The sequence below is a fragment of the Tursiops truncatus genome, chromosome 19 (genome assembly GCF_011762595.2).
Source record: "Tursiops truncatus isolate mTurTru1 chromosome 19, mTurTru1.mat.Y, whole genome shotgun sequence".
In the NCBI taxonomy this organism is placed as follows: Eukaryota; Metazoa; Chordata; class Mammalia; order Artiodactyla; family Delphinidae; genus Tursiops; species Tursiops truncatus.
Window position 1 is genome coordinate 42,815,405 of NC_047052.1, and position 135,480 is coordinate 42,950,884.

Below are 135,480 nucleotides of genomic sequence, written 5' to 3' on the forward strand. Positions count from 1 at the left end.
TTCTCCCAGGAAGACCTCCTGGATTGAGCCCCCTTAATTCTGATCTCTCCTTCCATCCTCTAACCCAGATATTTATTATGCAGCCATTTTGACTCCTGGTGCCGAGGATACGAGATGGACAGGGTACCTGTCCTGTGAAGCTTGTGTTCCAGTTAAAGAGAGACAGATTATAACCTCACAAAAAATTAGGAAACAAGATCATTTCGAGAACATGACAAGGTCTGTGAAGAAAATAAAACAAGGTGACGTGAGAGCGATTGGGTAGGTGTCCTCGGTTCAGCTGGCTTGGGGTTTTGAATTTAGACCAAAAGTCGTTAAAGTTTCAACCTTCTGAAGATCTCGGGTTCCAGGGACAGGTAGCAGCGGTGTTCCTCGGGAGCCTTTCCCAGCAGGTCCAGGTTGACATTGGAAGCAGAGGTGAACGGTGCGGAGCCACGCCGAGGGGATGTTACTCTACAACTAATGGAGCTCGTGGGGGATTCTGAGCAGGGGAAACTCCCCGGCTGCCGTGGGACAATGGACGTTAGGGGAAAATTGAACGTCGGAGGCTCCGCCGTGAAGCTGCTTCAGAGGCTCCGGCAGGACAAAGGGGAGGCTGCCGTTTTATGAGAGTCCTTCACACCTGAGGGCCTTAGCCTGTGCTTTAAACTTCAGAGGGTGGCTTTCAGCCTTTTGGACCAGGCACGCCCCAAGTCCAGAAACAATGTTGACCCCTTCAGCTTCTCCCTCAGTCCCTCAGGGACCGGCACGTGGAGACCCGAGGTCCAGCAGTCTGTAGCCCTCACCCCACACCCCAGGAAGCCCGCTGTCAGTCAGCGGGAAGGACTGAGCCTCAGGCCCCGGGACGGACCGCGCTCTCTTCCCTGTGGCTGCGAGGAGGTAGTGCAAGGCCCTCCCTTCCCAGGTGAAACCCAAGGTGAACAGAAGGCAGGAGCCGCAGTTTAAGGACAGAAGTGAGAAGAGGATGCACATCAAATTGTTCCCCCAAGTCCTTTTGGGGCCCGACTCCTTTCATTTATTCATCAACCGTTTGAGGCCCACCCTGTGCCAGCCCCTGTGCTAAGCCCAGGGAACGCAACAGTGATCGAGGCAGACAGCGGTCGTGCCCTCGGGGAACTTGCAATCTCTGAGGGCGTCACTGAAGCTGGCAGGGTGCTTCCCGTCCTCCTTTCATTTCCTGGGTCCGCCAGAGGCGGTCAAGGACCTCCGAGGTGTCAGAGAGCGGTGGGGCCCCTTCGTTTAGGCTCACTGTGTGGGCTTGGTGGGACTTTGCTCAGAGACGCTAAGCACAGACTCCCCGCCCCGTGCCCAGGGCTCCTCCGCTGGTGATCAGCCCGGGCTCAGCCTGAGCCCCAGCTTCTGGCTGTTTCCCTGGTGCATGAATGGAGTAGAAGTTTTTCACCACCCCTCTGTCTCCTGGAGAGCCTCTACGGCATGTGACGAGGGACTGGGGACTCGCCACTCCCCCCAGCTTCCTAAACACATCAACCCAGACTCACCCTTGTCCACACCTTGGCGTGTGCACGAGGCTGAGGCTGCGGCGTATTCTGCCGGTCCCACGCTCTTCCTTCGCTCTTCCTTCTGCCCTGCCCTGACCCTCCAGGATGGGTCTCCTCTCTTGGAAGAGCCCCTTAACTCCCACCTCCTGATTTCAGTAGCTCCCCTGTGGCTTTTTCAGGCCAGCGGAACATCCGTGACTGCTCCAAGTGCAGTAAGCCTGCTAGTCACATGTAAATTGGGCAAAGATGATTTTTCACAGATGGAGAAACCCAGGCCCGGTGAGATCCGCTACTTCTCATCAGGACGTCCCAGTCTTCTCTCTCTCGGCCCATCCTGTATACCCCTCTCAGGAAGAAGGCGAGTTACCTGCCCCTGAACCTCCCTCTTCCCTCCTCCCTGATCCAGGCCATCAGTGTAGTATTAAAGAATAAAATTTGCCAAAGTTGGGCTTCCCTGGTAGTGCAGTGGTTGAGAGTCCGCCTGCCGATGCAGGGGACACAGGTTCGTGCCCCGGTCCGGGAAGATCCTACATGCCGCGGAGCGGCTGGGCCCGTGAGCCATGGCCGCTGAGCCTGCGTGTCCGGAGCCTGTGCTCCGCAACGGGAGAGGCCACACAGTGAGAGGCCCACGTACTGCAAAAAAAAAAAAAAAAAAATTTGCCAAAGTCTTAGGGAAACAAGACTCATGTTTTATTTCCACAGAGAAACTCTAAAGTAGGACGTGCCTCCTGAATTTCTGTCACGGTAACTTCAGGTCACAAAATGGAGCAGGTGAAGCAATGGCTGGTGTATCCACTGAGGCTGACGGTCAAGGAGACACCACAGTGGGTGGGAGGAAACAAGGGATAGACAGATAGGTACCCAACCTAGAAAAAGCAGGTGTTAGCACCCATACCAAGAGCTGGGGGAGGGGCACAGTCAGGTCCCTTGATGACTGACGGTTCTCAGGGCTTCAGTCGTAGTTGCAAGTGATTTTCTAGAAGACAAGAAAAGAGAAAATGGTAGAACACGGCCACTCCTAGAGCTGCTGAAACCAGGCATCCTCTCACCCAACTTCTGCGCCCACAGTTCCCTCGTGTCCTGCCTATGTCACCTGCGGTCCCCTCACTTTCACTCCTCCCTAAAGCAAATATTACCTCTTCCCCACCGGCGACTCGCGTCTTTCTGCCTCTGAGCCTTTAAACCCGAAAGGTTCCCCTCACTACAGTCCCCCCCGCCCCCGCCCTACAATGCCTATCCTGTTCCCACTGCTTAACCGAGCCTGCCTTGCTCTTCTCTGGCCCTGCCTCTGTCAGGCCACCACCCAGCACTCAGAGGGTGTTCCGAGTGTTCTAGGTCATCTTCTCATGAGTTTTTCTCCACACCCCACGCTGGGGTCTCCTCCTTAATACCTTTAGTGTGTCCACCCAGAGCAAAGGGAGGGCCAAGCCCCCAGCCCTCCCTCCCCCCGCCCACCCCCGGGGCGGCGGGCCTCAGCTCCTGGCTGCAGCCTTGCACAGCTCACTGACACTCACCTACCAAAACTTCACCCACTGCAGCAGGTCAGGTCGCGCCCGGGAAGCCTGCAGGACGAGGAGAATGTCTGAGTGGACAGAGCGCCATCCCCGGCACACCCTCTGGCCTCAGACCCCTTCTCTCGCCAGCCGGATTTTCTCTGCCCCAGTACTTACCGAGGAAGAAACCGTGACTCCGCACTGTAAAGAGAAGATCAGAGGAGGTGAGGTGAGGACCTCAGTGCCCTCTCTGTTCTCGACCGTGTCCTTAGGGCTCAGGAGGGGCCCATGGCGGGGACAGGCTCAGGTCAGGATCACCCCAAAGGTCCTTTGGTCTGATTGTGGCCCTTCAGCCACAGCAGATATCTCACCCTGAGTGCATTTTACCCAAGATGATATTGAATATGGTCCCTGAGCACACACTGACCAAGGGGAGTGAAAAGAGGAAAGGTGGTCTCCCTCTGCCTGCTAGGGGGATAGAAATTGGCCACGAGCAATGGGCAGAAGTGGATACCCACAGGTAGTGTTAACTACGTCTTCACCTCCTTTCAGTCAGCAGCTAGTTTCTGATCTCTCAGTAGAAGTCCTCTCCCCAAGGAGAGGGGAGGGAGAGGACTTCTCTCCCTTTATTACTCTGAGAGATGGAGGGATAATACTGCCTGTTTGTGCATTTCTAACCAGCCTAATTAGTATGTAGCACATTCATTTACTGAATTTATCAGATTGTTTTCTTTGCACCCGTATAAAACAAAATCGTCACATTGTTTTTCCTGTTATCTCCTTTGTGAAAGGAAGCATTTATTTTCCCACCAACCAAGAGTCTCTGGGCTGGCCTCCTCTCCCCAAGAAAGGTCAGCAGACCAAGGAAACCTGTCTGTCTGTTTTGCCGTGTGTCGTGTGATTTTTTTTTTTTTTTTTTTTGGAGGCTTATATTCCTCACTGAGAGGATCTTGGGTCCCAGTTTTCTCCATGGCAGGCGATGCACCCACGGCTCCCCTAGAACCTTTTCTGAGTGAGTGGGTGTGAACCTTCTACCCTTCTCTTCCAAACTGCTCTCAGGGAGCTGGAGTCCCCCTGCACAGGGGTGGGGAGACATGACTGTCAAAGTGAACAAGATTCAGCCTCAGCTAGCCTACCCAGAGGACCTTGGCAGTGAAGGCCTCCCCTGTCACCCCCAGGCAGACCCTGTGCAGTGGGAGTCAGGAAGGTTGCAAGCCTTACCTTAGTGGGGATCTGGGCTGAGTGCTGCCCCCCACTGGCAGTAGGGTATTTCTGCTGGTTATAATCGTAGTTCTGTGGAAGGAAGCAGGGGGCGGGAGAGAAGGGATGAAGGCATTTTGCTCCCACATCCCGGCCCTGGCTGGACCTTTCTCAAAGCCCCTGCCTCCTCCCCTCCTTGTGTCATGTGTTTTCTTCTACAGAATCTCCTTGAGCCAGAGCCCACGCCCTCACCTCGCTTTATGGTCCCAGCCCAGATAGCCCTGCCTCTCTCGTCCCTCTCCACCTCTCCCAGCTCCTCAAGTGTCCCTGGGGAGGTGAGGCGAGGAGACCAAGGAAAGAAGTGAAGTCTGAATCAGGTGGTCGTGTGGCAGTTACCTTAGAAGTTACAGCTGCCACATCTTGGCATCCTGTGCCAGGCTGAGAAAATTACAGAACGGGGGGCATGGGGAGAGAGAACTGCAGATTGGCCAGACCCGGGAGCAAGGCTGAGAGGAACCAGGGACCTTCTAGGGCCTCCTGAGGGAGGGGCTCACCTGACCAGCAGCGCCTACCCTCCTCTGGTCCGATAACGCACGGATGCAAAGGGAGAGGGCGCCACGGTGAGGGTGGCTCCGTGGTGCTTCAGGCCTTGCTGGACTCTCGAGGCTCCAGCATCCCACCACCCAGGCTCTGCCCTCCCTTTAGAGCCCCAGCATCCCGCCCAGCCCACCCCACCCCTCTCAGCGGTCTGTGATAAGCGCTGCCTACAGAGAAGGCCTGGAGGAAACTGATGGCCCAGATAGACACAGGACAGATCTCTACACTCAGCATTGGGCAGCCAGGGTAGAGAACGGGTTGGCAACACCTCCGCCACCCAGGCACCTGGAGCCGGAGCTAGAATAACAAATGAGCGGTACCCGCACAAGCTCCCGGGGCAGAGCTGGGCACCTCAGCCCCAGCCCGCCTTCTGCCTGCAGCAAACCCCGCTCCCCTCACAGGCCTTTTAATCCCTGTTCCCAAATGCTGTTCTCTATACGGTCCTTGGAAGGATGGTCTGTTATTCATAGAGGCGAAGTGGAGTACATTAGGTTAGCTCTGGGTCAAAGGAGAGAAAGGAAGGGGAGAAATACAAGAAAGGAGATGGAGTCCCCTTAAGAAGCACTGCAGGTGCGCTGGCCACCTCCCCTGCCCCAATCGAGGCAAGAGGAGAATCTCCTCAGTAGGAGGGAAGTTTAGTTCCTGCCATTGTCACTTCTCTACTAGAAACACACACACACACACACACACACACACACACACTCTCTCTCTCTCTCTCTCTCTCTCTCTCTCTCTCTCTCTCTCTCTCAGGGTCAGAATGTTCTTCCCAAGTCTGGCTTAACTCTCTGCCTTACCCATACCTGAATTCCAACCCCACTATTAGGCCTTACACCGTGGGCACAAACTGGTAGACCGTAGGCCTCCAGACATTTTTTGCTTGGTCCACATGTTTAAATTAAATTAGTTGAAAACCAGATTTCTAGCTTTTCTTGAAAAATCAGACAATGTGGCCCCATCTGTCCAGCCTCACGTGCCCACATGGACAAGTGAGTGGGCAGCCCTTGCCTCAGTGCCCAAGCGTCCTGATTCCCGAAGGCCACTGGCCATGCGGAATGGACATGTGGCCTTTGATAGGACCCAGAGGCCCTGCCCATCCTTCCCAGAACCCAGATAATCAGACCCCCTGCAGCTGCCTGCACTCGACCATGACCCTCCGTCCTCCCCCCATGCACACTGCCCTCCCGCCGTCCTTCAACTTTCCTCCTTAGTGACCCCTTTCCAGCTCTGAGAGTTGGCCCCAGTCCCAGGTCCCTCCCTCTTCCCCACCCCATGGTCCCCTCCACCTGCTCAAGGCAGCTGTGGCTTCCCCCAAGCCAGGCCACGCCCAGCCGGAACAGCAGCAGGTGGAGACAGTGGCTGGCTTCATGATCTTGTGCCTGTGGAGGCCCTAACCCTGGACCTCGGCTTTTATCCCAGGGAGGACCTCCCACTATGCTCCTTCTTCAGTGACTCACAGCTTCCCTCTCCCATCCCACCTCCACCGGTGAGGCGTTGCGCAGAGGGAGGAAAGTGGGAAGGGAGGAAAGTGGGAAGGGAGCAAGGCACCCCCCCTCAGCAGGGATGGGGAGGAACCGGAACAGAACCTGCAAGCCACTGCCCAGGGCCCAGAACCCCACGTCCTCAAAGCTGAGCTTCCCGACCCTGAAACGAGGGGTCCCACTGCCCTTACCTCAGTAATTGCGTTCCAGTTCAAGAAAGGAGTGCTTTGTTTGAACTTCTGGAGGGAGAAGGAGAGATGAGTGGGCCATGAGGAAAGAGAATTCCAAGGGTGGAGGGGGGCAGCTGGTTGGGAAAGTTTGGCGCTGGGTGTAGTTTGGGGTTAGATAAAGATAAGCCTACCGGAGACTGAGGGTGTCAGCATTTCTGGTGGCATTGGTGATAAGACTTGGGTGAGATTACCTATCTCAAAAGTGAGAAGAGGGGGAATTTTGTGACAAGTAGGCTGGAGGGAGGGGTAGCTGCCTTGAGGGAGGGAGGGGAAAGGGACAGGATGACCAGGATCCTCAGTTCTTCAAAGACGGAGAATTCTCCTACCTCCCAGAGTCGACAGAAGTAGAGGAAGATGCGAGTCCTGAGGTCTGGGATTTGGTTCTGTGGATGAAAGTGGGGAACAGGTGAGCAGGGAGTCTGACCCCTGCTCACCTAAGCCCCTCTGCTCCTGCGACCACCATTCCTCAGCCTACAGGATTCACTGTGACTAAGGTCCAGGGGGAGCTGGGTGTCTTTAGGGACACCAGAAAACTGTTTCTGGAAACAAGGAGAGAGAAGCTAGGTCTCTGGAGCCACTGACCACCCCTCCGCCACATACACAGCACACGACACCATTCTTCTCTAGCCCCATTTACCCCCCGGCCTCAGGCAGAACACAGCTGTGGCAAAACCTCAGGACCAGAACCTGCCCCTGACATGCCCACCTTTGCACCTGTCACGCCACCTCCAGCCCATCTCCCAAAGCTGTAGGGCTGAAGTCTCCCCTTCCTAACCCCTCCTGGAACAACAGTGGAGATGTAAGAAAGGAGGAGACACCAGGAGTGTGGGAGAGCTGATATTTATTTCAAGGACCAGAGTTGAGATTAGTGGGGAGACAGTGGCTTCCCTGGTCAGGGGGACTTCCCTGGTGGCGCAGTGGTTAAGAATCCGTCTGCCAATGCAGGGGACATGGGTTCGAGCCCTGGTCCGGGAAGATCCCACATGCCACGGAGCAACTAAGCCTGTGCGCCACAACTACTGAGCCTGTGCTCTAGAGCCCACGAGCCACAACTACTGAGCCCGCGTGCCACAACTACTGAAGCCCGCGCACCTAGAGCCCGTGCTCTGCAACAAGAGAAGCTACCGCAATGAGAAGCCTGCGCACAGCAACGAAGAGTAGCCCCCGCTCTCCGCAACTAGAGAAAAGCCCGCGCACAGCAACAAAGACCCAACACAGCCAAAAATTAAAATTAAAATTAAATAAAAATTTTTTTAAAAAGAAAATGGGTGGGGCCCCCATCCATCTGGAGGTCACGGGGTGTGAAAACTCCTCTGGTCCTGAGCAAAGAAATAAGTCCTAAGGGGGAGGTCAATGACTAGGAATTTAGGGACTCGTGGACCTAGCCAAGGGTAGATTGGACCCCGGCTCTGGAAATCCGCAGGGACCTTTTGGCCCACGGCTGTCATCGGGGCAAATCCAGAGAGTCCAGCTTGGGCTTGAAACCCACCCCGCCCCCATACTTGCCAGGAACATTTGGTCCCCCCTCCTTACTCCTCACCCTGGCTGAAGTCCTCGGCTGCCTCGTCGCCCCTCCCTCCGCCGTGAAGGAGCTGGGGACGCTCCATCCTCTTCTCTGCCCACCTCTGTGCTGCCCCTTCCCTAGGAGATCCGATCCTCGGGGGAGCCACCCCAAATGAATGCCGCCTGACTGCAAGCACTCCCCTTACTGCCCCCCTGGATGTGCAAAAACGTTTGGCTGTCAGTCCTCTGGCCCTCTGGGAAGTATCTGTGTGTGCCCTGGTTCTCCCATCAGACCCTAAGTGCCCCATACTCAGGGGCCTGGGCTCCCCGTGGTCCATGGTAGGGCGTCTCACCCCTACCAGAGACAGTTCTTTACGAAACAGAACAAAACAGTCTATTTTGTGCATCCAGAACAGGACTCCGCTGTAGCTGGGAGCTTCTGCATCTCCTGTCTTTCACTCCCCACCTTACTGCCAGAAAGTGACGTTCCTGAGGGCTGTCCCTTTGCCTCCCCACCTGGCACCAACCCCCTCCCTCACAAGTTCTGGAGGGCAGGGGTCCAAGTCTGCCTTCTTTTACGTGAAGGGTCAGAAACTACGCTGCTCACAGGAGCCAGGCGGGCGGCTAGAAGAACTGTGGTGGGCGGTGGGAGTCTGACCAAGAGGGGCCCGGTGTTGCCATACTGTTCTTTAAAAATGAATCAAACAGTCAGTGGGCCGCAGATTGCAGCTTCTGCCTTTGGTATCTGCATTGTTTGTTTGTCCTTCACCTCCTCTCTCAGTCCACACCCTCTGCTCTGGAGGTACCTCTGCTATTCTGGTGTCAAATCAGCCTGGCCAGGGCTTCCGCTGCAGGAGGAAGGGGTGGGCGGGGAGGAAGGAGAAGCAGGTTCTGGGCCCCAAGCGACTCCTAACATTGCATATGTGCAGGGCCCGGACTCACGACACCGCCAGGCTCTCGGCGTGTTCGCTTCCTTTTCCCATCTCTCTGGGCGTCAGTCCTCAGGTGGTCTTTTAGCTTCGCCTGATGATTCGGTCCGTCCCCTACCTCTGCCTCTGGCCCCTGAGGATTAGGCCTACTGACTCTCCCCTTAACCTTCTGGTGTCAAAGGGGACACTGAGGTTCAGACCAGTTCGGGTCTGCATGTTGAGACATGAAAGAGGCCCATTGCCTCCTCGTCCCCCCACTCCCAGCTGCTTGCAAGTTCCCCCTCTCTTTTCAGGTCTCTGCTGTCCTTCCTCCTTGTTTTCATCTTTTCTTTTTGCAGTACGCTTTTATTTTATTTTATATTATTTTTTATGCGGTACGCAGGCCTCTCACTGTTGTTGTTTCTTCTGTGCGGAGCACAGGTTCCAGACGTACAGGCTCAGCGGCCATGGCTCACGGATCTAGCAGCTCCGCGGCATGTGGGATCTTCCCAGACCGGGGCACAAACCCGTGTTTCCTGCATCAGGCCAGCAGACTCTCAACCACTGCGCCACCAGGGAAGCCCCTCATCTTTTCTTTTTAAAGCACTGGCTGGAATGCTGTCTTCGTGACCATCCTCATTGCTCCCTGGCTCACCAAGCAAGGGTTTAGCTTTCTTCTCTATATCCCTTCTCCCACAAAGATCAGAATGAACGGCCTTCCAGCCCTTACCTTGCTGATGGTGTCCCAGTTCATGAAACCCAGCTTGGATTTTAAATTCTGCAGAGAAAAAGAAGGAGAATGACCAAATTGGGTCATCATGTAATTGGCTCAGGGCCCCAGGACAAAAGAGGTCAAGGGCCACTGCTGACAGTCATTATAGAAAGAAGACTTCAGCCTGTGGGACCAAGGGACAGAGGTTTGATTTTGCAAAGGAGAGCGAGCAGAGCACTCTTGTCGAACTCACCTTCCAGAAAGTGTCCAAGCCGAAGAGCCCAGGAAACAGCTGAGAGTTCTAAGGGACGGATGAGAAATGGGATGAGAGTAAGGACCCACGCTGTGAGCACGAGGCAGGGGCAGGAGATGTGGGTGTCGGGCGGAGGCAGGGGTTGCTTGACACCACGGTCCCAGCCCAAGGAGGAGTGACGTCCTCATTCACCAAGATGTTGGTTCTATTGACAGCTTCCCCTCCCCCGCTAGACCCTTGCCCCTGGGTGGGGAAAAGGGAGCTGATGGTCAAGGCTCTACATCCTGTCGTACTTGCCACCTATCATCCCACTCCTGGCCCACCCTTCTCCGCCTCTGGTCAAGCCACCTTCTCCTCTTCTCAACACAGTACCTAAGAGCCCCACCTCCAGAAAGCCTTCCTGGACTGACTCGCTACTTGCTCAGCAGAATAACCCCACCCAGTCCCTCGAATCATATCCATATTCGTGCTCCCCCCCATGCCCTGCCCCCCCCAAACACTGCTAGTAGCCAATATGTAGTCCCACTGTGCGCGGGGCACTGCGCCTCCACCCGCCACTTTCCCACGTGGAGATGCCTCCACTGTACAGATGGAGAAACTGAAACGTAGGGCTGTCCAACAGCTTTTCTCAGCATCTGTCTCCGTGTCAGACTCCAGTGTTGGGACTCTGAACCACGCTGATGTGATTATGATGCAGAAAGCGCTGCAGTAACTGAGGGGGGTGAACAAGTTAGGCTTTGCTGTCCCCATTTTACCCAAGAGGGAGCCTGGGCTCAGAGAGGTTAATCGACTTGCCTGATGACACACAGATGACAGGTAACACAGCTGGCGTTTGAACCCCCATCTTCTGAATCAAAGTTCACTGCCTTTCCACTTGTCAACCCTGCCTTCTTAAATATGGTTTAAAAAAATATCCCCTTGATGATTCTGTCATTTTTGTCTGTTTTTCCACCTCGCGATATATTGAAGACTTTCGTAGTATAAAACTAGAAATAGAATTACGAACTGGGAGGGGGTTCCTTAAAACCTGTCTACCCAGGAAAGGTTAGTATCCCTGATATGCAAGGAGCTCTCCCGAGAGCCTTCCAGGTGGCATCACCACCCCTCGCCTCCTCCTCCCCGTTAGGCGTGCTCCTCACCCCGTGGGCCCCACTCAACCCCGGGGCACAGCCTGGCAGCCTCTCCAGGATGCCTGTTAGAAACCAGAATCTCAGCCCCACCCCAGCCCTGCTGAATGCGAATCTGTATTTTCACGAGACCTCTAGGTGATTCCTGTGAGCCTTAGCCAACACTTCCTCTGTCAGCACAGCAGTTGCTGAGGGAGAGGCAGATTTCCAGAATAACTAGGAGGGAAATGTACGCTCTCGAAACAGTCTCCATGTACGCTCTCGAAACAGTCTCCATGTACGCTCTCGAAACACTGTTTCCATGTACGCTCTCGAAACACTGTTTCCATGTACGCTCTCGAAACAGTTTCCATGTACGCTCTCGAAACACTGTTTCCATGTACGCTCTTGAAACACTGTTTCCAAAGTCCTTCAAAGGAGTCACCCGAATACTGTTTACCCGCAGGGTATAGGACGTTTGAAACAATCATGTTTCTAGAAGGATTGGTTTTCATAGGATTTTTCACAGCCCCATCTGTGGTATAAAGTGAGGTATATCATGTAAGGATCTGCAATTAATTATTACTTCGGAGCTGGTTAGTCTTTTCAGGAGCATGTGTTTGGTTTCTTCCCTCTAGATTGTAACCAGAGCTAGCCTTAGGAGGGGGGGCCGGAGCGGAGTTGCCTTGAGGAGGGCACACAGCTGCGGTGATGAGCTGCCGTCACTGCAAGTTCGCCTCTCACCTGCCCCCGGATTCCCCGGACACGTGGACTTCACTGCGTGGGTTATCGCACGGTGGGAGAGAGAAAGAGAAACTCTCATGTCCCACGAAGACACCTAGTCCAGTCCCCAGACTGCAGCATTTTAACTCCGTGGCTGGCCCGGTTCCGCCGATCCGGCGGCAGTCAGCCCGTTCCCCGCCCATCCCTCAACGCCTCTTGTTTTCCTTCCCACCATTCGGGGCAGATCTGCACAGACACGCCTTCGCCAGACGCTCACCTCGGGTTTGTTCCCACCACTTCCACCCCTGCTACCCAAGGAGGAGCTGGTATTGTATCCCAGCAAAAGGGAAAGCGAGAGTCCGTGTGGGGTCTCCAAAGGGCTTGGAAGGGCCCAAATCGTTCCCAAAATAGGAAGTCATCCCATAATAGGCACTATGATATTTTAACGCCCTGCCCAAGCTCCACACTGTCCCATCTTCAGCCGGTCAGTCACAGAGGGAAGTTATTCGGGGCACGGAGAAGGGTAGGTGTGGCCACGTGTATTTGGAGATGTGGGGTAATTGGGGGATTCTGAGCTGCTGCCGTCCAACCTCCACTTCATGCCAGGGGTGGAAAAGCCACTGGAGACCAACTTCATAAGAGCCGTGACCCTGGCACCCTGGGGCTCCTTCGGCCCTCCTCCTGCCTCTCCTCACCCCTCACCCTCTCCTGGAACCTAGAAAGGGGAAGGGACCCCTAGAATCCTTACCTGGGAGTAACCGCCTTGATCAAAATTTCTAGAGTTTTCGAAGGGTCAGTTGTAGGTGGCGGGGGAAAGCAGGTAGTACAGGGAGCAGTAAATTAACACTTGGCTTGCTCTTGCCTGAGACCCTCCTCTTGCCTGAGGCCTTTCCCAGATCCCCAAGGAAGCCAGCTGTGCCCCCTCTCAGCAGGACCCCTGATGGGAGTTCCACCCCAATCCGGCTGCCAGGTACTGGTCCCCTCCTGGCCCTCTCACCCCTCACGTAGGGACACTGTATTTGTTAGCGTCCACACCTCAGCTCTGTAAATGTCCTTAAGTTTCCACGTGCGGTTCTGCCCCAATCCTCCTGGGAGCTTCCCAAACAAGTGTCATGTTTCCCTGTGCCCACCTCTCTTGCTCCATCCACTACCCCAGCTCTAGTCCAATTCGCCAAGTGGACACGCCTGCAGAACTAGAGGTCAGACGGGAGACAGGGCATCCCCGGCATCAGGGAGTGGATGACGAGGGGCTAGAGTGAGCACCGTAGGCAGGGCACCTCTTCTGGAAATTAGAGGGCACATTTAAGCCACACTTCCTGGTGAGGCTGGGAAGGTGGGGAACAGAAGCTGAGGGAGCCCAGGATGACAACTCCGGTGACGCCACCTACCCTGGGGCTGGCAGCTTTCGGGAAGACCTCGGAGTGGGTTTCCTCAGCAGGGACCACCAGGGGCCCCACCTCTGCCTTCAACAAAGGAGAACTTACCCAGTGGAGCTCAGAACTGCCACCGCTGCTGCTGTTGCTGCCGCCGCTGCTGCCACCACTGATGCTGCCACCGCTGTTCCTGCCATCACTGCTGCTTCCCTGAGGGTCAGGAAGAGACCAGAGTGAGGTCTAAAGATGAGGACACCGAGATTGCTTTCCTCTCTCCCCGGCCTCCCTTGCTCAGGAATATTTCCCGCCCAGTCTGAGGGGTGCAGAATGCCCCAGGTTGTCCTGTCCTCTTACCCCAGAGTTGCTAGAGCTTCCACCTGAGCCAGATGGTGGGCGGTTGGTGCATTGCAGAGGGAAGGGGACGGGTGAGGTTTGAGACTTCAGTCAAAGCCATCCCCACAGGCCAGGCTCTCCTGCTTCCCTGGCTTGGCCTTCTTTCCCATCGCATCTCTCTTCCACGCCCATCTCACTCTTCCAAGTCTCCTCCCCACACCTCTCTCTCCCCTGTCCGACCTGCCTCTTCCCTCAACCCCTCCCCTGCCCATCTTTCTTTCCTCTTCGTCTCTGCCACTTTCTATCACACGCATCCAGACACCTCTTCTCCTCCGACTCTTCCTCTTACCTCTGCATTTGGGTTGTCGCTGCTTCTCCTTGAGCCATAAGGAGGTTGGGCCACATCTGCCTGCAGGGAGGGTGAGACTGAGCATGGGATCGGGAAGGACACGGGGGAAACGCCAAAAGTGTGGGCTTGAAGGGAGGGAGGTGGCAGGCATCAGGGCCAGGGTGATGTCCTGATGTACCTGAGTGTTGGTGCCTAGGTTGAACGCCCCTCCATAGCCTTCGTGGCCCCAGGAGCCTCCCCGAGAGTTGGTCCCAAAGCTGCCACCTGAGCCTCCAGAATACACCTGGTCCCAGGGAATCCCTGGACCTCCAGGATTGCCTGGAGAGCCAGAGGAGCCATGGCCTCCAGATGGAGGCTGCCCATTGGTTCCCTGCAAGAACAACGTGGCCGCACTGAGTGTGTGTGGCCACCTCCCTCTGGGATGGGGTAGGACAGGCAGAGCAACTCAGATAGAGAAGCGACAGGGAGAAGCAGGTGGAGAGAGACCTCACGGTGGTGGGGGAGGGATGCCTAACGTAGAAGGAAACTGGCCCAGACAGCCACCAATAAGGGAGCCCTTCCTCCTATTAACTGCTTCCCAGGACTCTCAACCCAGCTGCCCGCAGCCTCCCATTTCCACACCCGGCTTCCAGCCACTCACCAAAGCACCGTTGCCGCCAGGCATCCCCTGCGAGGAGCTGTGGGCAGCGTCCACTCCGTGCTGAATGACATTCTCAGCCTGTCTGCCAGCCTCACTCCCAGTGTTTCCAAGAGCATGGGCCGCTTCCTCAACCCCACGGGCGAGAGCATCCCCCACGCCGGGGCCCATGGTCTCCTTAACTCCAGAACCCGCTGCCTCTCCATCCCCTCCGCCAGTGGCCTCCCCGACTCCGTGCTTGATGGCCTCTCCCACTTCTTGTCCAATGGCCTCTCCCGCCCCGTGTCCAGTGGTCTCCATGGCCCCTGCTCCAGAGCTCTCCCCTCCACTCAGCAGTAGGCCAGCCTCCCCACTGCCCAGGCACAGGGCCAGCAGGAGGCAGGCCAGACACCCCTGTAGCTTCATCTCTGCCTCGTTCCTTCTCTCCTGAGTGTCTTCTTCCCACCCAAGTTTACTCGCTTGCCCTTTCTCTTTCCCTGCGTCTGCGTGCCCTCCTCCCTTCTCTCCTTCCTTCTGACTTCTCGTTCTCCCTTCCTCTAGGTCTGCAGTCTTCTCTCTCCTTTCCCAGATGTTCCTGTTTTCCCACAGCCCTTGTCCCCGCTGCTACTCCTTATACTGTAGCTTGGAAGAAGGTGGCAGGGCTGGGCAGCCCAGAGTCCCTCCCCACAGTGACTCAGGCCCAGCCACCCATAGGTGAGCTGTAATTGTGAGCCTGAGAGCCTGTGTCGAAACAGAGAGGGAGCCCGTGCATCAGGGAGGGAGGGGGAAATGGGATGAGACCGGTGCCAAAGTGTTCCCATTTCCCAACCCCAGGAGTCTGGGGCGCAGGGTAGGAGGTCGCATCTGAGGTGATAGGCTGGTAGTGTCTCCTAGAGGTGGTGTGGGGGGGGGGGGGACTTAGGAGAGAGGAATCAGGCAGGACCTCATCAGGGGGGCGAGGGTAGGGAACCCAGCGGGATAGGACCCACCTTAGGTGTAAGCCAGCCTGGGTCGGGGACGCCAGAATGGCAGGACGCCACCTGCCGCTGCAGGTGCCCTTCCTCAGCCTTCCTCTCCGTTTCCATCAGCCTTTGTCTCTCCCATCTCTCTCCCCTCCCATACTGCCACCTAAAGGTGACTGCCTCACACTTCCACACCTTCCAGCCACAGAGAGCCTGGGACCCAGGAGACCGCCCTCAGTGGGGACGCCAGGCATCTGTCGGGGAAGGAAGTGGCTACGACCCTGAGAGGGGTCATCGGGGCGCCTCAGTTAGCATCCCGGCTGCTCTGAGCTGAGAAAGCTGGGTGGAGCTGGGGAGCTGGGCAGGCGGGCCACCCCCAAGGAATGAGGGGGCGAGGAAGACCTAGGGAGGGAGCTGCTGACCCAGGCACCCATCCTGTTTACCGGGCCTGGTGGGGGCACGTGTGTGAGCTCACGGCCTGCCGCGAGGGCTGGGACTACACCAGCGCACCCCACTGCTGCCCCCAGCCCCTCCCAGAGGGGCCAGAGTGGCACTGGCAAGGGAGGAGGGGTCAGCACAGGGGCAGGAGTCCCGGGTCAGCCAGTGGCCCTCTCCCCTGGGCCCAGCTCAGGATGCAGAACTCGGGCAGCCTCCCGAGGTCTCATCGCTGCTCAGCGAGCGAGGCTGCTTCTCCACTCCCAGGAACCCCAGGTCCTCCCACTTGGCACTGCCTTGTATCGCTGGGACTCATCGCCGAGTTAGGAGGGGCCGGTTTCTATCCGCCTTTCTCAGCGTCTCTCCGTCAGTCTCTCTCTCCACCCCAACACCTTCACCCCAACTTTTAACACCCATCACCTCTCACGATGTAAACACAATGCCTGTCTGTCCTCCGCTGCTCCTTCCTAGCTCCTTATTATTCCATCGCTGACTCTTTAATGATGATAATAGTGGTGGGGGTAATAACAATAAAAATCATCATCATCGTTGTAGCTGCAGTTTATCCAGGGCTTTCTATGTGCCCAGCACCGGACTAGGCACTTCAAGGCTCAGACAGCCCTGGGAGAATCGGTCTTATTCTCAGCCTGTCTGCCAGCCTCACTCCCAGTGTTTCCAAGAGCGTGGGCCGCTTCCTCAACCCCACGGGCGAGAGCATCCCCCACCCCGGGGCCCATGGCCTCCCTGACTCCAGAGTCTGTTGCCTCCCCATGGGATGACTCGGCGATGGGTCCCAGTCCCAGTGACCCAAGGCAGTGCCAAGTGGGAGGACCTGGGGTTCCTGGGAGTGGAGAAGCAGACACCACATTTAGGGACCGAGAACTTGGGACTCAGAGGGGACATGGTGAGTATGCGGTAGAGGCAAAGCTAAGCCCAGCCTGTCTCATTCCTGAGCCTGGCTTCCAGCGTATTCTGTCATCTCCGTGTCTCAGACCTTCCCCTGCTTTTCGAAGCCCTCATTCTTCCCTGGACAGAATTAGTTTGGATTTTGCTCCGGGGCCATGTAAGGGGCAGAGAGCAGGAGGAAATCTGGGGCCTCCGGGGCTGGTGATGGACATCCCAGCCCCCTGAGCCTGCTGCTTCCCATTCCCGCGGGGCAGGACCACAGGGCAGGAGGTGGTGTGTGTGCTCACTGACTCCAGGACTCCTTCCCACACTTCCTTCGCGGGACACCCTCACCATGGTGTAGAGCTGCCCTCTCCCTTCTCTGTTACTAATATTTTTCTTTAAGCCAGCTTACTTTCTTAAGTATATTTTAAGAGAATACTTTATATCACCACTCTTAAGTGGAAAGCCAGGCTCACTGGCCCATATATAGAAAGAACCAGAAAAACAAAGTGAGAAGCAAACAATCGTATTACACTATAGCTGGCGGCAGCTCCTGTACCCTCTTTGTTAAAAAGGGAGATTAGCAAGTATGAGAGAGGTGTTCCAGGCACACCAGCACAGAAATGGAGTCTTCCTCTTTATCTAATCAGAAAGCTTCAAAGAGAATTAAGAAAAGAGTAAATTTCTCACTGTGCGATTCAGACTTATTCAAAGCCATCCTCACGAACCACCTAAATTCTCCCATGCCACCAGCAGTCCCATGTTCTACCTTCTGGGAAAAACTACCCTCAGACATCCCTGGACCTGAGGGGTCACCTCAAATCAGTCTTAAGGCGTATTTATTAAATACCTGTTGTGAACCAAACAGAAGACTAGGTGCTTTCACATGCATGATCTCACGTAGTCCTCACTATAACCTCGAGAGATAAATATTATTCCCATGTTACAGATAAGGTAACTGAGGCCTAGAGCTGTTAAACAAACATACAAAATCATATACAAGATCATGGTAAAATGGAGCTGTCTGGGCTTCCCTGGTGGCACAGTGGTTAAGAATCCGCCTGCCATTGCAGGGCACACGGGTTTGAGCCCTGGTCCAGGAAGATCCCACACGCCGTGGAGCAACTAAGCCCGTGCGCCACAACTACTGAGCCTGCGCTCTAGAGCCCGCGAGCCACAACTACTGAGCCCACGTGCCACAACTACTGAAGCCCACGCGCCTGGAGCCCGTGCTCCGCAACAAGAGAAGCCACCGCAATGAGAAGCCCGCGCACCGCAGCGAAGAGTAGCCACTGCTCGCCGCAACTAGAGAAAGCCCGTGCACAGCAACAAAGACCCAACGCAGCCAAAAATTAATTAATTAATTAATTTAAATGGTTAAAAAAAAATGGAGCTGTCAGAATCTGACCCAGGTAAAGGGGTCAGATTGAACTTGGTAAAGGGGACTTATTTTGAAGTAGCCCCTCCCCCACCCCAGGGTCACGGGGGAAGCCTGCCGCCCCTCCAGCAGAGGTCCCCAGCAGGTAGTTGCTCTGGACGAGGAGCTGGCCATCAGTGCTTACTAGCTGCGTGGCCTCCCTCAACTCTCTCCCTTCTCTGAGCCTCGGCTTCACCATGTCTAAGGGGATAATCGTGGGACCTACCTCGAGGGAGGTCGTGAGGGTGAATGAATCATGTCTGTAAGTGCTTAGCCCAGAGTGAACACCCAATAAAAGATGGCTGTGAGGGTCCCGCCCAGACTCCTCTCCCTGTTCTTGCACAACTGCAGAAACTGCCCTCTCCCTCTCATGCCCTCGCCTGGCTCTCCCTGTCTGGCCCAGGTGACAGGTCCTTGCTCACCCTCATTCCAAGGCCTTTCCCAAGTCCGCTCAGGCCAATAGGCTCCCCTCTACTAGTTGCCAGACAAGTGTACCCGGCCTCGACCCCTCCTCTGGAACCTCTTAGTCTAGGGGGAGAATGGACATGAAACAGGTAAGTATATAATTACAGCTTGTCACAGCACTGTGAAGACCGGTATCAGCATGCCACGAGAGAGTAACAGAGGCGTCCCTAGGTTCAGGTTGGGTGAGGTTCGGGGAGGTGGGGCACACAGAGGCATAGAGGCAGGGAGGACGCTCTTAGCAGAGGAAGCAGCCCACCAGGCCTCAAGGCAGGACTGAGCCATGCCGCTTTCACCTTTAAGTCCTGGCTCAGCTCTTCTCTTCCAGAAGCCTCCCAGGATTGACCTCCAGCGCATACTCATTATCCTATATCTCTTTGGCACTTCCCGGACCCCCAACCAAGCAAGAAAATGGGCATACAATAAAATCAATGAAAGCTTTTACTTTCTGAAAGAAGAATTCCCTTCTCGGAAGGGACTCCTCCAGTCCAGGTGCAAAGACGTCCAGCACAGAGTAGACCTTCAGGAAATGTGTGGTAGGAATGAACACTTCTGCTTCTTGAAATGCATGAAACAAAGGTCTGCGATTTACTAGGAAATACATCCAAAATGTATCGGTACGTGGCTAGATGGCTAGGTGTGTGATGAGTGGAAGCGCGATAAAGCAAGCGTAGTCATGTGCTAGGGGTGGAATCTAAGTGGCGGGTATGCAGGTAGCCACTATAAAATTCTTTCATCTTTGCAGTAAAATATTGCCAGGGGAGAGAAGCAACACATGTGATTAAAATGGTGGTATTCTGGGGACTTCCCTGGCGGTCCAGTGGTTAGGACTCAGCGCTTCCACTGCAGGGGGCACGGGTTCAATTCCTGGTCAGGGAACTAAGACCCCGCAAGCCACACAGAGCAGCCAAAAATAAAAAAAAAAAAGTAAAAAATAAATTAAAAAACAAAACTTAAAAAAAAATGGTGGTATTCTACAGATAAGGAAAAACAAGGAGAACATAAAGCGCCAGGAGCGCCACCTTTACTGTGCACGTCAGGCCCCTCCCCTCCCTGCTGTGGCATTTAGTCCTTAGTGATGCACCGCTTTGTATTTGTTTTCATGTTCTGTTTATACACCTCATCTCCCCACGAAGCCTGTAAATTCCCCAAAGGGCAAGAACGCTGTCTCTTATTTCTGGTCCCACGGTTGATGGAATTTTGGAGCTGGAAGCCATGTTTGCAGTCCTCTCCTGCAGACACCCACCCCCCTTTATATGGGAGGAAATGGTGGCCCCTGGAGGGGAAGGATGCGGCCTACAGGCGCACGGTTCTGACTGGAATGTAGGTCTCTCAGCGCTCAGGCCCGTGCTTGGCAAGTGTTCTAGAGACGTTACAGGTGACCGTGCAAGGTCAGGTTCTGGCAATAGACAGGCCTGCTGCTTTCTCCTGGGTTGCCCCCGGCAAGTGCCCTGGCCCCTCTGAGCCTTAGTTTCCTCATCCATACAATGGGGATCATAAGGGAACTTCTGCCTTTGGGTTGTGGGAGGCTTAAATGGTTACAGAGTAGGAACAGCCCTTCACACAGTACCTGGAAGCTACGAAGTGCTCAGGATGTAGTGGTTGCTATCATTACTGGTCCGGGCTTTGAGCCGGGCCTTCTGTGTCACTATTCCTGTCCTTGTAAAGAGGCCTCCTGTCATCAGAGTGGCTTCCCCCCTGAGCCTTTGGCCCTCGTCCCCAAGAGAGGACCTCCCACATGTAAGTCTTTCCTCTCTCCTATTCTCTGAGTCTCCTCCTTACTGATACTAAACAGGAGAGAGGCCTCTTCGTTTTCAGAATGTCCTCGGTAGCTCTTAGGCTGTTTCTCCCTCCACTTATTGTGTGTCCTTAGTCACGTTTCTTAACTTGCGTGAGCCTCCATGGGATTTTCTATAACGTGGGACAATAGCAGCACCTCTTACCTAACTGGGTGGTTGGGAGGATTCGGTGAGGTCATGCAGGTAAAGCGCAGGGAGCCTCGCATGCCCTGATTGCACAATACACACAAGTGACTATTGATATCCCTTTGGTGCCACACTCCCGAATGAGGATGCTACCCCCTTGGGCTTCACCAAGGTTCCTGCCACTTTTTCCCGGTGCTTCTGCCCCCGCTACTGGCCTGGAGGGGCTTCCCCTGCACGAATTTCCTCCCCGTGCTGAGCATGAATTTTGTACTAGTGAGGCGTGGCTTGTCCCTGTGATGGCCCTCTTCCATCGGATCAGCCTGAAATCTCCAGCTCAACCCATCCTGTGCATCGGACCCCCCAGCGTCTCCGGTGAAGAAGCAAGAGGAGAAAAGACAAGCCTCCCCTCCACGAATCCCTCCTGAGGGAGCACAGTGAACCATGATGAGAGTACAGTGTGTTGTATTATCCACAAATCTCAGTACAGCCCCTTAAGGGACTCCAGAAATCTATCCTCCTACTTCCCCCCGGTTCCTTCGGGTCATTTCAGCTGATATGACAACAGGAATGTCAGTCTGTTCAACAAGGCCAGTTCGTCAGTTTAGAGAATGATGTTGGTGAGGCTCTGGAAGAGAGGAGAGAGGGGGTGGATGCAGGGCACACAGTCGCAAGAACTCTACCCTCATGCACACTAGAGAGATGGGAGGGAGACTGACTACTCTAGCTCCGGAATTGCTTATGTTCTGGGGAAGAACATACGGAAGGCGGCACCTAGATTCAGGAAGAATAGGGAGACGGTCCTCCCAGGCAGAGGTGCCAGGGGCCTCTGTAGGGACAGAGAAGCCTTGTGTGTTTTGCCTGAGAGGATCCCCTGCCACCTCCACAGCCCGGGAACAAACAAGGGTGTGCCTTTGGGTTCGTGGCAAGTCTTAGGGCTGTTACACACCCTCACCCTTTTGCCCCAGGCTCAGGCATCTGAATGTACTAAATGCAAAGAGAAGAGCTAGGACTTTCCTTTGGGCCCAGAGGGAGGACCAGCATCCCACAGGAACCTTTCTCCTGGGCTGGCGGGGCAGGTAGGTTGCTGTCAACCAGGGAGAGGACAGAGCTACAGGTTCCCGCCACCCAGCACGTTGCTACAAGGCAGCAGGGACAGAGCAGCGGAGGGATGCACAGAACAGGGAGGGAGTCTGAGGGGAGATGCCTCGGAGAGGGGACAGGCACACAGAGGGGAGGGTTTCAGCAGCCCCTCCCTTCCTGGCTCCGAGATGTACACAGGACTTTTGTGCCTCAGTGGGAACGGAAAGCGCCCGAAAGATGAAAGCAGGATGTGAAGGGCAAAGAGCAGTGAGGAAAGGAAAACCAGAGCTGGAAAATGGGTTGGATGGTGTCTGCAGAGGCTGAGTGTCTGTCCACAGTGCAATTGCCAGTGAACAGGCAACGGGAAGAGGATGTAAGAGCATGTCCCAAGTAGGAAGTAGAAACCACGTGGGCACTCACCTTCCACAGAACTGAAAGGTCAATGAAGGGCTTGTTGACCAAAGCCTGAAATTCAAGGACAAGAAGGTTAGTCCCCAGCATCTGTCGCACCAGCCCTCCTAGGAGAGCCTCCACGCCACCGCCCCCCACCCACCCTGTGCTCGCGAGACTTACTCCAGATGTTAAGGTTGTGGTTGCAGCCCCTCCGTTCTGGTGAGTGAATCTGCCTTGAGGACTGCCCTGTGGATGAAGCCCAGGCTGTCATTACACCCCCCCCAGACCCTAAGGGTCTCCCAAGTTCCTTTTCCCCAGTGGCCAGCTTCCCCTAGGGCGACCGGGGCTGGGGCAGAAGGCATAGGCTAACCCCCTGCCCCTCACTGTCCAGAAAGGAAACCCATGTTGCTGTGGGAATTCTGTGAGAGATGGGAGGAGAAGCCAGGAAGAACGTCTGCCCCTACTGCTTAGTCTTCCCTCAATTCCCTTTTCTTTCAGTTAATGAGATGTTCTCAGTCACTGAGAAGGGGCCCAACTGGAAAGGGAACCCAGAGAAGCCACGCAAATACCAGGACCATAGTATAACCCCAGCCCTGACTTCAAAGCTCCCCCTTCTACACACACGCTAACCTGATCCCTAACTCGGGGATCCCTGTCCTTAATCCTCTCCCCACTCAGCAGTGTCTCCCCTGCTGCACTGCTGCTGCCGGCCTCAAATCCCCAAACAAACAGCCCTCTCTCGGTCTCTATTTGGTGAATCCTGGCATCTAACTCAGAGCCCCTCCTTCACCCTGCACACTTTCTACATAGTTTCTTCCTCCCCACCCCACGCCTCTCTGGTTCCGTGGCTGGTAGCCCCTGTAGCTATGGGCTTTGAGGCCTGGGCCAGTCCTCAAGACGGTGTCCCAAAGAGTCCTCGTGGAGACTGGGGAGTGGGGACCTGGGGCAGGCGGGAGTCAGCCTTCTCCTGTTCCTCCTTGGAGCCTGTTACGCTGTGCGTGCTTCTGCTTGCCTCTCCTGGGCTCCGGTATCTATTCCCCCTATGTAAGTGGGGATCAGACATCCTCCAGAAGGCCTCCTCTGGTGGGGCGGTGGGGAGGAAGAGAAGGAACTCCGACTTGTGATTCTCCAGAGCTGTGTGCTAGCCATGTGACCTTGGCAAATCCCTTAAGCCTCGCTGAGCCTCTGTTTCCTTACCTGAGAATCAGGGAGTCCTCACCCCGACTACCTCAGAGGCTTGTTACGAACATTAAACAGAACAGGGCTTTTCTCCCAAAGCTATTCCTCAAGCTCCAGCGGATGCTCTGGCTTTTCTCAACACTCATTCTCTTTGCACCGTAATAGACCTTGGCCTCAGTCACTGCTTCCTGTTCCCCAGGAGAGGCTTCACGTCCCTCCCTTTAGATCTCCTTAACTAGGAGGCAGCCCCCTGAAGGTGGGGCTGGGTCCCATTCCCATTCTCTGATACAGGGCTTTGCAGATAAGATGGCTTAATCCTTCTGACCAGCTGACCACCAGCTCCTTTGTAAGGGAGAAGGAGGACACGGTTACAGAGCTGCCCAAGCTTCTTTCACCAAATGATAGGGACCTGGGCACCCCAAATGTCCCAAGGGTTTAACCTCTCCCTCCCCAACACCCTTCTCCCCATTTCCCCACCCCTGTTCACCTACATTCAGCAGCTGGTTGGCTTCCTTGCCGGCTTGGTTGGTCCCATCATGAACCGTCTGATGCAACCCGTCCTCCTCCTTCCCGGCCTCGCCAGCAGCATGGGGGACACCTTGGCCAAGTTTCTCCACTTCCTTTCCAGCCTGACCAGCAGCGTGGCTGACCCCCTGACCAAACTTTCCCACCTCCTTTCCAGCCTGATTAACTCCATGATGCACCCCTTGGACTATTTTTTCTCCCTCTTTCCCAGCCTGCCCTGCAGCGTGGCTGACCCCCTGACCAAACTTTCCCACCTCCTCTCCATTATGATTAACTCCATGATGGACCCCCTGGACTATTTTTTCTCCCTCTTTCCCGGCATGGTGGACCCCCTGGCCAAACCTACTTGTCTCATTTCCTGCCTGGTTGACCCCATCGTGGACCCCCTGAATCACTTTGTTTGCCTCCTTCTCAACCTGTCCAGTAGCACTGTTGACCCCAGGGACAAACTTCTCTGCTCCCTTTCCTGCTTGTCCGGCGACATTGTTGATTCCATGGGTTACCTTGTCCAAGTTGTGGTTGAGCCCCTGGACGCCCTTGTCCAGCTCCTTACCGGCCTGGCTCCCCACACTGTTGAGTCCACTAAAATCTTTATCCCTTCCAGCTTGAGGGATTCCATTATTGATGCCTTCCAGGGCCTTGCCCACCTCTCTCTCTGTATTGCTCAGCCCTTTGCTGATCCCTTCAGTGACCTTCTTAACAGGGTCAGCACCGGCCGCCCATCCAGGCAAAGGTCCCAGCAGCAGCAAGAGGAAGCAGGAGCTGAGCAAACTGGCAAGATGCATACTGTTGGAGAAGTGGGGAGGATGCAGAGAGGGGCCAGGGAGGCAAAGCTACTATTTATCCTCTGCTTCCTTTCCTCTGCTCCACCCCTCATGACTCAATTACCCTGTGAGGCACTGACTTGATCTCCAGTCAGTGAGGTAATTCCCAGGGAGATTTGGGGTTGAGCAATGAAGAGGAGGAGGAAGAGTAGGTGAGTCATAAATGGAGAAGACTCACATGGCATCTTTGCTCCTTGCCCAGCTCAGGCCCTCCACCCCGGAGCCCAGATGTCTGCCCTTCCAATCACTTCCCCTTTCTATTCCTCACCCACTGTCCAGGCCTCCTTTCTCCCAACTGCACCTTCAGGCACCCTCCATCCCTGGGACCCAGGCCTGGTTCTTCAGCATCTTCACTCCTCTCCGGGGACCTAAGGATCCAGTTTCCCCAGCAGCAAGATTTTGGAAGGGTGGGAGGCACAGTCAGGGGGTGGGGAGCAACCCCGGGGAGTTGAGGGAATCATCAGACCTTGTTCTTGTTGTTTGTTGTTCTTGTTGACCCCCAACGCCCACACTTCTTATGCTCCGGCCTCACAGGTCTTCTCCCTGGTCCTCAAACACACCAAGCTCATTCCTGCCTCATGGCCTTTGCACTTGCTGTTGTCTCTGCCTGGAATGCAGAAGTCAGATCTTCACAAGGTGGTTTCCTCCTCACTCTCTTCTTGGCTCAAATGTCACCTTCCCAAAAAGACCCTTCCCTGGCCGTCCCACAGCTATACTCTGTAATATCATCCTTTAGTTTTTATAGCTCCTACCACGATCTGAAATTATTTTATTGTCTGTCTCACCTATCAGATAGTAAACTTCCAGAGGGCCTTTGTCTGTATTGATCATTGTCACGTCCCCAGCTTCAAGAACATTGCCTGGGGTTCAGTAAACATTTGAACAAATGGATGGATTAGAAGATGCCAGGGGAAGAAAGTCCAGGCCTGAGCCTGAGTCTCAGAGGGTGCTGGAGGGAAGGTTGCCTGTAGCCCCAGAGCAGCACAAGGTCCCTTGTTGAGGGTTGCAGATTTTGGAGCCAGGATCACATTCTTGTCCTACCTCCCAGCCCTTGGGCAAGGGCAGGGGGCTGACTGCCATGAGCAGGGGCAGGACGCAGTGTCTCCTGAAAAGCCAGTTGAGGCAGTCGTGGGGAGGGGCTGAAGACCCAGGGCAGCAGAAGACTGTCAGCCAGAAGCTGGGCTGAGGGCCAGGAGCTCATCCCTCCTGCCCTCCTCCCCCTGAGGCCTCCTAAGTCCCAGCTGAAGCCTCAAGTGTTGACATATTGGCAAGGGTTGGAGAGGGAAACAGCTGAGAGTGTGGCCTAGGTGTGGAGAGGGACATCAGAGGGAAGGGCAGGGGGTGGTTGGTAGGTCTGTCGTTGGTAGGTCTGTCGAGCTAGTTCAGAGGGAGCCTGAGACCAGAAGGATAGGGGCCAGTGGGTGGGTACAGTTGGGTGCAGGGGTAAAAGATATTTGGTTTGGGTGCCAAGAGGAGAGCCTGGGAGAGGGGGTGGTGGTGGGATCGCTGGTGGAAAGGCCAGGCACAAAGGAATGTGTAGGGTGTGAGCAAGTGGGGTCAGCAGAGTTATATGTGTGGGTGCCCAGGTGTGACGAGAAGCTGCACATGCTTTCAGACTTTGCTCAAACAAAGGTGACAAGGCCCACTCCCCTTGGAGGACCCAAGGTTCCATCCTAGATCCTGGACACTTGGCTCCACCCAGAACCACCTCCCAGACCCAGAGACCCAGAAGCTTCTGCCATCTCTAGGTTCTGTCTACAGAGGGTGACTAACTGTGCCACCTCTCCAAGCTTGAGCTCGCCAAATCTGTTCCCAGTTTCACGGTCCAGGGACAAAGTCAAATCTCTGGGCAACCTTAGGTGTGACTTTCCTGCCCTTGTCCAGCACCTGAATGAGGGAGTTTCCCATGCCAGGAGATTGCTGGGTAGGGAAGGGTGAGCTTCAGAATTCTAATCCGCCCCGAGATTGAGAGGTGGGATTTTTCCTTCGAAACGTACTCCATGTCTCTTTTCCACCTCTCTCTCTGCCCCACCCTACCATCTTCTGTCAGCCTCCGTCCCTCTCCTCAGTGCCTCATTCCCATTTGCCACTATTTGATTCAGGACTTTGGCATCTATCTCCGTACATGAGATTAGCCCGGAGTTGTCCTTTCTCTGCTGGTTTTAGTAACGTGGCTGTGCTGTTTCCTAGAGCGAATAGAGGAGGTTTCAGTAGCTGAGCTACCGCAGCGCCCACAAAGCACGCAATATGCGATGTGCTCATACACGGTGTGCTTGCCGCTCCACAGGGCCTCAGAGCGCGTGCCCTACCCACAGCCTCTCAGCACAGGAGCTGCTACTTGGCTTCCCAGCTCTGCTTCGGCTCTGCAGCAGGTCCTGCAGAACGGCAAATATTTCTTCCCCGTGCTTCAGCAAATCTTGCCCATAAAATCATCGGGATCTGAATCAGCCTTTGGGAAGATACATCTTAACTCTTGTTATTGGCCTACTCAGATTTGCCATTTCTTTTTGTACCAGTTTTGATCTCTCATATTTTCTAAGACAATTTTAATTACATCTAGCTTTTCATATCTATTCTTGTAAAGCCGTACCAAATTGGTCCCTTTTCAGTCCGGGTTTTATTTGTGTACGCTTTTCCCCCATCTTGATTATACATGTTAAATTTGTCCCCCTTTGTTCTGTTTTTTTCGGTCTTGGTTCATTGAAATCTCCCCCGCTGTACACTCAATTCATTTTCAGTTCCACCTTTCCCGGGCCATCCAAGCAGGAGCGCTTCACCCTTACTCTGTGCCATGGCAGGTGCTTAGCAAACTCAGTTCTCATGGAGGTCTGGCGAAAGAAGAGGTTATGTCATTCTGCCCCTTCTTGCTTCCACACCTCTCTCCGGAATGATGACTCCTTCCTGGCCTAAATCCCACAGCCCCTAAATCTTGGTCACAGCTGTGTGCCAACTGGCCCTGCAGGGGAAGGTGCCTGCCTGTGTGTCACAGATACGCAAGCAAGCCCCCACCTCCCATGCTTTGGGGAATGGGAGCCGTCTGTCTATTTGTTCTTCCGCTAATGTTTACTGAAAGCCTGTTTTGTGTCAGGCACAGTTCTAGGAGCTGGAGGACCAGTGGTGAACAAAACAGAAAAGAGGGCCCAACAGGGAGACAATGAACAAGTAAGTCAGTAACTTGATCATGGAAAACTACATGAAAAACCATAAGGAAAAGAACAGAGTGCTGTGAGAGGATAGGACTCGGGGGTTGCTCTAAGATTGGAGACCAGAAGAAACCTCAGGGGCTTCCCTGGTGGCGCAGTGGTTGAGAGTCCGCCTGCCGATGCAGGGCACACGGGTTTGTGCCCCAGTCCAGGAAGATCCCACATGCCGCAGAGCGGCTGGGCCCGTGAGCCATGGCCGCTGAGCCTGCGCGTCCGGAGCCTGTGCTCCGCAACGGGAGAGGCCACAACAGTGAGAGGCCCGCGTACCGAAAAAAAAAAAAAGAAGAAGAAACCTCAGGAGGTGACATTTATTCATTCATTCTGGTACTAGTTATTGAGGGAGTACCTTTCAAGTGCCAAACATTCTTCTAGTCAACAGGTATAAAAGTGAGGAAGGCATGGGCTTCCCTGGTGGTGCAGTGGTTAAGAATCTGCCTGCCAATGCAGGGTACATGGGTTTGAGCCCTGGTCCAGGAAGATCCCACGTGCCACGGAGCAACTGAGCCCGTGCACCACAACTACTGAAGCCCACGTGCTTAGAGCCTGTGCTCCGCAACAAGCCACCAGAATGAGTAGCCCCCGCTCGATGCAACTAGAGAAAGCCCATGCGCAGCAACGAAGACCCAATGCAGCCAAAAATAAATTAAAATGAATAAATTAAAATAATTAATTAAAAAACAAAAACTGATTTTCTAAAAAAAAATAGTGAGGGAGGCAGACAAGCACTCTCTAGTGGGCAAATACAATTGGCAAGCTAACGAATAAACTGGATGATTTTTAGAGAGACATATGCTGCGTGGAAAGTAAAGAGTGTAACCCTAGAGCAGTTATGCACATTGCAATATTTAACCCAGGATGGGAAGTCAGACAAGGCTTCCCGGACGACGGGCAGACGGAGGAAGTGGGGGTGATGGCAGATAGCGACTGAGAAAGGAGAGAACTTTAGATGTGGAGTTAGGAGGGCCTCTCAAAGGGCGGCACCTGAGGGAAACCAAGAGGCAGCCAAGGGAAGACCTGGGTAGGACTTCCAGGCACAAAGAAATAGCTAGGGTAATTCCAGAAGAGGGTCCAGACCGGCATGGAGCCGGTGTGCCCAAGGAGAAGAAAGAAGAAAGAAGACAGCAGAGCAAGGGCTTTGAAGACCAGTGTAAAATGTTGGATTCCATTCTAGACGCCAGGGGTGGGCTTGGAACGGTGGTACACGGCCACAGGTCTCAATTGGGAGGGGGCCTTCGCGCCGCCTCCTCTTGTGACGTCACTGGACTGTGACGTCACGGAAAGACGCTCCAGCTCCTCCAGCCCCCGAGCCCCCGTCTCGCAGTAACATCGCGGCGGGTGCCGAGGCAGCTGGCTGGGCCATGAAACCTTAGGAGGCCATGTCGAAACGCGACGTCACCCTCACCAATGTCACCGTTGTCCAGCTCCCGCGACAGCCTTGCCCAGGTGAGGGAGGCGGCGGAGTGACCCCGGGGAGGGGAGGAAAGGGCGGTCGGGGAGCTCCTGTAGCCGGGTCTGAGTACCTGACGGCGAGCGGCGCACCAATAGTGTCCACCGGGAGCCGGGCAGGAGATGCGGGGGGTGGCCTTGCCTGCCGGGGCTCTTCCATCCGGAGCCGCTGCCCCTGCTCCCTCCAGCCCCACCCTCCTCACCACCGGGTTTGCCGGCAAAGTGGTTTCTACGGCGATGGTGGAGGGGACGAAGACTCCCGCCCCCAGGTTGGGTTTTGCACCAATAGCGCGGTGGAAGGGTAGAAACAGGGGCCAGGAGGGAGGCCGGAGCCGGGTTTACGAGGGGACACCTCTAGGACAGCCGCTGGTTGTTGAAGTGCCTGGGCGAGCGAGGTTTCACATAAAATTGACGCTGCTGCGAAAGAGCCGCTTGGGGATCGGTGGACTTTGTCCTCCCTGGATCGCACAAAGCGAGGACACTTGAGCCCGCCAGGTGCCGAGCACTTTACAGGTGTGCGCTCTGTGAAGCCTCACAACCACCTTTGAGTTCAGTGTTTAGTGTCCCCATTTTACAGAGCGGCCACCAGATGTAAGAGGACACAAAGCACGTTTCTGGGTCTCAGCACGGGAATAGTGGAGTTGGGACTCGGAGTCCCTGCTCGCCCTACCTCCCCCGGCCAGAGGTGCGCGCACACGCTCCACGCTCCAGCCAGACGAATCCAGGCCTTCCGGAGGGCCACCCCATTCGCTCCCGGCCTCCTGCCTGGCCTCGGGCGAGGCAGTCGGCGGCCTCAGCAACGCAGGGGTGGGCGCGGCCGACGCGGGGCGGGGTTTGGGCGGGGCTCCAGGGTCCTGGAGACCCTGCTAGACGCAGCAGCAGGCAGGTTAACAGCTGTGGGCCTTGAAAACTCTCCCTGCTTATCACTCGCTCAGTGATCTCGGGCCTCGGTTTCCCCACTGTAAAGTGGGTATATAGCACATACCTCACAGGACTCAGTGAGCTGATGCATGTGGAGAGCTCAGCACCGCACCTAGCCCTTGGCGGCACCCGGGAAATGGGAGCGACGTTGTAATTGGTAGAGAGCACACCCGATCCAGTGTTTCACCTACCGGCTGATGCTTCATCACTGAAGCTCCTCCGGGCTCTTCCTTCCCAGCGCAGCAGCTCTCCTCCAGCCCATGTACCCCACCCTGGAGCAAAGGGAGAAGGGAAGGCTGGGGGAAGTTGTGAGAGAAGGACCACCTGGGTTTTCTTTTGAAAGGTCACTGAGTGGGCTCAGATCCCCACTCTTCACCCATATGGACAAATCTCCCCTTTTCATGAGAGCAGAAACAGAACCCCCAGGGATACAAACATTCTTAAGGTCACCAATAACCACCAGTAAACACTGACTAATACCTTTATGAACTTGTAGTGCTACTGGAAACACGCACAGCCCAGCCTCACGCCACAAGGCCTGTGGCAGCCTGGAGAGACCAGGGAGAGAGACAGGTCGGCTGACCCCCAGCTCCTAACCCCACCCCCTCCAAGGTGCCTTTGATTCTGGTGCCAAGCGCAACTCCTACCTTCATCCTCCAGGCTCTCTCCAATCCCTTCCCTCTCCCTTTCCTCACGAATACACTTCATGTCAGACTTTCTCCCCTCTATTAAAATCAGCACCTCCTGGGCCTTGAGATCTCACTGAGTCCTTACAGTAGCCCCCAGGTGGAGGGTCAGATGTGACATCAAGAAACAGGCCAGAGTTTCATTAACTTGCTCAAAACAACTCAGCTGGCAGGTGGCTGAGCCAGAGCTGACATCAAGGCCTGACCCCCGGCTTGAAACCCTCTACCAGCTAGGCCCCTGACTGCTGTCTCCACGCTTCTCCTCCCTACCTGAAGCCCTCACCTGTAGCTCAGGTGGCATAGCTTCAAGCACAGGTGCTCCCAGTGCAGCATGGGTGTAGATCTGTGTGTCCGGAGAGGCAGAAGCTGACATGGGTTTCCATTTGTTTCATATGTTACAAGAGACCTGTGTTTCCTAAACTTCTCTGAGGGTAAGCATCACCTTGTTGGAAACAGGATCCTACCTAGAGTCAGATTTCCCTAGGAATCAGCCTCCCGGTGATTCTTACCAGAACAGTTTGGGGACCACTGGACTAGATCAATTATCAGGCAAGTTTGGGAAATGATCTTTGAAATATTAACGTACATGGAATGTTTCCTAGACTCTATCATAAGCACTACATGTATCACTCATTTAATCCTCACAGTGACCCTCTGAGAGAAGTACTATTATCATCTCCATTTTACAGAGGAGGAAACTGAGGCACAGAGACTATCACCCCCAAGCAATTGTTAAAAATATATACCCACTGAGTTAGAATCTCCAGGGAAGAGGCCCTGGCATGGATATTTTAAAACAAGCCCACCCCCTGCTCATTCTGTTGATCAGGTCGGTTTAGGAAACACTGGGCTATATGGTTGGCCACTCAGGGCCAGGAGCCAGCAGCAGGTTCTGGGTGGCAAAGATGGCTCATTCTGTCGCAGTGATGGTGCGGCTCACTGCCCCTCCCCCACTCCCAACAGTGACCAGAGCACCACCCCCTCCGGAGCCCCAGCCAATCAAAGAGCAAGTCCCATCACCTCCACCTCCTGCACCTAAGAAGGTTTCTGTGGTTCGGGAGCTGACTGTTGGCATCAATGGGTGAGTCGCCCCGGCCCTTGAGCCATTCCTGAAGCTTTAGGGCCCGGCCTCTCCTCAGTTACTAACTGGAGCATTTCTTCATGTCTCAGCAATGCTTTCATTCTGCCCATCCTGGAAAAACACAGGGATAAGGTAAACAGGGCTCCACCTTCAGAGAGCTCACATTCCGGTGGGAAGTACAGTAAGACTGAAGAGGGCAGTGTTAGGCCGGGGAACTCAGGGAAGGCCTCTGGGAGGTGACACTGGAGTAAGGCCTGAGTGACAACTGTGCAGCAAGCAATGGCTGTGGGGCGTAGGTGGCAGCTCAGTGTAATAAGGACGGGCAGGATTTCAGCATGGCTGGTGTGGCACAAGCAAGGGAGAAGAGGGAGGGCAGCGGAAAGCTGGCAGGGGCCTGGCGGACCGTGGTAAGGAGTCTGGACCTGGCTTTACTGTTAGAGAGTGGTGGAGGTTTTCAGGTCAAGAGATATAATCTGACCCGAAGTTCTACAAGATCCACCCAGCTACAAGGTTGGGAATAGGGGTAGAGGACAGATGGTCAGAGGAAGCACAGAAAGCAGTGAACAGGCTGGTGAGGTCATCTGGGCAAGACACTGGCCCACACAGGGACGGCTGCCTTCTTCCCCACCCAGTCCCCTTGAGTGGGACTCTCCTCTGTCACCCCCTTCCCCCTCGTCCCCTCCTCTGCGTGCTGGTTGAGGATTCTGAGGCAACCCCCTCAGCTTTCGTTCCTGGACAGATTTGGACGCACTGGTCGCCTGGTGCGGCGTGCCTGCATGGAGAAGGGTGTTAAGGTGGTAGCAGTGAACGATCCGTTCATCGACCCAGAATACATGATGAGCAGCAGACAAAGGGCAGGACCGGGGAGAGTGGGACCAGGGTGGGGAAGGGGTTCAGGGGAGCTCTGTGGAAGGCGCTCAGCTGCCATGTGGAACCGTCACTGAAGTGGGGACTCCCTGGCAATGCTCGCTCCCCGTCCAGCCCAAGACTAGGAGCCATTCTGTCTCCTGCAGGTGTACATGTTTAAGTATGACTCCACCCACGGCCAATACAAGGGGAGCGTGGAATACAGGAATGGACGGCTGGCCGTCGGTAACAATGAGATCAGCGTCTTCCAGCGGTAAGGGCGGCTGTCTTATGCAAGCCTGCAATATACTAATGCAGGGGATGTAGAGGTGACTAGAAGGGGATTCCAGACTCTCACATGGGGTTCATAACCCCCCAAATTGTGTGTGCACACGCCTCTGGGTACTGGTTTGGAGAGGGGGCCCACTGTACTCAAAATACTTTTTTATTTAACGCACATGTGCGTGTTTTCTCTCAGGCATATCCGCTCAACCTGTCTAAAACTCAACTCTTGATTATCCTTCAACCCTCAAATCTATTCATCTCCCTGCCCAGGAAATGGCATCACCATCTAGCCAACTGCTCCCACTCAGTTCCTACATAGGAGCCACAGAGACCTTTTCAAAACATCAACTGGACCTGATTACGCCCCCACTTAAACCCTCCAGTGGCTTCCCATCACCCCACAAATAAAATCCCAGCTGCTGATGGGGCCTCCCACCAACTATATGCCCTGCTCCCCAGCCTTCCCTTGTCACCTCAGCGACACTGGCCACCAACCTCCCGGGACCCTGCACCAGCAGCTCTTCTTAAAACCCACTTCACATAGCTCTCACTGATACAAATACTCCTTCACTGAAAGATATGTTTAGAATCTGTAAGTCAAAAGCAATAACACTGGATGTTTAATAAGCTTCAAATACATTTTCAAAATACCAAAAAAAATAAAAATGGGAAACAGTAAACCTACTTTATCTTTCTAATGTAAATTATCAGCCACTGCCGGCCCTGTGGCTGCCTCCAATTTCCAATTTTACACACGCTTGCACACGCACACTCGTGAGCTCTCTCCAGCCCCAGGCAAGATCTGCAGCCTTCCCAGCACTCCTCCCAGCAGGTCCACTCTCAGCCCCACTGTTTATTTGTGGTCAGGTGGTCAGGGGTGGGTGGAGGTGGGGACTGGAGAGTCAGTGAGAATGGGAGAAGCTGCTTGACCCAAATTTGAAATCATGACAGCAAAAACAATTCCAAATTCCAGCAGAGCAGTCATTACTCAGACACACTGGGTCCTTTCCTTCCTCAGCCTGGGCGCCATCGTTGCTGCCACCTGGGGTATTTTCCCAGCGCTGCCCCGTCCCCACACAGCCGCCCCCTCACTGTGTGCCCCGCTCAGGTGCCACCTTCCCTGGCAACTGCAGCGCGTCTTCCCCCTTCCCCACTGCTCTCCATTGCGCCACTGCGGATATCCTCGGATATCCTCCAGGCCGTCAGCACGAGCTGCGTTGCTTGTGTGTGTACTTTGCCCCGCTCCACCCTTTCCACTTGGGTGACCCTGGGCAAGGCAATGAACTTCCCCAAGCCTGTTTCCTCAGCATATCCACCACAGCCACAGCAGGGAGCACGGCCAGAGGCGTGTGAGGAGCACCAGGAAGGGCTCACGCAGCCTCCTGGCAAGGAGGGCCCTGTCAGCCTGTGGCACCCCTGCTGCTCTGGCACCCGCAGGCGCAGGCCCTGGCCCGGGGCAGACTCAGTACTTCCTTGAAGAATGAACAGAATCCTCAAAAGAAGCCCCTGGGCAGGAGGGCAGGGCCCATGACAGCCTAGGGGAAGGGGCTGGGGTCTCCAGGGGCACCGAGTCTCTGCCCCATGCCCGCTCAACAACTGCTACAAAGGAATTTGTTGAAGTGCCCTTCCCCCAGCTTGGAAGGCAGGAAATGAGGGGGGCATCAGAGAAGAGCTACTTGGGTCAGATGATGCAGTGTGACCTGACATTTGACCAGGGAGCATGAAGAACCATGTGTGGTGGCCCAGGGAGACGAGAGGAAGCTGCTCATTCATTCATCCCTAGGGCCAGCCTGCCTGTGCTCCCAGGCAGCTCTGCCCCTACTCTTTTCAGTTCTGTCCTGGCTCTTCTGAAAAATGCCAGTAATAACAGTACTTACCTCAGGTCATCAGGGTTAAAGGAGTTCAATACAGGTAAAGCACTCAGCACATAGGCACATGGCAGGTGTTCAGTAAACATGTGTAGAATGGCTAATAAAAAGAAACCACACACAAACATTGACTGAACCCCTCTGGAGGGAGCAGACCCAGCCTTGCTGCCATGGAGTGCTCTAGAAGATGAGACAGACACTAACAATCACAAAAGCAAATACTGCAGTTGTGATAAAAGCTGAGGGAAAAGATTCGTATAGAGTTTACCCACGTATTGTTTGCTTGCTAAAGCCAAGTAGAAAACAGCAATAGTAGATGTTTAATATATTTCACACACGAATGTTTGATATCGAGTGGAAAATGTATGTTGATAAAACAAGAAACAGAAAATCTCCTTTACCTTTCCAATATAAACAACTAGCCGCTGCTAGCCCCAGGGCCGCCTCAAGGCTTCAGACCCCTGGGAGCTGCTCTCTGGATGTGCTGTGTGTTTTCAGGGACTTGCCTGGCCTCTGGCAGCAGGATCCCTGTTGCAGGAGCTGAGGAGTCAAGAGAAGAAGGGCTAGGAGGGCTGTGATGAAGCTGCCAGGGCTGAAGCCAGAAGCAGTAGGGCAGGCCTCACCCTCCTGGGGTCTACATCCTGGGCAGCATATGTAGTAAGGGCCTGACCTGGCTGGGAGTAGTCTAGGTGGTCCCCCAGGCGGGGCTTGCGGCCTGAGTTGGGGAGGTGGCGGCTTGTACCCAGGCATAGCAGGTACAGTCAAGAAAAGTGGCCCACTCGGGGGGTTAGCGATGAGAGGAAAGGCCAGCAGGGTCGGACCCATCTGGGGCAGCTAGGGGTGTGTGCGGTGAGGGGAACAGACGGCCAGGCAGGAAGGTGTCTGGTCAGCCTTTCAAATGGTGAAGGCCACGGACTATGAAGGCGAGAGACTGACTCACGGTGCTACCGCCCCTCCACAGCAAGCAGCCCAAAGAAATCCCCGGAAGTCTGTCGGGAGCCCCTTTGTGGTGGTGGAGGCCACAGGCGTGCACCTGTCCTTAGAGGAAACTACAGTAAGTCAGGACAGGTGCCCAGGGCCGCCCAGGGGGTGTGGCACCTGAAGCACCTCATGACACCTGTGAGCCTTCCCTAGGCCCACATTGAGGCAGGTGCCCTGCGTGTGGTCATCTGCGCGCCCTCTCCAGAGGCACCCATGTTTGTCATGGGGGTGAACGAAAAGGACTATAACCCCGGCTCCGTGAAAATTGTCAGGCAATGGGCAGCAACATTCTGAAGTGTGTGCCTGGAGGACAAGCCAGCCTGCGGTGGGGAGGAATCCGACTCACCCTCCCCACTCCCACTCCCACTCCCACTCGGCCCCTGGTGCTCTTTTCACATCAATGCACTTCTCCTCCCCAAAGTCTTAACAGCCACCTTGTTAATGTTACCCTAAAACCATCTGTTAGAACTGCACGACTTCTGGAGAACGTGCTTGGGGAGCTTCCCCCAGCTGCACCTCTGGTGCCTCGTTCGGTCTGACGGCATCCCCAATGCTCCCTCATCCCCAGCCTGACTTTTCACAAAACCAAGCCTGGGTGCAAACCCTGAAAGGAGGTAAGGGTGGAAGGGTGGCTCTGTGACTCACCTCACAGTGCCTTGCACACCCAGGCCATTTCAGCAATGCATCCTGCACCACCAACTGCCTGGCCCCCCTCGCCAAGGTCATCCATGAGTGATTTGGGATTGTGGAAGGGCTGATGGTGAGGTGCGGAGAGGGGCTGGGGCAGGAGGCACGGCTGGGAAACTGTACCTCTTCCTCCCATACTTGCTTAGCGTGTGGGGTTAACAGGGAGAGACTGGCTTGGGGACGAGAAGCCCACCAGTGGTGAAGCCTTTTAAACTCTGGACCCTGCCTGCATGTGCCCCTCCTGTGACGGTGGTGGAGGCCCTGCCAGCCTCCACCCCTGGGTCACCACCCTGGGCCTGGGAAAAAGCGGTGTGGGAGCTTGGGGGCAAAAAGGCCTCACCTCAGCCCTCTTCTTCCCCAAGACCACAGTCCATTCCTACACTGCCACCCAGAAGACAGTGGACGGGCCATCGGAGAAGGCCTGGCGAGACGGACGGGGTGCCCACCAGAACATCATCCCGGCCCCCACAGGGGCTGCCAAGGCTGTGGGCAAAGTCATCCAAGACCTCCAAGGGTATGAGGGCATGAAGCTGCAACAAGGGTGGGGGGTGCAACCCAGGAGGACTGGACTAGCCCCCAATCCTGGAGGTGTCTCCTGAGCAGAAAGCAGAGACAAGGGGGAAATGATGAAGTCCCTGGGTTCTGACTCCCGCCCCCGATGTGGGATTCTCCAGGAAGCTGACTGGAATGGCGTTCCGAGTGCCAACCCCAGTCGTGTCTGCTGTGGACCTGACCTGCCGCCTGGCCCAGCCTACCCCGTCCTCAGGCATCGAGGAGGCCATAAAAGCAGAAGCCAAGGGGCCCACGGCCGGCATCCTTGCCTACACTGAGGATGAGGTAGGGGCTGAGCAGAAGGGACCCTGGGAAGAGCCCTCTGGGAAGGGAACGTGATTTTCCACTTGCCAAGGAGCTTTTTGCAGCATATCAAGATAGGAACTGCAGGGCTGGGAAGGTCAGCTCTCCCCTACCTCAGAGTCTTTGCACTTGCTGCCCCTTTGGTCTGGAAAGCTTTTCCCTCAGGTGGCCACATAGTCTGTCCTCACCTTCTCCAAGTCGCTACTTCAACCTCTCATCTCAGAGAGATGTTCTTTTTGTGGCCCTTTTCCTTACCTGAAGTGTCATTTCACAGTCACTGTGGGCCTTGCTAGCATGTACACTCCAAGACAGCAGAGACTTTGGGCCTCGTTTTTCACTTCCATAGCTCCAGCCATCTTCTCAGGGCCTGGCACATAGCAGGTGCTCGATATATGCTTAGCGAACAAGACAAGGGCTCCCATTTCTCAACACTTGCTCGGGGCCGGCCACAGCCAGATGCCTTCCCTGTGAGGAATGGGTATCACATCTCTTTGCTCCCAGTACTGCCAGTTCTGTCCGTCCACCTTGGTGCTGTCTCCCTGCTTTAGCTCCTGAAGGTCCACCCTCACACAGCTGCCAGGATCTCTTAAAGAAATCAGATCACATCACCCCCAGAGCTGAAAACCTTCCTGTGGCCTTCCACCATGCTAGGGCCAAACCCCCAGGGCCTTTGTGCTGCAGTTCTTTCCACCTGAGACCCTGCTGAGGGCTGGAGTTGACCAGATCCTCCTAATCGTCCAGAGCCAGACTCACTGCCTCCCCGCAGGGAGGGCCTCTCGCTGCCACATTCCACGTGCATTTTTCCCCGGAAGAGATGTCTGTTGGTGCAGCATCAGAGGCTGTTTTCAGTCTGTATCCTTTGGCCAGTCCCCTACCTGAATAGCCCCCATTTGTCTTCTTCATACCCTGTCCCCCGCAGCTGGACAGAGGGCGGCTCCATCAGATACTGTAGATGAATGGATGACAGTGTGCCCACGAGCCTGAGCTCCTGGAGGTCCCTGCTCTACGACCCACGCTTATCTTTGAAATACTGATGGCCGGGTCGTGTCCACGGACTTTGTTGGCGATACTCATTTGTCTATCTTTGATGCTAAGGGTGGCATCACGCTCAACGACAACTTCGTGAAGCTCATTTCCTGGTAAGGGGGAAGAAAGGGGTCAGAGAACGTGAAGGGAGGCTGGGGGTGGTCGGGAGGGATCCCCTGAATCCCCTCCATCCCTCCCTCCCCAGGTACGACAACGAATATGGCTACAGTCACCGAGTGGTGGACCTCCTCCGCTACATGTTCAGCCGAGACAAGTGAAGCAGGCTGGCCCGCCTCAGTTTCCCAGTGCTCCCGGCCGGTACCCGTCTCTCCCGTCCCCGCCCTCGACCCCCCGGGAGAAAGAGGGCGTCCCGCGCGAGGGGCCCGCGCCGCTGGGCCAACGGTGAAATAAAAACCCTGAGGGCTCACAGCTGCGTCCCGTGTCTCTGCGCCGGTCACAGCGGGGTCGGGTCCGGGATCCAGGCCCACCCCGCACGCGCTCGGTAGGCCCCGCGCCCTGACCCCGAGAGCGGCTCCCGCGGGGTCGGGATCGCGCAGGCACCGGCTCGGCCTCCCGCGTGTCGCCCGGGCACCGCGGCGGAGCCTGGTGACGTTAGCGCACCGCGCCGCGGACTCCGGCTCCCAGAAGGCCGCGCGCGCCGCGGCAGAGGCCGGTGGGCGCCAGGCCCGGGCTCGGGCGCCAGGCAGCCGAGGCAGAGAGGTGCGCTCCGGCGAGCCGGGCGGCAGGCGCCATGACGCTGTTCCACTTCGGGAACTGCTTCGCCCTGGCCTACTTCCCCTACTTCATCACCTACAAGTGCAGCGGCCTGTGAGTGCGGGGCAGCTGCGGGGCGGCCGCGGGGCAGGGGGGCGCAGGCCGGGCCGACCCCTCACCGCCCGCTCCCGCAGGTCCGAGTACAACGCCTTCTGGAAGTGCGTCCAGGCCGGGGTCACCTACCTCTTCGTGCAGCTGTGCAAGGTAAGGGCGCCGGCTGTGCCGCGCGAGGGCTTCGCCCCCTCCACCCCGCCCACCCCGCCCAGACCTCCCGGGGAGGAGCCGGGCTTGGATGGGCTGGAGCCCGAGGAGAGGTCCGCAAGCAACTTTTGTATAGCACTTTTAGTAACATTGAGAACATTCAATTGTATGACTAAGAAGGGTTTGGATACTGCTAAGAGCCTCTAACTAACCCCCAAGGTCCCACCGGCACTGCTACCACTGCCCTGGTGGGTAACCAGCCCCAGCACCTTCAGACCTGACCCTGATCCCTTGTGATCACCACAGAACCCAGACTTCCAAGCCCCTGCCCTCAACCTCCCCTGCTCCTGCCTTCTTGCCTCCATCTGGTGGTCCCTCTCCTCATGGGCCCCCAGAACCCCAGTGTACTGCCCTCCACATAACACACTAACTTCCCACCAAACCCACGTGGTTGGTCTCTCTCACCTTGAGGTGACCTCTCTGTTTTCTGGTCTCAGATGCTGTTCCTGGCCACTTTCTTTCCCACCTGGGAAGGCGGCATCTATGACTTCATTGGGGTGAGTGGGGCAAGGGAGGGGGAGGGATTGCAGGAGTGGGGCCCCCTGGCACCTGTGCTTACTCAAGCCTCAACCTGACCCACAGGAGTTCATGAAGGCCAGCGTGGATGTGGCAGACCTGATAGGCCTAAACCTTGTCATGTCCCGGAATGCCGGCAAGGGGGAATACAAGATCATGGTTGCTGCCCTGGGCTGGGCCACCGCCGAGCTCATTATGTCCCGGTGTGTGCAGCAGCCTGGAGCCCAGATTCCTGAGAAGGGACACCTGGGTTCCAGGGGGGTGCCGGAGGGTGGGGGCTCAGATTCTGGGTGCTGAGGGTGTCTGGGTACTGGAGAATCCTTCCCTTTGCCTTCTTCAGCTGCATCCCTCTCTGGGTTGGAGCTCGGGGCATTGAGTTTGACTGGAAGTACATCCAGATGAGCATTGACTCCAACATCAGTCTGGTACGCAGTCCTGCTTTCCCACACACGCGCCTTTTTGCTGGTGACTCTGCTCCTCCTGAGGCCTGGCCCTGACTTCCCGCTTCCCTCCAGGTCCATTACATCGTCGCATCTGCCCAGGTGTGGATGATAACACGCTACGACCTGTACCACACTTTCCGGCCAGCAGTCCTCCTGCTGATGTTCCTTAGCGTCTACAAGGCCTTCGTCATGGAGTGAGCTGGGTGGGGCTCGAGGATGGGCCCAAATGGGTTGGATTATCTCTTCTCCCTTCTTCATTGCGATGTTTCCCCACAGGACCTTCGTCCACCTGTGTTCCCTGGGCAGCTGGACGGCACTTCTGGCCCGAGCGTTGGTGACGGGGCTGCTGGCCCTCAGCACCCTGGCCCTGTATGTCGCTGTTGTCAACGTGCACTCCTAGGCTTGGTGGCCCAGACTTTCACGTACCTTTTCCCTGTCTCCAGGTTTCAGTGAAGTAAACAGTATTTGGAAAGTTGTTTCTGCCTCTGTCTCTCTGTCTGGAACTATCTACCAACAGTGTGCTCTCCTGGGTCCCAGAGGCCCTTGTTTTGGAGCCAGGTAGATAAGCTGGGAGACAAGCCAGCACTCATCTGTCCTGTGTTCCTGGACCAGTTCCTTTGCTTCCTGTTTTCCGCAAGTTGACTGAGGGCTTGAAGCAGACAGTCTTTAAGCAGTGGCAGAGACCAGGGCCCTCAGGGAACAGGTGATAGAGGGGAGCTAGAATCCAAGAGATGGTTCTTGGGGGCTTCTCCTCACAGCCTTAACCTGGCCCTCTCCCACATGGCCCTTCCCCAGCTGGTCACCTCCTAGGTTCCCAGCCCCCAAACCAAACCCCATCCACTTTTTTTTTTTTTTTTGGGGGGGGGGCACACCACGCAGCTTGTGGGATTTTAGTTCCCTGACCAGGGATCGAACCCAGGCCCTCGGCAATGGGAGTGTGGACTCCTAACCACTGGACCGCCGCCAGGAAATTCCCCCCATCCACCTTTTATATGGCAGCCAAGGGGATCTCTGAAACCTCAGTCTTACTAGCTCACCCTTCCCTGCTTACAGCCATCTGGGGCTCCTCCTTGCGCAGGAACAGTCCAGTGACTTGACTGTTGGTTTTGCCCTTGAGGGCCTATTTTGTGATCCTGAGATCCTCAGATTAAATCCTGGCCTGAGTCTTCTTAGGGTGGAGTACAGAGACAGCTGCAGCCCAGTAGTAGAGCTGTTGAGCCCACCAATTTGCATGTTGTCCTGAATGCCACCCTTCTCATCCCAGCCCTTCCCTGGTCTAGTAGGGCCAGCTTCCTGCCCCTTTCTCTCCCCATCCCTGAGGCGGATGGATTAGAAGCAGGGCTTTGAATGTCATGCTTAAGCTGCACCTGGATGCAAGTCCTGCCCACCTGGGAAGGTGCTCCCCAGTCCTGGTGTTCCCAGTGGGATCCCCCAGGGCATGGGATAGGGCAGGTGCCCCCTCCCTCCCTCCACGAGGCTGTCCAGGTCCTGTGATAATGTTATTTGACCCTGGGCCTAGGAAGGCACCAAGCACAGCTCTGTTCAGCTCTGCTGTGAGTCTTGGTGTTTTCAGAGGGAGCATTTACCCTAAGGTGGGGCAACCACCATCTAGCCCCACCTCCTCCTCATCGCTCCTAGTCAAGACAGGGTCCACAGGGGTCTTGGGTGGGGAGGTGAGAGGTCACCCTGAGTTTGATATGAAAAGGGAGTAGATGGGGCGCTCCCCCAGCCCACGTCGGTGGATATGCAGTGGCATTGCTTTCCCCGGACCGCCATCCTATGCCCCATGTAGCCTTTTGCACATATTGGGACAGTGAAGGTTGCAGAAATGACTGTTAAACAACTATTTGCTGAGCAGGCACTCTGATCCAGGCCCCTTACTGGTGGCCACCTGTCTGTGAAACAGTCCCAGCTGTCATGGGGCTCAGGGACAATCAGGGAGCACAGGCCAGAGGGATCAGGGCTGTGATGGGTGGAGCTTGGTGGGACTGGTGGGCCTGATTCGCTAGACTACAGTGATCAGGGCTGTGATGGGAAAAGAGGGCTATGTCTGTCCTGGAGGAGAGGATGTGTGAGCTGAGACCAAGAGGATGTTAGTGGAGCAGAGAAGAAAGCAGGTATCAAGGCCCGTGTAAAGGCCTTGAAGTCAGAGAGGGCCTGGCCTTTCCAGTGAAGCAAGAGCTGGTTGAATGAGTTCGGGGGGCAGGGGCTTGTGAGACTGCAGAAGTCAGCAGGGGCCAGATGACAGAAGGCTCTGAGCCTGGGCAGTGGGGAGCCACGGAGAGTTCTAGGCAGGCGAAGGACAGTCAGTTTGGGCTTTAGGAAGAGCTCATGGCTGCTGGGTGGATGGGGAGACTCAAGGCAGAAGGCCGGCCTGGACCAGGGCAGGGCCGGCAGGGGTAGGAGGAGAGTGGCTAGAAGCAGAGTAGACAGGTGGTGACCAGCTTATTTGGCCAGGTGGGGTGGGGGTGGGGGGAGTAGGGAGATGACCAGTGAGAAAGGAAAGAGTGAAGGAGCCCAGGGTAACCCAAGTTTGGGGTTTGTAAGCTCCCCGAGGGCTCATTACATTTCCCAGGGAGAAGGAGCTGCGATGATGGGACAGTGGGTGGGATCAGGTCTGGAGGATGATGCAGAGGCCAGTGTGGGTCCCCTCGAACACGCTGGGGGCAAGCTGGAGACAGATGTGGGCACCACTGCAGACAGAACTGAGGCCAGTGGGGAAGGGGGCACTGTGCCGATGAGGAAGGAGAAGCCTGCGGTCCAGCCAGAGAGACTCGTCAAAGAAAGGGGAAGAGAGGCAAGAAAGGGGACTGGGAAAAGCAGTGGCAAAGGTGGGGGGGGGGGGTGCTGTGGACAGGGGAGTCTCCAACAGGGGAGTTGGAGGGCTAACTTCAGGTGAGGGGTGTGAGGAGGGGACCTGTGACGTGGCCTCCAGGAGTTGGTTGGGACTAACCAGTGATAGGGTGCCCATTGCAGCTGCAAAGGCATAAGTGGAATCAGAGAGGAAACTCCTGTGAAGGGGGGGAGGGGATGCTTGAGGTGGAAAGGATTCTGACCAGAGAGGGAGAGTGGGTGCTGAGAAAGGAGAGCCCAGAGGTGGTGTTCAGCTAGTGGAGCGGTTAAAGGCACCTCTCTGGAGAGGGCCCGTGGCCACATCCAGCTCGCCTAGAAATGCTGTAACCTAGGCAAAGAGATGGGAATTCACTCCCCGAAGCAGCGTTTACTGAGTACCTACTATGTGCCAGGCTGTGTTCTAGAAACTGGAGATACAGCCGGGAACAAATAGCCCCTAAGTTGTAGGGCTGTGGGAGATCAAAGGGGCTCATGAAAAAACACTTAATAAGACGATGCCCAGCACTGAATAAAAACACAGTGGACGTGAGCTGGTTTATTGCTATCATGCAGACATGAGTGTGTTTTTAAAGAAGACCCCCCACGCAGCCCTCTTGCTGGCCTGGAGTCCTAAGGACAGAGCCACGTCACGGGAGCTGCTCGTTCCCACTCCCCTTCAAAGTCCCCCCACCATTCAGGAGGGGGCTTCCCTGAGGCCAGCTCAGAGGACTGGGCCTAGGGACTGCTCCTCCGGGAGGGTGGATGGGGAAGGGGAGTGGGGAGGGTCTCCCCAAGGTTGAGTTGCCGTGGGCCACAAGAGCAGACACAGGTGGGGCTGGAACTCTTGACTGCTCAGATGTTTTGGTGGCTGTCCGGAGGGTCCCACGTGTCCCCCACCCCCACCCCTACTGTGGTGGATTCGAGGATGACTTGAAGACAGCGGTCCTTCTAATAGTAGAGTTCCTGGTCCCACCAGCCTGGGAGAGAGAGAGAAAGGAGACTCAGTGCTGGGGGGATTTGGGGCGGGGCTGGGGTGGGGGGGAGCCAGGGGCTCAGAGGTTATAGTTCAGTGGTGGTTTGATATGGAGGGTCAAGGGCTTGGAGGTCAAGTACTGGAAATCAAAGGTCAGGGCCGCTGCTCTGAGAAAGTTTCAGCCCTCCATCCCCAGGTCCCCAGTCTCCACACTCACTCCCTGGGCAGCAGCGAACTCCAAGTTTCCGGATCTCATCATAGACGAAGATGAGGAGGCCAAAGGGCATGGGGACCAGCCACCACTGGAACCTGAGGCACAGGCGAGATGGCAAGGTCAAGGCTACCCCCAGGTCTGTGTCCTGCAGGCCCACCCCGATGCAGCTCACAACCCCCTCACCGAATGGGCATGAAGTTGAAGATGTTGGGCATTCCGGGGCAGTAGCACAGGAAGCAGCCGATGCAGACCTGGAACACGATGGCGATCACCAGGATCCTGTTCCTGCAGGTGGGGCAGGATGGGAGAGGCTCAGACTGGCAGACACAGGACAAAGATAGGCCATGAGGAGTTGGGGACCGGATGGGAATCAGGGTACTGGGTCAGAGGAGGTCAGATAGCGGCAGCAGGGAGATGTTCTAAACGTCGAACACTGGCATGGCCCGCGCCTCTCCAGCAGTGGACACCAACTCTGTCAGCATCACCCCGTTAGCTGATGAAACATAGACGGGCCAGTTGAGAGGCATGAGGTGGGAGCTATTGGCCAGCTATTGATAAGGAACGTTAGCACCTGCACCGGCACATCAGCACATCCAGTGCTGGGGTTTGCTGGCTGCAGTAAGCCCTGGTCAGGACCTGCTGGGAGTTGCAACCAGGGCTCGGAGGGCAGGGTGGGGGCGGGGCTGGGGCCAGCTGGGGACACCTGAAGAAGCCCTGCTGGAAGGCAGAGAGGCGGCGTGTCTTTCGGATGAGGACGTCGGCAATCTGGCACATCTCGATGCTGATGAAGAACACGGTGTAACAGGTGTACTGCTGGTACAGGCGCTGCCCGAACGTCTGTGGGCCAGGAGAGAACACGAGCAGCCTGAACCCAGGCGGAGAGCCTCTGCAGGCAGCCGGGCCTGCGGGGCCTAGGGCCACGAACCCCTAAATACTCCTTTCCTTGCGTCAGAGGCTGGGGTGGGGGCAGAGGAGAGATGCAGGATCTGCCACGTTTTCAGGGCCCCAGAGTGCGGGGCCTAGAAACCTGGCCTAGTGCAGCTTGGCCGTCACTGCCTGGGCAAGCGGTAGGCCAGGCCAGTTGCTTTCATAATGAAAAGAGTGATGTAGAATGTCCCGGGCACCCGAAAGGAGGCACCTGGGAAAAGAGAATTCGAATCCTGAGGCAGGATTTTCAAAGTCCAGTGACTCCAGGACCCGGGCAGATGGCAAAAATGACCAAAGTGGGCCAGATGGGCCTCTGAGGAACACGACACATGCCCTTTCAAAGGGGGTAGCCGCTATTCAGTCCACTTCGTCAGTATCACTATTTTTATACATACCAGTTAATTGTGTAAGGAACACTTACTATGCTCCAGGTCCCAAGTGTTTCGCATGTATTATCTCATTTAATCCTCCTAATAATCCTAAGAGGTGGATTGGTGGTATTCAAACTTCAACATACATCAGAATCCCCAGAAGAACTAGTTAAAACACAAGCCCCACCCCCAGAGTCTCTGATCCCAGAGGTCTGAGGGGGAAACTGAGAATCTACATTTCAAACAAGTTCCCAGGTAATGCTGCTGGTCTGGGGACCACACTGTGAAAATCACCGCGGTGAAAATCACTGAGATAATATCAGTATATTATTATGCTCTCCACTTTAGAGGTGGGCAAACTGAGGCACAGAGAGGCAAAATACCTTGCCCAGGGTCACACAGCTGTGAGGAGCAGTGGCAGACAATGAATCCAAGCAGTTTGGCTCTAAGATCTATATTCTTTTTTTTTTTTTTTTTTTTTTTTTTTTTTTTGCGGTACACGGGCCTCTCACTGCTGTGGCCTCTCCCGCTGCGGAGCACAGGCTCCGAACGCGCAGGCTCAGCAGCCATGGCTCACGGGCCCAGCCGCTCCGCGGCATGTGGGATCTTCCCGGACTGGGGCACGAACCTGTGTCCCCTGCATCGGCAGGCGGACTCTCAACCACTGCGCCACCAGGGATGCCCTAAGATCTATATTCTTAACCACGACAGTAAATGTTTAAGGGGAATATCCTGATCTGTCGCTCTGTAGAGCAAACTAAACACACCCGCTAGCCAGATCTAGCCTCTCTGCTCCAGACTTTCACTGAAGTCAGCCACACATGCAAATACTCTGTGTAAGTGATGCTGTGGGGAAAATAACAGAATGGGGGTGGGGGGTGGGGGGGGTGGTACTGGCTCCACACCTGAGACGATGTGTTGCTGTCAGGGCAGAGAGGACCCATGTGCAGCTGGGGTCATCAGAAGCAGGAGTTCGGAGCTCAGGACAGTGGTGGGAAAGGCCCCTCACCCCAGAACTGGCAGAGAGCCTGGGTGTCTGGGAGGCTCTGGCTGAGCTCAGTCTCACGTGGAGGAATGAGTGTGGGCCACACTCAAGGTAGGTGGCATCCCATGAGTCACGGGACTCATGGGATGGGGCAGGGGCTCACCCACTCCTGGCCATAGCTGTCCTGCAGATCTTGTAGGTGGTGGTTCTCCCAGTATGGCCGGAGCCCCACACACAGCAAAGGGAACCAGCCCTCCTGGGCCATGGCCGTGAAGTAGTCAGTGAAGCCAGCAAATGACTGGATGGCACCTGGGAGAGAGGCAAGGAGGCACAGGGAGACACAGATGGAGACACAGAGAGACAGGGTCAGGGACACACACACAGAGACAGGAACACAGAAACAGTGGCATGGAGACAGACAAGAACACAGTGACAGACATGGAGAGACAGACAGAGACAAGGACTCCAAGAGAGATTGACAGGGACACAAGGGACAGGACACAGAGAGAGGCAGGAACAGAGACACACCCAGAGAACCCAAAAAAGACAGGAGGCAGTGACCCAGAGACAGGGTCATGGAGAATGAGGCCTGGGACAGAGAAGGGACACTGGGGACCATAGAGACCATTGTGTGCAGACACAGACTCAGAGAATGACAGAGATCCAGGGTCAAATGCAGACACCAAGATCCAGAACAAGGCAGAGCCCCCGTTAGAGACGCCACGGCAGGCGAGCAGCCCTGCAGAGGAGCCACGCCCCACCCCGGGGCACGCACCGATCTGGAAGTAGGAGTAGGCAGCCAGGGGCTCGTTGACCAATCGGTCACGCTTCGGGTTCCGTGGACGCAGGTGCATGATGTCACTCTCGGCCTTCTCGTACGCCAGGGACACAGAGGGGAACTGGCCAGGAGTGGAAGGAACTGGGGTTGATGGCTCGCCTGGGCCCCTGTCCCTGACTCTCTGGAGCCCCCCTCCCCGCTGCAGTGGGCAGGGACAGAAGTGAGGTTAGGAGGCAGGACCCACGGTGACCACACAGCCACACCTGCCTGGACAGCCTGGGTCCAGCTGGCCCTTGTCAGGAATGTCAGCATATCCAGTCCACATGTGTGTGCCCATCTGTCTTGGTGTCCGCCTCCATCAGAGCATCTGCATTATCTCTGCTACTGGGTGTTCTCTGTCTCTGCCTTTCTTGGCCCCCCTCCTCTCTGTCCTCCTCTCTGTCTGTTTCTTCTCTGGGGTCCTCTGGTCTTGGCCTGTTTCCCTGTTGCGCGCTCTTTCTCTCTTTCTGTCCCTTACTTTCTTCATTTCTTTGTCCCCATCTCCAGTCTCTTTCTCTGTGACTGTGCCTCTGCTTTTTTGTCTCTGTGTTCCTGTCTCTATATCTCTCTTTGTCACTCTCTATCTCTGAATCTCTTCTGTCTCTCTGTGTACATGTGTCCTCCTCCCTGTCCCCCACCCCATCTGTTTGTGGACACAGAGTGGCAGCAGAGTGTACTGACTGAGGGCAGAGGTTCTGGGGTACCTGAATACCTGGGCTTGAATCCCTGCTGTGCCACTTATTAGCTGTGTGACCTGGGGCAAGCCGCTCAAGCTGTCTAAGCCTCAGTTAGCTCATCAGTAAAATGGGTATGATAAAGAAATAAAGCTCATCTCATAGAGTAGTTATGAGGACAAAATTAAGTAATTAATGTGTGCCTGGCCCAGAGCAGACATTATGTAAGTGCTGTTGAATAAAGATGTGACGTGGCCGTGCACCTGGCTGCATTTGTGGCTGGACCTGAGGATCTTTTCTGTCTCTCTGCCTTGGAGTCTATCTGATGCTGTTTATCTGTCCATGTCTGTTGAGGGATGTCTGTCTGTGATCCAAGTTTGGCCAGATATCCGTGTCTGTAAAATCTCTGTTTGTCTGAGTGTCCATATCTGAGTCCACGTGTGTCCATGAATCTGTCCTTGCCTATCTGAGTGTCCACCTATGTGTCCCCGTCTGTAATTCTGTCCGTGGCTACCTTCCTGCCTGCCTGTGTGTCCACATCTGGCTGTCTGGTATACACACATCTGTATCACTCTGAGTTCAAGACTTTCCCTGGTGGTCTCTTGTCCCTCACACCTGTCTGTGGGCATATGTCTCTGAGCACCATGTGGGTGGGGGGCACTGGGGCATCATGTAGACTCACGATGTCGGTACAGAGTTCTATGAAGAGGATGGTGATGCACCCGAGGGGCAGGGGCACGCTGACGGTGATGTAAATAAGGTACGGCGTCAGTTCAGGGATGTTCTTGGTCAGTGTGTAGGCGATGGACTTCTTCAGGTTGTCAAAGATCAGTCGGCCTGTGGGAGTACAGCAGGCACCTCAGTCTCCTCAGAGCCCACTTCCTCCTGTGCCCACACCGCCTGCCCCCATCTCTGACCCAGCCCGGACCCTGCTCCACGCCTGTCACAATGGAGGCAAAGTTGTCATCCAGCAGGATCATGTCGGCCGCATTTTTAGCGGCATCCGAGCCGGCAATGCCCATGGCCACGCCAATGTCTGCCTTCTTCAGGGCTGGGGAGTCATTCACACCATCCCCCGTCACAGCCACGATTGCACCCTGCAGGCAGTGGGTACAGGTGGGAGGTTGGTCAGTGAGAGGGCAGCCCAGGGCCAGCCAAGCCCACCTGCTTGCCTTCATCAGCAGGGTCGCACCAGTCGCTGGCAGCTCTCCACAATCACCAGCTTCTGCTGGGGGCTGGTACGAGCAAACACCATCTCAGGGTGGGTACGCAGTGCCTCGACCAGCTCTGATGGGTCCATGTCCTTCAGCTGCATGCCATTGATCACACAGGCGCGGGCATCCCTAGGGAGGGAGGTGGGAGGGCATCGCTGGGGCCTCAGTCTGTGTGGGGTGTGGGAAGAACCACAAGGAAGGCTGAAGGGGGCTTACTTCCGGTTAACCTGCTCCACGGGCACACGGAGGCGGGAAGCGATGTCCTCCACTGTCTCACTGCCTTCTGAGATGATGCCCACACTGGCTGCAATGGCCTTGGCTGTGATGGGGTGGTCACCTGTCACCATGATCACCTGTAAGGGGAACCAGCAGACCCTTGACCCCTTCAGATTAACCCACTCTCCCTGTCCTCCCCAGTGGACATCCCCCAGCCCCAGCCATAGTGATTGGTTCAGAGATGAACATGTGACCCAATCTGGTACAACTGTCAGAGAGGCATTCTTTTTTCGATGGGGTGGCTAAACAGGTGGGACGTTAGTTGGAGCTGCTGGAGGGTGGTCACCTTTGTCCACCACAATGGAGAACTGCTTGAGAATAAAGCCAGCAGAGAGAAAAGCAGAGCTGAGACGTGGAGAAAGGCAAGTTCCTAAAGACATTGAATTCCTGGATCCAGCTATACCTGAAGCTTCATTCCCCAGAACTTTTCAGTTCTTGAACCAATATATTCCTTTGTGGTTCAAGCCACTTTCGGGTGGGTTTCTGTCACAGGGCCCCTCATCCCCAAACACTGCCATCCTCTGTTCTCACCCCTGCCTGGTCCTCTCCCCAGGGGCATACCCGGATGCCTGCTGTGCGGCACTTGAGCACAGCATCAGGAACGGTGGCCCGGGGTGGGTCTATCATGGATACGAGTCCCGCAAAGCACAGGCCACTGGTTGGAAAGTTCATGTCCTCCACGTTGAAGGCATAGCCATGTGGGTAGTCCTTCTCACTCAGGTAGAGCTGGCAGAAGCCTGACCAGAAAACAGGGAAGTCAGAGAGGAGTCCTGGGTGAACCCTTTCATAGCAAGGCCAGGTGATGAGTAAAATCACCAGGTGCCTTGCACCGAGCACCTATGGATGCCTGACCCTGTGCTGAATCCTTCATTCACATTACAGCTAACCCTCTGTATCCACAGGTTCCACATCTGCAGACTTAACCAACTGTGGATCAAAACTATTCTGGAAAAAATTCCAGAATATTCCGAAAAGTAAAACTTGAATTTGCCACACACTGACAGCTACTTACATAGCATTTACATTGTATTAGCCATTATAAGTAATCCAGAGACGATTTTAAGTATATGGAAGGAAGTGCATAGGTTATATGCAAATACTCCACCATTTTACATAAGGGATTTGCACATCTGCAGATTTTGGTATCTGTCGGGTAAGGGTGTGGGGGAGTGTGGTGGGTGTCCTGGAACCAATCCCCATAGATACTGAGGGACAACTGTATCTGAATCCATCCCCACAACCGCTCTGTGAGGCTACTAGCATCCTCATCTTGCAAATGATGAAACAGGTTTAGAGAAGGGACGTTTCTTGCCAGAGGTCACACACCAAGTAAAGTGGAAGATCCAGAAATTGGACCACAGGTTTGTGCCTTCCGGAATTGAGGCAGGGGTTAGGGAAGTTTAAGGAACCGAGACAAAAATTGGCGGGCGGGGAGGGGGGGAGGTCAAAGGGTCAAGAGGAGTACGCTGAAAGGCAGAGGTGAAAGAAAGCAAGGGCAGGTCATCAGCTGGGGCAAGAGCTGGGGAAAATCAAGGGATCACAGGTTGGGTCAGGATAGGTAAGACCCAGGTGAGAACAGGTTGGGAGAGGTTGGGTCAAGGTAGGCATTGAGGACAGGGTTCAGGACTGAGATAGGGAAAGTCAAAGTTGAGCGTGTAGACTGGGGCAGGTCAACTGTCAAGCAATGATGGGAAAGGTCAGGGTCAGGGCTGGGCCGGGAAGGTCGGGCAGGCTCCGTGCTAGCGCCTCCTCGCACGCGGGTTTAACCTCTACCCTGGCTTGGGGGCCTTACCCAGGACGCGTTCGCCCAGGCCTCCCAAGCTGAGGTAGGCAGTCTGGAAGGCCTCCCGCCATTGCTCATCCAGCGGCAGCTCCTGGCCCTTGATGAGGATGGAGCTACAGCGCTCCAGCACGCGCTCTGGGGCCCCCTTCATTACAAGCACGTGCCTCGGGTCGCGCGGGTCCTCCAGGGTGTGGATGGACAACTGTGGGAGGAGGAGGAGGCGGTGTTGTGGGCGAGGTCAAGAGGGAGGGGCGGGGCTTGGGGAACGGCGGGGCTGACGGCGCCCAAGCGCTGCCGGAATAGCTCTGGGAAGGTCAGGCTGGGACCGAGGGTGAGGGGCTCGCTTGGTGGGCAGGTCCTTGGTAGAGGCTGAGGGTTGGGGCGGACCTAGGGGCCTAGTTAGGGGACTGGGCGTGGGGAACGGGCAGAATTTGGGTCGGAGTTGGACTGGAGCGGGATTTGGATTAGGAGCTTCTCCCCACCAAGGGCCTGACAGGTGAGAGCGGGTGGAACGCCCGGGACCTCGGTGAGGTTTGGCTGTGGGCGGGACGGGAGATGTGGGTGGGCGGGACGGGAGATGTGGGTGGGGTTTGGCTGTGGAGAGGGAGGGGACTGAGAGTGAAGCCCAGCCGCAGGCCAGTCCTGAATGTGGGTGGGGCCTGAAGTGGGCAGGGCTTGTTGTGGGCGGGACTGGACCGTGGGCGGGGCCGGCCGCGGCTGGTACACACCTGGAACTTGTTGGTGGAGTTGAAGGGGATCTCGCAGACTTTGGGGAAGCGCTCGCGGTAGCCCATGGCATTGCCCAGCGTCAGCTCCGAGAACTTGAGCAGCGCAGTCTCCGACGCGTCCCCGATCACGATGCGCTGGGAACGCAGGCCGGTGTCAGGAGCGCTCCCGGCTGCAGCAGGAGGCTTCCGGGATCCCCTCCCCCGAGCGCCCCGGCTCTCACCTTGGGCACGGGCACTGCGTCCTGGCCCGACTTGAAGGCAGCACGATTACACAGGGTGAGAACGCGGCACAACGCCCGCCACGTCTCCGAGGACTGGTCAAACGTCTGCCCTGGAGGTCAGGCATCCAGGCTGGGGCCGCGAAGGAGCTCTCCCATACCAGAACCGAGCCCCGCCCCCCGGAATCAGGACTGGATCCCCGCCCCAGACCTGGGTGGGACCCAAACAACTCCTCATACCCCAGGACGGAGTTTTCTCTCCAGACTCAGTATCGTCTCCCATGAGACCCAATAAGTACCAAGCCCCTTCACAGACTTGCAGCTTAGTCCCCTCCCTAGACCCGGGACGCAGCCCTTCGCCTGATCAGATGGAGCCCCCTCTCCATTAATGCAAAGCCCTCCCCAGGCTCCCTTCAGTAACCGCAGAGCTCCCCACTAGGTCTCCACCATCTACCAGATCCTGCCCAGCTGCTGTCTCCTCCCACCCCCACACCTGACTGGTCTTCTGTAGTGTCAGCAGTGTGGATGTGGTTGTCGAACCACAGATGGGACACAGTCATGCGGTTCTGAGTGAGGGTCCCCGTCTTGTCAGAGCAGATCACTGACGTGGAGCCCAGTGTCTCCACTGCTTCCAAGTTCTTGACTACACAGTTCTTGCTGGCCAGCCGCTTGGCTGTCAGGGACAGGCAGACCTGGGGGAAGGGTGAGAAATGCAGGCTTGGGGACCAGGCCTTACTCCCAGTGCCACGTCCCTCCTCTCCCGGCACCGGGGATCCTTTACCCTAGCCACAGTACTGCCTATGCAGCATCCCCCTGCAAAGAGTAGGCTTTTTCTTGCCTCCAAGCTTTCGTCCAGCCTGTGCTTTCCACTTGGGATGCCTCCCCAATCTGTCCACCAGATATACGTAGCCAGGCCCTGCTCTAAGCTGCCCTAGCTGAGATTCCATAATTTCTCTTACAGCACAATCAAAATGAGAAAACTAACATTTCCTGAGCCTCCCCTTGGGCTGGCCCTGGACTGAGTGCTGACTCTTGAAGGCTACCCACAGCCTTCAACACTGGACCTCAGCCGCCTCCTGTCAAAGCCCCTGCCCGTTCATCTCTGAGTCCTCAGCGTGTGGCACAGGACATGGCCCAGAGTAGCCCCGGTGGGTGTTTCCTGAATGGATGGGATAAGTGGAGAGATGGGGATGGGGGGGATGGGGGGGATGGATTGGGGTGAGGATGGATGGGGGAGGATGGATGACGGGAAGGTGGGTGGGTGGATGGGAGCAAAATGGATAGATGGACAGATAGGGAGAGGATGGAGGGAAGCCCGGATGAACGAACAGACAGATGGACAGGCCTCTCAGCTCACTGCACTGCTCTTCTGCTTCCCCAACTCACTGTGACAGTGGCCAGCAGCCCTTCAGGCACATAGGCTACCACAATGGCCATGAAGAACACCATGGCCCGCAGGAAGGTGTAGCCAATGCACATGGCCACTATGAAAAATGTGGCACCGAAGAGGATGGCCAGGCCTGCGATGATGTCCACAAAATGTTCAATTTCGATAGCGATGGGTGTCTTCTCATTTTCTACTCCCGAGGCCAGTGATGCGATGCGCCCGATGATGGTGCGGTCGCCGGTGCTCACCACCAGGCCCTGTGCGGTGCCTGCAGTGGGGCCAAGAGGGTGACTCAGCGCCAGGTGGGCAGCACTGGGGGCACGCACAGTGGCGTGAACCAAAGGAGGGGCAGTCGTGGAAGGCAGCGGGGGCAGCGTGACCTGGGAAGGGGTGGCAATAGTGGGAGCTAGAGAGGCGGTGTGACCCGAAGAGTTGGCAGTCACGCGATGTAGAGAGGCAGTGTGTCTCGGAAGGAAGCAGAAGGGGGCAATGGAGGCAGCGTGGTCAGCTGGGCGGGTGGGTGGGGACCTCACGGACCCTCAAGGCACATGGTGGAGAAGAAGGCGATGTTGCGGGTCTCCAGGGGGCTCTCGTGCGTGCACTCGGGCGAGCGGGTCTGCGGCTCAGACTCTCCGGTCAGCGAGGAGTTGTCCACCTTGCAGCCCTGGGCCTGCAGGATGCGGATGTCGGCTGGCACTCGATCCCCACCTTTCATCTCCACCAGGTCGCCCACCACCAGCTGATCTGCGTTGATCTGGAACTTGTCCCCGTCTCGGATCACCGTTGCTTGCTGTGGGGCAAGAGCACCAGAGGTGAGCAGGGTAGGGAATGGGGGTAGAAGTTGCTGCATGCAGTGGGGAGGTGGGGAGGTGAAAAGTGGGGAGAGGTGAGGACCTGTGGGGAGAGATGGAGGCCAGGGATGAAGGCCGGGCTGGGCCTGATGGGAGGGGCCACAGAGAGATGCCAGGAGACTGCCAGTGCCCCTGTGGAGACTTGGAACCTCAAGTGGCCAGGGGCTGGAGACCCACCTGGGGCACGAGGTTCTTGAAGCTGGCGATGATGTTGGTGCTCTTAAACTCCTGATAGTAGCCGAAGCAGCCAGTGACCACAACCACAGCAATGAGGGCCAGGGCCAGGTATAGCTGGCGGAGGTGGAGAGGGGCTGGGTTATGACTCGGGGCTGGAAGCTCCCTGCCTGAGGCCACCTGCCTGCTCTCTGGTGCCCTGGTAGTTTTCCTCCAAGGTCACCTCCGTGGTTTTCCCCCACTCTACTAGGAAGCCTCAGGCACTATTTCCTGTGACCTGTGTCCCTGTCCCCATGTTCTTCATATCCCACATTCAACTGCCCTGTATTCTCTATGTCTTATGTCCCTGTGTCCATACATCCCATTTCCTCTGGCTCTGTGGCCCCATACCCTATGACTTGTGCCCCATGTCACCATGCACCTTGGTGGTATGTGTTCCATTTTCCTGTGCCCCCCCAAGTCTTGCGTTCCCCACAGTCCTCTGTCCCATGTTCCCGTGTCCTAAATTCCCTGTGTTCCAAGGTTCATATTCTGTGTTTTCATCATCTGTGTGCCATCCTCTGTGTCCCCTATTCCAACAGTTCCTGTGCCCTCACATCCCCATTTCCACGTGTGCTGCAGATCTCATGCTTCGCTTTCTGTGTCCTCCATGACCAGTGTCCCATGTCTCAAATTCCAGGTGCCTATGTCCGATGTCTCCCCATGTCTATGTACTCTTGAGTCCCCATTCTGTGTCACATGTCCTAAGACTTTTCAAGCCTCTGTCCAATGTCACATGTCCCTACATCCCCATGTCCCTTGTCCTGACCCCGGTCATATATCCAATGTCCTCTTGTCCTCCATCTCACTATTCTCTATTTCTCTGTGCTCCCATGTCTAATATCTTATGTCTCTCCATGTACTGTGTCCTGAGTCTTGTATCTCTTGTGTCCCCATGCCCTTGTGCCCACGTGTGAGTCCCAGTGTCCCCTGCGCCCTCTGTCCTTGGCCTGTCCCATGCCCTCTGTTTCCCAAGTCCCATATCTTTAAGTGTTGCATGTCTATGTCTTTGTATCCCTGCCTATGTCCTCTATCTCTGTGACACAGTCTCTCCTGCGTCCCCTGTGACCTATGTCCTTGGGTCTGTCTCATATCCCAATGTCCTTTGGCCCCCGTGACCCATGTCTTAGAGATGTTTTCCATCTCTCTATATCCCCATCATATGTCATTCGTGTTCTGAGTCCCATGCTCAATGTCCTCTGTCCCCCAGGTCCCTGTGTCCCATGTCTGGCCCCAGCACCCGCCACTCACATTGTCGTCCGTGGTGAGGTCGCCCTCGCTGGCCTGGATGGCAAAGGCAATGAGGCAGATGGCAGCGGCCACCCACATGAGGCACTGCAGACCGCCCGCCAGCTGCCGGGCGAACTTGACATACTCGGGGGTGCCCCGCGGCGGCCTCAGGGCATTGGGCCCGTCCCGCAGCAGCAGCTCGGCGGCCAGGCTGGCAGACAGGCCCTGGGGGCGGGAGGAGTGGGGTCTTGGTGGTCACTAAGGACTCTCCTCTCATCAATGAGAGCTCTCCTTCCCTGCCTCCCTCTCCCTGCCCCACCCCTTGCCTTGCGCCTCTTCCTTTCTTTCTCCGTCTTTGTTGCCGCCCCTCTCCCCATCCCTTCTTTGTGTCTCTCTTCTCTCCCACCTTTCTCTCAGTGTCTTTCTTCCTGCTGTTTCTGTCTCTCTTCTGTCTCTTTTTATCTGCTTCTCTTATCTTCTCTCTCTGTTTGGTCTGTTTGGCCCTTCCTAATGTGTTTCTCTCTCTCTCTCCCTCCCTCCCTCCTCTCTCTCTCTCTCTCTCTCTCTCTCTCTCCCCTTCTCTCTCTCTCTCTTCCCCTCTCTCTCTCCCCTTCTCTCTCTCCCCTTCCCTCTCTCCCTCCCTCTCTCTCTCCCCCCTCTCTCTCTCTCTCCCCCCACACTCTCTCTCTCCCCCTCCCTCTCTCTCTCCCCCTCCCTCCCTCTCTCTCCCCCTCCCTCTCCCCTCTCTCTCTCCCTCCCCCACCTCTCTCCCTCCCTCTCTCTCTCTCTCCCCCCCTCCCCCCACACTCTCTCTCTCCCTCTCCCTCTCTCTCTCCCCCTCCCTCCCTCCCTCCCTCCCTCTCTCTCTCTCTCTCTCTCTCCCCTTCTCTCTCTCTCTTTCTTCCCCTCTCTCTCTCCCCTTCCCTCTCTCCCTCCCTCTCTCTCTCTCTCTCTCCCCCCCTCTTCCCCCACACTCTCCCTCTCCCCCTCCCTCTCTCTCCCCCTCCCTCTCCCCCTCTCTCTCCCTCCCCCTACCTCTCTCCCTCCCTCTCTCTCTCTCTCTCTCTCTCTCTCTCCCCCTCCCTCCCTCCCTCTCCCCCCATCCCCCGCACCCCCAACCCCCGGCTCCTCTTCCCTATACCCACCCCTCCCTCTGCCCCAGCTCACCTTGGTCGCACTGGTCCGGTATTTCTGTTCCAGCTCGGGTACTGACAGCTGGTGGTCGTTCTGCATGGAGGAGGCACAACACTCACTGTCTCGCGGGTCCCCACCCCTCCCCTTGCCCAGCCCCGCCCCGCCCCCCACCCCACCAGGCCCCCTGGGGCCTCTGCTCACAATCTCCATCTCCTTCTTCATGTTCTCCAGCTTCTCCTTCCTCTTGCCCCCTCCACTGCCCGCCTTCTTCTTGCTCATCTTGGCTGCCATGTCCCCACTGGGACCAGGACCCAGCTCTACCTGGTACAGCTCGTAATTCTCCTGGGGGTTGGGAGACGGGGAAGGCATCAGGTCCCTCTGGAACCCCTGCCTCCAACCTCCACCCCCCGACCCCTGACCCTACTCACTGCCTTCCCCATGGTGCCCGGTGCAGCCGCCCTCCTTTGCCGGAGACGGAACCTGGGACCTGGACCAGCCCTGATATACCCAGGGAGAGAGGAGGTGGAGCAGGGCGGACCTGATTACAGCTGATCACGGGGCTCCTTGGGGTGACCTCCAGGCCCGGGCAGCTTGGGCATTCCCTACTGGGCTGCTCTACCTGCCCGGACCCCATCGCAACCTGTCACTGAGATCAGGGAACCACTGGGAATAGCTGTACTAACAAGAGGAATAGCAAACATATGGTACTCATTATGTGCCTGGCACTGTGCTAAGGGCTTTCACATATTAATTTATTAACCTCACAACTACCCTTTGAGGTGAGTGCCATTCTCCCCTTACAGATGGGGAGACGGAGGCACGGAGGGGTGAAGTCACTTGCCCATGTCCCCAAGCTAGGACGTGGGAGGCAGGACGCAGAACCAGGCAGATTGGCTGCAGAGTGTCCTCTTCGAAGCCGCGCCAGACACCTGGAGGAGGGGTGGGGGGGGTGCTCACAGCAGGCGCTGTAATAGCTGTCAGTTCAGGGAGCACTTGCTCAGTGCTGGGTCTGCCCTGTGTGCTTTGCTTGAATGCTTCCTTAGCTCCTCACAACAGCCCTGCAAAGTTACGTTCTCTTATTAGCCCCCATTATACAGATGGGGAAACTGAGGCACAGAGCGGTCAAGGACTTTGCCTAAGGTTGCGATGACTAAGTATCAGGGACAGGATTCCAGCCCAGGTTTGACCCCGGAGCCTGGCTCTCATATGGTACCATCAGTGAAAACACTCACACTTCACAGCAGCACTGCCAAACATGTGCCAGGTGCTTCACATATGTGTTCTCATGGGTCCTTGCAAGAAACCCCTGTGAAGGCAGCACTATTATTCCCATTGTGCAGAGGGGGAAACTGAGGCTCAGAGGACCCCAGAGGCATGCCCCACTCCAGCTACAGCCATCACAGCCCTCAATCATTCCCCTGTCCCCACCCCAACCTGCCCAGGTGGGGAAACCACGGTGCAGGGTAGGGAAAGGACTTTTTGAACTTGGTGCTTAGTGCCAGGTTTGAGGTCTGGGAACCCCCTCGAAACCCCTCCAGTCAGGGATCTCCATGGGCAGACGTGAGGGGCTGGCCTGGTGGAATGGCAGGTCCTTGATATTCTCATGCTTGGGCCTCACAGGGTGGACGTGTCTCCAGGGGCAAGTGTGGGTAGATCTGATAAGATAATTGCTTTGGCAATGTCCTTCTCTTCTGGCGCAGGTCACCTGGGAGCAGCCGGAGCCTCTCCCCACCACCACCCAGCTGCAGGAAACCCCAAGAGAGGAGGCAGGGCTGAAGTCACACTCACTGCCCTTACAATGAGTCCACTCGTTCACTGGGGGCTTCTCTCTCTGAGTCACATGTGTAAAACAGCTTGTGTTACTTCTCTGCTTACAACCCTCCAAGGGCTTCCCTTCTCACTCAGAATAAACTGCAAAATCATTCCTGCAAGCTCTGGCTCCAGCTCACCTGCCCCAGCTGTCTCTACTGCCAAGCCATTGGCACTGGCCTTGCTGTGCTTTGTACAGGCCAAGGTCATTCCTGCCCCAGGGCCTTTGCACCTGCAGTTCCTGCTGCCTGGTACCCTCTTCCTTAGATGTCAGCATGGCTTTTGCTCACCTCCAAGTCTCAGCTCATATGTCACCTCTTCAGAGAGTCCTCAGTTATAATACTGCATCCCCATCAGGCTCCATCCCCTCACTCTGTTTACACACACCCTTTATCCCAACCTGACATTGTATCTCATTTGTTTGGTGTCAATCTTGTCCCATGAGAGGGAAGACCAGGACTTGGTTGTGTTTGCTGCTGTATACACAGCACCCAGAACAGTGCTCTCAGACACACAATAGTTGCTCAATAGTCACTGTTGGATTGAAACAGGATTTATCTCTTCGAGTGGTTGGGAACATTCACTAGCAAACTTGAAGCACCGGCCAGGCCCTCAGGAAGTCTCAGTCATTGGGAACTCATCTGGTGCCTCTCACTGTGTCCAGGGCCTGGGGCAGATATGCAGTCATGCCTGCACAGACTAGGGAAGCCCACAACCTAAGTCACAGATGGAGAGACCGAGGCAACATCACTGGAGGCAGAGGGCTGACCTGTGATACTGTGCAGACCTCTGTCAAACTCAGGGACTCTCCTTCTCTGGTCCCTGTCTCATTTGTTTTTCTCATTTCTTAGTTTTGTTATGTTAATTTTCAATGCTTTATATTAAATATTTTAGACCTACAAGTTACAGGGATGGTAAAATGAACTCCTGCCTACCCTTCACCTAAATTTAACAACTTGACCATGTCTGTGCTATATAGATAGATACATAGATAGATTTTGGCTGAATCATTTGAGAGTAAGTTAGAGACAGGATGCTTGCTTATCCATAAATACTTAGGCATGTGTCTTCTATGAATAAGGACATTCTCTTACATAACCACAGTCCAATGACCAAATTCAAGAAATTAACATGGATATGACATTATGAACTAACTTAGAGAATTTGTTTGAATTTCCCCATTTTTTCCTCTCCTGTCGTTTTCTTGGTCCAGGATCCTATCCAGGACCACATTTTGCATTTCGGCGTCCTGGCTCCTTAGTCTCCTCCAATCTGTGACATTTCCCCAGTCTTTCCTTGCCTTTCATGACCTTGACATTTTGGAAGCTATCTCCGTTATTTTGTATAATATCCCTCGGTTTGAGTTTGCCTGTGGCTTCTCGTGATTGGCAGAAGCACAGCCGAGATGTGTGTCCTGCATCATGTCAGGGAGGGCTTTATTTTTGAGCCTTCAAGCAGTTTGGAACAGGGTGGACATTTGGGGGATATCAAGAGGTAATGACCAGAGGGCTGTTCTATGACCTCTTTATTTTCTATTCAAAACACTGACACAGGGCTTCCCTGGTGGCGCAGTGGTTGGGAGTCTGCCTGCCAATGCAGGGGACACGGGTTCGTGCCCCAGTCCGGGAAGATCCCACATGCCACGGAGCGGCTAGGCCTGTGAGCCATGGCCGCTGAGCCTGCGCGTCCGGAGCCTGTGCTCCGCAACGGGAGAGGACACAACAGTGAGAGGCCCGTGTACCGCAAAAAACAAAAAACACTGACACAGTCACAGTTGGCACTCAGCTGGACTGGTGATTCAAACAGTGGAAACACAGCCTCTGTCTGAGCCCCCAGACCTTCCACACCCGGCCCAGCCTGACCCTGCTCTAGCCTCAGGGCCTCATCCATTCTGACTGGTCAGTGCCCAGTTAAATTTTTTTTTTCAGCCCCCCTGATTACACAGCCTTCAGATGGTACACAGCTTTCAAGTTCTGTGTCTTTGGAGGATCTTTGCTTGTGCATCTATTCCTTCATTGCGTGTCCAAGCAACCCTAACCCTGTCTCAGGAGTGGACACAGGCGGTTGCCCACAGGCAGGATCTGGATAAAGCGGGAGGTGCGCCAACGTTGGCACTTGAAGCGGCGCCGGGGCGGACTGTGCCATGTGGAGAGGGGACGGGCAGCTGCCGGCACCATTCGGGGGCAAAGACTTCTCACAAGAATCTCGCAAGCGTGACACAATCCATTCAGCACAACGGAGCAAGATTTCTCTAAGCCTGGGGCACACGGATCATGGAGAATTTTTTGAGAACAATTAATGGTCAGAATTGAAAAAAATGTTCCTGACTGTTAGAGGACAGACTATTAAATGGATGGCAAACATTTGAGTCGGTTTTCAGGGGAATTTGAACAAGAGTTTCCTAGAATCGTGACCACAAACACTCTTAGGGGCTCAGCGTCCTACAAGGCCTGCTGGAATCAGACCCCTGGCTGTCCCTCCTTCTTCCCCTGTGCCACTTCCCCTCCATGGTTTAGGATGTCCGCTTGTCAAAACGATCATTTCAAGGGAACTCCCTGGCGGTCCAGTGGTTAGGACTCCTCGCTCTCATTGCCAAGGGCGCGTGTTCGATCCCTTCTCAGGGAACTAAGATCCCTCAAGCCGCGCAGCGAGGCCAAAAAAAAAAAAAAAAAAAAAATCGTTTCAAGACTGGCACGTGCAGTTTCCTCTGACTGAAACACTCGCCCTGTGTCCCCCCCACGTTCAACTACCTCTTGTCTTTCCTGCTCCAGCACAGATGTCCCTTCCTCCAGGAAATCTGGGACAACCCGCCAGGCTGGGTCAGGTACCCACCGTGAGCTCCCACAGACCCCTAGGCTTCCCTTTCCCAGCCCTGACCACTCTGACCCTTAATTCCTCCTTCACAAGCTGACCAGTCTGGGCTGTCGCTATTTGGTGACATTTCACCTCCCCGCTGGGCTTGGAGGATGGGATCCAGGATGCCTCAGTCACCACTCTGTGCCTGCACCACCCAGCCCAGAGTCGGCCCAGGCTGGCCTTTGCTGAGTGAAAGAACTCACTGTGACCTTGATTTTCTGTCTGTGTTTGGTCTCTGATAAGATAGTGGACTCAGCAATGCCCTTCGCCTCCTGGGCAGGTCACCCTTCCCCCACCTGCATCCCCCACTCCAGACCCTGGGAAGATTGATGCTAGGGGTCCAGTAGGCAGGCACCTTGCTTCCCCTTCTTCTTCCAGCTGGCAGGGGAGCAGGCAGTGGGTCAAGGAGTGAGGGGCAAGGTCACCCCAGCCTGGCTAAGCTGGCAGCCAGGTCTCCTGTGTTCTGCTCCTTTCCCACCTTTGTCCAGAAGTGTAAAGGTCAACTGTCCTCAGGAAGTTGCCAGGCTTCCTTATCTGGGATCTTAAAATCACATCCCGAATCCAACCATCTCTCCCTTCTCTGCTCCCACTCTGGTTCCACTTCCATCCCTTCCTGCCTGGGCTCTCGCAGCAGCCTCCTCCCTGGTCTCCCTGCTCCCATCCCGCCCCTACAGTCTGCTCCCCACATGAGGCCAGAAGGAGCCTGTGAACCCCTGAGTCAGACCAGGGCCCTCCTGGCTCAGAGTCCTCCTGGGGCTCCACCTCACTCCAGCTAAAAGCCAGGTCCTCACATTGGGACGCGAGGTCCTGGTGAGCTGCCCTGTTTCCTCCCTGACCTCACCTCCTCCCACCCTCCCCCACCCCCAGGTCCACACCAGCCACACTGGCCTCCCTGCTGTGCCTCAGACACAGTGAACAGCATCCTGCCTCCTGGCCTTTGTATTTGCTGTTTCCTCTTCCTGGAATGCTCTTCCCCCAGATTCTGCACAGCCCCCTCTCTCCCTCCATCGGGTCTTTACACAACTGTTGTCTTCCCAGTGAGACTCCTTGACTAACCTAATTAAAATTGTAACCCGTGGTCTCCCTCCTGCCCTCTCCATCTCCATCACCTTCTCCACTGTCCCCCACCAATAGCATTTATCACCTTCTAACTTATGTAATTTTTCTTATTTATCTGGGTTCTTCTGTATTTTTTGAATCCTCCTGATAGAATGTGAGCTCCATGAGGGCAGGCTCACCTCATGCCTATTTTTGTTTGTTTGTTTGGTTGGTTGGTTTTTTTGACTAATGTATCCCCAGTGCCTAGAATAGCAAATAGTGGGCACACAACAAACTTTTGTTGAATGAATAAATCTCGGGTCCCTGGGACACTCAACAGTATGCAGCAGCCATCATAGTCACAAATACTGACATGGACACGTGGTCCTGCCTTGGGATAATGTTCCTTGTCCATCAAAGACACAAGTCCCCAGCATAAAACAGCGGGACAGACACACACAGACACAGTGTCTGGAAACCCAGGATAACAGCTGACACTCACTGAGAACTTTCGCACTCAGCCCTGTCTTCAGTGACTATACGTGTGAGCTCGTTTCATCCTCACAATAACCTCATCAGGAAAGTACTGTTTTTATTCCTGTTTCACTATGAAGAAACTGAGGGGCAGAGAAGTTAAATGACTTGGCCAGGGTCACACAGCTAGTAAGTGGCAGAGCCAGGATTTGAACACAGGTAGCCTGGCTGGAGGGTCCTCACAGACTTGCGGATACACAGAATCACACCAGACACCATTTGACAAAAAGGCCTCATATGAAAACCAACCTCCATTCAATGATTTATGGAGTGTTTACCGAGCACCTACTACATGCCAAACTTTTTGTTGAGCACTGAGATTTGCAGTGAGCAAAACAGTCACGGTCCTGCCTGCCCGTGTCCTTGTATTCTGGGGTGGGGGGCCGTTGGGGGGCAAGGAGAGGAGGGCAGGGCCAGGACACAACTCTGGGAAGCACACTATTAAAGAAGATGAAAGCACAGTCTGAGAGCTGTGAGAACCAGGAAAGGGGCGAGGGTAGGTGCTCAGGAGACAAAGGATAAGGGAGCCTCATGAAGGAGGGTGGGTTCAGCAATGTCTTGCGTTTTTGAGAGCCCCCAGGACCCAACACAGAACCTGGCACACAGCAGGTGGTTCACTATTTGCTGAATGAAGGCATGGCTGGAGGAGTCAAAGGCAAAACTCACAGATGTTTGATAGAAACCATGAGAACTCAAGGCTGCATTTTATGATTAGGGCAGGCCGACTCCCCACTCCCCATGCCTGACAGGGAAGTTGAGAAAATAGGGTTAGAAAAGGTATTCTTGGATAGAGAAGTATGCAAAGTTCAGAATGGGGTTCAGAAGCCAAAATGAGGGATACAGGTCTCTTGATCTAACTGTCTAAACTGGGAGCCAAAATTCCGGAAGGGGGTGGTGAGGAGATGCAACATCTTTGATAAGACTTCCTCCAACTTCTAGTCAATCAGAAGAGGAGAATCAACAAGTGGGACTGGGGACTTCCCTGGCGGTCCAGTGGTAAAGAATCCGCCTTCCAATGCAGGGGATGCGGGTTCGATCCCTGGTCAGGAAACTAAGATCCCACATGCCTCGGGGCAACTAAACCCGCGTGCCACAACTACTGAGCTCCAGCGCCTCAACTGGAGAGCCTGCTGGCCGCAAACTACAGAGCCCACGCACCCTGGAACCTCACCACAACTACGGAGAGAAAACTCAGATGCCACAACTAGCGCACAAAGATCCCACGTGCCGCAACTAAGACACTACGCAGCCATAAATAAATAAATAAATAATAAATCTTAAAAAAAAAAAAAAAAGGAGAGACTGGATCAGCCTAATCAGGAAAGTAAGCCAGTCCATACCAACTGTCAGCCAGTTGGTAAAAAAGAACAGAGGGGTGGGCAGGGCCAGCATAATCAGGACGGCGGATCTGTCCAGGACACACACCCTGTGCATGTCAGCCAATCATGAAAGGAGGACAAAGTGATGGTAGGGCTGGACGAGCAGCTGGCTGGTATGAATTCCTAGGCTATGTATTCCTTCTTGTCTTTCCAGCCAATCAGGAATGAGAGCGGAGGAACAGCGTTGCTTTTTTCTTTCAGTACTTTGAAAATGTCATTCTAATGTCTCCTGGTTTCAATTATTTCTGATTAGAAGATAATCCTTAGTTGATAACACTATACTGTATAACTGAAATTTGGTAAGAGGGTCAAATATAAATGTCCTCTCACACACACACAAAGGTAAATAAATATGTGAGGTGATGGATGGGGGAATCCTTTCACAATGCATATGTATATCAAATCATCACGTTGTACACTTTAAATACCTTACACTTTTGTTTGTCAATTATACCTCAATAAAACCAGAAAAATAAAGAAGATCGTTTTAGGGGGTTTTTTTGTTCCCTTGAAGTTCAGGGTGTCTTTTCTCTGTGGCTGCTGTGATGGTTAGTTAATTTTATGTATCAACTTGGCTAGGCTATGGTGCCCAGTTGTTTGATGTTACTGTGACAGTAGTTCATATCTGTGGTTAACATTTACAATCAGTTGACGTTGAGTAAAACAGATTACCATTCAGAATGTGGGTGGGGCTCTTCCAATCTGTTAAAGCCTTAAGAGGGACAACTGAGGTTTCCTGGAATTCTGCCTCAAGACTGTAACACAGAAGTCCTGCCTGAGTTTCCACGCTGCTGGCCTGCCCTATGCATTTCGGAGTAAAGATGACAACGTCAACTCTTATTTGAATTTCCAGGCTGCCAGTATACTCTAAAATTTCAGATTTGCCAGCCCGCACAATCACATAAGCCAATTTCTTAAAATAAATCTCATTCTCGCCCTCACCCTCCCTCTCTCTCTCTCTCTATCTCTCTTTCTATCTCATCTCTATTCTGTTCTCTGGAGAATCCTGATGGATACAGCTGCTTTAACGATTTTCTCTCTGGACCTTTCTGAGCTTCTGGAATCTCTGGATTAACATTTTTCCATGATTTAGAGAAAATGTTCAGCCGTTATCTTTTCACATATTGAATCTGTTCTGTACCAGAGCTCCGCTACATATAGGACTCCAACTACAACTATGTTAAGACAACTAGAGAGTGTCTGATAGCACTCAGACAGTGTGATCCTTTTGCTTCCTTTTCCTCTCTGTGCTGCAGTTTGGATAATTTCTATTAAATTGGTTTGAATATATTGATCTTTTCTACTGCATCCAGGATGTTGTTAAGCCCAGCAAAATAATACTTAATTTCCGATCCTGTATTTTTCAGCTGTGCATTTGGCTGTGCACTCCAGCCTTCAACCTGCCACACCAGCCCGTTTGACTTTAAAAAGCTTTTCTCATTTCTCTTTCCCCAGAACAGTCTCTCTGTCACAGGCCCAACCCTTTACCCACCTATGCCAACATTTGGCAAAAATCCCCAGAAAGGAGAAAAACTGTCTGATTTCTGTTTACTTAAGATGGATCCTTCATTCACTGGAATTCAGCTTCTTGAGATTTTACCCTTACGTTCCATAGTTCTTCGATGACTTTAAAATATGAATTTTTAGTTATTCTTTTATTCATAATCGTTAGGGAGGAAAACGTTCTGCCGTGACCTTCTACATCCTCCAGGCATGGAATCTGGACCTTTTAAGAGAGGAGTCAGATCTTGTGCTTTCCTGGTTAATATCTCCAATGGCTTCCCTTCACACTTCAGATCCAAACTCCACACCGTGAACATGGCTACCATGACCTCATGGCACTGGGTGATATGTTCCTGCTCACCACTCCACACTGACTTCTTAACATATTCCTGTGGCTATCCTCCATGACTTCTTAACATATTCCCGTGGCTATCCTCCAGGCTTGCTGGCTTCTCCCCTTTTCCTACTCTTTCTTACCTCGGGAAGATTACACTTGGTGTTCTGTCTGCTTGATTCTCTCTTCTCCTGGTAATTCTATAGCCCTCTCCTTCTCATGCTTCAGGCAGGCCGCAGCTCAAGTGTCACCTCTTAAGAGAGGCTTTTCCTAGATACATGCACCCCTGTGTTCACAGCAGCACTGTTTACAATAGCCAAGACATGGAAACAACCTAAATGTCCATCCACAGACGAATGGATAAAAAAGAGGTGGTATATATATATATATATATATATATATATATATATATATATATATACACATATACACACACACACACACACACACAATGGAATACTATTCAGCCATAAAAAATAATGAAATACTGCCATTGCAGCTACATGGATGGACCTAGAGATTATCATACTAAGTGAAGTAAATCAGAAAGAGAAAGACAAATACCATATGCTATCACTTATATGTGGAATCGAAAATATGACACAAATGAACTTATCTATGAAACAGAAACAGACTCACAGACACAGAGAACAGACTTGTGATTGGCAAGGGGTTGGGGAGTTATGGAGTGGGAGTTTAGGAATAGCAGATGTGAACTATTATATGGATCAACGACAAGGTCCTACTGTATAGCACAGGGAAATATATTCAATATCCTGTGATAAACCATAATGGAAAAGAATATGAAAAAGTATATATACTTATATGTATATATCTGTATAACTGAATCACTTTGCTGAACACCAGAAACTAACACAACATTGTGAATCAACTACACTTCAATAAATTTTCACACACCCCCAAAAGAGGTTTTCCTGAACGCGTTATCATATGTGTCTCCCTCCCATCCTCCAGCCTCCTTTATATTATTTATGATGGTCCGAAGTAACCTTGTTAAGTTGCATTTCCTTATTTGTGTTCTAACTTCCCTCAAGATAACATATATTTTCTGAAGCCATGGCCTAATCTGTCCTGTTCAGCACTGACTCCTGTGGCCCTAGCCCAATGCCTAGCACACAGGAAGTGTGCAATAACCTGTTGAATGAATGAAGGATGAAGCCTCCAGGATACTAATAGGAGTTGTTAGTACATGGGGTCGTGTAAAGGCATATACCAACCACACAAATACACATACACAATCACGCAGAAGGCATCACGTGGACTGCTCCCAGAAGAGGTGGCAGAGGGAAGACTTCCTCCATGGGGCAGGGACAAGGTACTACTGTCCAAATCCAAGTCCAGAAGTTCCCAGGGGAGCAAGAAAGCCTGGTACTATGAGGGGCACGGGGCATATGCCAAAAAGGTCTCCTGGCTCATGGTTCCGCTAGGTGTTCTGAGTTGTCTTGTGGCATAAAAATGAACAGGAGCACTAACTGGCCTAGAATGACGGCCACGTTGCTGAAGCCCAAGGCCAACTTCGAATTTTTCTTTGCTCTGACTTTGTTTTCCAAACTGTTTGCTTTCCATGTCTGTGGAGGTGAAGACAGCCTGATGTTTTTCTAAAAAGGGGCAAAATAAAGGAAGGGTCCCCTGGAGAGAACCTGGAGCCCATGATCAGGATCAGGGGAGGAAGGATGAGGCGGAGGAGAGGAGGAAGCAATGGAGTGAGATGGTGCAGGGGGCCTGGGCAGGACCAGGCAGGAAGGGGCACACGGGGATCTGAGGGAAGAAGCAGGGTCAGCAGGATGGTGAACAGGGTCGGAACAAATCCCAGGGTAGCAGGGAGGGTGGAATGGAGAAGGGGCTGGGGCTAGTACTAGAGAGGAGGGGGAGCTGGGCAGGGGCCAGCTCCTGTGGCACCCATGGAAGGGGAAAGGGGGCAGGCTTGGGGGTGTTCTGCAGAGGCAGAATTATGGCTCATCCCCACCCACCAAGCAGGAGAACCCTGGCAGGTATCCCCAGTGGGAAGAAGTAGAAAACTGAAAAAATGGACAGCAGCGTGTAGTCCTTCACAGGAATGTTGAAGGCTGTCTTGTAGACCGGCTGCATCACAGTGACCTTGAACTCTGTGGCCCAGACATCAGCCACAGCAGCCATGGACTCCAGCAGAGGGGGTGGGGTGTACAGAGGGACCAAGAAAGGTCAGCAGATGCTGAGTAACGGGGACTCGCAGGATCAATCCCACCAACAGGAGGGTGCTGGAAATACTTGCCCCACAATGACCCTGGCCACCACTACGGGAAAACGGACCCTGTGACACCACAATGGCTCCATATAACACTCCCACTGGCCCTATAACACCCACCAAGTAACTTAGAAACACTGAATGTTTTTTCTGTCTCCCTAAACCCATTCCTGCTCTCCAATAACGTGCTCCATCCTGGTTTGCGGGTGCTATCCAGTTAGTTAAGCCTGGTCCTACCAAATTATTGAGCGCTCCCCTTTTAGTCTAAAAAGTGCTCAGTTTGGAGGTTAAATTAAATGGTCACTTTAGCCCAGGGATGCTAAAACTTGAGCATACAACTGAGTCACCTGGAGGACTTACTGAAACGGAAAGCTGAGCCCCATCCCCAGAGTTGCTGATTCCTTAGCTCTGGGGCAGGGTTCAAGAATGTGCATTTCTAACAAGTTCCCGGGTGAGGCTGCTACTGCAGGCTAGGGACCAGGCTTTGAGAACCACTGCTTTAGATGATTACTTACTCTCTGCACCCCTCTAACCCTCTCGTCACTTCTGTAATCCTTTGTCTGCACCTGTTGCAGCAAAAATAGAAATGAGACTTTTCTGATAAACAAGGAAAATAAGCAACAATGAACAGGCTGGGGAAACAGCATAAACAGGCCTGAAAGAGTTAAGTAATCTTGGTTATTCTTTAGCTGTTACTACTAACACACACTTGTAGCTAGACTTGTCCTTCACAAAGCTAAACAAAGCTAATTACTCTCTGATTCCATAAGAATTGTACCCTGCACCCAGAATTTACTCTCGCTGCATTCTCTTGTAGCTAATCACCCCTTGGACCTGTTTACATTTCAGAAAGGAGCCAGGAGGCCGGTAACCCAGGGATGAACGGACCCAATTACCAGGCTGCCTGATGCCAGCAGTGACTGTTTTAAAATATTGCAAGAAGAAGAAGAATGCAAGACCTTCACCACTTTGATCCTTATCGCTTACCCTGGACTGCGAGTTCCACCTATAAGACCCTCTGTAATTCCCCAGGATGGGGGCGGGACAGTTCTTGAGGTGCTAGTCTACTGTGTCTTCCCTTTGCCTGACAAAGAAAATAAAAAGCCTCTCTACTTCTTATCTTCCAAATCTCTATCTCCGTATTTTTATTCGGCATCAATGCATAGGGGGCCAAGATTTGGCAACATAGCTCATATTCCCCATCCTGTAACTCTGCCCTAGTCCTGCTTCACTCCTCTCCCTGATCCTGTAACTCTCTTCCTGTCCGTCATAACACCTCCCATAACCCATGCATCCTCCCATAACCTCCCTGTCCCCCATAATTCCCTGTTCCCCATAACCCCCTCCTATGACTTCTCTGTCCTACACTCCCCTGCCTCTATACACCCTTCCATTTTTTCATATAAATCCCTTCCTGTCTCCCCCAGAACCCCTTCTTGAGACTCCATAACCTCCCCTTGGTCCTTTCCTAACCCTCTCCCTGTCCCACAAGAACCTCCTTATCCCATGTAACACTCTCCTGGACCCCTATAATCTTCTCTTTGTCTCCCATAACCTTTTCCCATTCTTTTCTAACCTCCAGCCTCTTTCCCACACAAATCCCTTCCTTTTCCCAAAAAACATTCCTGCGACCCTACAGTTTCCTCCTGGACACTCAGACACCCATCATCCCCCTGTCTATCCCATATTAGCTCTGGCTGTCCTCTCCTGACTCCCTCCCTGTTCCCTTAAACTCCCCACTATTTCCCGATCAGCATCCGCAGTTAATGCCACAGCTGTCCGCTCACTCATCCTCGTCCTGGGGCTGCCCTGGCGAGTTGAGTCACAGCGGCGCGGCCTCTTTTGGTTACCACTTTATTGTGATTGGCTGCCCTGATACGGAGGATGCTGGGAGGGCGGTGCCTCAAGCATTTAGATCCAGATTCTGGTTGGTTCAATGTACTAAGGAAGCATTACTTAGGCACGCCCCCCCCACCCCTGTTCTCTGCCTGTCCTCTTGACTGATTCAATGTACAAAGATGTGGGGTTTCAACTATTTGCCTTTTTAAAGAAATTTAGTTACTTAGTTTTAGCTGTGTTGGGTCTTTGTTGCTGCGCGCGGGCTTTCTCTAGTTGCAGAGAGCGGGGGGCTACTCTTCGTTGCAGTGGCGGACTTATCGTGGCTTCTCTTATTGCGGAGCACGGGCTCTAGGCGCGCGGGCTTCAGTAGTTGCGGCTCGCGGGCTCTAGAGCGCAGGCTCAGTAGTTGAAGCGCATGGGTTTAGTTACTGCGTGGCATGTGGGGTCTTCCCGGACCAGGGCTCGAATCCATGTGCCCTGCATTGGCAGATAGATTCTTAACCACTGCGCCACCAGGAAAGTCTCAACTATTTGCTTTTGTTGTTGTTCCCAATTTGAACTCCTGATTGACTCAGTGAATGAAGTGGGTGGGCCTCAAGTACTGGCTAGTACATTCTGGGTTGATTCTTTAATAGGCAAAGGGCAGTATGTAAATTTTTTTAACATGGAAATATTGGAAGCCTACAGTGCACCAGGCAGTGCTCTGCTCTTGAAGGCCAAGTGGCAACCAAGAGAGACAAAGCCACAGCCCTCCCGGAGTTCGCAGTCCATGGGGTAGATGGGGAGATGTACAGGGAAAACCTGAATAAATAAACTAAATGATTTCAGAGAGGACCAAGGGCTATGGGGAATAACTAGGACATAAGGGATAGGGACCCAGGAGGGTGACACGAGGTGAAATGGGGAGTGAGGAGGTCAAGCAAGACCTGTCTGGGGAGAGGACATCCAAGCCTGGATGAGGGGCTAGCCATGAGAAGATCAGGGTGAAAGAGTTCCAGGCAGGGGGAATGGCAAGTGCAAAGGTCCTGAGGTGGGAAAGAGAGTTGTGTGATCCAGAAACAGAAACAAAGGCAGTGTGGTTAGAGTGTGGAGGCAAGAGGAGAGGAACAGACCAAGGCAGAGCCTGAACACCTGGGTGAGGGATTTGGGTTTGATCCCAAGAGCCATGGGAACATGGAGGGTTTAAGCCAAGGAGGGAGAGAATCTGATTTAGGTTGTGGGGTTGCTCCGGCTGCCCTGAGCAGACTGGAGAGTGGAAGGCAGAAGGCTTCTGTTTTGCCTGAGGACAGAGCCTGGCAGTTTCATTCTTACAGAGAATGAGGCAGTGCCCTGACCCCTGGGTCCCTTGGACATGGTGGGATTTGGATATGGAAAGGGAGAGCATTCGGCAGAGAGAAGGCGCCAGGAAACCTCAGCCAGGAACAAGCCACGTGGGACCTGAGTGTGTCTGTACCTGTCTGTGCATGTGTGTGTTGATCTCCTAAGATGATGGACTCAGCGATGCCCTTCACATCTTAGGCAGTCACCCTCCTCAGTCTCTGCAAGCATGGAAGCTGGAAGGTGTAGGGGTCGTGTAGGCAGAAATCATACTGCCCTACGGTGCTCCTTATCTCATACCAGAGAAATCACCAACACAGGCCAATAAGAATGAGAACCCCCTTCCATGGCTGAGAGTTCCTTGGCTGGTGTATTTCTTGCCTGGTGGATCCCATGGCTGGTGGTCATGTGTCTCTTGGCCAGTGGGCTACATCCCAGGGAGACCATCGCTCCCTCTAACCACTAAGGGTTTACTGTGCAACACTACCCAGAGCCATTGCTTGGTGGCATGTCAGCAAGCAAAAGTGAACTTCAAGGGCTGTGCCGCCTCATGCTCCCCCCAGGGGCTCACCCAACTTCTGAAGTTCCCTTAGATTACACAATCTAGAGTCTTCTTTGTCCACAAAACCAGGTATAAGGGCAGGACTAGGAGAAAAGCTGAAAACAGAGCTAGGTACTTGTGCCTGGAGCCTGCCTGCCTACTGTAAAAATTAGTAAAAATAAATCTTAATCGAGTAGAGCTAGAAGACCAGAAGGGGGCGCTCCTGTGCCCTGAATCAATAGCAGAGCCCAACAGGAAGAAGAAAGATGCCTCTTCTTTCCTGACAAGGATTCAGTCAATGAAAAGCCCTCAGCTCTTTGTTTACTATAGCCTTCCCAACTTCCTTTTCCCCACTTAAAAGTGTCCCCCTTCCCTTGCATTTCGGGGACTTGCACATGGCTCACCATGGTCGCAGACCCCAACTGCAATTCTCTGCTGATCCCAAATAAACCTATCTTTGCTGGAGAAATATCTGGCAGTCTATTTGTTTCAGCTCAGTGCTACTCTGTGCTTCTTGTTCTGTAAAAGAATTGGTTTTCTTCTTGCAACCAATGAATACAGATGGATTCCTACATTCTTGCTAAAATTTGTTGACAACAGTCTTTTTAATTTCGGTTTGAATTTCCCTAACGACGAAGGATGTTAATCACCCTGCACGTGCTATGGCCATGTAGAAATTATATTTTGTGAAATGCATGTTCATGTTTTTGTTCATTAAAAATGTTGAACTGCTCGCTTTTCTCTTTTTGCAAATATTTTCTTTCAATTTGTGACAACTTTTCACATTCTTAGTGGTGTCTTCACAAGAAGAAGTGTTAAATTTTAATAAAGTCCAATTATTTTAAATATTATGCTTAGGCTTTTTTGAGTCTTCTTTAGTAAATCTTTGTCTACCTATCCAAAGGTTATAAAAAATACTCTCTTGTGTTTTCTCATAGAAGTTTTATAGTTTTAGCTTTCATATCTAGGTCTGTGATCCATCCTGAATTAATTTCATAGCTAGCACCCTGGACAGCACAGTTGTAGGTTGACATTATGCAAAAAGTGATGTGGTATGAAGTAAGGAAGGATTCAAGATTCATTTTCTCACTATATTGATACACAGTTTCATTAGCATTAATTGACAAGACTTTCCTGACCCCATTGTATTAAACTGGCACCTTTGTCTTAAACCAAGTGACTGTGTACATGTTAGTCTATGTCTGCACTCGTTGTTTTGCTTCACTGGTCTCTTTGTCTATATTTATACCAATATCACACCGTCATACTGTAGGTCTTACAGTAAGCATTGAAAGTTATATAGTGTAAACCCCCAACCATGTTCTTCTTCAAGATTGTTGTAGCTCTTCTAGAGGCTTTGATTTTCCCCATACGTTTTATTTTATTTTATTGGAGTATAGTTGATTTACAATGTTGTGTTAGTTTCAGGTGTACAGTAAAGTGGGTTAGTTATACATATACATATATCTACTCTTTTTTAGACTCTTTTCCCATATAGGCCATTACAGAATATTGAGTAGAGTTCCCTGTGCTATACAGTAGGTCCTTATTAGTTATCTGTTTTATATAAAGTAGTGTGTATATGTCAATCCCAATCTTCCGACTTATCCCTACCCCTGCCACACGCTTTAGAATCAAATTGTCATGTTCTATAAACATGCTTATCATGTTTATTGCTTCTCCTTCCAGTGAGGTAAACTTTCTAATCCAACCCCAGCTACTCATTTTGGCAAGAATTCAGAAAAATCTTATGGGGAAAACTGGCAGGCAGGAAAACCCAATTGCACACATTCAGCTCCTTTAGTTTCTAATCTCTCACGTCTCCCTAAATAGCCATTAAAGCTCCACTGGTGGGCTTCCCTGGTGGCGCAGTGGTTGAGAGTCCGCCTGCTGATACAGGGGACGTGGGTTCGTGCCCTGGTCCAGGAGGATCCCGCATGCCGCGGAGCGGCTGGGCCCGTGAGCCATGGCTGCTGGGCCCGTGAGCCATGGCTGCTGGGCCTGTGCGTCCGGAGCCTGTGCTCCGCAACGGGAGAGGCCACAACAGTGAGAGGCCTGCGTACCGCAAAATCAACAACAACAACAAAAAACAGTATGGTGCTGGTAGAAAAACAGACACGTATCAATGGAACAAAACAGAGAGCACAGAAATAAATCCACCCTCATATGGTCAATTAATCTACAACAAAGGAGGCAAGAAAATACAATGGGGAAAACACAGTCTCTTTGATAAATGATGGAAAAATTGTACAGCTACATGCAAAGGAATGAAAATGACCACTTTCTTATACCATATATAAAAATAAACTCAAAATGGATTAAAGACTTAAATGTAAGACCTGAAATCATAAAACACCTAGAAGAAAACATAGACAGTACACTCTTGACATCAGTCAGCAATATTATTTTTGATGTCTCCTGAGGCAAGGGAAACAAAAGCAAAAATAAACAAATGGGACTACATCAAACTAAAAAGCTTTGCACAACAAAGGAATCCACCATAAAAACAAAAAGGCAAACTACTGAATGAAAGAAGATATTTGCAAAACAATATAACCAACATGGGGTTGATATCCAAAATATACAAAGAACTCATACAATTCAATACCAAAAAAGCAAACAACCCAATTTTAAAAGTGGGTCAGGGACTCCCCTGGTGGCACAGTGGTTAAGAATCCGCCTGTCAATGCAGGGGACATGGGTTCAAGCCCTGCTCTGGGAAGATGCCACATGCCACAAGGCAACGAAGCCCACGTGCCACAACTATTGAGCCTCTGCTCTACAGCCCGCGAGCCACAACTACTGAGCCCGCGTGCCACAACTATTGAAGCCCATGCACCTACAGCCCGTGTTCCGCAACAAGAGAAGCCACCACAATGAGAAGCACGCGTACTGCAACAAAGAGTAGCCTCTGCTCACCGCAACTAGAGATAGCCCATGTGCAGCAACGAAGACCCAACACAGCCAAAAATAAATTATTAAAAAAAATGAATTCCTACCATTTGCAGCAACATGCATTAACCTGCAGGGTATTATGCTAAGTGAAATAAATCAGAGAAAAACAAACACTATGATTTCACTTTTATGTGGAATTTTTACAAACAAAACACATGAACAAACAAAACAAAACAAAAACAGATTCTTAGATACAGAGAACAAAATGGTGGTCCCCAGTGGGACCTGGTGGGGGAACAGATGAAATAAGTGAAAGGGATTAAGAGATACAAACTTCCTGCTATAAAATAAATAAGTCATGGGGGTGTAATGTACAACATATGGAATCTAGCCAATAATACCATAACAACTTTGTATGGTGAAAGACAGTAACTGGACTTATTGTAATGATCATTTCATAATGTATAATAATATCAAATCATTATACCTGAAACTAACATAATAGTGCATGTTAATTATAATTCAATTTGTTTTTTTCTTGCCGTGCTGTGCAGTTTGTGGGATTTCAGTTCCCCAACCGGGGATTGAACCCAGGCCCTTGGCAGTAAGAGCATGGAGTCCTAACCACGGGACAGCCAGGGAATTCCCTACAATTCAAATTTTAAATAAATAAAGGGGGGAAGATCTAAAGGATGAGGAGGAGGTTGCCTTTGAAGATAAGAAAGAAGGGTAATTGAGTTGGGGGGGCACAACAGGAATAAAAGCTCAGATGTGAGAGGGAGGGAGTCTTGACAGGTACTGTCCCAAAGAGAACACTGCTTTCCTCTCTGGAAAGGTCTTAACCTAAGGATAAGTTCCCTCCATTCAGCCTGATCATTACTTCCACCAGCCCCCTCAGTGCTTCAGTCCTATCATCCCCTGCCCTGGTTCCATGCCCTGGCCTCGGTATCCTCCTCGTATCAGGGTTCAATCAGAGAGGCTGAACCACTAGGGGAGATATATCAGATAGATAGATCAATCGATAGATAAACAGGGATTTGATTTTATACAATTGGTGGAGTCATTAAGCAATCCTTCATATTGTTGTCTTAGTGTCAGATGCTGGCACTCGAAGTGCACAGGGCAGGCTGTTGTTAGGAAGGGAAGACAGATGTAAAATGGGGGGAAGCTAGGACAAGCTGGAACAAGCTTGCCTCTGACCTTGTTGGTATGAGCAGCCACAGAAGAAGCTGGAGCTCAACACACGTATGGCCCAGGAGTTGGAGAAGTTGAAGGAAGAGCCAGGAGAAGGTGAAACAATTGCTGGCCTGGCTGCTGCCCTATGCAAACATGATGAGCCAGCAGCCAGCCAGTGACAACCTGTGTGATCTACAAAAGGGCAGCTGCTTCACTTCTCCCCTCCAAATCTTGCCCAAGAATCTCTTCCATCCCATCATAACTGGACACAGAAGGTGATTCTAGGAAATAGCTCATTCAACCTAGTCAAGTGGACACATTACAAAGCCACCACACAGAGACTGGAGGAGAGTGGGGAGAAGATGGTTAGTGGTTGCTGGGGAGATGGTCACATGACCAGCTCTGCTCTCTCTTCGGTGTCTTGAGAGGATGTGCCTAATAATCCCTATTGGCTTTTTTTAGAGCTGGAGGGGAAACTGCTGGCAATTATTCCTTATTTGCCTTTAATTTTTTATCCAAAACAGATAAAGAATCCTTTTATAATTATATAGCTTGAGTCAAGGTGCATCTGATTAACTGCCATTAGTTTATGGTTATAGATATTCATTAAACAATATTCCAGCTTTCGGCCAATTCTTTTGTTTAATAGACTATTTTTTTGTGAGAAGTCTTATGCTTAGAGAAAAACCACACAAAAAATAAAGTTCCCATCTACGTCTCCTCCCTCCACACACATTTTCCCCTATTATTACCATCTTGCAGGAGGATGGTACCTTTGTTACTATTGCTGATCAAGAGTGAAACATTATTCCTAACCAGAATCCATACCTTACGTTAGGGCTCACTCTGTGTTGTACAGTTCTATGGCTTTTTACAAATGCATAATATGACATATCCATCATTACAGTATCATACAAAATAGTTTCCCCCTCCTAAAAAAATCACCCTTTGTGTTCCACCTTTTCCTCCTTACCCCCCACCCACTGGCCACTACCATCTTTTTACTGATCTCTATAGTTTTGCCTTTTCCACAATGCCACACAGTTGCAATCATACAGCATATGGCCTTTTCAGATTGTCTTCCAAAGCGGCTTTATCATTTTGCGTTCCCACCAGCCATGAATGAGAGCTCCTATTGCTCCACATCCTCAGCAGCATTTGGTGTTGTCATTGTCTTGGATTTTAGACATTCTAATAGGTATGTAGAGGTAACCCATTATTGTTTTAATGTGCAGCTCGCTGAGGACCTAGAATGTTGAACAACTTTTCGTATGCTTATTTGCATTTATCTGTGTATCATCTTTGGTGAGACACCACTTCATAACTTTCGTCCATTTTTAAATTGGATTATTTATTTTCTTATGGTTGAGTTTTAAGAGTTCTTTGCATATTTTGGATACTCATCAATAATCAGATATGTGTTTTGCAAATACTTTCTCCCAGTCTGTGACTTGTCTTTTCATTCCTTTAACAGCCAGTACTTTCTAAAGTCCCTTGAAAAGCTCAGAGGCCCTTGGCAAACATGCTGTCTAATTGATTTTCTTTTTTTTTTTAACAGCAAAACATCCCACAGAGGTTGGAAGGGTGGAGATGCTTGAAAGAAATGGAAAGTTGAGAAATCAGGATGGTGGAGTAGCAGCTGCTAGTCTTTCTTCCAGGAAGCCCATCTGGATTACATCAGCCCCTGGCACCCTCTTCTGCATCTCAGCCCTTATGAAGAATTTGAAGCTGAACTCAGCTTCTCCCCGAAATCTGCTATTTAGTGGTGACATCATGGTCCCCCTTTCCCTGGACTAGAGGCTCGGCTGACCCTTGGATGTCCCCTCTGTGGGTGTCCTCACACCCACAGAGTCTCACATTGTTATCAGCATCTCCCCCAAAGCTGCCCCTTCTCTCACCTCCCCATTTCAAGGTCTGTTCCACCTAATCCCCAGCCTAGAGCCCTGGATCTCAACCCTCAACAGCCAGTCAACCTCACATGACCCATCCACTCAGTCTCCTCTCTTCTCCACAGCCCTACAGTGGTCCAGCACTGTCCTCAACCCCTTCCTCCCTTCATCCTGCTCCATCCTCCTCCCAGCGTTCCCAGCTTTAGTCTCACCCCCACCACCTTTCCTGCCATTTGTTTCTTCAACAACTATTTAGAGCGTCAGGCTCTGTACAGGACACTGAGGACAGTGATGAATCATATTGAATGAAAAGTCCCTGAATGTTGCCATTTCTCAGGGCCATGTCTGAGATTGAGTGGGCTCTCCAGAACTCCAGCCCTAGTATCCAGTGCTTTCTGGGGCACTCCATAGACCTCTCACATTCCTTGTGTCCCAAATTGACCCACCCCTGCTGCTTATGTTCTACCATCCCTACCTGGTGATGCGTCTGTGTCCCTCACTGAACTGGTAGCTCCAGTAGCTGGGGCTCGAGTAGCTGAGACTGGGGCTCGAGTAGCTGAGACTGGGGCTGTCTCAGCCACCGGGGTGTCCCCAGCACAGGGTCAGCTCACGAATGTTACAGAATGGTACGGACGAACGAATACCTAGAAGAAAGCATGCCAGAGAGATATTAGGGTCATGCCATCTGCCCTCTATCCCTCACTCAGACCTGACACCCTGTTTCTGAAACCAAAAAGCAGTAAATTTGGCATCTCCTCGCCTGATTCTCATCCTTCTGGGATGAAAGTCCCATTTTGTCAAGAAAATGAAGGGAGGCATTGGGGACCTTTTGTCTCTTAGGGAACAGATGGTAGTAGGAAGGAGGACGCAGAAGGCTAGCGGGCCCCACCGTTTCTCCACGCCCCTTTCATCTCCACTCAAAGGGACCGGACCCTCAAGCATGAGAAACGTAGATAGGCTCTGACATCTTGCAGAGCCGGAAAGCCCCTGCCTGTCTGGCGATCGATGGCGTCACTTCCGGCGCACTCGTGACGTCAGAGGCGGACGCCACACTTGAAGAAGGGGCGGGAGGCGTTGGCTGAGCCGCTGTCATGGAGTTAGCGCAGCAAGCGCGGGAACTGGGCTGCTGGGCGGCGGAAGAGATGGAGGCGCCCGTGGCCGCCCGGGCCCCGGAGTCGACGCTGCGCAGGTGAGGACCTCTCTAGGAGTGACGACTCCCCACCCTGGAGATAAGAGTCCCGGGGAGTGAGAACCACATCTTCATCTAAGACGCGCCGCCCTCCCCATCCCCCTCTGCCCGAGTGAGAATAACCCTTGAGGGCGCCCCCGCCCCCCGAGTAGCAAATCCAGGCAGAGAATCCTGAACTGTGTGAGGACGTCCTGGCGGTGACTCCAACACTCCCGCGCCCATCCTGTGAGGCCGCCCAGAGTGAGGTCCCTTGCACCAGTGAGTTAGTAATGAATGCCCCCTCCCGGTGGGGAAATTGGATCTCCAGAGTAAGGCTGTCCCTGCAGCACTTCATCACCCACCACACACCCCAGCCCAGCCAGTGAGGACCCTCTGGAGTCAGCAAAGATCACCTCACTGAAGATTGAATGTATAGGAGTGATGACCCACAGCTGATAATGAGAGAGCCCTTCCAGGCAGTATAGCCCTCACCCCCACCTCTGGAAGTGACTGGAGATAAAAGGGAGCACTCCACCATGGAATGAGAATACCCCTACACCCAGTGAGAAGCCCACCCTCTCAGTGACTGAGAACTCCCCAGGAGGGAATACCTTACCCCAAAAGTATGGACCCTCCCTCCCCCAAGAGGTGAGAATTCCCTAGTAAAGACCTTACCCCCCACCACCCTGCGAATGAACATCCTCCACCCTGTGTGACGTCCCAGGCATCCCCTTACATACTGTTCCCACAGGCTGTGTCTGGGCCAGGGGGCCGATATCTGGGCCTACGTCTTGCGGCATGTGCACAGCCAGAGGTGAGCCTGGCTGCATGAGGGAAGCTGTGGCAGGAGAGGGGACCTAGGCGAGTCCTACAGTAACTCCCCTTCTTCCTACCTCTCCACTATAGGAATGTCAAGAAGATCCGGGGAAACCTGCTCTGGTAACTGGTCCTCAAAGCTGTCCCCTCCTGTCTTCCCCAGCCCCCTCAAGCCATGTCCCCACCCACAGCCTCAGCCTCCCATCTCCCCCTGGAAGTCCCTGTCATCCCCTAACTCTGGCCTCACTTCCTCAGGTATGGCCACCAGGACAGTCCAGAGGTGAGAAGCACGTGCTGCAAGATTTTCTTTCATCCAAAAAGAGGATTTGTAGACCTGCTCTAGCCCCAGCCTTGTGCTGGGTGATGCTAGGGTCACTGTGTCACAAAACAGCCCTGATCCCTGCACTCACAGGGCTTACAGTCTAGGGGGAGAAGGTATGAGCTGTGGTTGGGGGGACATGGATATGGGGCATCAAAGCTGGTGAGGTTGGGAGAAGAGACTGGTTTGGGAGAGATACTGAGACCAATATGGGACCCAATGTGTGCATGGTGCCCAGGTGACATCTGGGGCGGGGGAGGCTTCCAGGAGACCTCAGGACTCCCAGGTGTGGGGCTCAGTGGGGAGATGAGGACTGGGACAGAGACAAGAAACAGGGTGGGAGGCTAGATGAGGCAATCCCAGGAGGAAGGAGGGGGACAGGATAGTACCATAGTGCTCTTCTGGTCCTAGAAGTTCAGGCACCGAAACTGCCTAGGGAAAACCCTCTGCCACCTAAGTGGGCAGGTAAGAGACTGCTGCTCCACACAGGGCAGTCAGGCCAGGCCGAGCCCCAGCCAGGCCATGCATCTGACCCTGTACCTGATTCCACCAGGCCCGTCGGAAGTTGAAGCTGGAAGCCGCTGTTGCCCACCTGCGGGCAGAGATCCTGGAGTTAGACCAGAGCCTGGAGCTGTTGGAGCGAGAGACTGAGGCTCAGGGTGACCCATGGGGCTGGACAGATGGGCAGCAGAACAAGGTTAAGGAAAGTACTGATGGCCGCCCCTGTTCCTCTCACAGACATGGCCATGGAGCAGGCCCTGCAGAGCGTGCAAGACACCCAGCGTCGTGCTCTCCTCCTCCGGGCCCAAGCTGGGGCCATGCAAAGACAGCAGCGTGGGCTCCAAGGTCCCATGCAGCAGCTGCAGAATCAGCTCAAGCATTTGCAGGACATAGAGAGGTAAGCCTCAGGTGTCCAGGGAGCAGCCCTCGCCAGGCTGGGTAGACACATTCTTAAAGACCCAGTGCTCTGCCCTGAACGCTTCTTGGGTTCCAGAATTCTGAGCTCCACTCCTTAAGATTTAACATCCATGAGACCAGGAAGTTTTGTCATCTCAGCCACCTGTATTTCCAGTGCCTAGAATAGTGCCAGCTATATATCTAGAACACCGGTGCGGGGGAAAAAACGGTAAACGGGACAGTCCTGCCCTCATGGACCTCACACTGTGATGCAGAGGAGACAGGTGGTAAACTCGGAGACAGACCCTGTAATCATAGGTAGAGATGAGCGCTATGAAGAAAAGGTGATATGATAGAAAGGGAGAGGGACATCCTGCCCTAGGTATGATGGTCAGAGAAGGCCTCTTTGAGGAGGTAACATTTGAGTTGGGGGAGGAATTTCCATGGAGAGGAACAGCAGAAGCAGAGCCCTGAGCTTGGCATGTGGGAAGAACAGCCAAGAGGCCAGTTCAGCTTAAGTTTCGTAGGCAAGAGGGAGAGCGTGAGGTGGTAGGTTGGAGAGGTGGACAGAGCGCCATGGAGGCATTGGAATTTTATTCTCAGGCTGGATTCATGGCCTGGCTCAGCCACTTACAGCTGTGTGACTTTGGGCAAAGTATTTAACTTCTTTGTGCCTCAGTTTCTAAGTTCTATAGAATGGGGATAATATTAATACCTACTCTATAGGGTAGGTATGATAATTGAGTGAGTCAAATCACGCGGAGTGCTTAGAAGAGTTCTAATACCCATTGTTGCTTTTCTGAGTGTAATGGGGCCACATCACATTGCTTTCAAGGGTTTTGAGCAAAACAGTGACATGATCTGTATGAGGTTTTAATAGGATCATTGACTACTGGGTAGAGAGCAGACTGCAGTGGGCAAGAGCAGGGAGACCGATGAGGAGGTTAATGCAGTCATCTAGCCAGGAGATGACAGTGGTCTAATTTGGGGTTGGCCTCTGAGATCAAGGCTAGCTTTGCTGGCAGCGAGAGGGGACATAGACATCTGTGCTGCCAGCTCCCTCTTCCCAGGAACCTCAGCCCCAACTGCACTCCTCTCTCCAGGAAGGCCAAAGTGGATATAAACTTTGGACCCTTGACATCAGCAGCCCTGAGCCTGGAGCCTGTGGTCCTGGTAAGAATCCTGAGCCATGGGGGAAAAGATGGGGAGCCTGGGGTTCGGTGGACCTTTGGGCCCTCCTCAAGCTACACTCCCTTCTTCACAGGGTGATGTCCGAACAGCCTGCAGCCTCCGGACCCAGTTCCTGCAGAAGCTCCTGATGCCTCGGGCCAAGGGAGGCAGCATTCCGTGAGTATCCCTCAACCCCTGAGACCCTGCAAAGAACCTGGGCTTTGGGGGTAGTCACTTGTTACAGACGTTGGGCCTCCGGGCTCTGTTAGCCCAGGCCCTGCCTTGACAGGGCTCCCAGGCTGGGAAAAGAGGGAAACAGACCATCATAGACAGTGACAACCCAGGTAGTTAGGGCTGTCAGAGGGTGGGGAGGCATGAGAGGCGCAGGGAACCCAAATGAAATGCCTTACCCAGCTAAGGAGACAGGACGGGTTCTCTGGTGAGGAGAGTAAAAGGTTGAGAGGGTGTTCCAGGTAAACAGCACACGTGAAGGGGCCCAAGACCAGCGAGTTGATATTAAGTGGGGAACTCAAGTCTGACAGGTGTAGAGAAAGAGCCTGGTTTCCAATCCTTAAAATGGGGACAATGACAACCCCTACCCTATAGGGTGGTGGTGATCATTAGAGGGTGAGTTGATGTGTTCTGTAACATTCTCTGTCCCCTCCCCCAACTCCACAGAACCCCTCGAGATGATCTCTTTGGAACTTCCTACCAGCAGTGGCTTAGCTCAGTGGAGGTGAGGGGGCTCTCAAAAAGGACACACCCTCTGCCCCATGTAAACCTCAGGGTGCCAGGACCTAACTCGTGATCCTTCCCCTTCTCCATGGGTCCCAGCTCGTAGCCCTCCTCCATCCTGCCCTGACCTCACTCCTCTCCTCACCAGTCACTGCTGACAAACCACCCTCCGGGCCACATCCTGGCTGCCTTGGAGCATCTGGCTGCAGAGCGGGAGGCAGAGATCCAGTCCCTGTGCACCGTGGATGAGCTCCAAGATACAGAGCTAGCCAGGTGTGGCGTGGGTGCTCCCACAGTCAGAGCAGGGCAGTGGGCTGAGGAAATTGGGACAGGTCAGGACCAGGCAGGGTGACCTGCTGATGGGGGTGGAACTGAAACCCAGTAACCAATCTGGCAGGTGGGCTGACATTGGTTACCCCCAAGGGCCCAGGCAAGGGGACAGGTCTCCTCTCTCTGCAGCTCGGCCCCTACTCTCGGCTCCCAGGCCCCAGACCAGCCCGACTCTAGCCAGGCCCTGCCGTCCATGGTGCATCTCATCCAGGTGACCCCCAGGACTCCATCCCCTTCCCAACCCACTCGATCCCCTCCCCCAGCCCCCAACCCCAGGGACCATGCCCACCCTGACTCTGTGCCTCGCTCCAGGAGGGCTGGCAGTCTGTGGCTGCGCTGGTCACCCAGCGGGGCCCCCTCCTGGAGGACCATCAAATCCTGACCCGGCACCTCCAAGGCCTGATGGAGCAGATGGAGAGATGTACCATGGGATCCAGCGAGAGGTGAGGGGTCTCCATGGACAGAGGCCTCTAGGCCATCTCTCTCCCAGAGGTTTCAGGTTATTGGACTTTTTCTGCACCTGTGGCTCCTGTTTCTGCATCCCTGCTTGCTCTTCTGGTTTGTCTCCCTGTGCTACGGCTCCTTGTGCATCCTTGCAGATCTGATATCCCTCCTCTGTGGTGAGTCTTAGTCACCTTCCTTCTCCTTTGCTCTTTTCTACTCGTGCCCCAGGCAGGCATTGGTGCTGGGGCTCCGGAGCTCTGCCCTGCGGGCAGAACTCAAGGCCCTGCATGCCATGAGCCAGGAGCTGGAGGAGGCTGCTGGGCAGCGGCAGCTTCTGCTCCAGGAGCTACAGGCCAAACAGCAGAGAATCTTGCACTGGCGCCAACTGGTGGTGAGAGGCGGGACTCCGGGAGAAGTGGCAGGGCCTGGTGGAGGGCTGGAGTGAGGCTGGGACCCTTAAGATCCAGAACTGGGCCTCCTGGTGAGGGGAGGGGGCCAGGGTGAGACTCCCAAGAGGAATCAGGACCTGTGCAAAGGGGTGAGCAAGGGCAGAGGCTGGAAGGTGACAAGGAAAAGCAGCCCATCTCCGTGACCTCTCTGTTGCCTAGGAGGAGACACAGGAACAGGTCCGCCTGCTCATCAAGGGCAACTCAGCCAGCAAGACGAGCCTGTGCCGGAGCCCCGGGGAGGTGAGATGGGAGTTGGGGCAAATTCTGGGTAGGGCTGGGTCTCCTAGGGAGGGGGCTAAGTGGCCTCACATTGCCCTTCCCATCCCTTTCCTTCCCCACAGGTGCTAGCTTTGGTTCGGCAAAAAGTGGTCCCCACATCTGAGATGGTGGCACCGCAGAGCCAGGAGCTGCTTCGCTGTCTAGAGGAGGGAGCCCAGCATCTGCCCCATCTTCTGCTGGGCACCCTGCTGCGGCACAGCCCTGGAGGGTGAGACTGGGCCATCACTATGTCCCCTGCCATGGATGACTGTTGCTCCTTGGGCCCACTCCACAAAATCAATTCCAGTCCTCCCAGTGTTCCCGAGCTGCCAGACCTCACCTTCAGGTCTTCAGCCCCATTCTGGAATCCTAGTCCTCAGACCCACCTCCAAGTTCCTGGGCCTCCTGAGTCCAGCTCCCAGCCCCCAGAGCCTCTGGAACCCAAGCCTCCCTCTCAGTGCCCCACCCAACCTGGATTTTCCCCCACAGGTTGCAGCCCCTCCCTACGGTCCTGCCATCCATCCACCAGCTGCATCCTGCATCCCCAAGAGGCTCCAGCCTCATAGTATTGAGCCACACATTGGGGCTGCCCGCAGGGAAGGTGAGTGCGTGTCCCTTAGGACCCGTCTTCCCACCTCTACCCCCACCCCAGGTGACTGTCCTTCCCCCTTCCTCCAGGCTCCGGAGCTGCTCCTTCCGAAGGCTGCCTCTCTTCGCCAGGACCTTCTGTTCCTCCAGGACCAGCGAAGTCTCCGATGCTGGTATCTGCTCCACATGAAGACCAGCCTGCCGCCAGGACCATCCACCCGGGGTAGGCCTGCCCTGCTTCCTTATCCAGCATCCCAGCCCCTTCCCAGGACCATCAGCGTCCAGGAGAAATCACAAACACCCACTGCTTATACAGTGTGCTGAGTGCTTTGAGCATGCTCACTAGTTTCATCTGCACAGCAGCCCAGGGGTTCTCTCCGTTTTACAGAGGAGAGAACTGAGAAGCAGAAGGCTTGGTAGCTGCCCAGACAGCCAAGCTGGGATTTGAGTCCAGGCCGTCTAACATGGGTCTGTGCTCCTAACCATGAGGCAGCACTGCTCATTGAATTGCCAAATACTCATCCATCACCAAACAGTCGTATACTTGAGCAGTTAGAAAGTGGGCTGCGTAGTTAAACTACCTGGATTCTCTTCTCAGCCCCACCTCTTCCTTGCTGCGTGATCTCCCTGTGCCTCAGCTTCCTCCTCAGTGGAATAAGCATAATCATAATACCTTACAGAGTTGTTGGAAAGATTCAGTCAGGTGACCCAAACAGGGTATTGAGCCGTGCCTGGCTGCAGTAAGCACTCTGTGTCTCTGGTGTGATTCTAGTCACTGTTATCTGCACATGCACAGTGTCTTCCAGTCCTTACCATAAGGGAAGGGAGCATAAGACCCCAGTTTACAGAGAGGAAGCTGAAACTCAGAAAAGTCATTTATTCCTGGATTCACTCAGCAAGCACTCGCTGGGTATGTGCCATGTGCTGGCACTGAGAGGTCAATGGGGAAAGAGGTGAGAGCTGTCCAGGAGGAAAGATGGTGTCTCCAGTGGGCCCTGGGAGACAGGTGAGGTTTTGCTCAGGAGTAGTAAGCAGAGGTCACATGATGCACCCCTCAAGTACTAGGCTGAGAGCCTGGGCTCTGTCTTGGGGCTCTGGGGAGCCTTGCAGGGTTCCAAGCAGGAGAGGGAAAGGATCAGGTTTAGGCTGTGAGATCACTCTGGCTGCCATGTGAAGGATGGACCGGTAAGAGGCTGAGGTTTGGACCCAAGGAGGAAGGCTGGGGGACAAGTAAGGAAGCAGGGAGGACACTGAGGGTTGGGCCATGGAGATCGAGGGACCATCAGGGGGAAGGAGGAAGGCATTCAGAATGACGCCTCAGGTATGGTGGGCTTGCACGTGGTAAGAGGACCTGGGAGGAGAGAGAGGATTAGGAGAGATGCTCAGGTGAAGGCTAGATGATTGGAGACTTGGTGACCCAATGGCTGCAAGGCACCAGGGAGCCAGAGGATTCATTGCTGCCCCCCGGGTTTCTAACCTGCAGAGCTGCTGCAGATCTGGGCATCCCAGGAAGAGGAGCAGAAAGAGAACCTGGGGCAGGCTCTGAAGCGCCTGGAGAACCTGCTGAAACAAGCACTGAAGCGAATCCCCGAGCTGCAGGGAGTTGTGGGGGACTGGTGAGAGGGGGGCACGATGAGGTGGGGGCTGACTGGTGGAACAGGCAGAACTCAGACCGGGCGGGGGTGGGGGTGGGGGGCTGATGACAAGCAGAGCATGGTGCTGAGCGGAGGCCAGAGAAGGTCTGGAGGTCCAGGCCTTCCCTCTCATGCCATCCCCCTTCTCCAGGTGGGAGCAGCCAGGACAAGCCGCCCTCTCCGGGGAGCTCTGCCAAGGCCTGTCCCTGCCCCAGTGGCAGCTGCGCTGGATCCAGGCCCAAGGCGCCCTGCAGCAGCTGTGCAGATGAAGACGTGGCTCAAAGAGAAGTCCAGAGCTTCGCATTTGTTCACCCCAACACTTCACTTCCCTTAATAAGACTTTCGGAAGAAAGCATTGCCTGGATGCGTCAGCCCATTGTCTCTACCCACACCTGCCGTCCCCCTTCACAGGCTCTTCTGTTTTTCCTCTCAGTTGCCTTGCCACTGTCCTATCATCCCACTAAAGCCAAGAGAATGGGGTACTGTGTGCCCCACCCTACCTGAAACTCTCCTCGTCACTTTTACCCTCAACAAAAAGTAATCAAGCACCTGCTTTAAATACTGAGGATCCAGCACAAAAAAATGGACAGAAGTCCCAGCCTTCAGGGAGTTGTCATTCTAGGACAGGAGAACAGACCACTGCCAAAATAAGTAAGCAAAATATTTAGTATGTGGAAGAACTGCTGTGGAGAAAAAGCGGTTGTAGTGGTGTGATTTTTAAATAGAGGGCTAGACAGCAAAGGTGACACTCTGTAAAGGTAGAGAGAGAAGGAAGTACATGGGTATCTGAGGAAGGCTTGCAGAGGGGAAGACTACAGCACATGCAAAGGCCCTGCGTTCAGATGTGTTGGTGTGAGGGCTGAGGAGGCAGTGCATCTGCTGGAAGAGGGGAGGGTTTAAGAGATGACATTGCCTTCTAGTTTTATACAATTTCTTTTGTAAATGTAAATTTTAAATCTCTGAGCCATTTGGAATTTATCTAAATGGATTCAATTTTATCTTATTTTAAATATATCTCACTATCATTTATTAAAATTCTCATTCAGAGCAGTGATTGCCTCTGAAGGAGGGCTGGGTGGCAGGGATCAACCAAGGAGGAGACAAACTTTCTCGAGCTGGGAATATGTTGTACATTGAAGGTGGTGGGGTTAAACAGGTGTATAGATTTTTCAGAACTAATCTAGCTGTACTGATTAGATTGTAGCATTTCGCTGTGAATTATCTTCAACTTATAAAGTAAAACTTTACATCCCTAAACTTTATAAAGTAGTTTTAGGTGACTTGAGATGCCACCTTTTCATACACTAAGTTTCCACGGTTAATTTGGCTGCATCTGTGTTCTCTCCAAGTCCACTGTCTGTCTGACGCTTGTGTGCCATCCCCGCAGTGTTTTAATTATAAAGGCTGTGTAATACGTCTTAGTACCTGAAATGGCTGATTGCCGTCTTGCTCTTATTTTTCAATGTGTCCCTGTCTCTTGCTAGGTTTTTCTCCCAAATGAAGTGAACTTTATACCCAATTTGCCTGGTTCCAGAAGAAATACAAACATAGATGGGGGTTTTATTGGGGTTGCAGTTAGTTTACAAATTAGGGATATTTGACATCTTTGAGATTTTAAACCTGATTTTCCACCTCCCTTCCCATAACTCCTCTCTTGGCCTCCAGAGCACCCTCACTCTCCCAGTTCTCCTCCTATCCCTGGCTACTCTTTCCCAGTCTTTACACATTTGCCTTCCTATGTGCCACCTTAGTGTCCCCCCTCCTTTTCATCTCAGCTCCGAGCCACCCCCCTACTGAACAAGAGGGTCCTTACCCCCATCCTTGCTCAATATTTCTCCATAGCACATCTTCTAACATACTGTTTTACTTTATCTTTTATTGTCCTCAAACAAAATGTGAGCTCCATGTAGGTGAATTCCTCTATAAACTAGAAGTTGGACAAACTTTCCAAAATATGATTTGAAATCCAGATGCAGTAAGGGGAAGTACTGACAAAAAAAATAAAAGAAACTTTTACTTGGTTTAAAAAAAAAAGCAGGGCTTCCCTGGTGGCACAGGGGTTGAGAGTCCGCCTACCGATGCAGGGGACACGGGTTCGCGCCCCGGTCCAGGAAGATCCCACATGCCACGGAGCAGCTGGGCCCGTAAGCCATGGCCACTGAGCCTGCGCGTCCGGAGCCTGTGCTCCACAACGGGAGAGGCCACAACAGTGAGAGGCCCGTGTACCGCAAAAAAAAAAAAAAAAAAAAAAACTAAGAAGAAATGACAAATTGGGGGGAAATGTTCTCAGTTTATAACATAAAAGTGTGTGTGTGTGTGTGTGTGTGTAGTGTCAAAGTGGAAAAGAAAAATTCCAAGTCCATAGAAAAATGGGCAAAATATATGAATGGACAGTTCTCAGAAAATATGCTCAAACTCTCTAAGAGAAAAGCAAATTAAAACCCCACTTTGATACATTTCTCACCTACCAGACTGGGAAAAAGGAAACCTGTAATTTTGGCAGCTCCCTCTGTTGGTAAGGCTATGGGAAACAGCACTCTGATACATCAGTGGATGTGCAATATGGAATATCTGTGGGATCATCTCCAGAAAAACTCTATAAGCATTTATTGGACTTCCCTGGTGGTGCAGTGGTTAAGAATCCGCCTGCCAATGTGGGGGACATGGGTTCGAGCCCTGGTCCAGGAAGATTCCATATGCCGCGGAGCAACTAAGCCCGTGCGCCACAACTACTGAGCCTGCACTCTAGAGCCTGTGAGACACAGCTACTGAGCCCGCGTGCTGCAACTACTGAAGCCCGCGCGCTTAGAGCCCGTTCTCTGCAACAAGAGAAGCCACCGCGATAAGAAGCCCGCACACCACAACGAAGAGTAGTCCCCGCTCGCTGCAACTAGAGAAAGCCCGCGCGCAGCCACGAAGACCCAACGCAGCCAAAATAAATAAATAAAATTAATAAAACCCCAAAAATAATAATAAAAATTTTTTTAATTAAAAGAAAACGATATAAGCATTTACTCTTTGCCCAGACAATGCTACTTATAGGAATCTATCCCAAAGACATTCTGGGTGAAATAAAAGTTGTGCGACCTTGTACAAAACAACTAGATCATATTCTTCAGAAAGTCAGTGGGGGTACAGTGGGGATTGTTTTAGATTAAAAGAGACATGACAACCAAATGCAATGCAAAATCTTGATTGAATCAGGGTGGGGTGTTTTAAGTTTTTTTAAGCATTTGCGTTTGAAAGTACATTTTGGGGTTATTTTTTGGTTTGGAGTGTTGTTTTTTGTGGGGTTTGGGGTTGTTTTTTAATATTTATTTGGCTGCACCAGGTCTTAGTTGTGGCATGTGGGATCTAGTTCTCTGACCAGGGATTAAACCTGGGTCCCCCCGCATTGGGAGTGAGAGTCAGCCACTGGACCACCTGGGAAGTCCCGAAAGTACATTAAAAAATTTTTTTAAATTTATTTTTGGGTGCGTTGGGTCTTCATTGCTGCAGGCGGGCTTTCTCTGGTTGCGGCGAGCAGGGGCTACTCTTCATTGCAGTGGCTTCTCTTGTTGCGGAGCACGGGCTCTAGGCGTGTGGGCTTCAGTAGTTGTGGCTTGGGGGCTCCAGAGTGCAGGCTCAGTAGTTGTGGCGCACGGGCTTAGTTGCTCCGCGGCTTGTGGGATCTTCCCAAACCAGGGCTCAAACCCGTGTCCCCTGCATTGGCAGGCGGATTCTTAACGACTGCGCCACCAGGGAAGTCCCGCGAAAGTACATTTTTGAGTCAACTGGGGAAATTTGAATATGAGAAATGAGAGATTGGTATATTGGATAATACTGTATCTTTATAAAATTTCTTTGGTGTGATAATGGTATCGTGGTTAAGTGGGAGAATGTTCTTAGAGAATGTGTGTTGAAGTATTAAGGATGATGTCTGCAACCTACTTTCAAATAGTCTTATTGTTCATAATAATACTGATTTTTTTTATTTTGGTAAAATACAGTTTAAAATTTTGAGACCCAACATCATATATTTTGAAATTATATATTAGACTAAAGCAAATATGTAGCTATGCTAATGTTACTGGGGACTAAGTTTTTAATGCAAATGAAAAGAGATACACGAGACTTCCCTGGTGGTCCCGTGGCTAGGACTCTGGGCTCCTAGTACAGGGGGCCTAGGTTTGCTCCCTGGTCAGGGAACTAGATCCCACATGCGGCAGCTGGGAGTTCGCATGCCACAACTAAAAATCCCTCATGCTGCAGCTAAAAGATCCCACATGCCACAGCTGAGGATCCCGCACGTGGCGGTGAAGACCCCACCTGCCGCAACTAAGACCCGGCACAGCCAAATAAATAAATAAATATTTTTTAAAAAAAGAAGAAAAGAGATACAAATATAAAATCAAAGAAGTAATACCCTGTAATCTTTCATTTGAATTGGAAATATTAGAATGAACTCATGGGGTTTTCTCTTTCTAAACTATATATATAATATGTATAATAAATATATATAAATATGTATTATATATATATATATTTCCCTAGCTAAGTCCACGGAAAAGCTCTACATATGACAACGCAGTAACAATGAGCAACCTAGTGCCCAGGCTGTGGCCTCTAAATACCATTTCTGACTCAAAGGAACCAGGGATCCTTGGGGAAATAGCTGATTCTAGGTCTGGGGCAGGAAATGCGCAAAATGAGTATGAAGCATTTTGTACCAGAGAGCAAGGACGTCCTCCAAAACTACTGGGATTGAGTCAAAAGGACTCAGGAGTCTGTATGAAGGCGTTGCCACTGGCTAAAGATGGGACATTTTGAGCAGCAATTAGAATGACTTCAATGGGGACTTCCCTGGTGGTCCAGTGGTAAAGAATCCGCCTTGCAATGCAGGGGACGCGGGTTTGAACAAAGATCCCACACGCCGCAGGCAACTAAGCCCGCGTGTCACAACTATAGAGCCCACGCGCCTCAACTAGAGCCCGTGTGCCACAAACTACAGAGCCCACGCGCTCTGGAACCCATGCGCCCCAACTACAGAGCCCACGTGCCCTGGAGCCCGTGTGCCCCAACTAGAGAGAGAAAACCCGCATGCCACAACTAGAGAGAAGCCCGCACACCACAAGGAAGAGCCCGCGCGCCGCAACAAAAGATCCTGCATGCCTCAGTGAAGATCCCACATGCCACAACTAAGACCCGATGCAGCCAAAAAAATAAATTAAATATAAATAAATAAATAAATAAAAAATAAATATTTAATAAAAAGAATGACTGCAATGACTTGAAGCACATAAATATGTTTGAAAATGTCAGTTCATATTGATATTCACACACACATTCCTCACTGGTCACCTTTGAAGGGTGTTAGTAACCAACTCATTTCTTTCCCCCTCCAATATAAAATAGAGAAAGAATCAAGCATTTTCTGTCTTCTTTCCTGTATGTGAAAAAGTAACCCAATTCCTGATAAGGAGGACGTTTATAGAAGTCACTAATAATTTCAGAGAGAATGATAAAATTCGAAAACCACTATCTTCCATATGTTAATAAGTAATAGATACAGGTAATGATGATCAAGTGCTGCTAAAACTATTAATGGAAAGATTGATTGAGCTTTTTAAAATGGATGGAACAGGATGACACTGCTGGTCAATCTTGGCATCACCAAAGGAGTACAACCAGATACCATGTGCTCCTGATGAGATACAGCAGGATTACCTCTTAAGTATTGTTTTACCAAATTAAACCTAAATCTAATCAAGCTTCTGTTACTGCAATAAATAAGCAAGGGAGAGGAGGCAGCGAGGAACAAGTGAAACAACATAATTAGTTAAATCCAAAATGTGAGACGTCCTATAGGACAATTGATCAGTTTCTGCAGCAAATAGAAGACAAAAAAAAGAGAGGGTGGGGGGAGAAAGAGAAAGAAAAGGGGGAGGAAGAAAAAGGCAGGAGATGGGAAATTTTCAGGTTAAAAAAAAGACTTTAATAGGATTTTAAAAGCTGGAACAATTTGAGCAACAAAATAACTAAAGTGTAATTGTATAATAACTGAAAGTATAGAATATCCATGAGTCCATACTGATACAAGTGATTTAATAACGAAATAAAGGGGGTACAATAGACATCCCTTGTGCAAAAGAATTCCAAATAATTTATGTAGATATCCCACTCTCACGGAGGTGGAACTTAACTACTCCACCCCTTAAGTATGGGCTGTGCATAGTAAATTCCTTCCAAAGAGCATAAAAAGAGAGTTTTTAATTTATTTTTTATAAATTTATTTATTTGTTTGTTTGTTTATTTTTGGCTGGGTTGGGTCTTCGTTGCTGTGCGCGGGCTTTTCTCTAGTTGCGGCGAGCGGGGGCTACTCTTTATTGCAGTGCGTGGGCTTCTCATTTGCGGTGGCTTCTCTTGTTGAGGAGCACGGGCTCTAAGCACGCGGGCTCAGTAGTTGTGGCTCGCGGTTTCTAGAGCGCAGGCTCAGTAGTTGTGGCGCACGGGCTTAGATGCTCCGCGGCATGTGGGATCTTCCTGGACCAGGGCTCAAACCCGTGTACCCTGCACTGGCAGGCGGATTCTTTTTTTTTTTTTTTAAACATCTTTATTGAAGTATAATTGGTTTACAATGTTGTGTTAGTTTCTGCTGTATAACAAAGTGAATCAGCTATATGCATATATATATATCCCCATATTCCCTTCCTCTTGCATCTCCCTCCCACCCTCCCTATCCCAACCCTCTAGATGGTCACAAAGCACCGAGCTGATCTCCATGTGCTAAGCAGCTGCTTCCCACTAGCTATCTATTTTACATTTGGTAGTATGTATATGTCAATGCTACTCTCTCACTTCGTCCCAGCTTAACCTTCTCCTTCCCTGTGTCCCTCAAGTCCATTCCCTACATCTGCGTCTTTATTCCTGTCCTGCCCCTAGGATCATCAGAACCTTTTTTTTTTTTTTTTTTTTTTAGATTCCATATATATGTGTTAGCATATGGTATTTGTTTTTCTCTTTCTGACTTACTTCACTCTGTATGACAGACTCTAGGTCCATCCACCTCACTACAAATAACTCAATTTCGTTTCGTTTTATGGCTGAATAATATTCCATTGTATGCGTGTGCCACATCTTCTTTACCCATTCATCTGTCGATGGACACTTAGGTTGTTTCCATGTCCTGGCTATTGTAAATAGTGCTGCAATGAACATTGTGGACATGACTCTTTTTGAATTATGGTTTTCTCAGGGTATATGCCCAGTAGCGGATTGCTAGGTCATATGGTAGTTCTATTTTTAGTTATTTAAGGAAACTCCATACTGTTCTCCATAGTGGTTTTATCAGTTTACACGCCCACCAATAGTGCAAGAGGGTTCCCTTTTCTCCACACCCTCTCCAGCATTTATTGTTTGTAAATTTTTTGATGATGGCCATTCTGACCGGTGTGAGGTGATACCTCATTGTAGTTTTGATTTGCATTTCTCTAATGATTAGTGATGTTGAGCATCCTTTTATGTGTTTGTTGGCAATCTCTATATCTTCTTTGGAGAAATGTCTATTTAGGTCTTCTGGCCATTTTTGGATTGGGTTGTTTGTTTTTTTGATATTGAGCTGCATGAGCTGGCAGGCAGATTCTTAACAACTGCGCCACCAGGGAAGCCCAGGGAGTTTTTATTTTATTTTTTAATTTTCATTTATTTATTATTTTTGGCTATGTTGGGTCTTCATAGCTGCGCGCGGCTTTCTCTAGTTGCCCCGAGCGGGGGCTACTCTTCGTTGCAGTACGTGGGCTGCTCATTGCGGTGGCTTCTCTCGTTGCGGAGCACGGGCTCTAGAGCGCGCGGGCTTCAGTAGATGCAGCACGTGAGCTCAGTAGTTGTGGCCCATGGGCTTCGTTGCTCCGCGGCATGTGGGATCTTCCTGGACCAGGGCTCGAACCCGTGTCCCCTGCATTGTCAGGTGGATTCTTAACCACTGCGCCACCAGGGAAGCCCCCAGGGAGTTTTTAAAAAGTAATTTTATAGTAAAGAAATCTGACAAGTGCTACTTCAGGAGATCAAAGTTAACAATAATAATTCATGTTGATAGTATGTAGCCTTGGTATGATATGATGAAAATTGCACTTTACCTCTGTGGTCTCCCTCCCCCGCCCAAAAAAAAGCATAACCCCAGCCTAATAATGAGAAAAACATCAGACAGATACCAAATGAGGAACATTCTACAAAATACGTGACCAGTACTCAAAACTATCAAAGTCATGAAAAAGAAAGAGTAGGAAATTGTCACTGGCAAGAAGAGCCTAACGAAACAAGGCAACTAAATGTTATGTGTTATCCTGGATGGGATGCTTAAACAGAAAAGAGATTAGGTAAACACTAGGAAAATTGAATAAAGTGTGGACTCTAGTTAATAATTTTTTAAGGCATCCTATTCTTATAACATCTCTAACACAGAAGCAAACAAAGTATTTTAACAAAGCATTCATTTATGCTGATTCAAACTGGAGCTTCAAGAAACCAAGGCAAGCGGTAACATTAAGTTTTGTTTTTGTTTTTACTATTTATTTATTTTGGCTGCGTTGGGTCTTCGTCGCTGCACGATGGCTTTCTCTAGTTGCGGCAAGCGGGGGCTGCTCCTTGTTGCGGTGCACGGGCTTCTCATTGCAGTGGCTCCTCTTGCTGCAGAGCACAGGCTCTAGGCGAGAGGGCTTCAGTAGTTGTGGTGTACAGTCTTCAGTAGTCGTGGCTCGCGGGCTCTAGAGCGCAGGCTCAGTAGTTGTGGCTCACGGGCTTTGTTGCTCCACGGCATGTGGGATCGTCCCAGACCAGGGCTCAAACCCGTGTCCCCTGCATTGGCAGGCGGATTCTTAACCACTGAGCCACCAGGGAAGTCCCCAGTATAAAGACATTTTGAGGCAGAGAAAATTGAACTCAGTCTGGGTGTTAGATGATACTAAGATACCCATTTTCTTGGGTGTGAAAATGCTGTTTTTGTTTTGTTTTGTTTCCTTTTAAATACTCCTTATGTTAGAGAGACATCATGAAGCTATTATGGGTGAATTGATAGACGTCTGGAATTTGCTATAATGTAAAGCAAAAAAATAAAAGAAGTATAGACGAAACAAGAAGGGTAGAATATTAGTAATTGTTGAGAGGTACGTGGATGTTCATTCTCCCTACTGTTGTGTATTTTTGAAAATATTCATAAAACATTTTGAGGACTAAAAAAAAAAAAAAGGAGGGGTCAGCTGTATCCCTAGAAAGCACAGACACCGAAACTATACGCGTGACCTTATGAGGTGACGCACTTGACTACTGTCTCTCGGCCTTTGCATGAACTGTATTCCTCCTACCCAGAATCTCTCTCATTTTCATCCAGCAGAAGTTTTCAGACGTCACCTCCTCCAGGAAGCCTGAGTCAGGCACCTCATCTGAGCTTCCCACATCATGTCCCTGTTTTTTCTGGGACTCACTGTCTGGTAGCGTGTCCGTCTACCCCAGAGTGGGCGACCACGGCCCCCAGCTATACCCAGCCTCGTCCTGCCCTGGGATCATTCGGATTTCAGTGTGTTTTAAAACTTCCGGAACGGGCCTCGCGGTGGCAAGGGTGGGACCTCCGAACTTTCCTGAGTTCTTAAAGATCAAGTTTCCACTTCAGGAACTGGGACAACTGACTGTACAGTACTTTCATTAGCCCGTGTTCCTTCATGTAGGCGTGGTGGTCTCGCTCGGCTGCACTCTCATAGACTCAGAGTCTTCCGTAAAACTCGTTTTTCCGGCACTCTGATTGGCCTATACTCCTCCTTGGGGCGGGCCCTTCGGGTGTGGCCGGGTTCTCATTGGCCTTAGATCCCCGTTGACGAGCCCCGTTGGCGCATTATGTCATGTACCGGCGCCCGTCACTCTCGCTGAGACGTCATCCGCTGGCGCCCACCCTGACGAAGCCAGGGAGTACACAGCGGAACCGGCGGAGGCGACTGAGTTGAGGCGGTAGTAGTGGCGACAGCGACGGCAGCAGCGATGGCCGGGGCGGGGCCAGCCCCGGGACTCCCGGGTGCAGGAGGACCTGTGGTCCCGGGCCCTGGTGCTGGCATCCCGGGCAAGAGCGGCGAGGAACGCTTGAAGGAGATGGAGGCGGAGATGGCCCTGTAAGGCCCGCGACAGGGCGCGATAAGAGCCGTCCCACAGCCAGAGCCCTGGACCCTCCAGGCCACGATAGGCCCGACAGATGGCTCTATCTTGGGGAAATGGGACTTTCGGGATTGTGGGGGCGGGAGTAAGAAGGAGAGCTTGGCAGGGGTGAAGGCGCTGTCGCGATGTACCCAGCGTTCCAGAATTGGTGCAAGGTCCTGAGCTGTGGTGTCTGTCCTGCCCCCACCCCAGGTTTGAGCAGGAAGTTCTGGGGGCTCCGGTTACAGGAATCCCAACTGCTGTGCCTGCGGTGCCCACCGTCCCCACGGTAGAAGCAATGCAAGTCCCAGCAGCTCCTGTGATCCGCCCAATTATCGCCACCAACACATACCAGCAGGTACGGCTGAACTAACGCATATAATAGAGCACGTTGCCTCTGAACACAGTGTTTGTATACAGAGAGCTATTAACATGTTGGCTTGTTGATTAATTAGTGTGACAAATATTTCAGGTGCCGGGCATTGAGGACACAGTAGTGACTAAGACAAACAATATTTCTGCCCTTTGGGAGCTTTTATTCTAGATCATGTTGGTCAGTAGAACTTTCTACAATGATGGAAATGTTCTGTATTTATTTAAAATTCATACTAAAATTAAATAGTTCCTCAGTATCATTAGTCACATTCAAGTGTTTTATAGCTAAGTATATATGAGTAGTGAAGAGAGAGACTACTAAAAAGAGAACAAGTAAATGAAACTTGTTCATTCTCTCAACAGATAATTTTCCAGTGCCTTTTCTGCACTAGGTACTATTCTAGACATTAGGCATATAGCAGAGAACAAAACAGAAAAACAATCACTACCTTTTTGGAGTTTACATTTTACTACTGAGAGACAGGTCAAAGTAGAGTAAGAAAGGCAGAGGTTTATCAGCGCGATCAGGAAAGGCCTTTCTGAGGAGGTGACATTTACGCAGATATAAAGGGCATGATTGAGGGAACCAGGCAGATATCTGGGGGAAGAGTATTCCCAGCAGAGAGAACTGCCAATGCAAAGGCCATGAGGTAGGTGCATACCTGACATGTTCAAGGACCAGCAGGGAGAATAGTGTGGCTGGAATGCAGTGAGCAAGGGAGAGGGTGGGAGAAGAACAGCACAGAGAGGTGGTAGAGACAGATCTAGTAGGACCTTGTTGGTCATCACAAGGACCTTGGTTTTTACTCTGAGATGGGAAGCAGTTGAAGGGTTTTGAGCAGTGAGGTGATGTGATCCAACTTAGATGTCACCAGGGTCGCTCTGGCTGTGTTTGGAGGACAGACTATAGGGGGCCAGGGCAGAGTCAAGGAGTCTGAGGAAGAGGCTACCATAATACTCTAGGCAAGAGATAATGGTGGCTTGGACCAGGGTGGTGGCACGAGAGAGAAGGAGGACACACTAGACATAATTTCAGGTAGTGCTAAGTGCTTTGGGGAAGATGAAACAGGATGATGAGAGAAGTTGCAACTGGGAGGGGCTCAGGACACCTTCGGCTAGTGTGGTCCCAAAAGCCTCTCTGAAAAGTGATGTTTTAGCCGAGACCTAAAGTTTGATAGATAGCCACAGAGTGCAAAGAATGAAACCCTCGGCCTCCCAGGTGAGCCTGCCAGGGCAGCTTGGGGGCACTGAATCAGGCCTCTCACCCAAGCCTCCTCTCCAACAGGTCCAACAGACTCTGGAGGCCCGAGCAGCCGCTGCAGCCACAGTGGTTCCTCCCATGGTGGGTGGCCCACCTTTTGTGGGCCCAGGTAAGTAAGGAGTGGTGGAGCGAGGGAGGCAAGGTAGTGAAAAAGGGATGCCTGGGACTTTCCTCCAACCATCCTCATCTCTCCCCTCCCAACAGTTGGCTTTGGTCCTGGTGATCGGAGTCACCTGGACAGTCCAGAGGCTCGAGAAGCCATGTTCCTGCGGCGAGCAGGTAGGTCTGGGGCCAGGAAATCCCACATTCCACCAAGCACTCTTGTTTCAACTACTTCACCCTCTCCATTTCATCCCCATGATGTCATTGTCTTTCTAAAGCATAAACCTGATCGTGTACTTTGTCAGTTTCGCATTAGTAAGGCTTCGCTTGATCACTGCAAACCAACCCCCTTACTGTCACTCCTAATCCTTACGCTTTGCTATGTTTCTTCATAGCACTTCATGCTTTAGAACAGTTGTACAATTTATTTATTATGTTTATCATCTTTTGCTTTCTCTAAAATATAAGGTCTGTGCCAGCTAGTAAGTATTACGTGCTCTCTGTTGATGGGATGAACAAACCATCAAACAAGCACCTGTGCTCCTCACCTGTCAGTCAAGACCCTATATCACCCAGCCCCTTGCAGAGAGAGATCCGCATTTCCTCCTCAGGAGCCCCAAACATTGCTGGGATATACCAGCAGGGCTCTTGTTGAGATCCCTTCTCTCCCCTGCTCATTGTCGCCCAACTTTAATCTTCCAAAACCTATCAACTAAACCCAAATCAAGCTAACCAAAATCAACTAAAATCTGTCCTCTCCACAGGTCACTCACTCCTACTTTGTGTTGTTGAGATGACCTTTATACACACAATTTTTGTGACATTAGTATTTCCTTATGTGTATGAAAAGGGTATGTGTTCTGTAAAGTTCTGGTGTGATCTCTATTAGATTGTACTTGTTAATTGTGCTACTTAAATCCTGTTACACTTTTTTATCTGATATCTGAGAAGGTTTAACACCTCCTACACTTTAGTATGGTTTTGATCAAAGTGCATATCTGACATAGTCCCCTGCCCAGCTTCCAACCCTGCTGTGGCTCCCCAGTGCCCTCCAGAGGACATACACGGTTCAGCCAACAAGACTGCTTGGACGCCTACTGACCTCTTGACCATTCTCCTATGATGCTGTCCAACTCTAACATCCTCTATTACGATTACACTAAACTGAAAAGGGAAACATTTTTGTTTATAAATGTTCTCCTTGCTAGTAATATTTCCAAACTCACCCTTTGCCTGACCAACTCTTCATTATCCTTTGGGTCTCAGCTTACAGGTCCCTTTCTCCAGGAAGCCTTCTCTAGTCCCCCCGGCATAGGTCTTCTGAGCTCCCACTGCTTCCCGGGCTCCCCACTCCCAGCCTCCATCACTCTGCCTGGGCTTTCCCCCATCCCAGCCCTGATCTCTCTGGCTGTCACTCTGGTGATAGGTCTGCTCTCTCCTGCTCTGGACCAGGAGCTCCCTTAGAGCCCTTGGTCTTTGGTGTGTCCCTAGCATTGCACAGGACAGGGCCAGGCCCAGAGGAAATCATCAGTGGTAAGTTTTTGCTGAATGAACAAATGAAAAGAACCCTGCATCTCCCAGAAGGCTCCCCAGGCTCTTCTCCAGATCTCTTGGTTCTGAGAGTACCCACAAGCACACACCTTGCCCCAAGTGCCCCAGTCCCCCTTGACACACACCCCCATCTCTCCCACAGCTGCGGCCCCCCAGAGGGCCCCTATTCTGCATCCAGCCTTCATCCCTCACGTGCTACAGAGAGCAGGTGAGGGGGCCAGGGTCATCATCCTGCCACGTAACTCCTCCCCAAGCCCTCCGATTTCCCCACTAACACCCTGACAGATTCTGCTCTTTCTTCCACAGCAGGTGGCCCCCGCCCTATGGCTCTGCGGCCCCCTCACCAGGCCCTCGTGGGCCCCCCTCTGCCTGGCCCCCCTGGACCACCTATGATGCTGCCACCGATGGCTCGGGCCCCAGGGCCCCCTCTTGGCTCCATGGCTGCTCTGAGGCCTCCTCTGGTGAGTGTGTACAGGGAACTGAGGGTCAGAGGTGCAGTGGGCAGGGAGGCCCTCATCCTGGCCCGGTGGGCTGTGTCCACCAAGTCCGCCTTTCCTGTGGCTTTTCATGTCTCTGCCTTCTCACTCTCTGACTTTGTCTCTGTCTTTCCCTCTTTCCTTCTGTGGCCATATCTTTCTGTTTTTTTCTTTCTATAAGGAAAGTATAGAGAGAAAACACAAGTTACAGGTGTACTTCTCTCTCTGTATCTCTATTTTTCCTTTGATTGTCTCTGTTTTTCTGTCTTCATGTCTTTTTTTGTCCCTATGTCTGTCTGTCTCTCTGCCTGTGTTTCTCTATCCCTGTGTTTGTCTCTAACTAGAGACTCCTTTCCCTGTCTAGGTATCTCTTGCCTGCTCTCTGGTGCCCAGGCCCTTGCTCTGTTGTACAGGATGGAGGTGGTAGTGAGTGAGGTCTGAGCCTGTGATCTGGCCCCCCTCATGCCCTCCTTTTTCCTACAGGAAGAGCCAGCAGCACCCCGAGAGCTGGGCCTCGGCCTGGGGTTGGGCCTGAAAGAGAAGGAGGAGGCTGTGGTGGCAGCAGCGGCCGGGCTGGAGGAGGCTGGCGCAGCGGTGGCTGTGGGGGCAGGGGGCACCCCAGCTGGCCCTGCAGTCATTGGGCCCAGCCTGCCACTGGCCCTGGCCATGCCTCTGCCCGAGCCTGAGCCACTGCCCCTGCCACTGGAAGTTGTGCGAGGCCTACTGCCCCCGCTGCGCATTCCTGAGCTCCTGTCCCTGCGTCCGAGACCCCGGCCCCCTCGGCCTGAACCACCCCCTGGCCTCATGGCTCTTGAGGTAGGCAGGGAGCAGAGCAGTGGGGGCACAGAAAGGGCTGATTGGGCAGACAGGAGCCCAGGGGCTTCTTCACGCAGAAACACATGTCATCTTCTATCTGTGGAGGTAGGAGGGACCCAGGAAATTGGAGGGGTTGGGAGGACATGGGGAAGAGGGAGGCAGACACACACATCTGACACCCAGCAGCACATCCAGTGCCCCAGCTATGGAGGCGGGAGGACCGGGTGGGCAGAGGAAAGTGGTGGAACATGAAGAGGGCATATGGGTCCAGCAGACTCCAGCATCAAGCCCTTTGCACCCCATCCCTTTCCTCTGCAGGTCCCAGAGCCTCTAGGTGAGGACAAGAAGAAAGGAAAGCCAGAGAAATTGAAACGCTGCATTCGCACAGCAGCTGGGAGCAGCTGGGAGGACCCCAGCCTGCTGGAGTGGGATGCAGGTAAGTGGGCTCGAGTGCGGGATCTGTGCTGCTCCACCAAGGGAAGGCAACCCAGGTAACTGCACACCTCTCTGTAGGGCCCACCTACAGAGTGGGTTAGCCCACCCCGGGGAGAGCCAGACTAGGACACTTGGGGGGCAGGCCCTTGCCCGGCCACTGAACAGAACTTGGTGGAGGGGATTGGCACCTAGGACCTTCTGGCCTCTGTTTCATTCATGAGGGGCCTGGCTTGCTAAAAGTGAAAGAGCATTCTTTTGTCTCCTAACTTTTTATGAAAAATTTTAATACTGAACTGCACAGTTAACAACTATATATCTACCACCTAGATTCAGCGATTAACACTTTGCTGTATTCACTTTAACTCTCCATGTGTTTGTATCTTTTTTTGGTTTTTGCTCAGTCATTTGAAGTAAATTATAAATGACGTTATCACTTCACTACTAAATACCTCAGTATTCATCTCCTAAGAAAAGTGATATTTTCTTTCATATCATTACACAATTAACACATCTAAGAAAATTAACAATAATTCTGTGGCATCTCATATTCTGTTTATATTCATATTTTCCCAGTTGTCCCCAAACTATATTATAGCTGTTTTTCCCCCGAATGAGAATACATGCAGTTTTGTGTCACTACATTATCTTTTAATGAGAATTGTCACCCTCCCACTGCTTTGTCTTATGTATAATAGTTTTTTGATGTGTTCAGACTGGTTGGTTTGTAGAAGGTCCTACCCTTTGTCAGATCATTTCTGCCTGGGGTAAACTAACTTGTTCTCAGAGAGTGTCCTCAGTCACCACCAGAGCTATGGGGCAGCCACAGCGGTAGCCAAGGAGAGGGGCCTGCCTCCCATCCTAGTCTTTGACTTCTGCCTCTTTCCCTGGGACCGTCTACCCACCCCAGGCCAGAGCCATGGCAGCGCCGGCCCAGATGTGGCCAGTGCAGGCTGTAGGCCCTAGTTCTGTGACCTTGGGCAAGTCGCTTAGCCCTTCAAGCTTCATTTTCCTCATCTCCAGCAAGGGGATGGTAATAGTATATGCTCACGGGGGAAGGGATTCTTTGGGCTTGAGCACATTTGGTCGAGGCTCAGGCCCAGCCCAGGGGATATGTCCAGGAATGGCAGCTGAAGTTGGCCTTGGAGAAGAATCAGGCAGTATGTTCAGGTTTAAGGGACTCAAGGGGGATTAGAGTGGGCTTTGCAGAGGAAGCAGGGCTGAGGAACGATGAATTCTGTGGTACCGGGGTGCCATTATGGGAGCCAGTGGGTGTCAGGGGCCCAGGGAATGTCCATGGGGAGGTGTTCAGGAGACCAAAGGATGCTGTGGGCTTGGAGGACAGGCCAGGGCTGGGATGACGAAGGTAGGGGCTTCATCGAGGGTATGGGAGAGCTGGCCCTGGGGTGGGGCAGGGCAGGGCAGTTAGTTAAAAGTGAGGACTCTGGAGCCAGATGCCTGAGTTCCTGTCCCAGCTCTGCCGCTTCCTGATTAACTTGGGGCGGGTGACTTGACCTCTCTGTGCCTTGGTGTAAAGGGTTGTTGGGAGTGCCAGATGTGCTAGAACTCATGGGTGCTTAGCAGAGAGCCTAGCACAGGGTAAACACTATACAGGCATTGGCTGTTATGACCAAGAGGGCCCCAGGCAGAGACTGCAGGGCATACAGAGGAAGAGGGCTTGGTGATGTTTCCAGAGAAGGTGGGGTCATTTAAATAAGACTGAGCCAGACATCTGTATCCTCTGACCTCCTCTCTCCCAACCCCAGATGACTTCCGAATCTTCTGTGGGGATCTGGGCAATGAGGTGAATGATGACATCTTGGCACGAGCCTTCAGCCGCTTCCCATCCTTCCTTAAGGCTAAGGTGATCCGCGACAAGCGCACGGGCAAAACCAAGGGCTATGGCTTCGTCAGCTTTAAGGACCCCAGCGACTATGTGCGCGCCATGCGTGAGATGAATGGTGGGTGCAGCCTTCCCTAGGGTCAGTGGGCATGGCAGGCATCTGGCCTGAGCCTGACCCCAAGCCTGACCATGAACCCTCCCTCCCACAGGGAAGTATGTGGGCTCACGCCCCATCAAGCTGCGCAAGAGCATGTGGAAGGACCGGAACCTGGACGTGGTGCGCAAGAAGCAAAAGGAGAAGAAGAAATTGGGCCTGAGATAGGGTCTGTGGCGGGGCACCCGCTCCCACCCGGCCGGGCGCTGGCTCCTCCCCACAGTTCTTTGGGAAATCCTCAACTATCCACCCACCCATCCTCCCCAAAACCAGTTTCAATAAATTTACGTTCATTTCCATCCTTGGCTAGGCTTGGAAGCACTCTTTGGGGGGCAGGGCTTAGCATCCCCCACTCTGGGAATAGTGGGGAGCCTTGAAAGTTTACTCAAACATGCAGATGGGCATTTTTCGGTCCCTGCTGCATGCCCCTTACATCTTCTTGAAACCTCTTAAGTGCACGTCCAGTGCAGCCTATTCCACAGAGGAGGAAGTAGAGGCTTAGGGCAAGGCCGAAGCCAAGCAGAGGCTCAAACCTGTGGTCTTCTGACTCCACCCTGTGTTCTCAGCACCAAGATAAGGGGGTCTTCTGGGCCCTGCCCTTCTGGAGCTCACACCTTCCAGGCTTTCATCCATTCAGCAGACTCTCATCAAGGGCCTGGACAGTGCTGGGGACACAATGGTGACTTAAACAGCCACAGGCCCTGTTCCCTCCAAGTTCATGGTCCAGTGGCAGAAGATAGGGCTGTAGCCAGACAGTCACAGCCCAGAGTGATCAGGGTTGGGATGGGAGCCATCCTGGGAGTCAGGGAGGGGCTTCCTCAAGGCACTGGCCACTTCTGAGACTCTCATTCTCTTCCTGTTTTTCTCTCTCCTAGTCTCTGCAGTTGTCACCCTCTAGGTCTCTGAGACTGTTTTCTAGTTTCTTCACTCTGCCAAAATCCAGCCAACTTCTGCTCTATCTCTTTGTTTCTCTGTGCCTCCTTCTCTGTTTCTCTGTGAGTGCCCCTCTGTTTCTTGTCTCTTTCTAAGTGTCTGTATCTCTCTGAGTCTCTCTTCTCTCTCTCTGCATCTGTAAGTCTCTCCCCAACTCCTGTTTCTCAGCTCCACGCTTGTCTCTGCCTGTCTGAAGAAGTCTCCATGCAGGAACTTGAATGCCAAACTGGGAGCTTAGACTTTACCCTGAAAGCAGCCAGCCTTGAGAAGCTGAGACAAAGTTCAAGCAGGGGACTAGCATCACAGATTTGCACTTTAGAAAAATCTGGGGTTCTGGAAGTAGGCTGGAGCAGTGACCAGGCAAAGGAGGGAGATGGCATGGGGAGGGGATGAGGGCCTCCCTGGGACATAGCCGTCAGAACCCCTGATTGGGAGAGGGCTTGGGAGGGAGGGGAGAAACAATGCCAAGGCTTCTCAGGGAAGCCAGTTACCCAGGAAAGGTGTCAAATTTCCTCAGTTCCTGTCTTCCTCCCTTACTGCCCCCTCTGACGTCACATTTTCCAGTCTGGTTAGAGGGGTGAGGGCCTCCCATCAATGGCAGGAAGTACCCTTCAGCCCCCTGCCACCTGGGCTGGACCACCCAGCTCCAGAACCCTCAAACCCCATCCCCACATCACTAGCCCTCCCTACTCCTGACCCTCTTCTATTCACTGCAGGCAAAGGAGGAGATGGAAAGAAGAATGATTCCAGAAAGGTGGGTTTTAAATGTGTGCATTTAAGTCCTGAGGGGAGACAGAAAAAGATCAATGGGGTTGAGAGACAGAGGGACCAAAATGGAAGGGATGTAGTGAGCAGAGACAGAGAGGTGGGAAGGGAGACAGGAAGAGACGAGAATTGTGGGTCTGAGGCAGTACAATGGGAAGGCAGATGGGGAAAAAACCCAGGGAGGGAAAGAGATGGAAACAGATAAGGAGATAGGGAGAGACAGAAACACTTAAAGACAGGTGGGGAGGGACTGAGACATCAGAAAAGACTTGGGGGGATTCCCTGGGGTCCAGTGGTTAGGACTCCTTGCTTTCACCTCTGAGGGTGCAGGTTCAACCCCTGGTCAGAGAACTAAGATCCCACAAGCTGTGAGGTGTGGCAAAAAAAAAAAAAAAAAGTTACTGCAGTCAGGCCTGGTACAACAGAGACCCAGGGCCAGGGACGTCAACCCAGGGCAGAGAGACATGGAGAGACAGACACATACAGACAGGAGAGAGGCCAGCTTCAGGGAGAGGAGGCTCCAGGCCTGGTGGGGCACAGCAGGTGGAGACTCCTTTCAGACCCCTGGGTTAGATGGATGGAGGGACTGGTGATGCCCGAGGGCTCTGTGGTTCAACCAGCGCTGGGTCCAATCCCAGGAGCCCCAGACCACCCACTGTGTGACCTAGTAAGTTGCTCTTCCCGTTGAGGCCCAGTTTCCCTCGTGTAACAATGAAGGGCAGTGCCCACGCCCCCCACTCCTCCCACCCCCAGAATGGCAAGTGGTTAGTGATTGAACTAGGTGAATATTGGAAATGGCCCATATTAAAGAGGTTATTTTTGTTTTTGTTTTTGTTTCTGTGGTACGCGCGCCTCTCACTGTTGTGGCCTCTCCCGTTGCGGAGCACAGGCTCCGGACGCGCAGGCTCAGTGGCCATGGCTCACAGGCCTAGCCGCTCCGCGGCATGCGGGATCTTCCCGGTCCAGGACACGAACCCGTGTCCCCTGCATCGGCAGGAGGACTCTCAACCACTGCGCCACCAGGGAAGCCCTAAAGAGGTTATTTTTAATGGTAAATATTTACTTATCAATATTGCAGGATGGGTACAAGCACAGGCTCTGAAGCCAAGCTACCAGGGTTTAGGGTTGCCAGATTTAGGAAATAAAAATACAGGGCACCTAGTTAAATTTGAACTTAAGACAAACAACAAATAATTTTTTAGTATAAGTGTGTCCCAAATATTGCACGTGTGCATGTACATGTCGCAAGTATACATGGTTTGTTTTTTTGCTGAATCATTGGAAACAAGTTACAGACACAACACTTCACCCCTAAATATCTCAGTGTTCCTTATAGAGATAGCTTTCATATCATAATACCATCATCACATCTAAGAAAATGACTAATTCTATATCTCATATTCAGTTCATATTCAAATTTCCCCATTTGTCCTGAACTGTTATTAGCAGGGAAGGGCATGGATTCTGGAGATGAAGAAAAGTGGAAGGAATTCCTCCTCAATTTCCCCTTTCATAAAATCGGGATAAGACTAGTACCTACCTGGTAAGCGGATTAAACAAAGGCCCAGGGCACAGCCGGTGGCATGTAATGAGCCCCCAATAAATGTTAGCTATTATTATCACTGTTGTTATTGTTCATACTGTTGTTGCTACTGTCCTCGGAAGCAGCCCCAGGACTTCCCCTCAAAGCCCTCAGAAGGGGAGAAGTGGGCCTGGTGGAGGATCCCAGGTCAACCTACCCCCACAGGCCCCCTGTGGATTGTGACGTCTGCCCACCAGGGGTCTGGCCGGAAATCCCCCTTCCTGTTGCAGATAAGCCTGGCGCAGCCCAGCTGACCCCAGGCTCTCCTCCCGCACCACCTCCCGTGTCACAGGATTGAGTCCCCAAGCCCCCCCCCCACGCCCCAGTCACCCCGGAAACACCCCTCCTCACCCGGGTCTCTCCCAGCCCGCTGTTTCCCAAGCTCCTGTTCAAGTCCAAGCCACCCCTGCAGCAGGACAGCCAAAGCTACCATGGAGGCGGATGGCCATCTCTGGGGGCAGAGGGGAGTGGGGCAGGGGTGACACAGCTCGGCCCCGCCTCAGACCCTGCAACTCGACCCCCGCTGCGACCCCCAGCTCTGACGTCTTGGAAAATTCCCTCCTGCCCAGGCCCCTGGGGGGAGGGGGTGCATGGTATGAAATGGGGCTGAGACCCCCGGCTGAGGGCAGAGGGACCTGCCAGAGGTGAGCTGTGAACTGGGGACTGGAAGTCTGGGTGTCTGGGGGCCCTTAACTCCTGGTCTGAGAGAAAAGGACACTGGAGGCCAACAATCCAGGGTCCTGGGGAAGGAGGGAGCAGAGGCCCGGACTCCTCTGTCTGAGTGAAGCAAGGGATGGGGCTCAGACTCCAGGGTCCCTAAGCTCACCCTGGGCCCTTTTTTTTTCTGCCCCAGAATATTCACAGCGAGCAGCCATGGATTTGTGGAACTGGGATGAAGCATCAGCACAGGAAGTGCCCCTGGGGAGCAGGCTGTCAGGTCTGGGTAGGCTGCTGGGGCTGAGACAATGTGTGTGGGGAGGGTGCTCAGGTGGGCGCCTCCACTGACCCTGACGGGGCTCTAACCTTCTTGCCTGCAGAAGGAGCTGAACTCGACTTCTATTTCCCTGAACTGGCACTCCAAGGGGACACGCTGACAGCGGAGACAGGTTGGAAAAGTGTCTGTGGGCTGGGACCCCTGAGCGCTGGGGAAGGTGAGACGCTGGCTTCTAAGTCTAAGGGAGGAAGGGGGCGTGCCTGGACTCCTGGGGTTGAGCGGGGAGAGGGGTGTGGGCTTGAACTCCAGAGGTTGAAGGAGGAGGGGCCCAGACAGCCTCCTGAGTCCCAGGTCTGAGTGAGTAGGGGCCGGGGGTAATAACTCTCAGTCCCTGATAAATAAAGACCACTGGGTTGAGTGGCTGAGGGGAGTCTCTAATCATTGTGCACACCATCCCCTAAACTCTGCTACGTCCTATCCCTCTCAGGGCTCCCACAGCCGGACTGGGGCTCCGCATTACCGTACCCAGAAGCTCCATGGGGGGCGGGTGAGTGTGTGCGGAGAGGTGGGGGGAGGAGGGGACTGGGGTCCTCCATTGTGACTAGAGGTTTAGACTCCCCGATCTTTGAGGGGGAACGGGGATAGGACGGGGGACGCCTGTGCCCTTAAGGTGGCATGACCGAGATCCTGGAGCGTGGGGCCCCAGGCGCCAGGGCTGCGAGCTTCGACCCCTAGAACCCCCGAGGGGGCCAGGGATCGGGACACCTGGGCTCCTCTCACTTGGGGTCCGTTCGTCCTTACAGAACCCGCCCCTCAGGCTCTTCCGTGGTCGGAAGACTGGACAGACTTGCCGTGCACCGGCTCGGTCCCTTGGAGCCGCGTCTCCCAGGCCCTGGGTCCCGCCCTCTGGGCTGGCTCTGAAGGGGCAGCCGCCCAGAACTGCGCCACCTCCGCGGAAAGTGCCAACTCGTGGTCGGGCGCCCAGGTCGCCGCCAGCTCCACCAGCTGGGACTATTCTGTTGGCCCGGACGGCGCCACCTATTGGGGCAAGAGCCTCGGCGGGGAGCCGCCCGCCGACTCTACCATTTCGTGGGGCGGGCCTGCGGGATCGGACTATACCATCTCCTGGGACTCGGGGCTGCATACGGACTGCACCACCTCTTCGAAGGAGTACCAGACTTCAGATCTCACCACTTCTTCCGAACCGAGCCAGCAGTCGGACCGCGCAACCTTGGCTTGTTACCCCAAAGCTAACCACCGAGGTGAGGTCCGAGACACTTTGTCCCAAGGGAGCGAAGCCGGAGTCTAGTGAGGCGGGGCCTAGGCGCCAAGGGGGCGGGACCGGGAAACTGGCGGGGCTCGAGAGAGGAGGGGGCGGTGGCCCTCCTGTTGGGTCCCCAGGGAGGAGAGGACTAAGACACGGGTAGTCTTCCCGAGAGCAAGGGAGGAGGACCTAGGCTCCTGCATTAGGCAAGAGGAAAGAGATGAGGATGTGGATCCCTGGGTCTCCAAGATGGGGCAGCCAAACTCCTAAATCTCCAAGATGGGGGCCCCGATGCCTGGGTCCCCAAGGCCAACTCTTAGGTCCCTTAGACGGAGGAATCCGGACTCGGTCCCCGAGGAGGAGGGGATCCGGATTCCTGGGTCATCGAAGCGACATGATCTGGGGCCAGGAAACCTGAGTATTCACTTGCCTCCACCCCGCAGGTCCCATTCAGCTGTGGCAGTTCCTCCTGGAGCTACTCCACGACGGGGCGCGTAGCAGCTGCATCCGCTGGACGGGCAATAGCCGCGAGTTCCAACTCTGCGACCCCAAAGAGGTGGGGCAGCCTCCCAGACCCGCTTAGTCCCGCCTGGGTCTCCCTGTGTTCAGTTTAGCCCCACCAGCAGCACTTCGCCTAGTGCTAGGCCCCGCCCTCAGCCTCGCCCTCAACTCCGCCCCGCTCCGCCGGGCCTAACCTCCACGCTGACAGACCAGAACCCCAACCCCGCCCCACCCATCTATTGTCAAGCCCCTCCCACTCCTCACCTCTCCCGCCCCCTCAGACTAAGCCCTGCCTCCGCCCTAGGTGGCGCGGCTGTGGGGCGAGCGCAAGAGGAAGCCCGGCATGAATTACGAGAAGCTGAGCCGAGGTCTGCGCTACTACTACCGCCGCGACATCGTGCGCAAGAGCGGGGGGCGCAAGTACACGTACCGCTTCGGGGGCCGCGTGCCTGGCCTAGTCTATCCCGACTGCGTGGAGAGCGGACAGGGAGCAACGACTCAATAAAAATACACGGTCAAGCATCGTTGTGCGTGCTGTTTGCATCCTTCCCACGGATACTAACTACGTCTGCTAGGGAGCCTGTGTGCACAAGCACACCCACATCGCCTCCACAGCCCCGTGTGATCCCGAAACACACAGGGGGACCTACCGTGTGCTCACTGTGTCGTGGGACACGCAGAGGAATCAGACAGTCCCCACTGGGCCTGCCTACCGTGTGCCTGCCCTGTACTGGGACTTGCACAAGAATCAGACCCAATCACTAACTTTCGAGTTTATTTACTGTCCCCACCTTGAAGAGAGGACTCAGACTCCAAAAAGGGCTTACTGTGTGACCTCCCAGTGCTAGGAACCATCAAGGAATTAGACCTAGTGCTTATGCCCCAAAACCATCTACTCTGTTTCCCCACTCCAAGCTGGGGGCCATAGAACTCAGACCCCAAGGAGAGCCTACCCTGTTCTAGGAACTACTGAGCCTCTGAAGAGAGCCTACTGAGTAGTTCCCTTATGGGCCATGCTGGGAACTCAGCAGTGACCAAGACGACCCTGGACCTTGCCCATAGGAAGCTCACAGTCCAGTAGGGAGACAGACCCATCACCAGCCAGGGACAGCCCAGAGTGGTCAGGGCTGGGATGGGGAAACTCTAGGGGGTAGAGGGGGACCAAAAAGAGGGATCTGCCCTAGCTTGAGGTGGGGGCAGGGGGGTGGTCAGGGAAAATTTCCTGGAGAAGAGAATAGCTGATTTGAAAAGTCAGGTAGGCAAAGAATGTCCCAGTCAGAGAAATAGAGTAATCGAAGGCCTGGAGGTAGATCTCACAGCACTGTTCAATGAACTAAAATATCAGCATGGCTGGAGAGGGGACCACGGCTCAGTCCACAAAGCTCCAGTTGGAACTGCCTATGTGGGCCATGGTAAGGGGCCTGGACTTTGTCCTGAGGGCACAGGGGAGCCAGCAAGGGGGTTAAGCAGGGAAGGGCTTTGGGCTTTGGGAAGATCTCATTGAAGGGGGTGGGTGCAGGCATGTAAACAGGCAGTTCCACAAATAATTACAACGCTGATGAACACAGAATGCATAAGTGGCCCCCAACCCAGTTAGGCCTGGACGCTGCACCCAGCACAGTATGTGAGAAGCTTTGGAGGCCAGGCTGAGGGGAGGGGCAAAAGCAGGTCTCTTTCCCAGCTTCCTCTTCCAGTCCCCGGAAGCCCCCTTTATTCACACAAGAAATTCACGCATTCCACAAATATTTATAGAGTACCTATACTATGTGCCAGAAACTGTTTTAAGTGCTAGAGAAACAATGGTGAATGAGACAAAACTTGCTCCTTTATGATGCTTCTATTATATATTGAGGGAGACAAAAAAAGATAAACAATAAAAGGAAGGATACAGTATGTCAGAAGATAAGTGCTTTGGGGAAATAAAGTAGGGAAGAAACTGACAAGACAGCAATTTTAAATATTTGGACTGAGAAGGACTCATTGATAGGGTGACATTTTAACAAAGACCTGCAGGACATGATGGAGGGAGCCAACTGCAAGAAGAGCATTCCAGGCCAAAGGGACAGCAAGTGCAAAGGCCCTTACGGGGAAGCCAGCCTGCACGTTTAAGGAACTGCTAAGGAGGCCAGTGTGCCTGGAACCGCAGCAGTTAAGAGAAGGAGATAAGAGTATAAAAGGGGGCCAAACCGTGTAGGTCATTTGCAAGGATTTTGTCAGGGTAAGCATTCAATAAATAATTCTTGCACGAATAAGAGCATTTCCGCTAGGATATTTTTCCCATGCCCACTCTCCAACCAGCCCCAAGACCCAGACTCCTTTCTCCTGGTAAAGACAGAGAGGTGACCATGCTGCGCCCACAGCTCGCACAGCCATAGCTCCGTGCGGTTCCAAGTGACACGCAAGCTTGCGATTGGGTCGGGATTGAGGATGAACAGGCATTCAGCCCAATAGGAAGGTTGGACTTCGCTCGCATGGGCGTGGCCTGAACCGCTCCTGGGACGGCGCTCTAGCCGTGCGGAAGGCTGCCCAGTGCGCTGCCTCGTCCCGCTTCCGGCCGGTCTTCGTTCCGCTTCCGGTCCGACGCTGGCGTCATTGCTAAGGGTCACATTGAGCTTCGAGGGGCTTCAGGAGCATCTTTAGGTGAGTGTGGGGGCTTCGGGGGCCCTGGAACCCCAGCCTGGGGGACTGTGGAGCCCGACCCTTGCTTCCCGGAGAACGAGATAAGGTTTCCGGCCGGCGGCGGCCGACCTCCAGGAGCCCTGGGGTCCTGTTCAGTTAGTAATCGTAGCTGACGATTATTTAGTTCTTCGATGCCAGGAACATTCCAAGCGATTTATATTGCTTCATGTAATCCTCCCTCCAGCCCTATGAGATAGGGCCTGCGATTATCCCTTTTTGACTGGCAGGCAACTGAGGATCAGATATTATGCAGTTTAGCCAGCGACCAGGACTGCAGTGCTCTTAGTCACCAGGCCGCAGGCGTCCCTCCCCTCACGACCCCCGACCCCCCAGGCTTGCCTAGGCCGCAGCCTGGCTTCCTGGTGTCTGGCCCCTCCTCTCCCTTGGACGTTGGAGGGGCTGCAGCGTCATCCGCAGTCCACCCTCCCTCCCGAAAGCGGGTGGAGATCGCTTCCAAAACAACTCTTCCGACCGCGTCTGTGTCCCAGCGGCTGGTGTTCACATCACCCCGCTCCCGGAAAGACTCTCCTCCGGTGCCCCAGATCCTTACCGCTACCCTGGGTCGCTTGAATTTATTACTGGTCTGCTTACTTCTGTGTAATCCCACGACTCCTCGAATAATCTGATAGAGGCAGTTTCTCTCGGATTCTCTGATGAAAACAGTGTGTCACCACATAAGAGAGATTACAGCACAGGTTTTTAACCCTGGGTCCACAGAATCTGTAGAATTCAAGGGGTGCTAGTACTTGAATGGGGGGAAATTTACATCTGTATTTCTGCTAGTTTCTAATTAAAATGTAGCATTTCCTTCCGTTAAGAATGGAGGCAATAGCCCTAGTAGTATTGGCATCATCTGTGACTTTGTCAGCAATCAAATCATAGGTCATCTTACAGATCATTATGGTTGCAGATTTCACAACATATCATTTTCAGGCATGATTATTTTGAAATTGTGAAAGTTAATAAATCCTCAGCTACAAGTAACTGGTTTTCTTTGTGATCCTATGCAATTTTTAAATGCATTCTTAAGTTTTTATTTATTTATTTTCTTTTTGGCTGCGTCGGGTCTTAGTTGCGGCACACGGGATCTTCGTTGAGGTGCGCAGGCTTCTCTCTAGTTGTGGCGTGCTGGCTTAGTTGCCCCCGGGGCAGGTGGGATCTTAGTTCCCCGACCAGGGATCGAACCCCCGTCCCCTGCATTGGAAGACGGATTCTTAACCACTGGACCACCAGGGAAGTCCCCTTTAAATGCATTTAAACATATTCTGAGAAAGGACTCATTAGACCCCTGAGGAGTTCATGGCGTCAGTAGACCTTAAGAACCTCTGCAGTGTAGGTTAAGTTAGTGATAGAGTGCAGCTCCACCACATGTGTGCTGAATGACCTTGGGAAGTCGCTTAAACACCCTGTCTCTTGCCTGTGAAGCAGTGATAGTAATAGTTTCTGCCTTGTAGAGTGACTGTAGGAATAAAGCTTCCTTGCTTATAGTAAGCACTCAGTGAATGTCAGCTGGTGTTATGTTGGGACAAATAAAGCCTGATTTTACCAAGGAGTTGACTCCCCCAGACACCCTGCTGTGACTTCCACCCTTAATGTGTTCTTGCCCTGCCTTCGCCTCTGTGTGTACTGAGCGGGAGGGGCGTTGGCTTGTGGCTCACCGGGCCTGGGTGGACTGACAGCCCCTTGCCAGCCCCAGAACCCCTGCCAGCACCCATTCTCTGCCTCCAGGAGTCAGCACTATGGCAGAGGACATCAAGACCAAAATCAAGAACTACCAGACTGCTCCTTTTGACAGCCGCTTCCCCAACCAGAACCAGACGAGGAACTGCTGGCAGAACTACCTGGGTGAGCAGGACATGGGGGGGCAGGGGGCGCGGGGGGCAGTGTTGACCTTCCCCTGGTCGCACACCTCAAGTCGCTTGCCTCTTGGCTCCTCGCAGGGGACCTATGCATCCCAGACCTCTTCTCTTTTATTCTAATCATCTGACCTCGCAGGGTCTGTGCCCCTCATCACCACCTGTGCTTAAGATCTGGCCCAGGGTCACAAACTTTGGTTCCCACAGTGATTTTTTTTTTCCCCCAAGATGTGTGTGTGTGTGTATTTATGGAATGTGACATACGTACAGGAAGTACATAAAACATAATGTACAGCTAAATGAATAATTCTAAAGTGCATCCCCCGTGTAACTATAATCTGGATACAAAACTAGATACTGCCAGCCCTCTGGGCTCCCATGCCTACTGCACGCCCTGTCTTGAAAACAACACTCTACTCTCCCCAGAAGAGATGTAACCCCGCAGACTTAGGGCAGTCACACTTTGGTTTTATCACCGCTGTGAGGTTTGCCTTTTTGTGATCTTTATAAATACTGTATGTGTTGTCTTATGTTTGGATGTCTTCATTCAACAGTTTTGAAGATTCATCCATGCTGTGGCATGTGTTTTGCTCATTTTTATTGCTGTACAGTTTTCCACATTTTATTCATGGACACTTGCTTGGTTTCCAGTTTGGGGCCCTTATGAAAGGTGCTGCTATAAACATGCTTATAAATGTAATTTGATGTCCATGTGAATGCTTTTCTCTCTAGGGAGTGTGCCCAGGAGTGTAATACTTGGAGTAATTTTTGAATTAATTTCCTACTATTAAAAACCAGATTATCCCCCTCCTGTCTTCCTCTCCAGGATGCCAGCATCTTAGCATCGAGACCACTGTCCCCTTCCCCTGCCCTGGTTCTGGACTTCCATAATCCCCACACACACCTCTCAGGTTGCCTTATCTTTCCTGACCCCAGAATTTTCAAGTAGAACTGTCATTCTTTAGGGGTTGCAAAATCAGCTTAGCGAGGTGTGTCTAGCCCTTATGAGTACTACACTTGTAAGGGTATGCTTTCTTTGTGAAACTTGGGAGTAGGGGGGATTTGTGTAACTGGTTGTGAAGTAAAAATGATTTCTGTGAATTTTGATCAAAAATGTGTTCCAGCCCTTGGTCTGGGCTGACCCTGATCCCCATTCTTCACAGACTTCCACCGCTGTGAGAAGGCAATGACTGCTAAAGGGGGTGACGTCTCCGTGTGTGAATGGTACCGGCGTGTGTACAAGTCCCTCTGCCCCATATCCTGGGTATGTGCCTCCTCCTGGGGCCCTTGGGGTGCTGGGGTGGGGGTGGGGTCCTAGCAGAGGGGCGTGTGATGACTTCATGGGAGCTCATCTGTGAGAGGCAAAGGGAGGACAAGGCATCACACTGGGCATGGATGTGGCCTTTTCTTCTTCCGAGAATCACCTCCCTTTCCTCCTTTCGCCGGTTCTCTCAACCAGCCAGGCTCTCAGCCAAGGCAACCAGATCTGTCTCACCCAGACACTCTACAAGTAAATGCCCTGTCCCTGTGGAGCTCACCATCTTTTGGAATCCTGTCCTTTTTTCATATGAGCATTTCCAAATATACATAAAAGTAGAATAATTCAGTGACGCCCCAAATATACCCATCACCCAAACTGAATAGTTTCAAGATTTCTCCACATTTCCTCCATTTCCTTTTCTTTTTCCTCTTTCCTTTGCTGAAGTATTTTGAAGCAAATCCCAGACATGTCATTTCACCCCTACCTACTTCCGCATGCATTTCTAAAAAACAGGGATGCAATAAGGCAGTCCTTTTAGGCCTGATCTGACCAGACCCGTTGTTACTATTTAATTTTCTGCCATACCCTCTTTTTTTAAATAAAATATTACTTTATTGCATCAAGTCAAAGACCCCATCGACTACAAGAAACACTGAGAGATGTTTAAATCTTTTTTTTTAATGCCAGAAATGGATGTAACAAGCATGCTATTTTCAGAGATGTTAAAATGAAAAAAATCATATGTCTTAAAATCAAAATATGATATTATTACAAAACTAATAGTGCTCATTTAAAAAAATAAAACAGTACAGTACAGCACAGAGCAGTACAGTAAAATGAAAAGCAGACGTCACCTTTCGCTCCCCAGTCCCCCTCCCCTGAGGTAACTACTGTTAACCGATTCATCTTTCTCTATATACATTTATCATATATAAGCCTGTGGAACTTTCTGTGTATGCATGGGTCATACTATATAGTCTGTTCTGTGACTTGCTTTGACTTATCAGTGTGTCTTGAGCCTTTTTTATGACAGTGCGTATAGATCTACCTCATTCATTTTTGTTGTTTTCTTTTCTTTTTTAAAATTTTTTGGCTGTGCTGCACAGCATGTGAGATCTTAGTTCCCCAACCAGGGATCGAACCTGTGCTCCCTGCAGTGGAAGCGCGGAGTCTCAACCACTGGACCGCCAGGGAAGTCCTTACCTTACAAATGCTTTATTTAACTGGTCCCCTTTGATGGAGATTGTGTTCTAGTTTGGATGTACATCTTTGGGGCTTGTTTCTTGAGAACAGATTGCCTTAATGCACTCTTCCTCAGCTTGCTTGGTTTGCCTTCCACCTCTGTGGCCACACTCTCAAGTGTCTGAGTACCCTCTCCCCTCCCAGGATTTCTCCTTGTCCCTGAGTGATCTTGGGTGCCATGACATCATGATCCCATAATATCCGCCCTCCAGCCTCAGGGCCTGCATTAGGTGAGTGCTGGACAGGGTGCTAGGAAACATGCTTCCAGTCCCGGTGCTGCCCCACACCCCAGCCTTTGGGACCTGGGCCTGCCCTTACCTGGGGAGCGTTAGATTCTGTGGTTCCTCCCCTCGGGTGCCTGCTGTCACTGCCTTCTGAGGGCTGGATGTGAACACACCCTTTATACCCAGCAGCCCTGGCTTCTTTATTCCAGAAATTTGGTGAAGTAAAAATAAGTGTTTTGTTATTGCTATCGTTCGTTTTTGTTTTTTTATAAGCAATATAACCACTTCACAGAAACTTAAGAAATAGAGGAAGGGGCAAAAAATTGTTTCTCATCCTCCTGACCTGGCTGATAATACTGTAACATCTTCCAGGTGTTTCCTGTGTATTTTTAAAAATTAGTCTCTAATCCCAGTATGTGTATTTGGGGAGGAGTGGGGCTGGGAGTCCAGCACTTATCCTATATGAGCATTTAAAACATTTTTTCCAATCATCTTTTCTTTTTCTTTCTTTTTTTTTTTTTCCCACATCGCGAGGCTTTCAGGATCTCAGTTTCCTGACCAGGGATTGAACCCAGGCCACAGCAGTGAAAGCTCTGAATCCTAACCCCTAGGCCACCAAGGAACTCCCTTTTATTTTCCCATTTTAAAAAATCTTTAGTTTCTTCATAAAAAATACAGTAAATCTTCAAAGTGAAACTTTTATAATGTAAAAAGTGAAAAACTCCTAAGTCACCCCCTTCTGAGTCCAACGTTAACTTCCCTTAGAAATTTGGTATAAATCTTCCACTTCCTTTTCTGTGTGCTAATGTGTGAGTAGGTGTTGGTGTATGTTTATATACTTTTTTCTTTTTAATTTATTTTATTTTATTTATTTATCTTTGGCTGCATTGGGTCTTCGTTGCTGCACGTGGGCTTTCTCTAGTTGCAGCGAGCGGGGGCTGCTCTTCGTTGTGATGCACGGGCTTCTCATTGCGGTGGTTTCCCTTGTTGCGGAGCATGAGCTCTAGGCACACAGACTCAGTAGTTGTGGCTCACGGGCTCTAGAGCACAGGCTCAGTAGTTGTGGCGCATGGGCTTAGTTGCTCCGCGGCATGTGGGATCTTCCCGGACCAGGGATCAAACCCATGTCCCCTGCATTGGCAGGCGGATTCTTAACCACTGCGCCACCAGGGAAGTCCCTATGTACTTTTTAAATATAGATATGGATCATACTGTAGATACTGTTTATCCTTGGCTTTTTTACTTGCATTGTTTACCTATTTTCATGTCAGTACAACCTGCTCAATTATTGGGTAGCCATTGTCTTTAATAGTTAAAAAATAGTCCCTTCCCCTTTAGCTGGACTCAGTCTTTTTTCACTATTTTAAATGATACTGCAGTGTACAATTCCACTGCAGGAAATGTTTTGCCTTCTATTTGAATGGTTTCCTTGGTTTCCTTTCCATGAAGTGGGATTATTGGACAAAGACGAATTTGCCAGAGGATCAGACCAGCCTGATCCTTTAACTTAAAAGGGGTGGGGAGTGGAAGATAGTACTAAGTGTTGATGGTTCTATAGATTGGTCCAATCACTTTTTTAAAAATTTATTTATTATTTATTTTTGGTTGCATTGGGTCTTTGTTGCTGTGCACGGGCTTTCTCTAGTTGCGGCAAGCAGGGGCTACTCTTCGTTGCAGCACGTGGGCTTCTCATTGTGGTGGCTTCTCTTATTGTGGAGCACGGGCTCTAGGTGCACGGGCTTCAGTAGTTGTGGCATGTGGGCTCAGTAGTTGTGGCTGGCGCACTCCAGAGTGCAGGCTCAGTAGTTGCGGCGCACGGGCTTTGCTGCTCGCGCGGCATGTGGGATCTTCCTGGACCAGGGCTCGAACCTGTATCCCCTGCATTGGCAGGCGGGTTCTTAACCACTGCGCCACCAGGGAAGCCCAGGTCCAATCACTGTTAAGGTCAATCCTGAGACAGGATCTTTCAAAATGAAAAAAATCATACTCTAGATGTGGCAGTTGCACATCTACACATCCTATAAAAATGTTTGTGTACAAGGACAACCATTGCAGAGTTGTTTGTAATGGGGAACGTTCAGAAACAAGTTATAAATGATGGTATATTCATCTTGATCTATGTGACAGAATACAGAAAGAGCTCTAAGACTCATGGAAAAAGCAAGTTGCAGGACAATCTGTATAGTATGGGGGGAAAAAGTCTGTATAGTATGGCCCAATTTAAGTAAAGAGTATTTGTGATGTGTGGTGTATGTGTGTAAATAAAGTAGGCACTTGCTATGGGCCGGCTACTTTGTAAGTGCTTTATGTCATATAAGGGCAAACATGCTTAAAAAAAAAAAAAAAGATAGGTACTATTATCAGTATCCGCATTTTACAAAATTGGAAACTGAGGCCCTGAAAGGTTGAGTAATTTGCATGAGGAAATTACAGCTAGGAAGCGATGGAGCAGGGATTCAGTTTGTCTTCCTTATTCATGCATTTATCCATTGCCTCTAATGTATAGCATGTAAATGTGCATGTGTGTGTATATATAAAAATAAATGTGCTCTGACTGCCTGTAAGAGGGTCCACAAGTTGCAGAGTGTTACTTCGGGAGAGTGTTAACAGTTCGATATGGGCCTGTCCATCGTTTTGTATATGTACACATACATCTGTGAGCAATAGTAGGATCACACTCTGTAGCCGGTTTGGACCTTTTCTCACTTGATTGTGCATTTGATCGTTAGAGATGCATTCCTGCTGGAGCATAGATAGCCTCATTTTTATTCACAGCTGCCCAGTATTCCTTCTTTCTTCTGTTCTGACAGACATCATTGAGGGTTGACTCTGGGGTTCCTGAAGCAGGCCCTGGTCACACTTTTGAAGGTCTTTACACACATCTCCCCACAGACAGCTCTGCAGTGAGTCTGCCTGTTATTATTCCTCCACCACCACCCCACCCCTCACCCCACCCCTTGTTCTCTCAGTGGGTCAGTTCATGTCAGCTCATTCAGGACAGTGATTCTTGTCCTTCTGGGTCACTACTGGTTCCCCGGCTCCTGGAACAGTTGCCAGTACTGGCACATAGCAGGTCCTGGGGTTACTTGTTGACTGAACAGGTAGGCAAAGTGGGGAAGACAAAGAAGTTCACCCATCTGGTTTCCCTGTGGAGGAAGGGAGTAACACTGGCTGTCTTTCCACAGGTGTCAGCCTGGGACGACCGCCGGGCAGAAGGCACGTTTCCTGGGAAGATCTGAACTGGCTCTGCCCCACCTTCTCTGTCCTCCGTCCTTCTCCCCAGGGTGGTGAAGGGGGACCTGGGTACATAGTGATCCCCACCCTGGGGTCCTGAATCATGGCTTAACTAATAATAAATACTCGTTGGAAGAGTGTAAGGCTGTGTATATGTAAAAGAGCTGGATGATGGGGCCAGAAGCTGGGGCGGAATTAGTACCTTGACCAGTAAGAGAGACTGAATTCAGGGTGGTTTTTTTTTTCTTTTTTTAAATTTTTCTTTTCATAAACTTTGACCACCTCTTCTTTACCAGACAGTAGAGTGAGTGATTATACAAAATAGCCTCATGTTCCTGTATGTGCTAAAATTTATCTGTATGTTCTCCTTTATTATCTGTATAATTTTTAAAAACTTATGTTTTGAACCACATGAAAATAGTATAATAAAAACTCCTATGTACTCATCACCTAGCTTCAACAATTATCAACAAGTGAACACCCCTCTCCTCTAGGTTATTTTATTTTATTTTATTTTTTACTTATTTATTTATTTGGCCACGCCACGTGGCTTGTGGGATCTTAGTTCCCCAACCAGGGATTGAACCCGAGCCCTTGGCAGTGAAAGTGCTGAGTCCTAACCACTGGACCACCAAGGAATTACCCCTCTAGGTAATTTTAAAGCAAATACTGGAGATCATATTTTATCCAGAAATAAGTAAGTATATGTATCTCTTCAAGATACAGGTTTACTTTTAAACATAATCATATAATTACATCTAAAAGTTAACACATTCTTAATATCATCTAATAAGCAGTCTTCTGTGCAATGTGTAATTTCTCCGTATTTTCTAGGCCTCCTCTTAATCACGTTGATCATGGTGACAATTGGAAGTCATTTAAGTAGGCCAAGTTAAGAAATGTTCTTTCTTGATGTCCCCAAAGGAATTGCCACACAATAACAGTACAAAATATCATCCACCGCAAACTTGTCAACAGGGAACTCCTGACACAGTGTGACCAGCTAGAGTACCATGTTGTGGCCAAATTGGTGTTTCCTCAAGACCACTCAGATGGTTGTGTAACAAACTTATCTAAAGTATGTTCAAAAGAGCAGAGAGATGATTTTTGTATTGAGGGAAAATGGGCCTAGGGAGGGCTCTTCTGAAATGGCCGCCCATGAGGAGGGGCGCTGTAAAAAGGAGCCTAGTGCATGCTTAGGAGCTTTGAGGGACTGTAGAAGCTTCTGGCATGTGTCAGGAATAGGAAAGAAACATGGTGAAAATTTCAAATGAAACAGGAAGTCCAGTGAAAAGATATAGGACTTCCTTTGACCCCTGTCACCCAGTCCTGCCCAGAGGCTGCCACCATTAGCAGTTATAGAGATAGCCTGTACATCTAGAAGCATTTATCTTGTCTGTTTGATTTGATAAGGATTTGATATGGTTCTCCCATTTCCTCTTTGCTCTCCCACTGCTCGCTTGCTCATGCAGTTCCTCCCACACTGACCTCTTCATTGTGACAGGAACCCTGTGAGCCAATGAGAAGGTCAACGCACCAGGCTCGCTCCAGCCTCAAGGCCTGTGCAACTGGTGCTTGCTCTGTCTGCGAGGCTTAGCCACACAGCTCACTCCCTCCTTCGTTCAGCTCTTCCCCAAATACAACTTAGTGTGCCCTTCCCTGGCCACTTGACCTACCAATTCGACTCCACACACACACTTTGCAGCCCTCACCCCTTTGGTTTCTTAAGTATTTACACTAATATTCCTGTATTTTATTTATTCATCCTTGATAATTGTCCCCCCACCACTAGAATGTAATTTCTGTGAGGACAGGGATTTAAAAATATATATATATATGTATGTGTGTGTGTGTGTATATATATATATATATATATATATATATATATATATATTTTCCCTCTTTTATCATTTTATTATGAAAATTTTCAAGCATACAGAAAAAGTGGACAAATAGTACAATAATTGCCCTTATACCCACCACCTAGTTTTAACAGTTGTTACTATTATGTCATATCTACTTTGTATATGTGTACATGTAATTTTTTCCTGAATCATTTAAAAGTGCTTTCCAAACATGCTGACAACTTCACTCATAAGTACTTAAGCATGTATCTTTCAAAAATGCCATGTTTCTTCACTACAGTTGTCACTCCTAAGAAAAACTAACACGGATTGCCTAACATCTCATATTCATATTTCTCAAATCATACCCCAAAATCTTTTTTCTGTTGTTTTTTTTAAATTTAGTTTATTTTTTATTTATTTATTTTTGGCTGTGTTGGGTCTTCGTTGCTGCACGCAGGCTTTCTCTAGTTACGGTGAGCGGGGACTACTCTTCATTGTGGTGCGCAGGCTTCTCATTGCAGTGGCTTCTCTTGTTGCGGAGCACGGGCTCTAGGCGCGTGGGCTTCAGTAGTTGTGGGTCGCGGGCCCTAGAGTGCAGGCTCAGTAGTTGTGGTGCAGGGGCTTAGTTGCTCTGTGACGTGTAGGATCTACCCAGGCCAGGGATCAAACCTTTGTCCCCTGCATTGGCAGGCGGATTCTTAACCACTGCGTCACCAGGGAAGTCCTGTTGTTTATTTTTTATACCAGGATCCAATCAAGGTTCACCTTCTGCATTTGATCTCTAGGTCTAGTAGTTTTTCAGTTCTAGAACAGCCCCACCCCCACCCCACCCACTCTTATAAGAGTGGAATTTTTTAAGAGGCCAGGCCAGCTGTCTTGTAAAATGTTCCCCATTCTGGATCTGTCCAATTGTTTCCTCATGGTGTCATTTATCTTCTTCCACCCTCTGTAGTTCTTATAAACTGGAAGTTGGCTCTAAAGGCTTGATTAGATGCAGATTAAGTATTTTTTGCAAGAATCCTTCCTGCGTGTATCTTCCTTATTGCTTCCCATCAGGAGGTACCTGATGCCAGGTTGCCCCAGAGGAGGGGCCACTAGCCGTGTCCTCTGGAAATATCTGGCAGATGACCTGTGGGATGATACTATGGGGAATGGTTCCACCACGACAACCTTGCACATCTCCACATGAGCCACATAAGCAGTACTTAGTTGTGGTCTGACCCGAACCACAACAGAACTCCTGGTGATTCCTCCTGAAACAAAAGGAGATAAGCAGTCTTGCAAAGAGCTGCCGTGAGGCATTTTTTCTCACCCGCCTCCTCTTGCAGAGACTGCTTCAACACCATTCCTCACCCAGCTCCCTTGTTTCAGTTGATTACAGGACTTTCCACCTCACTCCTCCTTAGGGTATAGCTGCAGGCTGTAAAACTACTCTGAAGCTACCCCACTGGATACCTTACCTGCCTTATCACAGATCTTCCAGCAACTCAATAAGCCATGTGTGATTATGACCCCTATTTTGTAAGTGAGGAAACTGGGGCTTCTATTCCCCTGCCAGTCCATGTGGCTGTGGGTTTCCCTTTAGTGTATCTGTATAGGAGAGGGTTCAGTGCAGAAAACACTATGCCTTTCAAGGCATATTAAGTAGAAAGGGATTTAATAGGAGAAATTTGGTACAATAAATCCACGTGATGATATGAATTTGGATATAGTATACCCTCATCATGTTCAACTCAGCATAACCCCACATAGAACATACCTCAACATAATAAAGGCCATATATGGCAAGCCCATAGTTAACGTCATACTGAATGATGAAAGGTTGAAAGCTTTTCCTCTAAGATCAGAAACAAGACAAGGGTGCTCACTCTCACCACTCCTATTAACATAGTACTGAAAGTCCCAGCCAAAGCAATTACGCAAGAAAAAGAAATAAAAGTCATTCAAATCAGAAAGGAAGAAGTAAAATTGTCTCTGTTTGAACGTGATATGATCTTGTATGTAGAAAATCCTAAAGACTCCACCAAAAAAGTGTTAGAACTGAAACAAATTCAGTAAAGTTGCTAACTTCAAATCACTTACATATACTATCCTTGTACACCCCCATTTTATATTTTTGATGTCACAATTAACATCTCTATATTGTGTGTCCATTAACAAATTATTTTGGCTATTGTTAATTTTGATACTTTTGTCCTTTAATCTTCATATTAGAGTTAAGTGATTAACACACCACTATATTATAGTATTAGAGTATTTGAATTTGACTATATACTTACCTTTACCAGTGTGTTTTATATTTTCATCTTTTTATGTTACTAGTTAGCATCCTTTCATTTCAGCTTGTAGAACTCCTTTCAGCATTTCTTGTAAGGAAGTTCTAGTGATGACAAATTCCCTCACCTTTTGTTTGTTTGAAAAGTCTTTATCTCTCCTTCATTTCTAAAGGACAACTTTTCCAGGTAAGTATTCTTGGTTGGCAGTTTTCTCTTTCAGCACTTTGAATATATTATCTTACTCTCCCCTGGCCTGTAAGGTTTCTGCTGAGAAATCCACTGATAGCCTTATGAGAGTTTCTTTGTAGGTAAGGATATTTTTTCTTGCTGCTTTTGACATCCTGCCTTTGTTTTTCATTTTAGACAGTTTTATTGTGTCTGGGAGACGTTTTGTGTGTGTGTGTGCGTGTGTGTGTGAGTGTGTGTTTTAGTTGAAATTTTTGGGGAGGGACGTCCCTGGTGGCGCAGTGATTAAGAATCTGCCTGCCAATGCAGGGGACACAGGTTCGATCCCTGGTCCTGGAAAATCCCACATGCCGCGGAGCAACTAAGCCCGTGCACCACAACTACTGAAGCCCGCGTGCCTAGAGCCTGTGCTCTGCAACAAGAGAAGCCACCGCAATGAGAAGCCCGCGCACTGCAACGAAGAGTAGCCCCCACTCGCCGCAACTAGAAAAAGCCAAGCACAGCAACGAAGACCCAACGCAGCCAAAAAGATTAAAAAAATAAACTGTACTGGAATAAAGTATTTTTTAAAAATTGGGGGAAGCTTATGAGATTAATGAATTTGAATGTCCAAATTGCTCTTCAGATTTGCGAAGTTCTCAGCCATTTTTTCTTTTAATAAGCTTTCTCCCCCTTTCTCTGTCCCTTCTCCTTCTGGGACTCCAGTAATGCATAATTTATTTCTCTTAATGGTATCCGATAGTTCACACAGGCTTTCTTCACTCGTTCTCATTCATTTTTCTTCGTTCTGTCTGGAAATTTCAATTGAACTTTCTTCTACTTCACAGATTCTTTCTTCTACTTGATCAAAGCTATGTTGATGCTTTCTACTCCATTTTTCAGTTTATTCATTGTAGTCTTCAGCTCCAGAACTGTTTGGTTCTCTTTTATAATTTCTGTGTCTCTGTTAAACTTCTCATTTTCTGTATTGTTTTCTTGATTTCATTGAATTGTCTTTTCTTGTAGCTCAAGAAAAGCTTCCCTAAAACAATTATTTAAAATTCCACATCAGGAACACCACAGATCTCCATTTCACTGGGGTTGGTTACTGGAAAATTATTGTGTTCCTTTGGTGGTGTCATGTTTCCTTGATTTTTCATGTTCTTTGAAGTCTTGCATTGCTTCCTTTGCTTTTGAAGAATTGGTCACCTCCTTCAGTCTTACTGGCTGGCTTCAGATGAGCAATACCTTCCATCAGCCCTGGCAGGGATTCTGAGGCTTTCTCAGGACTTTTCTGTGGATACCCCTGCTCCATCATTTCTTGTTCCCGCTTGAGGGGGAATTCTTAAGACTGTATGCCTTCTATCAACGCTGCAAAGCCAGACTGAAAGCTGACAACCTCCTGTTTGCTTTCCCTAGGACTGTGCTGAATGCCCAAGGTCATGTGCTTTCTCCTAATCCCCCAGATGGCTGACTTTCTGCACGCGCTCAGTAGCCATCTGCAGGGGCTCACTCTCACAGCCCTCAAGAGTGTGCACGGGGAGCTGGTCGTGAGGTGGGAATGTGTGTGGATGGGGCACGCAGAGCACTGGAGGTGCTGTGGGCCAGCTGTGGGGGAACCACAGGCGAGGCACCCCCAGTGGCTCATGCGCAGTCTTCCCACTGTCTGTGATGTGGTTACTAGGATCCGAGTCCCTTTGATGCTTTCTGAGAGCCCTGGCTGCTCTTCTCCCTGCCACTCCCTGCTCCACCACCCGCCCCCAGTTATGCAAAACTCAGTATTCCTCTTCAGAGCATCGAACCTTGGATTTTTTATTTCCCCCAGCAGTGTGCTGGATACCCAGACTTCTCATCTGTGAGTGATTTTCAAAATCACTTTTGGGGGACGATGGTAGAAAAACTCCTATTTCACCATTTTGATAACATCACTCTCTCAACTTTTACAAAGGTACAAAAATATGCAGGAAAAATCAGTCATTTCCCCACCTTCTCCTCTAGCCACAACGAGGTGACTGCTATCACTGGTTTCTTGTGTGTCCTTCCAAAGATAGTTTATGCATTTGCAAGCAGATCCTCCCTCCTATCTGCCTACCCAACATAGTAGCCTGCTGTTCCTGGTGTTCTGAACCTTGCTTTTCTCCATTAATAATAGTATCTGGAAATCATTCCTTGTCAATCTGATATTCTTGAACTTTTTCAAATTGTACAAGTAATGCATGAATATGTTTTCTTCTTTTTTCTTTTTCTTTTCTTTCTTTTTTTTTGACCACACCATGTGGCTTGTGGGATCTTAGTTCCCCGACCAGGGATTAAACCCAGACCCTTGGCAGTGAAAGCGAGGAGTCCTAACCACTGGACTGCCAGGGAATTCCCCGAATACGTTTTCTTGGCTTAAAAAAAAAGCAGCAGAGTCAGTATCACCCAGAGAGGCCATATGGTGTAGTGTAGTGGTTAAGGGGGTGGGCACTAGAGCTAGGCTGTCTCAGTTCAAATGCAGGCTCTACCACTTACTAGCTCTGAGGCCTTGGGCAAATTACTTGACCTCTCTGTGTCACGGTTTCCTCATCTGTAAAATGAAGTTAATGACACTTTCCTCGTTGGGCTGTTGTGCAGATTAAATGGGATGCTATGTGTAAAGTGCCTAGAACAGTGCCTGATACTATATGTGAAGTGCTTAGAGCAGTGCCCTGTGTGTTGAAAATGCTCTCTAGATATGATGTGCTCCTGATACATTGGTCTCCTTTCTGGGCTGTGGACACATCAAGGAACTTTTCCTTCTCACTGTCTTTTTGTGTGTGTGTGTGTGTGTGTGTGTGTGTGTGTGTGTAGGACACTTAACATGAGATCTACTCTCTTAACAGTTGGTTTTTTTTTAGCTGCACCACACGGCTTACGGGATCTTAGTGCCCCAACCAGGGATTGAACCCAGGACCTCCGCAGTGAAAGCATTGAGTCCTAACCACTGGACCACCAGGGAATTCCCTTAACAGATTATTTATTTATTTTTTTAAAATAAATTTATTTTATTTATTTATTTTGTCTGCATTAGGTCTTTGTTGCTGCGCACGGGCTTCCTCTAGTTGCGGTGAGCGGGGGCTACTCTTCGTTGCAGTGTGCGGGCTTCTCATTGCGGTGGCTTCTCTTGTTGGGGAGCATGAGCTCTAGGCACACGAGCTTCAGTGGTTGTGGCACGCAGGCTCAGTAGTTGTGGCTCACAGGCTCTAGAGCGCAAGCTCAGTCACTGTGGCTCACGGGCTTAGTTGCTCCACAGCATGTGGGATCTTTCTGGACCAGGACTTGAACCCGTGTCCCCTGCATTGGCAGGCGGATTCTTTACTGTGCCACCAGGGAAGCCCCCCCTTAACAGATTTTTAAGTGTACAGTATAGTATGGTTAACTGTAAGCACAATGTTGTACAGCAGACCTTTAGAATTTATTGATCTTACATAAGTGAAACTTTATACCCATTGATTAGTAATTCCCCCATTTTCCTCCCCTCCCAGCCCCTGGCAACCACCATTCTACTTTCTGCTTTAATGAGTTTGACTATTTTCGTCACCTCTTATAAGTGGAATTATGCACTATTTGTTCTTCTGTGGCTGGCTTATTTCACTTAGCACCATGTCCTACAGGTTCATCCATGTTGTCGTCTATTGCAGGATTTCCTACTTCTCGAAGGCTGAACAATATTCCCTTGTATGTATATGTCACGCTTCCTCTGTCAGGAATGTTCTTTCCTGCCTTTTGTTTAACTGCCAGCCTCAGTCTCCTCCTCCAACGTCCCTTCCTCCAGGAAGCCTTCCTGTACGCCCTGGGCTGGCTCAGGCACTTCCTCTGGGCTCACACATTCTCCTTTGTTTTCCCCATGGTGGCCCTGACCCTTCTGCCTGTGCTTCCTCCCTCAATGCCTTGGTCACTTCAGCATCCCCCTGACCGTGCTGAGTTGTCACTCTCTGGTGAGTGTCTGTCCCCCCCCATTCTTTCGTGAGCTTGTGATGACAGGGACAGAGCCAGCCTGATCGCCACTGTGTTCCCAGCATCGCGCCCCACAGGGCTGGGCATGAGAAAATTCAGTACGTGCATCAGACCCTTAATGCTTAGTTCAGGCTTGATCACATACTTGGTACTCAGTAAATCTGAGAAAGAAATAAGAAGGCCTTTTGACTGTCCCACCCTAGTGCTTTCCTCCTTGCTTCACCACCTCACACCACGTCCTAGTCTCCCCTGACTTCTCTCTCTCCCTCTCTCTCCCTTCCTCTCTTCTCCTCCAGCCACACATCACACTGGCCCCACCCAGCTCTGAAGCGTCCCTTTCTTGGGCGTGATGCCCACCTCTCACACCCCTACCCGTGAATTTCAGGCCCTCCCTTGCTCAGCTGACCCAAAGGAGCACCTGGGATTTCAGCCTTTCTCTATTACCTTGACACCCAAACTTCAGGTTTCAGAGCATTGCCAAGTCTGCACACCTCTGGGCTGCCACTGACGGCACTTTTCTATATCCTCTCTGATAAAATGAATTCATTTGGAAAGGAAACAGCCTATGACGTATTCTTGCAAAAAACTGGATGAAGTGGAGCCACATATGTGATGGATAAATCTAAAAAGCATAGTGCTGCGGTGGCAAAACTCAATTGCATGTACCGTAGGATACAATTTACGTAAAGTTTACCAAAAAATCTAAAACTATTCTATACGTTGTCAATGAATATATGCATATATATTAAAAATATGAACGCGTGCATAGGAGTAGAAACCCAGAATGCTAACAGACATACGAAAAGATGCTCAAAACCATCAGTAATAAAACAAGAGAGAATTGAAATAACAGCAGGTGCCACTTTACACTGAATTACTCTTGTCAAAAACTAGAAAACTGAGTAATATCAAGGGTGGGTGCTGAGGAAAGGATACAAGAACCCCCGTGAACTGTTGGTTGGAGTGTGGAACGGGACGGCCTTTGTGGAAAGCAAACTGCCACATATCCAGGACCCAGCAATTCTGCTCCCTAAGAAAGAGACACACAAGTCTCTACCGGGCCAAGCATGAGGGGGTTCATTGCAGCATTATTACCAGTGGGAGTAGTGTGGTGAGGGAGTTGGAAGTAGCCTGACTGCCCTCTCTGGGGAGGAGACAGTAAACTGTGGAGGATGCACACCAGAAGGGCCCCAAGCAACTCTCAGACGCCATGGACTCAGTGTGCCCGGAGTCACATGGACGGACCTTAATAAAACTGTGGTGCTCAGCAAGAGAAGTAAGAATAGGATGAGCTATTTAACACAATCATGGGTATGTCAATTAGAAAAGACATGAGCAGGAAATACTGGGATCCCTTTTGCAAGAACCCACTCAACCAAAAAAGATACATATGAGAATATTAGAATGTTTGCCAGTGGGGGGAGGGGCACCGAAAGAGACTAGGATATGGAGATATGAGGAAATACATTAAATTTAAATCAAGAGGGCTTCCCTGGTGGCGCAGTGGTTGAGAATCCGCCTGCCAGTGCAGGGGACACAGGTTCCAGCCCTGCTCCAGGTAGACTCCACATGCCGCGGAGCAACTAAGCCCGCGAGCCACAACTACTGAAGCCCGCGCGCCTAGAGCCTGTGCTCCGCAACAAGAGAAGCCACTGCAATGAGAAGTCCGCGCACCGCAACAAAGAGTAGCCCCCGCTCGCCGCAACTAGAGAAAAGCCCGCGTGCAGCAACAAAGACCCAATGCAGCCAAAAATAAAATTAATTAATTAAAAAAAAACCATTCACTTAAAAAAAAAATTAAATCAAGAAGTATCTTGTGGGGGATAATGAACTATAAACTGAGGGTGTGGGATTAACGCAATCCAGGACACCTGTGATCTGAAAAGGAAGACAAGGGAAGGGTGTGGAGGAGGATGAGTCCCAGATTTATTTATCTATCTATCTATCTATTTATTTATTTTTGGCTGTGTTGGGTCTTCATTGCTGTGCGCGTGCTTTCTCTAGTTGCGGCGAGCTGGGGCTACTCTTTGTTGCACTGCGCGGCCTTCTCGTTGCGGTGGCTTCTCTTGTTGCGGAGCACAGGCTCTAGGCGTGCAGGCTTCAGTAGTTGTGGCACACGGGCTCAGCAGTTGTGGCTCACGGGCTTAGTTGCTCCGTGGCATGTGGGATCTTCCCAGACCAGGGGATCAAACCGATGTCCCCTGCATTGGCAGGAGGATTCTTAACCACCTCTCCACCAGGGAAGTCCGAGTCCCAAATTTAGTAGTGAAGTTGTCTCTGGGGCGGGATCAGGTGGCTTCAAATGCCGTCTGCAATGTATGCACCTTAAGAAAACAATCTGCAGTGAATACAGAAAATACTTAGATTTGACAAAGCTGGGATGTAAGGATGTAGGTGTAGGTTAACATTATCCCTACGTTTTCTTGTATAGTTGAAATTTTTTTTTTTTTTTTTTTTTGCGGTACGCGGGCCTCTCACTGTTGTGGCCTCTCCCGTTGCGGAGCACGGGCTCCGGATGCGCAGGCTCAGCGGCCATGGCTCACGGGCCCAGCCACTCCGCGGCATGTGGGATCTTCCTGGACCGGGGCACGAACCCGTGTCCCCTGCATCGGCAGGCGGACTCTCAACCACTGCGCCACCAGGGAAGCCCAGTTGAAATATTTTATAATTAAAAAGTTTGAGAAAACTTTCCTTTCACCACTGCCCATGGAAAACAAAACATCTTAAGAATAAATACAATGAAAATATGTTACTATTAAATTCTAGTGAGACACTGAGGCCTGTTGAAACCTGCTCTAAGCGAGAAAGGGGAGATGTTTAGGACACAGTAGCTTGAAATTACTGAGCCTTTCTCCATGGCACCGTCTGAAGGACTGGTTAGAAATGGCTCATCTTCTCGTCATATGAATTTTGTATCATTTCATGCCATTTCATCTCATGTCCATGGGATGTCTAAAATTATCTCATGTGCCCTCGTTCGAAAACACCACTTTTAACACATTGAATATGTTTCTTTTGAAAGGATCTACCCTCTTTAGAATAAGGCATTGGAATAATAAAAAAATACAGAAAAGTGCACTTATCGTGAGTGTGCCGCTTGATGAATTTTCACAATCTGAATACCCCTGTGTAACCAGTGTCCAAATCAAGAAAGAGAAGCCCCCTTCCTGTCCCCCCGCCTAGTCACATGTTCCCAAGGGTAACCACTACCTGACTTTTATCATTCTAGATTGGTTTTGCCTGTTCTAGAACTTCCTATCTAGAATCATACAGTGGTAGTCTTTTGAGTGGCTTTTTTTTCATTTAGCGTAATGCTTTTGAGATTCATCCCAGTGGTTGCGTGTATCCATAGTTCATTCCCTTTTGTTGCTGAATAGTATCCATTATATGTATGTACCATCATGGACTTATCCATCCTCCTGTTAAGGGACACTTGGGTGGTTTCCAGTGTGGGGCTGCTATGAATACACTCACAGCCTTTGGTAGACGGAAGTAGGGGAATTTCCAGGGACAAATGGCCGGATCATAGCATAGGCATATGTCATCTTTAGGAGATCTTGGCGTTGTGATTTTTATCATCAACCTTCTGAGCATCTGAGTAATTAGCACTTCAAATTTTATTGTTTTGAAGACTAGCTTATATAAAAGTAAGAAAGAATAGTGAAAATTCAAGTTTGACATCAAAACACACTGGGTTCTTGTTTCAGAACAAAATGAATCCCTTTTACAACAGGTGACATATGCCTCCATTGATGAAAAAGACATTTTATATAACTTCCAATTGCTTATAGTTATCAACTATTTGAAAATAAAAATATTTCATATTATTAGCATGGTCCTATTATTTTGCAAGTTACTTTAGCTAAAACTTATAAAATGTATTTGACAGGGTATATACATTATTAGAAAAACTATTTTAAATGTATAGTGGATTGACTAAAAATCAAATTATCCATTTTAATCGGAAAACATCTCATGAGTCTTATTACGAAGCCAATATCTTGACGATTGAATTTTAAGTTCCATTTGTTTGCCCATTTCTCACTGGGGAAAGCCAAAGCACAGAGAGAAAACCAAGCAAATGCCCTAGCTCTCCGGGTTGAAAAGTTCTGGGGAAGGCCGGGCCCAAGTCACCCTTTTCGCCTGCAGGATCAGCCTTTTGCCACTAGGGGGCGCCACCGGAGAGACCGTGGGCTGCTCCGGAGCACTGCTGGTGAGGCGCGGCTGCCCACTGCACACCAGGCCCGAAGACACCCTTTGCAGATATCCCGCCCTCAGTTCCCACCGCCGCCCAGGAAAGTGGTCTGATGGTACCCATTCTGCAGATGGGCAAATGCACACGCCAGGTCGCGCGGCACAGAGTAGGCGGAACTGGGATTTGAACCGAGGTCTCTTCGATCCCGCCAACTGAAGACATTTCCACCCACGGCTCCACCTCGCTGTGACCCTGCTTTGTCCGCGCGTGTGTGGTGATGGTGGGGGGGCCTCCCACCAAGCCCATTCAGGGTGCCCCTCCCTTTTGCTTGCACACTCCTCTCCCCGCTTGCTCGTTGAACACTCATCTCAAAATCCCGTCACACACGCATCTCCTTCCATCCATCCCCTCAGCGCAGAGACCGAGCACCAGCAGCCCGATCATCCCTCCCACTTGCCTCGTCTCCTCCCACCTCCCTGCCTCATCCAGCTGCCCTTGCCTGCCTGGGTCCCTGCCTAGACCTCCCCTTGGGCTCCCAGCCTTGGAGAGGTGGAGCCACCCGTAGAGGATGCAATTCTGGGATTGCGGACACGCGTGTGGGTTTTTTGTTTGTTGGGTATTTTTTTAATTATTCATTTATTTATTTATCTGTGGCTGTTTTGCTCCCGGGCTTCCTTTCTTCTAGTTCTGGCGGCGGGGGGGGGCGTACTCTTCCTTGCGGTGCGCCGGCTTCTCATGGCGGTGGTTTCTCTTGTTGTGGAGCATGGGCTCTAGGCGCATGGGCTTCAGTAGTTGTGGCTCGCGGGCTCTAGAGCGCGGGCTCAGTAGTTGTGGCGCACGGGCTTAGTTGCTCCACGGCATGTGGGATCTTCCTGGACCAGGGCTCGAACTCGTGTGCCCTGCCTTGGCAGGTGGATTCACTGTGCCACCAGGAAAGTCCCTTCACGTGTGGGTTTGACTTGGATCTCTCCCTCCTCCCAGCAAGGCCCTAGTCCTGAGGAGAGACATCAGGTGGTGCACTCGCCGTCTCCACCCTGCCCCCCTCCACCACCATGACAGACTGGGAACCAGAGGCCCCTGCAGTTCACCTTGCTCATGTGGCCAGATATTAGCAAAATCTGGAATTTCAGGTCTGTAAATCACTTGGGGGAGGGGTCTCATAAAACTGTTCTCCCACACTGATCTGCCGGCTTGACCTCTTGTCCCCTCCTCCAGACACCCTCCCCCCTTCCAGGAAACTGGCCCAAGGAGGGGCCTGGGCATATATAGGGAGGCACTGTGGGAGGGCCTGGCCAGAGAGGCTTCAGGCAGAGAAGGTGAGGACGGGGCTCTGGGGGTCTGGATGGGCAAGGGGAGCTGGGGAGGTCTGAGGCTAGGGGTGGGGGGCAGCCCTGAGCTCTGGCCAGTGACTGCCCCACCCAAGGCTTCATTTCTTCTTTTTTATTTGGCCAAGCCACTCAGCTTGTGGGATCTTGGTTCCCCATCCAGGGATTGAACCCATGTCCCCTGCAGTGGGAGCGTGGACTCCTAACCACTGGACCAACCAGGGAACTCCCTCCTCTGTAAAATGGCCCACTGCTGGGGTTGTGGGAAGCTGGGCGCACTTGGTACTGGCTTGGGCCCATCAGAGAGCTGGCAGCAGCCCCTGGCAGCTGGGGTGTGGAATGGGGCAGTGGGTCCTCTCCCGGCCCCTGCCTGGCCTCATCCCGGCTCGTGTGTCCCAGGCAAGACTATGGCTTCTGCAGCAGCAGCAACAGCAGAGAAGGGGTCTCCAGTTGTGGTGGGTCTGCTGGTCGTGGGAAACATCATTATTCTGGTGAGACATTCCCTGGGGCTGGGAGCCCAGTGGGCGGGTGAAGAGGAGGGGGGCGGTCCTGAGCCTGGGAGTGGGACAGCTGAGGGCTCAGGACTCACCTAATGGCCAGTGTCGCCTGGCTCTCAAGTCAGAAAAGCCCCGATTCGAATCCCAGCTCTGCCTCTCCCCAGCTGTGTGACCTTGAGTAAGCGACTTGACTTCTCTGTGCCTGTTTCCCCATTTATAAATTATGTC

At 51.8% G+C, this 135,480-nt stretch overlaps 9 protein-coding genes and 2 long non-coding RNA genes across 36 annotated transcripts in view; 8 read left to right on the plus strand and 3 right to left on the minus strand.

Annotated features, from left to right (window-relative positions):
• Positions 1 to 2,167: 2,167 nt before the first annotated feature.
• On the minus strand, positions 2,168 to 24,456 carry DMKN (dermokine). 3 transcript variants are annotated; one of them, XM_033844937.2, is made up of 13 exons: positions 23,606 to 24,456; positions 22,116 to 22,181; positions 21,963 to 22,007; positions 13,758 to 13,817; positions 13,187 to 13,285; positions 9,874 to 9,921; positions 9,639 to 9,686; positions 6,824 to 6,880; positions 6,459 to 6,506; positions 4,214 to 4,285; positions 3,170 to 3,193; positions 3,014 to 3,061; positions 2,168 to 2,475 (listed from the first exon to the last, which is right to left on the minus strand). In XM_033844937.2, exons 1-12 carry the CDS (start codon positions 24,422 to 24,424, stop codon positions 3,014 to 3,016), a joined length of 1,434 nt encoding a protein of 477 aa, XP_033700828.1. In that variant the 5' UTR covers positions 24,425 to 24,456; the 3' UTR covers positions 2,168 to 2,475. The 3 variants fall into 3 exon arrangements, with proteins under 3 accessions (XP_033700828.1, XP_033700829.1, XP_033700830.1); XM_033844938.2 differs by lacking the exons at positions 21,963 to 22,007; positions 22,116 to 22,181; positions 23,606 to 24,456 and adding exons at positions 13,936 to 14,127; positions 14,398 to 21,068; XM_033844939.2 differs by lacking the exons at positions 21,963 to 22,007; positions 22,116 to 22,181; positions 23,606 to 24,456 and adding an exon at positions 14,398 to 21,068.
• A 138-nt stretch (positions 24,457 to 24,594) lies between these two features.
• GAPDHS (glyceraldehyde-3-phosphate dehydrogenase, spermatogenic) lies at positions 24,595 to 38,775 on the plus strand. Its single transcript, XM_033845034.2, is given in 12 exon segments — positions 24,595 to 29,109; positions 31,683 to 31,800; positions 32,540 to 32,635; positions 32,813 to 32,920; positions 35,761 to 35,780; positions 35,783 to 35,853; positions 35,934 to 36,052; positions 36,459 to 36,540; positions 36,830 to 36,981; positions 37,142 to 37,303; positions 38,363 to 38,461; positions 38,554 to 38,775. Coding segments are annotated over 12 exon segments (1,167 nt in total). The 5' UTR covers positions 24,595 to 29,042; the 3' UTR covers positions 38,627 to 38,775.
• LOC109550865 (uncharacterized) lies at positions 31,772 to 38,936 on the minus strand. Of its 2 annotated transcripts, XR_004523333.2 has the most exons (3): positions 38,777 to 38,935; positions 35,201 to 38,458; positions 31,772 to 31,911 (listed from the first exon to the last, which is right to left on the minus strand). It is a non-coding gene; the product is annotated as an uncharacterized lncRNA (long non-coding RNA). The 2 variants fall into 2 exon arrangements; XR_012328176.1 differs by lacking the exon at positions 31,772 to 31,911 and having other exon boundaries at positions 33,529 to 38,458; positions 38,777 to 38,936.
• Positions 38,937 to 38,990: 54 nt separating this feature from the next.
• TMEM147 (transmembrane protein 147) lies at positions 38,991 to 40,817 on the plus strand. Of its 2 annotated transcripts, XM_033844995.2 has the most exons (7): positions 38,995 to 39,176; positions 39,257 to 39,326; positions 39,821 to 39,880; positions 39,966 to 40,102; positions 40,240 to 40,324; positions 40,415 to 40,536; positions 40,619 to 40,817. In XM_033844995.2, exons 1-7 carry the CDS (start codon positions 39,100 to 39,102, stop codon positions 40,740 to 40,742), a joined length of 675 nt encoding a protein of 224 aa, XP_033700886.1. In that variant the 5' UTR covers positions 38,995 to 39,099; the 3' UTR covers positions 40,743 to 40,817. The 2 variants fall into 2 exon arrangements, with proteins under 2 accessions (XP_073652710.1, XP_033700886.1); XM_073796609.1 differs by lacking the exons at positions 39,966 to 40,102; positions 40,240 to 40,324 and having other exon boundaries at positions 38,991 to 39,176.
• Positions 40,818 to 43,710: 2,893 nt separating this feature from the next.
• On the minus strand, positions 43,711 to 79,529 carry ATP4A (ATPase H+/K+ transporting subunit alpha). Of its 3 annotated transcripts, none has more exons than XM_073796455.1 (23): positions 79,414 to 79,529; positions 79,000 to 79,168; positions 57,371 to 58,227; positions 57,203 to 57,262; positions 56,057 to 56,260; positions 54,770 to 54,883; positions 54,279 to 54,531; positions 53,741 to 54,009; positions 52,848 to 53,046; positions 52,358 to 52,467; positions 52,137 to 52,271; positions 51,418 to 51,610; positions 50,187 to 50,362; positions 49,566 to 49,702; positions 49,328 to 49,478; positions 49,064 to 49,232; positions 48,818 to 48,972; positions 47,420 to 47,543; positions 46,808 to 46,953; positions 45,065 to 45,198; positions 44,545 to 44,646; positions 44,365 to 44,456; positions 43,711 to 44,151 (listed from the first exon to the last, which is right to left on the minus strand). In XM_073796455.1, the coding sequence occupies exons 3-23, from the start codon at positions 57,536 to 57,538 to the stop codon at positions 44,123 to 44,125; spliced, it is 3,120 nt and encodes a 1,039-aa protein (XP_073652556.1). In that variant the 5' UTR covers positions 57,539 to 58,227; positions 79,000 to 79,168; positions 79,414 to 79,529; the 3' UTR covers positions 43,711 to 44,122. The 3 variants fall into 3 exon arrangements, with proteins under 3 accessions (XP_073652556.1, XP_073652557.1, XP_033700772.2); XM_073796456.1 differs by having other exon boundaries at positions 57,371 to 57,511; positions 79,414 to 79,528; XM_033844881.2 differs by lacking the exons at positions 79,000 to 79,168; positions 79,414 to 79,529 and adding an exon at positions 69,383 to 70,157 and having other exon boundaries at positions 57,371 to 57,511.
• LOC117309069 (uncharacterized) lies at positions 51,700 to 61,346 on the plus strand. Of its 2 annotated transcripts, none has more exons than XR_004523334.2 (4): positions 51,700 to 51,904; positions 53,316 to 53,502; positions 54,466 to 54,553; positions 58,870 to 61,346. It is a non-coding gene; the product is annotated as an uncharacterized lncRNA (long non-coding RNA). The 2 variants fall into 2 exon arrangements; XR_004523335.2 differs by lacking the exon at positions 51,700 to 51,904 and adding an exon at positions 52,204 to 52,412.
• A 31-nt stretch (positions 79,530 to 79,560) lies between the features above and the next one.
• On the plus strand, positions 79,561 to 88,763 carry HAUS5 (HAUS augmin like complex subunit 5). Of its 4 annotated transcripts, XM_033844897.2 has the most exons (19): positions 79,561 to 79,713; positions 80,444 to 80,506; positions 80,599 to 80,631; positions 80,764 to 80,788; positions 81,381 to 81,486; positions 81,566 to 81,725; positions 82,828 to 82,897; positions 82,989 to 83,071; positions 83,573 to 83,630; positions 83,778 to 83,902; positions 84,053 to 84,170; positions 84,272 to 84,402; positions 84,632 to 84,794; positions 85,012 to 85,092; positions 85,194 to 85,339; positions 85,600 to 85,711; positions 85,789 to 85,921; positions 87,182 to 87,314; positions 87,484 to 88,763. In XM_033844897.2, the coding sequence occupies exons 1-19, from the start codon at positions 79,616 to 79,618 to the stop codon at positions 87,599 to 87,601; spliced, it is 1,956 nt and encodes a 651-aa protein (XP_033700788.1). In that variant the 5' UTR covers positions 79,561 to 79,615; the 3' UTR covers positions 87,602 to 88,763. The 4 variants fall into 4 exon arrangements, with proteins under 4 accessions (XP_033700788.1, XP_033700785.1, XP_033700786.1 ...); XM_033844894.2 differs by having other exon boundaries at positions 81,381 to 81,725; positions 82,781 to 82,897; XM_033844895.2 differs by having other exon boundaries at positions 81,381 to 81,725; positions 82,781 to 82,897; positions 84,089 to 84,170.
• Positions 88,764 to 97,235: 8,472 nt separating this feature from the next.
• RBM42 (RNA binding motif protein 42) lies at positions 97,236 to 104,796 on the plus strand. Of its 5 annotated transcripts, none has more exons than XM_019941226.3 (10): positions 97,236 to 97,465; positions 97,701 to 97,845; positions 99,148 to 99,232; positions 99,328 to 99,402; positions 100,919 to 100,984; positions 101,062 to 101,237; positions 101,736 to 102,068; positions 102,387 to 102,504; positions 104,267 to 104,461; positions 104,553 to 104,796. In XM_019941226.3, exons 1-10 carry the CDS (start codon positions 97,338 to 97,340, stop codon positions 104,663 to 104,665), a joined length of 1,434 nt encoding a protein of 477 aa, XP_019796785.1. In that variant the 5' UTR covers positions 97,236 to 97,337; the 3' UTR covers positions 104,666 to 104,796. The 5 variants fall into 5 exon arrangements, with proteins under 5 accessions (XP_019796785.1, XP_019796786.1, XP_073652668.1 ...); XM_019941227.3 differs by having other exon boundaries at positions 101,083 to 101,237; XM_073796567.1 differs by having other exon boundaries at positions 101,086 to 101,237.
• Positions 104,797 to 106,906: 2,110 nt separating this feature from the next.
• ETV2 (ETS variant transcription factor 2) lies at positions 106,907 to 111,000 on the plus strand. Of its 8 annotated transcripts, none has more exons than XM_033844976.2 (8): positions 107,108 to 107,246; positions 107,642 to 107,738; positions 108,631 to 108,720; positions 108,815 to 108,928; positions 109,199 to 109,258; positions 109,515 to 109,973; positions 110,419 to 110,531; positions 110,781 to 111,000. In XM_033844976.2, the coding sequence occupies exons 3-8, from the start codon at positions 108,651 to 108,653 to the stop codon at positions 110,979 to 110,981; spliced, it is 1,017 nt and encodes a 338-aa protein (XP_033700867.1). In that variant the 5' UTR covers positions 107,108 to 107,246; positions 107,642 to 107,738; positions 108,631 to 108,650; the 3' UTR covers positions 110,982 to 111,000. The 8 variants fall into 8 exon arrangements, with proteins under 8 accessions (XP_073652678.1, XP_073652679.1, XP_073652680.1 ...); XM_073796581.1 differs by having other exon boundaries at positions 107,113 to 107,246; positions 107,645 to 107,738; XM_073796577.1 differs by lacking the exon at positions 107,642 to 107,738 and having other exon boundaries at positions 106,907 to 107,246; positions 108,631 to 108,714.
• Positions 111,001 to 112,961: 1,961 nt separating this feature from the next.
• On the plus strand, positions 112,962 to 121,421 carry COX6B1 (cytochrome c oxidase subunit 6B1). The gene is made up of 4 exons (XM_019941273.3): positions 112,962 to 113,116; positions 114,884 to 115,000; positions 116,175 to 116,275; positions 120,924 to 121,421. Exons 2-4 carry the CDS (start codon positions 114,895 to 114,897, stop codon positions 120,975 to 120,977), a joined length of 261 nt encoding a protein of 86 aa, XP_019796832.1. The 5' UTR covers positions 112,962 to 113,116; positions 114,884 to 114,894; the 3' UTR covers positions 120,978 to 121,421.
• A 9,466-nt stretch (positions 121,422 to 130,887) lies between these two features.
• The window catches only part of UPK1A (uroplakin 1A), a 13,758-nt gene continuing 9,165 nt past the window's right edge, over positions 130,888 to 135,480 (plus strand). Inside the window, exons 1-3 of one of the 5 annotated variants that reach the window (XM_033844980.2) lie at positions 130,897 to 134,560; positions 134,646 to 134,746; positions 135,155 to 135,246. In XM_033844980.2, coding sequence (XP_033700871.2) covers positions 134,526 to 134,560; positions 134,646 to 134,746; positions 135,155 to 135,246 — 228 coding nt within the window. In that variant the 5' untranslated portion in view covers positions 130,897 to 134,525. Of the gene's footprint in view, positions 135,247 to 135,480 lie in introns of all 5 variants that reach the window. The other 4 variants (XM_073796587.1, XM_033844979.2, XM_073796586.1 and 1 more) reach the window with 4 other exon arrangements.

Coding starts and splice junctions, on each gene's coding strand:
- DMKN (XM_033844937.2), bottom strand. CDS start 24,424: ATGCATCTTGCCAGTTTGCTCAGCTCCTGCTTCCTCTTGCTGCTGCTG. Junction 9,687..9,873: donor GCTTGGACACTTTCTGGAAG/GTGAGTTCGACA, acceptor TTTTCTCTGCAG/AATTTAAAATCCAAGCTGGG. Junction 3,062..3,169: donor GAGTCACGGTTTCTTCCTCG/GTAAGTACTGGG, acceptor CTCGTCCTGCAG/GCTTCCCGGGCGCGACCTGA.
- TMEM147 (XM_033844995.2), top strand. CDS start 39,100: ATGACGCTGTTCCACTTCGGGAACTGCTTCGCCCTGGCCTACTTCCCC. Junction 39,327..39,820: donor TCTTCGTGCAGCTGTGCAAG/GTAAGGGCGCCG, acceptor TTCTGGTCTCAG/ATGCTGTTCCTGGCCACTTT. Junction 40,325..40,414: donor TTGACTCCAACATCAGTCTG/GTACGCAGTCCT, acceptor GCTTCCCTCCAG/GTCCATTACATCGTCGCATC.
- ATP4A (XM_033844881.2), bottom strand. CDS start 69,514: ATGCTGTTTCCCCAGCCTGTTCATTGTTGCTTATTTTCCTTGTTTATC. Junction 57,512..69,382: donor GGGTTAGAGGGGTGCAGAGA/GTAAGTAATCAT, acceptor CCCAACCCCCAG/GAGAATTACGAGCTGTACCA. Junction 48,973..49,063: donor TGTGACAGGCGTGGAGCAGG/GTCCGGGCTGGG, acceptor GTACTCCCACAG/GCCGACTGATCTTTGACAAC.
- HAUS5 (XM_033844894.2), top strand. CDS start 79,616: ATGGAGTTAGCGCAGCAAGCGCGGGAACTGGGCTGCTGGGCGGCGGAA. Junction 83,631..83,777: donor AGTGGCTTAGCTCAGTGGAG/GTGAGGGGGCTC, acceptor TCTCCTCACCAG/TCACTGCTGACAAACCACCC. Junction 84,795..85,011: donor TGCACTGGCGCCAACTGGTG/GTGAGAGGCGGG, acceptor TCTGTTGCCTAG/GAGGAGACACAGGAACAGGT.
- RBM42 (XM_019941226.3), top strand. CDS start 97,338: ATGGCCGGGGCGGGGCCAGCCCCGGGACTCCCGGGTGCAGGAGGACCT. Junction 102,505..104,266: donor CCTGCTGGAGTGGGATGCAG/GTAAGTGGGCTC, acceptor TCCCAACCCCAG/ATGACTTCCGAATCTTCTGT. Junction 104,462..104,552: donor CGCCATGCGTGAGATGAATG/GTGGGTGCAGCC, acceptor TCCCTCCCACAG/GGAAGTATGTGGGCTCACGC.
- ETV2 (XM_073796577.1), top strand. CDS start 106,907: ATGAAGGGCAGTGCCCACGCCCCCCACTCCTCCCACCCCCAGAATGGC. Junction 108,929..109,198: donor ACCCCTGAGCGCTGGGGAAG/GTGAGACGCTGG, acceptor TATCCCTCTCAG/GGCTCCCACAGCCGGACTGG. Junction 110,532..110,780: donor AACTCTGCGACCCCAAAGAG/GTGGGGCAGCCT, acceptor CCTCCGCCCTAG/GTGGCGCGGCTGTGGGGCGA.
- COX6B1 (XM_019941273.3), top strand. CDS start 114,895: ATGGCAGAGGACATCAAGACCAAAATCAAGAACTACCAGACTGCTCCT. Junction 115,001..116,174: donor CTGCTGGCAGAACTACCTGG/GTGAGCAGGACA, acceptor CATTCTTCACAG/ACTTCCACCGCTGTGAGAAG. Junction 116,276..120,923: donor CCCTCTGCCCCATATCCTGG/GTATGTGCCTCC, acceptor GTCTTTCCACAG/GTGTCAGCCTGGGACGACCG.